General features: G+C 41.5%; 3 protein-coding genes across 6 annotated transcripts; 1 reads left to right on the top strand and 2 right to left on the bottom strand.

Moving 5' to 3' along the window:
* Positions 1 to 41,748: 41,748 nt before the first annotated feature.
* Positions 41,749 to 93,641, bottom strand: LOC138839064 (putative uncharacterized protein C8orf89). Of its 4 annotated transcripts, XM_070038724.1 has the most exons (8): positions 93,136 to 93,641; positions 81,542 to 81,708; positions 78,990 to 79,134; positions 76,179 to 76,272; positions 73,944 to 73,998; positions 65,357 to 65,476; positions 50,260 to 50,307; positions 42,453 to 42,534 (listed from the first exon to the last, which is right to left on the bottom strand). In XM_070038724.1, the coding sequence occupies exons 2-7, from the start codon at positions 81,666 to 81,668 to the stop codon at positions 50,288 to 50,290; spliced, it is 561 nt and encodes a 186-aa protein (XP_069894825.1). In that variant the 5' UTR covers positions 81,669 to 81,708; positions 93,136 to 93,641; the 3' UTR covers positions 42,453 to 42,534; positions 50,260 to 50,287. The 4 variants fall into 4 exon arrangements, with proteins under 4 accessions (XP_069894827.1, XP_069894823.1, XP_069894824.1 ...); XM_070038722.1 differs by lacking the exon at positions 50,260 to 50,307 and having other exon boundaries at positions 41,750 to 42,534; XM_070038723.1 differs by lacking the exons at positions 50,260 to 50,307; positions 93,136 to 93,641 and adding an exon at positions 92,986 to 93,002 and having other exon boundaries at positions 41,750 to 42,534.
* Positions 93,642 to 99,554: 5,913 nt separating this feature from the next.
* Positions 99,555 to 103,201, bottom strand: LOC138839074 (large ribosomal subunit protein uL30). Its single transcript, XM_070038749.1, has 7 exons — positions 103,097 to 103,201; positions 102,304 to 102,412; positions 101,706 to 101,872; positions 101,032 to 101,169; positions 100,819 to 100,928; positions 100,446 to 100,655; positions 99,555 to 99,974 (listed from the first exon to the last, which is right to left on the bottom strand). The coding sequence occupies exons 1-6, from the start codon at positions 103,108 to 103,110 to the stop codon at positions 100,447 to 100,449; spliced, it is 747 nt and encodes a 248-aa protein (XP_069894850.1). The 5' UTR covers positions 103,111 to 103,201; the 3' UTR covers positions 99,555 to 99,974; position 100,446.
* A 1,546-nt stretch (positions 103,202 to 104,747) lies between these two features.
* LOC138839073 (retinol dehydrogenase 10) lies at positions 104,748 to 138,032 on the top strand. Its single transcript, XM_070038747.1, has 6 exons — positions 104,748 to 105,124; positions 106,649 to 106,884; positions 132,558 to 132,656; positions 133,978 to 134,123; positions 135,716 to 135,847; positions 136,730 to 138,032. The coding sequence occupies exons 1-6, from the start codon at positions 104,836 to 104,838 to the stop codon at positions 136,851 to 136,853; spliced, it is 1,026 nt and encodes a 341-aa protein (XP_069894848.1). The 5' UTR covers positions 104,748 to 104,835; the 3' UTR covers positions 136,854 to 138,032.
* The last annotated feature ends 6,147 nt before the right edge of the window (positions 138,033 to 144,179 follow it).

The raw sequence follows: 144,179 nt of genomic DNA, 5'->3' as shown, positions 1-144,179 counted from the left end.
CAGATGTTTACAAGGGTCATCTTACCCTGGCCTTGCAGGGATGGGGTAGGATTGAAGGGAGTATATGAACCCAGGATCCAGGAGATCCCAACTCTGCCACCAACCAAAAAGGCAGCTTCCTGGGACAGAGTTCTTTGCTCTAACTGAAGGACTTGGACTGAGTGATCCAGAAAAACACCAACAAATTGTGTTTCTGTGGTCTCTTTCAAGGGGTGAGCTGGGTCACCCCTCCTTTTGTTCCCACTAAGCTTTCTCAGAGAGTCTCATGGTCAATCATTGAGCAAGACTGCTACACAAGGAGGCCTAGGAAGAAGGAAAGCATTTCTGGATTGCTGCTCAGGTTGAAAGAGGATAGCATAGAGGCCCAGGTCCATGTCTCCATACTCTCAACCAGTATAACCTAGACCTAGCTAGGTACAGAGTCAGCCCAGAGGGCACCAAAGGGCTAAACGGAGTAATGAGTAAGCAATGCCTTACCCCCAAGGTGCCCCCGCCAGGGCACTACGGCTTATCCATTAGTACGGGGGCCCTGGAGAAGGCAAGGCAGCTGGGGAGATGCAATGAGGAAATTATGGAGGAGCTACAAGAGCTTCCTTGATAAAATCCGTGAGCAGCAAGTCTGTTACCATATGATACTGTGGCAAACAGAACACAGCAGACAAGCACAGTACCTTAATGGAAAGAAAGACAGAGACACCGACACAAGTTCATGTTTGCCAAAATACTCAAAGGAAGCATCTGACTTACAGGTTTGAAATTATTCCTCGGCTCACAACCTGCTCTTCTTCCTTTTTGCTCTCAGGATATTTACAGAAGAAAACTCCAAGCCTATTTAAAATCACCCATCAAAACCCCAAAAATGGTAGGAGATTAAATGACTAAGCCTTTTAAATCAGTGAGAGTTTCCTGGGACCTAGCTATACGAAATGGAAATATCTACATTGATTCATTCCATATGTTACAGTGCATTGGTTAAGCACCAAAGAGTGAATAGAGGTTGTGAGAGGCAAGCAGGCATCCAGAAGCATAAAGAGGGTTGGAGCCATGTTGCTAGGGACACAACCCTCACAAACGAGGGTACAGTTGGCTTCACTTTGATATTTCATCTTGGTCTTTGGAGGTTGTGGGTCCTTCCTTAGAATAGTGGGATCAGGGACTGGGAAGGTGGCTCAGTGGTAGAGTGCTTGCCTTGCATGCTTGAGGCCCTGGGTTCTTTTCCTCAGCACCACATAAGCAGAAAAAGCCAGATGTGGACCTGTAGCTCAAGTGGTAGGGCACTAGCCTTGAGCTGAAGAGCTGAGGGACAGTGCCCAGGCCCAGAGTTCAGGCCCCATTACCGACAAAAAAAAAAAAAAAGAATAGTTAAGATCAATGCTGTGGCTCTCACCCTTTCAAACTTTACTTGGATCACTGAAACCAAGGGAGAATATAAGTATGGTTACTGGCTTTGCAGCCTGTGAGGTGGGCAGAATACTGATGTTCCATTGACCTGAACTGGTTTTCTATGTTAGGAAAGCCCTAAAATTAAATTTCCCAGCTTCATGTGCACCTAAAGTACAGGCATGTGGCCAGGGTCAGCTGCATAACTTATAGGACCAAGTGAAAACAAAATGTGAGATCTCAGCTGAGAGTAGTGATGCATACCTGTAGAACCTGCTACTTGAATGTCTAAGGCAGTAGAATTGTGTTTGAGGCCAGCCTGGAAATATAGCAAGAATCTATCTTTTAAATATGTGGATTCTCAGCTGGGCGCTGGTGACTCACGCCTGTAACCTTAGTTACTCAGGAGGCTGAGATCTGAGGATTGCAATTCAAAGCCAGACTGGGCAGGAAAGGCTGTGAAACTTTTATCTACAATAAACCACCATAAAATTGGAAGTGGCACTGTGGCTCAAGTGGTAGAGGGCTAGCCTTGAGCTGAAGAGCTGAGGAACAGCGCCCAGGCTCAGAGTTCAAGCCCCATGACTGACCCCCTCCCCAAAAAATGTGGGTTCTCATTCAGAAATAGAAAGGATAGTTCAGTTAAAAATGCTGAAGTAAAATTGATTGTTCTTTAAAAGTATATTATTTGCATAAAATAGTATAGGATAATATTTATATATAAGAAATTAGTAAACTGCACAAAAGTGTTAAATAGTACAACAATAACATTGATGCACTGATATCTTTAGTGATCATAAGATTTTTCTGATATGTTTCAATGCAAATTTACTTATTATCAAAATTTATTATTTTGGCCAGGTGTCAGTGGCTTACATCTGTAATCTTAGGTACTCAAGGAGGCTGAGATCCAGAGGATCATGGCTTGAACTGGGGCGGAAAAGTCCTTGACACTTCCTCTCCAAAATAACCAGCAAAAATACTTGGGTAGAGGCCTGGATCAAGTAGTAGAGTTTTAGTTGAGCAAGCAAGCCAGTCAGTCCAAGTGAGTATGAAGCACTTAAGTTCAAAGTCACTAGTAAAAAATAAAATTAAATTTCAGCAACATAATTTTAATTATTGATTGAAAGCAATGTTGGTTGCTGTTGATAAATATAAGATATCAAATAATTTTTTTTCTTGCCAGTCCTGGGGCTTGAACTCAGGGCCTGGACACTGTCCCTGAGCTTCTTTTGCTAAAAGCTAGCACTCTACCACTTGAGCCACAGAGCCCCTTCTGTCTGTGTATGTGGTACTGAAGAATCAAACCCAGGGCTTCATGCATGCTAAGCAAGCACTCTACCACTAAGCCACCTTCCAGCCATCAAATAAATTTTTAATAATTTTTAACTTTGAGGACTTTTCTGTTGGTGCCTCTGTTGCTGGATTTGTCATGGTTTTTTTTTTTTGGTCCGGTCATGGGGCCTGAACTCTGGGCCTGGGCGCTGTCCCTCAGCTCTTCCACTTGAGCCACAGCACCACTTCCGGCTTTTCTTCTTTTTGCTTATGTGGTGCTGAGGAATCAAACCCAGGGCCTCATGCATACAAGGCAAGCACTCTACCACTGAGCCACCTTTCCAGCCCTGTCATGTTTTTTTTTTATATGTAACAACATAAGAATAAATTTCTGAGGAATTTTACATTTCAGTGATAATGATTCTTGCAGATAAATTTTTGTAAAAATGTTTCAAATCCTCATGTAAATATTTTTGTGTTGGTTTGACTTGGGTTTAGAAGAAAATTGTTCAGTGGGATTTTAGTGCTGCCTTTGACATTCCCTTTAACTTGTGGAAATTAGCTGGGAAACTGAAAGTGACTTTATGATTTGTATATAGTCCAAAACACCTATGTATACATTCTACCACTGTATCTTCAAATACAAACAAAACCCCCAGAAAATTAACTCCATTGTTTATATTTGGTTCATCAAAGCCTCATCTGGAAATGAAATTATTTTCTATTAAATGTGGTAATTCAAACTTTGTTTCTAACCCAATGGATGCTTGTTATAATGTTGTAGCATTTTCTTTTTTAATTTTATTTTATTGTAAAAATGCTGTACAGAGGAGTTGCAGTTATGTGAGTAAGGCAACCCCCCCCCAACGTCCCTTACTTCTCCACATCCCTGCCCCCATCTGACGTTGTAAAATTCATTTCTAATATACTGTCTTGTGAGTATCCTTGTTGCAATGGGTCATCCTGTGTCCTTGTTTCCGCATTTTGTTATTCCCCTTCTCTTCCCCGAACTAGACAAATGTACATACAAGATGCAGGGTACCAAAATCAAGTACAGTGACAACAGGGGATATACCATAGGGGGAAGAACATAAAAAGGAAACAAAAAAAAACCCCACATAGTACATTAAAAACAACAGCAACAAGGAAAGACCTCCTGTGTCCATATCTTGCAGTTCATTTCACTAAGCATCATCTTATATGATCATATGAACATTGCTTTTGAGCTTTTCTGCCATCTGATTAAATTATCCTAGACTTATACTAATTATTGCAAATGAGGGATACTATAGGGTCTGTATTTATTTGGGGTCTGGCTTACATCACTTAATATGATTTTTTCCAAGTCCTTCTATTTCCTAACAAATGGGGTGGTGTCCCATTCTTTCTGATGGAAGCACAGAATTCCATTGTGCATATGTGCTACATTTTCTTGATCCATTCATCTACCGAGGGGCATTTGGGTTGGTTCCATATCTTGGCTATGATAAATAATACTGCCATGAACATGGTCATATTGGTGGGTTTGGTGTGGTCTTGTTTGTGGACATTTGGGTATATTCTGAGAAGAGCGGCATAGGGCAGCTTTATGTATAGTTTTTTGAGGAACCTCCACGCTGCTTTCTAGAGTGGTTGAACAAGTTAATTGCAGAGATCCTAAGCCATTTTAAGAGTTCTAATAATTCCCTGATATGCTTTATTTTAAGATCTCTTCATATGCTTTGATTTGTAATAAATTAATATTTATCAGCAGTTCTTATCCCAGCTCTCAGACCAGAGACAGTATCTACAGATGTTGCTAGGATCCTCCTCCTCCTCCTCCTCTTCCTTTCCTCTCCTCTCCTCTCCTCTCCTCTTCCTCCTTCTTCCACTCTCTGTCTTTCTAACATGTTAAGCCATGTCCAAGCTCTCTCCTCCTTCTTGAAGACTAGGAAGTATTCAGTTGTATACAGAGGCTGTAACATCTGTCACCCCACTGATTGCTAAGGTTGATTCAGCTGATCTGGCTGGCTAGGCAGGTGTCCCCTTCCTCCCTCAGAAGATGACTGTCTCTGGTAGAAGAGGACCAGTCTTTGGTCAAGGGTTTACTGTTACATGGGAATTTGATCACAGGATACAGAAATACCACATTTTGAGAGGTTGAATTGGAAGTCTTTATTAGAAAGCTAGCAACTGTTGAGCGGACACATGTCCCCCAAAAAACTTGCAGCCTCAAATACACTTAATACTGTCAGAACAATGAGCCATGAGGGTAGTAAAGAAAGATCAGAAAAACAATCCCATGAAGGTAGTAAAGAAAGAACAGAAAAACAATCTCAACAAACCAGATCAACTCTAATGGAGAGTTGAAGAGGCATGCCATGGCGACCTGAGGAGAGTCAGGAGACATGGGGCCTGGTACCAAATGGCAGCCCAGGTGGTGGGGGAGAGTCTAAATAGGGTTATGGTTGGGGGTCAGGGTCACAGGGAGCTCCAGAGTTCAAAGGTTCTTGGGAGTTCATGGTATAGGTCTGGCAGATCTGGGAACAGGATTATCTAAGTCCCTGCCCCTGCTTCTAGAAATTCAGGGACCAGTCACCTGGGGGTAGGGGTTGAGCTTCACCTCTTAAGAATTCTCTGAAAGTATCACCATCCATCAAGATACTAAGATGGTGCCAGTTAGATCCAGTATCCATATTTCAATACAAGTTGCTGCCTTTTCCTGCTCGAGAACCTCCAAACAAGCTCTCAATTACATATATAATCGTGGTCTTTTTTTTTTTAATCTATTCATCTGTTGGCAGGCACCTAGAATGACTCCATATCTTAGCTATGTTGAATTGCACTGCAAAGAACATCTGAGTACAGATATCTTTTCAACACACTGATTTCATTTCCTTTGGACAAGTTCTTACTATTCTGTTTAGTTCTAGTTTTACTATTTAATGTTATTAGTGCTACAGATTGTTCCAGTAGCTTCACCACATAAAAAATGATAAGTATGTGAGATAATCCATATGCTAATTAGTTTAATTTACCCAGTTTGTCATGTATACATGTTTCAAAACAATATGCTTTGCTCTGGATTAAAAAAAAAAAAAAAAAAAAAAAAAAAAAAAACTACCCAATCTTTGGTGGTGGGGATTCTGAAGGGTATCCTGAGCTTGTGAACCTAAATTAAGGATCTCCAAGTACTGGAACTCCAAGCAAGCCCTCCTTGTCTCACTCTGAGCATCCATGCTATCTCCATCTTCACTTCCACCTCCACAGCCACCACCACCGGTATTCCCAACATCTCCATCTCCGTGAGATGCCTAAGCCTACTACAAAAGCTAGCATATTGGCTGAATGTTTGGAGAGTGGAAAAAAAAAACCCTTGTAAAACCAGATGTAAGATCTAATAGAGTTCTTTTATGTTATTCTTACAACCTTTATATAAGCCTGAAATCATGAGATCATTTTAACACAAAATAATTTTTCTTTTTCTTTAAAAAAAGTGCTGGTTTTTCAAGTTTCATTCAACTCTTGTGATTATATCAACGAGAAAGTATCAGTTTGGGACTAATATATTTTTAACACTCTTTTAGCATTGCTAATCTCTCTATTTAATAAAGAGCTCAAGAGCCTTGGACTCAGTCTTGGCAATTGGTAGTTACTCACTAGAATTCAATGACACAGGTTTTTTTTCACTCTATGTTTACTTTTTTTGTGCAGGTACTGCTTCAAACTCTTGCTTAGCTTTTTCACTCAAGGCTGGTGCTCTACTACTTGAGCCATACCTCCTCTTTTATTTTTTTTTGCCATTTAATTGGAGATAAAGTCTCTCTGATTTGTCTCTCCAGGATGGCTTTGAAGTGGGATCCTCAGATCTCAACCTGCTAAGTAGCTAAGGATTGGTTATCAATGTCACAGGCACCTGGCTGCATTTACTTTATATGTCTAGAAATGGTATCGATTTCGTGTGGTAAGATACTATTGCCTTTTAAATATTTATGTAATTATAAAATATTTAATGTAAGAAGAATATTAATATCAACTTATAGGTAACATTTGGGAGGTAAAAATAGATGCTTTAGCCATAATTGAATGCCATTTAGGTCTACTTTATTTTTGGGGGGAGGGAGGGTCTGGTCGTGGGGCCTGAACTCAGGGCCTGGGCACTGTCCCTCAGCTCTTCAGCTCAAGGCTAGCGCTCTACCACTTGAGCCACAGCACCATTTCCGGCTTTTTTCTTTTTGCTTATGTGGTGCTGAGGAATTGAACCCAGGGCCTTATGCATGCAAGGCAAGCGCTCTACCCCTGAGCCACCTTCTCAGCCCTAGGTCTACTTTAATGGTCTCATCTTGCAAGAAAAGCAGAACTCTGGAAGTTAAGGGGCTTATGGCTTGCCTATGAGTGCACAGCCCTAGGAATGGATATAAGACAAATACAGTCAGCCCTTTGCATCTTTGAGGGCACTGTCTGTCAATTCACAATTGCAGATTGAAAGCATTCAGAAAAAGAGTATCATTAATGTTGAGCATGCACAAACCCAGTCTTGTCATTATTCCCTATGCAATACAGTATCACAAGTATTTGCAATGTACTAATAATTATAAGTTATCTAGAGATGACTTTTAAGTATACAAGAGAATTGCATGAATTCCATGCAAATCTACATCATTCTATATAAACTTTATGAGCATTGGTATCCTCAGATTTGAGTATCTGCAGGGTACTAGAATCTATCTGTGGTAGATACTGGTTACTAAGGAACAACTGACCCCAGGAACCTGATCCACTGCCTGTTCCAGCATAGCACTACTGTGTGACCCACAACAAAAGATACTAAGAACTAGTCCTGCCAGAAGAAACACAGCTCGAAGTGGCATCATCCACTACTTTTACATGCAAATCTGCATGCATATGACCTTCTTAACTATTTTGCAAATTGGACAGCTCCACAAAATTAGACCTTCTCATGGTCAATTCTTGTTTCTGCGTTTTTAGCTTCCAGAAAGAATGATTGGTTCTTATATAACTTATGAGCAGACTCAAAACATTCTTGATTAAGAGTATTCATATGACCCCAGAATCCTGGAGTGTTAAAAGAATGGCTAATTTAATCTTATAAATCAGTTCAAAAATGGCTGAGGAGTAGTAAGGGAGACACAGAAGGAGAGGAGGACAAAGGGTGAACAAATACAGCAGTGGTTCTCACTAGATACTATGTTGAAAATGAACTATACAATTTGGGGGTGGGGATGGGAGGGAAAAATTAGGAGATAGCAAAGGAAAAGATGACATTGTTCAAAAGAAATGTACTCATTACCTGATGTAAGTAACTGTAACCCCGGGCCGGGTGCTGGTGATTTACACATGTAATACTAGCTACTCATGAGGCTAAGATCTGAGGGTTGCAGTTCAAAGCCAGCTTGGGCAGGAAACTCTATGAGACTCTTATTTCCAATTCAGCACCAAAAAAAGCCAGACGTTGAGCTATGGATCAAATGGTAGAGCCCTAGCTTGAGAAAGAAAAAAAAAGCTCAGGGACAGTGCCCAAGCCCTGAGTTCAAGCCCCAGGACTAGCACCAAAAACTGGGCATCGTTGAGCTCTGAGGTACCAGTACTGATCCCAATTCTCATGTTTATGATGCCTGGCATTGACAGTTAAAATATGTTCCTTAAAAAAAAACATTCATTCTCCCTTAGTACTGTTTTCTATAAACCTTTGGGTAGATTTTAATTGGCCTTTGGTGAAAAGCTGGTCCTGGCAGGGTGAGTGCTAATGGTTATGTCTGATCTGGTCCCCTGACCCCCGTCAGTGAACTCAACTCAAACTTCACCACCAAGAAGGGACTGTACCCATCTACTAAGGGTGCTGGAGAAAAGAATTTTACAAATGCCTCAGACCCATTCCAGGGATCCAGGCTGGCTGGCAAGATAGTTTTCCTCTCACTGAATCAATTCACTCAGCCATGTGAGCCTTCTACTATTCCCTCCATCATGAAGGGCCAACTGGCCTCATCTTTATAAAATAACCTTGATATGTTTCAAGATTCTATCAACATGCCTCTCATCTATCTCTCCTCAAGGTGAACTCATTCTAGTTTTTTTCCATCTTCATTTAAGAACAGTGCTTGCAAATCTATTCTTCATTTTGAAGTCTTGCCTGTGTGTTTTTATGTTATTTTTCTGCTCCTTCTGAAGTTGTTGAATCCAAAATAGAGCATGGTATTTGGAGACTGTGAGCAGTGAGCACAAAAATGCCCAGCATCCCTACTTCCTTTGAAAAATCAAACTTCCCAGAGCATGCCAGGACCCCCTTGACTTTGCAGGCCAGAAAACATCTGTCCTGAGGACTTTGGAATCCTAAACATGCTTTTGGTGCTTCCTGTACCACTCACACAACATTTTAGGTCCTGTAGTAGCGGGACCTCAGAAATGTGCTCTGTAACTTCTTAGTTGAAAGAACTTCTCTTTTTTCCCTTGTCCCCCTTTGAAAATGAGGGCATCAATCCAGTCAACAGAACCGAAGAAGCTCCTCTATCTCTCTTGTAGACATGTGTGATGGATGGCAGCCCGCTGACTGCTGTGTTCTGGCTCCCCTCACATGGTGGGCGCTGGACGGTTAGGTGGGAGGCAGGGTTGAAAAGTGTGTGTGTACATTTCACTTCTTTCTTTGCATTTTGGTTACATTTAACAATGTGTTACCTCTTCACAAAGTAGTTTATATCATTTGCAGTATGCCAAGAATGACATCAACATCTATTAAAACCTAACGTTTCACATTCTCCACTGTAAACATTAACATTGCTTCGTTTCCAGATATAAACTCCGAGTCATTCTCAAGTTGGATGGTTTCTTTCCAAGAAAGTTGGTGTTACTGTAATGAAATTTACCTAATTAATCTCCTGAAGGAGAGATGAGATCCAATGATGACTGTTAATAAAGTCCATAGCATTCTTCTGGTAATCAGAGCAAGGCAATCTGTGGGCTCATTTTTGGGAAAGACCACGACTTTCCAAATAAATCTGAGTAAAGCTCTGCAGACAGGGCGCTTGAGCCATTTCCCCACTTGGCTGTCTGGCCTGCAGCCTTAGCTGGCCCTGTGTAAACTTCTCTAGACCCTCTGGGTATATTTCTATTCACCTGTGACCTCGGCTTCCAATGTCTGTGGGCATTATTCTTGATGCCAAGAACTTGGGTAAAAGGTAAGTGAGAACAAGGCACTGATGGAAACTCTTGTTCTTCCATATTGACAGCTAATGTATAGACCCACTCTTGCAACAGCTTCATTGCCAAGCAGGGAGTTTGGAGTACAGCAGTAGCCACCCACTCTCAGGGGCTTGCCTGAGTACCAGTGGAGCTGTCCACATACATAATGGAGGATTTCTCCTTTTAACCCATGCAGGGATCACAACAGGGAATAGGAAGGAGAACATTCCCTGAGTTTCCCAAGAGGCCTAGAGGAGCTAAATCCCTAGCATAAGAGACATTTCCATGAATGCATGCAGTGAATGCTGTGCAACTAGGGATCCAACTGGTATAAAGAGAATCATTTGCTGGGGTTGTGGGGCACTGTGCTTGGGTCAAAGTAGAAAGGGCAATTTGGGAATTACAGCGAAAGCTTAGGAATTCATCAGAAGTCTACTTTTCAAATTTGGGGGCAGCCAGTTATAGAGAGAAAAACAACAAAGGATAACATAATGTTCAGTCATTAAATATAAAGCTGGTCTGTTTAAGTCCTTACTAGGTCAGAATGTGGCTAAAAAGTAGGGTGGGCTAGGGTTTCTGGTGGCAGGAAAGAGGAGGTCTAGGCAGGTAACATGCTAGGCTTGACACCAGCTTAGTGAAGAAAGCTGTAAGCCATCCTCAGAGGTCAGGGACCTTAGAATTTTCCAGAACAGAATTATTCCACCATTACCACCCACCGTAGCTCTAGATGAATATTGTTCAGACATTTAATAAAGTAATACTCTGGAGCAATTCATCCCTAAAGTTTGTAGTGGTCATTCTATTCTCTGCTCTTATCAAAACGCTTGTGAAGTGATTGAAGTCTGAGACTAGAGACAGGCATCAGTGGTTCACACACCTTCATCAATCCTAGATACTTAATGAGTCTGAGCTCTAAGGAGCAAGGTGCAAAGCCAGCCAGGGCAATAAAGTCCCACTAGTCACCAAAAAAAGCCAGAAGTGGATGTGTGGCACAAGTGGCTGAGTACTAGCTTTAAGTAAAAGGCAAGGAACAGATCGATTTCTACAGATCAGTTTGCCACACTGGCACCAAGGTGGCACTCGGCAAATACTTAATGAATAAATGAATAATGGTAGCAGATTGTCCTACTCAAGTATTTCCTTTCTCCTTCCCCACAATTGTGCCCCTAATGACTGTGGGATGACACAGGTACATCTGAGCAGCAGAATGAAGTATATAATCTCATCACTGGCTCAACCTCACCTGCCTTTACTCTCACCACAAGTCTTTCAGCTGCCAGAAGACAAGAAGCTATGAGGAGCAGAGCTACAGTCCACTCACAAACTGGAGCAGAACAGTCTGCTGCTGCTGTGTACAATGGTGGAGAAATGAAAGTTTGTTTAAAGCCAATGGGATTCCAGAGTTGTGTGTTGCCATGGCAAAAGCCATTAGAGGGCCATGAAGTTTCCTGCTTAATTTCACTCATGTGCTGGCAGTCTGCTTTCTGTACATTCATATGGCCAAAGCTGAGTGTGGATGGGTGCCCATTTACCTTGCTCTGTATCATCTAGGTAGCAGACATTTTTGCTGTCCCCTCCCTAAGAACATCAAGGAGCTTTCTCCATCTCAGAGAAACCTAATGGTGAACTGTCAAGGCTCTTTAAAGTAAAAAGCAGCCTGACAGCAAGTTTATACACCACATTTTAAACATTTATGTAGTTTTCAAATAAATACAAATGCAAGCCAGCTCAGCTCCCTCCATTTCTTCACCTGCCAGTGAAACATGTTTGCTTTAGTTCTTCAAAAGGCCAGACCTTCTCAGATGCTGGAGGTCGAATCTTGGCTAGACTTGTGAATGATCTGTTTGAAATCTGAAGGCCTTTTCCCTCAACCCTAGGCTTCAATTTACTTGGAGAAGAGCTATGAGTATAAAATATGCACAGGGTTTGAGATTCAAGGGGAAGAAGTCCTGAAACATTATGTCCTTGCTTAGCTCAGCTGTTTCTTACTGAAACTGTCTAGATAAGTTTAAGTGCTGTGCTTTTGATAGGAAGTCTGTTTGTTTGTTTTTAAAGATGGAGTCAGGCTGGGTGCTGGTGGTTCATGCCTATAATTCTAGCTACTCAGGAGGCTGGGATTTGAAGATTACAGTGCAAAGCCAGCCTGGGCAGGAAAGACTGTGAAACTCTTATCTCCAATTAATCACCACAAAGCTGGAAGTAGAATTCTGGCTCAAGTGATAGAACACTGGCCTTAAGCCAAAAAAAAAAAAAAATTTCAGGGACAGAGCCCAGGCCCTGAGTTCAAGACCTAGGACAGGTTTTTGTTTGTTTGTTTGTTTTAAGAGTCTAGGGGCTAGAGATATGGCTCTTGCCAGCCTAACAGGCATGAAGTTGTGAGTTGTTTTTTTTTAACAATTCCATCTTGTTTAATTTTTTTTTTTTTTTGGTCAGTCTCGTGGGGCTTGAACTCTGGGCCTGGGCACTGTCCCTCAGCTCTTCAGCTCAAGTCTAGTGCTCTACCACTTGAGCCACAGTGCTACTCCTGGCTTTTTCTGTTTATGTGGTGCTGAGGAATTGAACCCAGGGCCTCATATATGTAAGGCAAGCAGTCTACCACTGAGCCACTGTCCCAGCCCCGAGGTTGTGATTTCTAACTTCCAGTACTCACCCCCCACCAAAAAAAGTTGATTCAACTCTAAACATGTGCATTCTTTTGCTTCTTGTCATTACTGCCTAAATAACACAGTATAATGACAAGTTATATATAGTATTTACATTATCAGATATTATAAGAAATCCAGTCATGTTTGAAAGTGTATGGAAGGATGTACATGGATTATATACTATGGCATTTTGTATGAGAGACTCAAGCATCCATGGATTTTGGTATTAGTGAGGGTTCTATAAATAATTTCCCGTGGATACCAAGGGACAATTGTACAGAAACAGTACTTACCCAATAAGTGAATTCATGAAGACAAAGTCCAGGAAAACAGAACGTAATACTGGAATAATACAAATGCTGCTTAAGCTATCTGTTTTGCTAGGCCATGCACCTGGCTTTAAGCTCCCTGCTTCACAGCTTGCCACACCCTGGTCAGGCCTGGTAGGGGAAACCCAGACAGATCACCCAGAGGCCCTGAACAGAGTTGTTTCAGCTGCAAAAAAGTGATCAGCAGATACAGCTTAGGGGCCCAGTGGTCTGTGTTTGGAAAATTCCAGCCACGTAAGACTAAGCCTACAGGGAGGTGACTTACCCAGGCCCTCCAGAGAGGATATGATAGAGCCAAGAGTCTGATTCTGAAGAGCCCACCTTCTCCTATCACCGGGCTTTCTTCGCTGCTGATTGCTAGAATCAGTATGGGCTGCTGCAGAAACAGCCAGAGCAGGACAAGAAGGATGCACAGACCTCAGATCAGTACCTGCAGCCTCAGGTCAGCTCCTGAGAGAGCCACCTCATCCCTCAGCCACCCTTGTGTCTCTGTTCTTCCTTAAAATCAATAAAGCTTCTGCTTGTAGTCGACTGTTGAAAAAAGAAAAAGATATATGTTTTGCCCCAAATCCAAGTGGTTAGATATACTTTAAATGGCATTCTTCTATCATAATGAGGTTATTTTTACATTTCTATGATTTCTCATCATTATTGGCTGGGGTTTTACAGAAATCCATACAATTTTCACAATATGGATCTGGAGATCTAGCAAAAGCAAATCTAACCTGGAGCACGTCTGTGAGCCAGTCCTAAGCTCCTTGCTTCCACTAGACCCCAGCCTTTGTTCAGGAGAGATCAAGCCTGAGGTCCGCAAGAGCCTGGGAGGGACCTGGTGTGTCCTTATGTGACTGTGCCATCTAGTGGACAGTGAGCTTAGGCACCAGCGGACACCCTTGCAGAAGAGTAGAGGGAAGGATTTATAGTCTCCACTGTCCTGAAGCATCCAACCAGCTCCTGGATGATCTCATAATCCCATCTCCTTGATCTACATCATCCGAAATAATCTCCTGAGACTTGGGGAATCCCTCTTATGAGCGGCAGCTGTACTTAGGAGCTCAGTCTGCCCATCCTCCATCACAACCGTCCCAGTAAAACCAGGCCAACAAAAAAGAAAGGAAAATGAACCCAGCCGTAGTTGTAAGAAGTGAGAAAGAAACTAGTCAACATTCATCTACATTTTAATAAGGATATACCAAGCTAACCAGCCAGCAAAACAGGCCGATGCATAGTAACTTTTTGACCCTTGTTTCTGGCTCCCATGCATCTTGGCATAAAGAAGCCGGGGGCTGACAGGGCAGAATCCCACTTTATTGAGGTATTTTTAGAGGAGGCCCACTGTTCTTTTAGGTGATTAAAAGCTTATCCCCAGAGGCAAATAATCACTCCTTCACCAATAACTCAGCTTCAGCATGCAGGGTAAAAGGTATTGAACACTCTTAACATGCAAAGAATATCCACATAAAAAAACAATCAAAGGCAAGGCTTGCTTTTGATGGGCACTTGGAGGACAATAATTCACCTTGTCTTGATTTTCTATCAACCTCCTGGTCACAATGTCCAGGCCAGCCAATATTAAGCTTGAAAGACAATGAATTTAGACTCAACCACTGAAATTGCTTGTGGGCACCAATTCAACACATTCTAGTAAAAGATATGTTAACCCATGGGGTGGCGATGGGGAGGTTTGACTACACTTTGCCCAGAATCCAAGTTCTTTAGATGACCCATTGACTACACTGCCCTGAGGACATTGTAAGTTATGACTACTAGAAGGACTACAATCTGTGGAATATTATTTTAAACCACCTTCTTATTATTATTTAATGAAAATCAAGTTCCAAAACAAGAAGATGATCCAAGTAAGAAAAACCTAAAGTTATTTCAAAATAATTTTTTTAAAGACAAAAGTTCAGGCCCTGAGTTCAAGCCCCCAGACTAGCAAAAAGAAAAAAAAAGAAGAAAATAATGTGGAGTGAGTACGTACTGCCCAGATCTGTCTACACAGGTAGACCCATTCTTCCTTCTTCCCATGTCTGCTACTCTCCATGTCACAGTTAACCCTCCTTCCTCTGGAAGGACACAAACTGAGTCAAGGTACCAATTCAGGAAAACCATAAAAGAGAAGCAACTACTAAATGGTCCCATATAAATTCCTTCTCTGAAGGAGAAAAGTCTCACCGGCTCTGTTTAGGGACAAGCCATGTGATTCAGCCATGTGATTTGGTGCTGTCCCTGGATAGGCTTCTGTGGACAGGTCCAGTGAGCTTGGAACCAAGAGAACAGAACTCCAATAGGGTTCCCAACTGTCTATATAGAGCCTAAAGACATTGAGGTGGCTTAGTTAGTGTGGCAGGTTTATTTTTGCTATCTATTTATTTTTGTGGCACTAAGGATGGAAAGTCAAAGCCTCACAATAGCTCACTGTCACTTCGGACATGCCCAACCCCTAAAGATCATGCTCTTGAGTTCATTTCATTGCTTCAGTAACATGAACTTATTGGAAGGAAGTTGATTTATTCATTCGTTTCAAGAAATTGAGTTCCAACATGATATGGTAATACTTACTATAGGGCATAAAATATACCTAGAATAAGCTTGCCATGCAGTGAAATAAATACATCAACAGTATGGAAACAGTATGGTAAGTGCTTTGGATGGCCTGTATGCTGTGGACATGTGACAGAGCCAACTCTGGAGTATAAGCTTTCATTACAAGACCTGACACCGAATCTACAATACTAGGCTGGAATTCATCAGACGGTGGTAGGGAGTCTTCTAGAAAGGCCTACAGACATGAGGAGGTATGATAAATTGGGGAACTACAAACATTGGTCATAGCTAGAGCACAAGGCATCTATAGGCTCTCAGTATATACATGTGTGTAGGGGTGCTACATGGGTGCTGTGTTGGATATGAAAGAAGGTTAGAGAACTACAGAGAAGAGGGGAGCCAGATGCTAACAGACTTGAATGTCATGTTATGCAGCTAAGACTTTAGCCTGAAGACAACGGACCATTTGCATCAAGCAAGCACACCTCTGTGCAAACGTACCTTGGTATGCAGGAAGTCAGGCCATGGTTGAACTATGTAAATACAAATTCAGACTTGTCATCCTCTTACTGCTTTTCATCTCCCATGTGTGGTTTCCTCGTCTTGGGCTATGGAAGGATTATAGAGTCTTTTAAGTCCTCTTCCTGGGTGACAAGCCTCTACATGTATCATAGTAGCTCCTGGAGCAGAGTAGGAAAACTGGCAGCCTAGAAGACAATTTGTAGGTGCTAGCAATGGGTTAAGGACTCCTGGGAACCCTAAAAACAACCTGGGTAATGACTTGTTTTAAGACCAAAGAACTGGGCCTTCTTACATACTGGTCTCATTATTTTTCAGTTTCCTGGCACAAGTTTCCTTCAGAATATAACTGGTACCAGACTGGTGCAGAGAACTGAGGAGGATTAGGAAAAGTCAGAGAACAATCCTAAACAGTGTGGGATTTGTAAAGATGTGGATCCAGGAAACACTGCCAAAATCAGAAGTACAAATAGTTGTTTTGTGATACACATATTTTATACCTTGCAAGGCAATACTCTGGGTGTTTATGTACATTATCCCTAGTCCTGACCACATTCTATGAGGTTGACACTGTATCAGATTGCAACCAGATACAAACTTTAGAGAAGTATAAAATGTTTAGTATAGAAAATCAATAGGGAAGCCATAGAAGGTTTTCAAGAGAAGAGTCATAGGAGGACCATGGGCATTTTGGAAAGAATAATCAGGAGATTATATTCAGGATTGTCCTAAGATCAAAGAAACTATATAACTTATACAAAGCTGTACCAAACATGAGGTGACACTATTGCTGTGGGGACAAGAGAAAGAGCTAGCAAGAACGTACACACTTGCCATGGAGCCAGAGGCAAGATCCTGTAGGAACTGAGCCACTCCAAAGAAAGTTCACTAGTGACACATTATAGACACGTGCCCTACTCACAGCCCCAAAGCTTCTATGAGATCGGTTTTTAAGGAATTTTGTAAAGATAGTACAATCTCTGAAACTGGATTACATTTAGAGTTGATAATATGCCACAGGGCAGTAACTCTGCAGCATGACTGTAGTTGTCCTGGCCCTAGCCTCCTCTGCCCTCATCCATAGTCTTTGTTTGAATATCAAGTTTAAGTGGCCATATTAAAAATGGAATCCCATCTCCAACACACACATATTGAGAAGGAAGAGTTGCCTGATCCATCAGTCAGCCACTAATCAATGCTCTTTCTCTCAAAAATCTTAAGTCCAATATTCAGAATAGAATCAAAACTAGAACATCTCTGTCTCCTAGTCATGCCTGACTCTGTTCCCTGCTTACACTTTGGATCTTGTGTTCAAACCAAATCACTTTTTATGTACTTAGAGGCAATAGTCCGTTCCTTGAGCTAGCTGAAGTGGAACTATGTTCTTAACAATTCAGTGATCCCCAACTGTCCAGCTAGGCCAATAGATAGACTCTGGGCCTGAAATGGCAAAATGACAGCCTACAGAGTAGATAGCAGATGTGTTTGTTGTGACTCACCGGCCTTGTTTTAAGTTAAACTTGGCTGCCTGTGGACAGAGCATATTCCTTCATCTTACTCAGCCCCCTTTTACAACCTGCTTGATTACCAGAATACACGCACTCTCTCATTCATCTGCCATTACCTCTTGTGCCCTGTAATTATGTGAGTTTGAGATCTTTGTTCTATACTTGGTATGGTGGTCTGGGGTGGGGTGGGGGGAGAGGGGGCGCTGGGGGGGGTAACTGACGAAAGCACCAACTGTGGTAGTGGTAAAATGGAAAGAATTCTAGCTAGAATCTTGGCTAGTCCTTTTTAATTTCCTATTTATGTTCAGAAGCAAACATTTTGTGAGGAAAAAAACTTTGAAAACAGAAAAGACAGAGCTCATAAACAAACAAAAGCTTTCAGCCAAGCTTTCCTAACAGATTGCTCAGAGGCCAATGCATACATTGGTGGGCAGGTACAATGGCTACATTACTTACATTGCTTTTGGTTGCAAGTAACAGAAACCCAACTTAAGTTAGGTTTTTAAAAACTAGAGGGGTTAGAGCCAGGTATGGAGGTACATACCTATAATCTCAGTACTCGGAGGTTAAAGCAGAGAAATGCAAGTTCTAGAACACCTTGGCCTCTATAAGGACATGTTCTCAACAACAAGCCAAGGGCCAGTGGCTCACACCTGTAATCCTAGCTATTCAGGAAGCTGAGATCTGAGGATGTGGTTCAAAGCCAGCCAGGGCAGGAAAGTCCTTGACACCTTTATCTCTAATAAACTACACAAAAAATCAGGAATGGTGCTGTGTGGCTCAAGTGGTAGAGTGCTTGTCTTGAGCAAAAGAAGCTCTTGGACAGCACCCAGACCCACAGTTCAAGCCCTAAGACTGACAAAAAAAAAAGCAACAACAATGAAAAAGATCAGGATTTACTTCAGTATAAAAGGAAGAACTTGTGTAGAAGCCAGGCACAGGGACAAAGGACCTACTACCACAAGTCTCCCCTCGATTTCTCATCTCTGCCTGTCTCAACCAAGTCCCTGAATCTTAGCCTTGCTATTCATCATGTTTGTTCTTTCTGATAGAGAAAGGAAAGGGACACTTAGGATTTGCAAACATTGCTTTCAGGTAAGTAAGGGCAGGTCAAAGACCTTTGCTTGTATTTGCTGCTTCTCAGTAACCTGGGCTGAAAATAATCCCTTTGCCAAAATGACATGTTTTAGGGTAACATGTTCTCTAGATTACAGAAGTCTATGTGGAGTCCTATAAAGGGAAAGAATGGGATGAGAGTGAGAGTGTGTTTAGCCAGGTGGATCCAGGGAGAGAGAGCCACACGCCACACACCAGCATCTCAACTGGTCTCGTGTGCCAACAGCTTTCTTCTTGGATCTGAAACCACAGCTGCCTAAACCATTTCATCCTGGGTAAGACATGCTACTATTTCATGTATTACAAAGAAAAACACCAATTATTCCAATTAGAGTATAACAAATGCTTTCTTATCACTTTGATTTTTTTGTTTGTTTGGCAGTACGAGGCCTTGCACATGCTAAGTAAGTGCTCTACCACCTGAGCCACACCTCAGTATCACTTCAATATTTAATCCCTTATTTTTTTTCAGAATTACTTACAGGCTTTTATCTTACATCAAGTCTCATGCAAGATAAAAAGAAAATGTTAATAAAAGAAAATGGTTATCCAGGGCTTTAGACATGCCAGACAAGTACTCTAGCCCCTTGGCCTTGTTTTTGAAAATAATATATGCAGAAACTAGGTACCCATGGCACACACTTATAACCTCAGCTACTCAAAAGTCTGAGATCAGAAGATCACAGTTTGAAGCCAGCCTGGGCAGAAGTGTCCTAAAAAACTCCCATCTCCAATGAATCATCTATAAATGCAGGACTGGAAGCAGGACTCGAGTGGTAGAGTACCAGCTGTGAGTGGAAAAAGCCAAGTGAGAGCCTATGACTCTGAGTTCTAGCTCCAGTACTGGGGGAAAAGACCACAATAAAACACACACAGAGAGAAAGAGTATAAACATCTCAATATCAACAGAAAAATCTACATGAAGAATACATCAGTGCTCATTGACCTCGTTTTTAACATTTCTATAATTTCAGATTCTTTCAGAATAGAATGTTAGAGGAGGAAGAAGGAGAGTACTTCTCTAGAACTCTACTTTCCACACAAGTGTTCCCAAGCTGCATCACATGCATCCCTGGGAGAGTTCTGATCCCATCTGATCAGACCATTGATTGACCTGCTGTAAGGGACTAATGACTGTCACTTCCTGTCTTGCTACATCTCCTGGAGTGGTTGTGAACAGAGTGAAAGGAACTACCAAACAAAAAAGGACTGTGTGCTGTTCCAATAGACACGAAGGTCTTTGAAAGGCCAGATAGGAATGATGATTCCCCAAATATATCTGAGGACACTTTCTTCTTTTATGAAGTTATTTATTGCCATTCTTTGGATTAATAAAGAGAAGATAATCTCAGTAGTTTGTTTTGTTAGCCTTTCCTTTTATTTGCCCCTTAGCTATAAAACGCCTGTTCTGAATTACTCAAATATGCCTAAAACTCAACAGCATGCATATGGCTTTGTGCTCTTACAGAGTTAATGTGGAAAAACCTCACTAACAAACACAGGAATATGTGGAAAATGAAGCACTCCCTTCCTCCAGGATCCTGGCCCCTCAGTCCTGCCCCATACCCATCTTTTGTGCCTGCCCTGCAGCCTACCTTGGCACAGCCATTCCTGAAAGGCAAACTGGGTTGTTGATGTTAAATAATTAGTCAACAAAGAGAAGAAATATTACTAGATGAAGGCCAACAGAAGTGACTCAGCCTGTTCTAGCAAGTTCCACTTTACCACTTGGAATACATACAGAGGATAGAGATGCGGGGGAAGCACTTTGCCCATGACCCCTTCTAGAAAGGGCAGAGTTCCAGCTGCTGACTCAGCACCCCACCTGGTTTCGATCCCCGATTCTTGTCCCTGTTGGTGATGAGGTGCCTCCACCCTAGTGTTCTGGGGATGGCTAAACAGTGGATAGATGACAGCCACAGATGAGATGAGTCACGTATACCCACAGGGCTGGGGAGGAGGATACCACATGCCCCACTGGGCCCCATGAGGACCCTACTTGGGAACAGAGTGAACCAACAGGGACTATAAGCGTCAGGAGGGTGGGATTGGCTTGTTTGAGTAACTGCGTGGGCTGGCAGGGAAGTGAGGCTGATACTCAGAGATTTGCAGGAACTGTGCTGTCCCACGTGGTAGAGGGTTGTCTGGCCTGGGCAGCTGTAAGGATGGGAGCCCTCCCACCATCCCAGGTCCCTCTGGTTTCAGAGGTCAAAGCAGTGGGTAATCACATGTGTTTATTTTAGGCTCTTAGCACACATTGCATACCAGATCACCTTCCTTTTATCTTCTGTGTGTGGAATAGGGATCTCTTCTCAGACCCTTCTAGATTGAGAGACAGCCTGAACTCTGGGCCTGGGCACTGTCCCTCAGCTCTTCAGCTCAAGGCTAGCACCCTACCACTTGAGCCACAGCCCCACTTCCAGCTTTTTTATGTGGTACTAAGGAATCAAACCCACGGCCTCATGCATGCAAGGCAAGCACTCTACCACTGAGCCACCTTCCCAGGCCAGCCTCACACTCTTGATTCGGGTAATTCTAAGATCTTGGAATAACTTCCCTAAGTACCAAGAATTCTTTTCTCTGAAAGTCACTTAGAACAAGACAGTTCACACCTCCTGAGACATCAGAGTTAGTGGCAGTCTTAGGGGATAGACATGTCACTTTGCATCATGTTGACATTCTGTTGTTCCCAGGCTGAACCACTGAGCAGTGAGTGAGAATTTTGTTCTATGAAGAGTCCAATTCTTCAGGCCAGATCTTTAGTAACAGACCTCCAACTCCCAGAGCTGTCCTATACACTGGAAATTGATTTGCAAAAAAGAGTTGTGAAAACAGAGTTCTAAATTCTACTGTAAAATGCAAGTCTTCATTTGCCTAATAGTCCTACCGCTTAGTTGCAATTTCATTTCAAATGATTTCAATTACTTGTGGTCAGTCAAATCCAAATACATTAAATTGAAAATTTAGAAAGAGAGTGGGGGGAGAGAAAAATAGGAAGTGTAATAGAAGGACTAAATATTAAAGTATGTTATATCCATGTCTGGAAAGATTACAATGAAACTCCTCATTTTGTGCAATTAATATATACTAATTTAAGAGAGAGAAAGAAAGAAAAAAAGGACGGAAGGAAGGAAAGAAAGGAAGAAAAAAAGAAAGAAAGAAAAGAAAGAAAGGAAGGAAGGAAGGAAGGAAGGAAGGAAGGAAGGAAGGAAGGAAGGAAGGAAGGAAGGTTGATTCAGCCAGGTGCCAATGCCTGTAATTCTAGCTACTCAAGAGGTGGTAATCTAAGGATTGTGGTTCAAAGACACCCCAGGGCTGGGTGCTGGTGGCTCACACCTGTAATCCTAACTACCAAGGAGGCTGAGATCTGAGGATTGTGGTTCAAAGCCAGCCCGGGCAGGAAAGTCCAAGAGACTCTTATCTCCCATAAACCACCAGAAAACCAGAAGTGGTGCTGTGGCTCAAGTGGTAGAGTACTTGCCTTGAGCTGAAGAGCTGAGGGACAGCGCCCAAGCCCAGAGTTCAAGCCCCACGACTGACCCCCCCCCAAAAAAAAGACACCCAGGCAGAAAAGTCCATGAGACTCTTGTCTCCAAATGGCCACCAAAAGGCTGGATATGGAGCTATGGATCAAGTGGTAGAACACTAGCCTTGAGCAAGCAAAAGAGCTAAATGATAGTATCCAATCACTGAATTCAAGCCCTAGTACTGAGAGAAGAAAAGGAGGGAGGAAGACAAAGAAGAAGGGAAGGAAAGAGGGAGGGAAAAGAAAGAAAGAAAGAAACAAAAGTTTTGTAACAATCATTTAAAAAGTTGTAGATAAGCTTGGAATGTGGCTCAGTGGTAGAGTGCTTGCCTAGCATGAATGAAGCCCTGGGTTCAATTCCTCAGTGCCACATAAACAGAAAAATCCGGAAGTGGCACTGTGGCTCAAGTGGTAGAGTACTAGCCTTGAGCAAAATGAAGCTCAGGGACATTGCCCAGACCCTGAGTTCAAGCCCCAGGACTGGCAAAAACAAAAACAAAAAAGGTAGAAAAAGTTGTAGCTGGCATGGCATTCTGAATATCATGAAGAAATCTCATACTTTGCTGCCGGGGATGTGAATCACCTTATGTATCAGATATCCACACTATATATGCTATCATCCATTAGTTACTTAGTTTACCATATCTACTCTCTCACAGTTATCTCAGTGCTTCTGGTCGAGGAGACTTTATTTCATAATGTCTTGATAGTGAAAAGCTAGTGAGGGTGGCAATTCAGCAATGCCAGAGAAGCTGTCACTTCCTTTACATAAAAGAGTGAAAGTTCTTGAATTAATAAGGAAAGAAATATTTATAGGACAAAATGGGAAGAACAAATCTATTCATGAAATCATGAAAAAAGATAAATCTATGCTAATTTTCACATCACACCTCAAACTGCAAAAGTTACAGTGATTTGCATCGTAAGTTCTTAGTAAGAAGGAAAATGCCTTAAACATAATATCTATATGTAAAGAAAGAAGTATAGCATATGAAGAGTTTGTACTATCTATCCATAGTTTTAGGCCACCACAAGAGTCTTGGAATGAATCCCACATGGGAAAAGGCAGACATTATGACAGAGTTGCTACGATTTTAGAAAAGTAACAGGCTTGCTATGAAAAGCATCCAGCATAGATCAGCAAAAATCAGACACAGCCTAGCCCATTGGCTAAGAAGGAGTGAGGTGCAGATATATACGCACACATACATATAATACATTCACATACATATCTTGCCAGTTCTGTTCTTCTGGGGAACACTGAATAGTACAATCAGAATATCAGACAGTAAATGTAAATTGTGCTGCTGTGAAGTGCATTCTACTCTGTTTTCTCAAAAAGTCTCTAATCTGCTCACATACATGGCCTAAGAGGTGTTGTGTATGTGTGGTTATGCATGCCGGTGTGTATCTCTGTGTGTGTGTGTGTGTGTGTGTGTATATATATATATATATATATATATATATATATATATATATATATATATATATATATATATATATATATATATATATAAACCAAAGGAAGGGGTTAAGTTCTGTGACTTGATTGTCATAGCGCAGAACAAAATTAGTACCTGACAGATGGCAAGACGACTCTTATTTTAAGCCAATAAAGGAAGCAGGAATGGAGAACAAGAGGCCATGAGAAAGAATTCTTCTGTTACCCCAGGAATTGGCACAGCTTTGGGGCAATCATCCATTTTCCACATTTAGGCCAAATTCCAGGAGCTCTTAAAAGACAGGGCAGAATCATGCTTCTCATCCTGTGGATTCCTCACTTAGCTGGACCTCTGAGTTCTAAAATATTTTTTCTGGGGCTGGGATTGTGGCTTAGTGGTAGGGTGTTTGCCTAGCATGCATAAACAGAAAAAACTGGAAGTGATGCTGTGGCTCAAGTGATAGAGCATTTGCCTTGAGCACAGACAGGCTCAGTGACAGAGCCCAGGCCCCAAGTTCAAGCCCCAGGACTGACAAACAAACAACAAACAAGCAAATAAATAAATAAATTTTACTACATTTATAGACTACCTTTCCCTGCAGTGCCTTGAGCTAACACAGGCTTAGGTGCAAGGCAGGTGATAAAGCTTTGCTAGTGATCCCAGATGACGTCTAGTTATTCATACCTCTCATTCAGATGAAGAAAAACACATGAAATAAACCAAGACAATAAAACACTAACAGTGGCAGTGTGCAAAGGGAATAAGTGCTATAGCTGGATTTTTTTGTCTTGCTTTGTTTTACTTACTTTACTTTTTTTTTTTTTTTTTGTACTGATGCTTCAACTCAGAGCCAAGGTGTTCTCCCTTAGTTTTTTCTCTCAAAGCTGTACTTGAGCCACAGCTCCCCTTCCAGCTTTTTGGTCATTAATTGAAAAAGAAAAGTCTCACAGTTTTTTGTCTTGGCTATGCTCAAACTATAATCCTCAGATCTCAGCTTCCTGAGTAACTAGGGTCACAGGCTTGAGCCACTGATACCTAGCTTCATGTATTATTTTTGAGACAAAGTTTTGTTGTAGAACCCAGGCTGGCCTTGAACTTGCTATTCTGCTACTTCAGCTTAAAAAATGCTGGGATTACAGACATGTACCACCATGACTGGCTGTGGCTGGTATCTAAAGAAGAATAAACATGGCAGATACCTTTTAGTGGATTTCCAGGTGCTCCAGGGTCAATGCGGCCTTGCTGCTGGGCCCAACAATAGCTCCCCCTTCTGGAAAGGAATGAAAGAACAGGAAGATGACAATAGGTCTTCTGAAGATATAGCTGGTGTAGGGACTGAAGACCCTGGGCTATCATGGTGCCCATTCTCTGCGGTGACAGAGAGTACCATGTCCTTAAAATGGCACAAGATGACAGAAATGTGTAAACTAAGTACAAAACAACTATTTGGATCTAAATAGTGTTTTGGTGCCAACAAGAGGATAACGATCAAGATGGCTCTCAAAGTTATGTGCCAAGAGAGAAAGAAATGATCATTTGGGAGCTAAGTAGTACAGTGTCATCCACCAGGGTTTATTTCTAAAAGTTTTCTTCCATTCTTGAATCTGATAGTGGCCTTCCTTTCAGAGCCATTAGGAAACGGAAGTAGAACTGACAGTATTTACTCCTCTCAGTCAAAAACTCACCCTTCCTCCAGAGACCCTGTCACAGCACTCTCTCTCTCTCTCTCTCTCTCTCTCTCTCTCTCTCTCTCTCTCTCTCTCTCTCTCTCTCTCTCTCTCTCTCTCTCTCTTCTCGCACACACACACACACACACACACACACACACACACACACACACATACACAGTATAACATTGTTCTTAGCTATCTGGATAAAAAAGTTGAAATGCAAAGCTTTGGGAAATTGCTAAGCCATCTTATGAGTGTAAGCTTATGTGCAATTGAGAGGCAAAAATAAAAGAAATGTAAGGTCTATGATTTAGTTTCAAAGCAGAACACAACACATTTCCAGGGTTAAGTAGAAAGGTCACGACCAATGAAAGCATCTAATCGGCCTCATTAGTGTGTGTCTTTAGGCACATTTCTCTTTCCCAGTGGAGCGTATCTCCTCTGAAGAACCAGTTGATTTCACAACAACACATGCAGAGACCAAAGCAGGAATCTGCACTGTGCAGCCGGAACCCATCTGACCAAAGCATATTTGCCTCCAAGGAGAAGAAGCAACAAGTCTTTAGAGAAGAGCACCGAGCTCCTGACATGTGCACCTATCCAGAAAGCCTTGAAAAGTTTCAGTAAGATGTCCCAGCATGCAACATCAAAATACCTTGTCACCAAAGCGTCAAATGGAAGGCTTGTCCTCACACCATGTGACTTGAAAAATCAGGATTTCTTATGAGACTTAATTTATGACCAAGAGATGTTCTCACCCCTGTCCTCTGCTTTTTATCAATGCAGGATCCTCACCCCCAGACTTGGAGGGTTTTGTTTCTGGTGGTAGTTGTGGTGGTGGTGGTTTAGTTTTGATTTGGGTTTATGAGATCAAGTCTTGTTGTGTAGCTCAGGCTAGTCTGGCACATGCTGTGTAATACAGCCTGGCCTTGAGCTCAACATCCTCCTGCTTCTGCTTCTTAAGTGCAGGGATTGTGGATGTGCACTACCAGGCCCACTTTCAGTTAGAGGTCCTCTAGTCTGTATAGTTAAAACCGTTAATTTAAGTTTTACTATCTCAAGTTTAACCTGACCCAAATGTGGTGTTTTATGATTTAAGGTTTCCAAACAAATCTAGATTAAAACTTTCTTTCAAGGGATCAATAAAATCCTTCCTCTGTGTCCTTAACCACTGTTTCTCAGACTCCTTTATCCTCCCTCTTCCTTCCCCAACCTGTATGAAATGTTGGACAATCCTGGGGCTTTATCATGAGCAGTCCTTTCCCCGGGGAAGCCCAGCCAGTCTCAAGGCACCAATGATAATTCGCACAGGTGAAGTCTCCCCTGTGTTCTGGACTTGAATATCCAATGGCCAACTTAATATAGTCGTTTAATCTAAAACTTCACCTGATCAATCTAGAACTCCACTCCCCCACCACCCCAAATCTATTTTCTTGTCAGTAAATGGCACCAACAATCCCGCCATGGCTCAGGACTCAGCCTTGATTCCTGCCTGTTCCTCACTACCTTCATTCGGTCCATCTTCAAATTCTCCTAGTTTATTCTAGATGTCCCATGTCCCCTTCTTCTCTAGCACCATCCTGACCTGTGCTGTCTAAACTACCATTTATTCTACTCCTGTTCCCTAACATGCAGCTAGAGGCTACTTTGAAAACTCATTGAGATAAATCATGTGCTGCGAAAGCCTCTGGAGGCTCCTGCTTCTACTTAGGTTGCAGAAACTAGAAGAGCGTGTGGTGCCCCCTCCCAAGCAGTGAGGAAACAGTAGCTCATCTGAAGTCAGTACTTTTCTTTGAATTTATCAAGAATCAAGGTCACAAGGCAACTAATCCCAGAGTGGCCAGTCCTGTGAGGACCTGGGGATGTAAATATTGCTCACCTTTGGCAGCAAAAAGAATGAGGCAGCTGCCACGCATTTGAGAAAAATAATTCATCTAAAACTCAACAGTCTTAAAGCCAATGTAGGCTAGCATATCAGTTAAGATCTTTCTCATTGACCTCATTGAGAAAGATCAGGGAAAGGATGTTTGTGTGTGTGTGTGTGTGTGTGTGTGTGCGCGCGCGCGCGCGCACGCACATGTGTATATATTTTAACTGGCAGAGCACTTGCCTAGCAAATGCAAAGTCATGAATTCAAACCCTAGTACCATCCAAAATACCAATGTTTCTTAATAAAATATCTAAATATATGCTATTTATAAGAAACAGTTGCTGGGCACCAGTATCTCACACCTGTAATCCTAGCTACTCAGGAGGCTGAGATCCGAGGAGCATGCTTCAAAGCCAGCTCAGAAAGGAAAGTCCATGAGACTCTTATCTCCAATTAACCACTCAGAAAACTGGAAATGGTGCTGTGGCTCAGGTGGTTAAGTGCTAGCCTTGATCTGAAGAGCTGAGGGACAGCACCCAGACCCAGAGTTCAGGCCCCATGACTGACAAAAAAAAAAAAAAAAAGAAAAAGAAAAAGAAAGAAGAAGAAGAAAGAAAGGAAAAAAAGAAAAGAAAAGAAGTAAAAAAAACAACATGTGGAGGATATTATGCAAAGTGAAAAAATTAGATACAGACAGAAAAATACTGCATGATCATAAAATTTAAAGAAAAGAAAAAGTTCAGTGGAGAGTAGATGGATAGTTACCACAGTTATCAGGATGGGAGTGAGAGTGGGAAAAAGGGCAAATGAGTGTGCCAACAGGTACAATGTTGCAGTTATAAAAGATGTAATCCAAAGACATAATGCAACACATGAGCACAATGAAGCCCTGAGTTCAAAACTCCAGTACTGCTAAAGAAAAGCAATATATATATATGTACGTGTGTGTGTGTGTGTGTGTGTGTGTGTGTGTGTGTGTGTGTGTGTGTAGAGGGGAAAAAAGAAAAGAACAAAGAATGAGCCAGTCATTAGTGGCTCATGCCTGTAACTCTAGCTACTTCAGAGTCTGAGAATGGGAGGATTGTGGCTCAAGGCCAGCCAGCCAGCAAACTTCTCAAGATCCTTTCTCAACCCACAGCTGGACAGAGAAGTTCATGCCTGTCACTCTAAGCTATGAGGGAGGCTGCAACTGGAAAAAAAAAACATTGCAGAAAAAATCCATGAAACTTTATCTTAACACATAGAAGCTGGCACACAACCATCATCTCAGCAATGAAGAAAGCCTGAAATGGGAGGATAGTAGTAAAGGCATGTGACTAGTCAGGATCTGAGACCTTATCTCAAGAACAACTAGCAAATAACAGAGCTGAATGTGAAGGTATGGCTCAGTAATAGAGCATTCGCCTAGCAAGCTTGAGGTCCTGAGTTCAAAAGTTCAAGATGCCGCACCACCAGAGAGAGAGAGGAGAGAAGTATAAAACGGGAGAAATGAGAGGACTATTTGAGGGTGGAAGCCAGTGGGGAGAGTGGCAGAAGCTTGGGGGAGTAAATAGGACTGAAGTGCTTCATACACATGTGTGAACACAGAATAATAATACCTATCAGAACTGAAAAAGAGGACAGGGGAATAAAAATAGTAATAAGAGGGTAAATATGATCCAAATGTACACATATGGAAATGTCACAGTGAAATTCCTTTATACAATTAATATTTGCTAATTGAAATTTAAATGAAATATTACATTCTTAAAAGTATCCAAATTGTTGACAAATGTGTCGAGATATCTAATTATAGTTGTATACTGATCAAACTTTAGTTATTCAACTGGCCAGTTTATGCTTCCTGCATTTGCAAGCTTTGTTACGGGCATGCACATACATGATTATTATGTCTTTTTTTTTTTTTGGTCGGTGGTAGGGCCTGAACTCTGGGCCTGGGTGCTGTCCCTCAGCTCTTCAGCGTAAGGCTGGTGCTCTACCACTTGAGCCACAGCACCACTTCCGGCTTTTTCCACTTATGTGGTGCTGAGGAATCATGCATGCAAGGCAATTTTCTACCACTGAGCCACCCTCCCAGTCCTATTATATCTTTTGATTAATTGACTGCTTTAACATTATCCAATGTCTCTCTTTTTGCCAGGTAATATATTCTTCTTTTTTCTGAAATGTACTTAAAATTAAAAAATATGAGTATCTCTCTATATTTTGGGGGGGGGGGTCCAGTTATGGGCCTGAACTCTGGGCCTGGGCGCTGTCCCTCAGCTCTTCAGCTCAAGGCTAGCACTCTAACCACTTGAGCCACAGCGCCACTTCCGGCTTTTTGCTTTTTGCACATGTGGTGCTGAGGAATCAAACCCAGGGCCTCAAGCATGCAAGGCAAGTGCTCTACCACTCAGCCACCTTCCCAGCCCTATATATTTTTTTAAATAAACAAAATCCTCAAAAATAGATTCTCAAAAAATCTAAGATAGAAGGGAGCTCGCTCAACCTGAAAAAGGCCATCAGTGGTCACCCTGGGCCTACCATGACAATGATGAGGACCTGAGCACTCTGCTCAGTAACACACAAAGCATTTCCCCACTATTATTTCCCCCTTGCACCAAAGCCAGTGAGATAAGACAAAAAAGATACAAAAGATTAGAAAGGAATAGGTAAGACTCCAATTGAAAACAACATGAAATACACAAAGAAACGATTAGAATAAATAAGTGATTTCATCACTACTGTAAATACAAGATAAAGATAAATTGCATTTCTATATCCTAGCAATAAATAAGCAAGAGATTTAGTTACAAAAACGAAAACCATTTAAAATAGCATACTAAAATGAAATTTCAGAGATAAACATGATCGGCTATGTGTGTGATTTGTAATCAATCCAAAAGCTTCTTTAATGTTCCAAGAAAACTTAAACACTGTGTAAACAAATGGAGAGACATGTCATTACAGACTGAAAAACTCAATCTCCTCTGGTTTTTCCATAGTCAGTGCAATCCCCTTCAAAATCAAGCATGCTTTATTAAAATAGAGAAATTCAAACAAATTCAAAGACATTAGAATGGACAAGACAATTTTGAAAAAGAAAAACAAACTGACTCTACCTGAACTCAAGACTCAAATTGTTACAGTAATAAAGACTGTGGTATCCAAGAAAGGGTTAAATAAGATCAAGATACACTGCATTAGTATGTATGAAAACCATATAATGAAATCCACTAACACCTATTTTAATAAAACAGGATGAGGCAAGGTGCCAGTGGCTTATGCATGTGATCTTAGCAACTCTGAAGGTTGAGACCTGGAGGATCCAAGCCAATTTGAACATAAAAGTCTTTGAGAGCACAACGCCAATGAACAATCAAAAGGTCTGATGTGAAGTGTGGCTCAGTGGTAGTGCCAGCCTTACAGGTAAGTGCAACTCCCCTCCTTCCTATTCCTTGTCCATACCTAGGATTACAGCTGTGAACTACCAGGCCAAGCTTGTTAATTGTAATGGGATTTAGCTAGCTTCTTAACCCAAACTGGCAGCAATCTGTAATCCTTCCTGCCTCCTAAGTAGCTAGGATTGCATGCATGAGGCATTGGTGCTGGGAAAAGGACCAATTTCTGTGCCATAAATGCAGCACTTCAGGGCTGGGAAGGTGGCTCAGTGGTAGAGCGCTTGCCTTGCATGTGTGAGGCCCTGGGTTCAATTCCTCAGCACCACATAAGCAAAAAGAAAAAAGCCGGAAGTGGCACTGTGGCTCAAGTGGTAGAGCGCTAGCCTTGAGCTGAAGAGCTGAGGGACAGCACCCAGGCCCAGAGTTCAGGCCCCACGACTGGACCCTCCCCCCCAAAATGCAGCATTTCATAGTGGTTCAATACCATGGCTTTGAAATCAGAAGAATTTATGTTCAAATTCCAGCTCTGCCAGTCACAGGCTGCATGCAAGTTTCCTAACCTCTTTGAATATAATCTGCAATATCAATGTTGTATCTATATTTACTATCCTGTGCAAAATTAAGAAAGTTGATAATAATAAATAAATAAATAACCAATACTGGGAGTTGGACGCATGGCTCCAGTGATAGAGTGCCATCCAATGAGCAAAAGCACAACGTTTGAGTCAAAAGGAAAGGCAAGGGAGGGGCAGGGAGGGGAGGGGAGGGGGAGAAAGAGGGAGGAAGAGAGAGGGAAGAGAGGGAGGGAGGAGGGAGAGAAGGAGGGAGGGAGAGAGGAAGGAAGGAAGGAAGGAAGGAAGGAAGGAAGGAAGGAAGGAAGGAAGGAAGGAAGGAAGGAAGGAAGGAAAAATAAGTGGTGGAGCTTGATAGCATGTGTTCCTGAGTTCAAACCCAGTGCGAGTGCATGCACACACACACACACACACACACACACACACACACACACACACACACACACACACACACACACACACACACAAATTTACAACTGCTTTGTCCCAAACCTTTTGGCCAAGGGTCTTATTCCCATAGCATAGTCCTCTGGAGAAAATGTCTTTAACTTAGGTTTGTCTCACAATTCTGTGTTGACTATGTGAACTGCTACAGAATGCTTTCCTTTCTCAATCCCTGGCTGTTGGAATCCTTTGATGGAATCAGACACTGGGCACCCCATGCAGGTCCCGTTCAGCATCCATGAGGACTGAACAGGCAGTGGCACAGAGTGCAGATCCTAGCATGTTCTCATGACTGAGATTCTTTGAAGGAGTCTGGCTGACTGCTGAAGAAAAGCCTTGCTTGACCTTTCAACCTGACAAATTCAAGTGTCATTTGTCATCCAAAGTCAAGTGAATGTGGCTATGTGTAAGCCTGCCACAGGGAGAGGCCTTGTCTCAGAAAAATTCAAGAACGTGAAAGAGGGGCATTGAATAAATAAGATCCACAAAATGGTCCAGATTTGCTAGTAAGTAATTCCTCTTCCTAAATAATGAGCAGCCCTGTGCTTTCTTGGGCTGGCTGGATTCCATCAACACACATAGGAGTCAAAGCAAAGAGTTGCTGCTAGTTTGGGTTGGGTTTTTTTTTTTTCCTCTCCTTGGAATTTGAAGTATGTTTTTGTATTTGTCTTTTATTAGCTCCTTTTAGCATTTACAATTAAGCCCTCCTATTACAGTTTCACTTCTCTGGAAAGTATTCAATGAAAACAATCTCTCCCTGGTGTCTAAACCTCCTTTCTCTGGGGACCCTTCTGCACTGTCAAGAAGCCAGGCCTGTGTGCCTCTGTGTGCCTCAGATCAAGCACCCAGATCTCGCAGACCATCTGAGGAGGTATCTGGGTGGTTCCAGAGCTGTTCCTTTTTTCCATTCAGAGATATAGTGATTTCCTGAGCAAGATTTCCAAGAGCAGTCTCCTCCCCACTATTATTTCTTGCTTGCTCAACTGTCACCATGAATTGAATAGTAAATAGATTGGAGTGGCATGGAAGCCCTGTGAATAATCATATGCAGTGTTTTCTTCGTTGGTCTTCGAAGACTTTCTTAGAGTCCATTTCAAAGCTTGTAAGTATGGCTGTGCACTGGTGGCTCACACCTGTAATACTAGCTATTAAGGAGGCTGAGATCTGAGGATCATGGTTCAAAGCTGGCCCAGGGAAAGAAAGTCTGTGAGACTCTTACCTCCAATAAACCACCAGAAAACAGGAAATGGCTCTGTGTCTCAAGTGGTAGAATGCTTACCTTGAGCTGAAGAGCTGAGGGACAGTGCCCAGACCCAGAGGTCAAGCCCCACTACTCACACACACACACACACACACACACACACACACACACACACACACACACACACACACTTTGTAAGTATAACGTAGTCTCTTGCAAATCACTGCAAGTGAACCAGCAATGGTTCCTTGGCACAGACCCACTTTTACTCATAGAATTTACCCAGATAAAAGAAACAAGGGGGATGGGGGTGGGAGAAGGGAAGGTGGCTCAGTGGTAGAGTGCTTGCCTTGCATGCATGAGGCCCTGGGTTCGATTCCTCAGCATCACATAAGCAGAAAAAGCTGGAAGTGACTCTGTAGCTCAAGTGGTAGAGCGCTAGCCTTGAGCTGAAGAGCTGAGGGACAGCACCCAGGCCCAGAGTTCAGGCCACACAACCAACAGAAAGAAGAAAGAGGGTGGGAAGGGAGGAGAGAGGAAGGGAGGGAGGGAGGGAGGGAGGGAAGGAAAGAAAGAAAGAAAGGAAGGAAGGAAGGAAGGAAGAAAGAAAGAAAGAAAGAAAGAAAGAAAGAAAGAAAGAAAGAAAGAAAGAGGGACTTCTATAAATTCACTCTTTTCCTATGTTCTCTTCTAGTGTTTTTGAGTATCTTCCCCTAAAAGAACAAGAAAGTAGTCAAAACAATTTACCAGACACTTCCAGATTGTGATTGTGGAAAAAAAAAAAGTATCTTGGGCTGGGAAGATGGCTCAGTGGTAGAGTGCTTGCCTTGCATGCTTGAGGCCCTGAGTTCGATTCCTCAGCACCACATAAGCAGAAAAAAAAAGCCAGAAGTGGCGCTATGGCTTAAGTGGTAGAGTGCTAGCCTTGAGCTGAAGAGCTGAGGATCAGTGCCCAGGCCCAGAGTTCAGGCCCCACAACCGGACCCCCAAAAAAAATAAATAAATAAAAGTATCTTTACTTTCTAGAGTGTGATTCTATTGGGGAGTTCAGAAACAAAGATTAGCCATACTAAAAGAATATATTATATTCTTCCTTTGTGCATTTTATTATTTTTTTTTTGCCAGTCCTGGGGCTTGGAGTCAGGGTCAGGGCACTGTCCCTGAGCTTCTTTTGCTCAAGGCTAGCACTCTACCACTTAAGCCACAACACCACTTTCAGCTATTTCTGTTGATGTGGTACTAAGGAATCAAACACAGTGCTTCATGCATACTAGGTAAGCACTCTACCACTAAGCCACCTTCCCAGCCCTTATTAAATATTTTTATTGTTATTATAAGGGTGATGTATGGAGGGGTTACCATTTTGTAAGTCAGGTAATGAGTGCATTTCTTTTTGAACAATGACACCTGCCTTCGCTGTCTCCCAGACTTATTACATTCAATTTAGCTTGTCCATTTATGGTATAATGCGTCTTAATCAGAATCACCCCTAAAAAAAATCAGAGTCACCTCTTAGATGCTTGAGTATTTGATAATATGAACCTTTGTGCAAAATGAGTTGTCATAAAAATATACTACAGTATAGTCTTCCTGCTTTTACAGTTATGAGACTGGGTTTAAAACAGAAGAGATTTAGCTAGGAACTGGTGACTCTCACCTATAATCTTAGCTACTCATGAGGCTGAGATCTAAAGATCATAGTTCAAAGTCAACCTGGGAAGGAAAATTTGTGAGACTCTTTTATCTTCAATTAACTACCTGCTCCCCCAACAAAAAGCTGGAAATGGAGCTGTGGCTCAAGTGGTAGTGATAGCCTTGAGCAAAAAAGCTCGGGGACAGTGCCCAGGCCCTGAGTTCAAGCCCCAGGACTGGCACCAAAAAAATTAAGAAGAGATTTGCTGAATCTGTCCTAAACCATACTGGTCCCTCCCTCCACCTTCTCTAGCTCCCATTTACAGCTAGCAATCCAATCACAAATGTCTCGATCTCCTAAGCTGGTGATAGAGCTCAGTGACAAAGAATTTGCCCAACATGCCCAGGCCCTGGATGTGATTCCCTAGCACTGCAAAGAAAAGAAAAATGACAGGCTTCTCACTATCCTTGAACAAGAACACACTTATTTACACCTCCAAGCCAACCGCCATATTTGTCCATGCCTTGAAATGACCTTCTCTATTGTCTTCATTTAGGAAAGCCTATTCTGACCCTGAGAGTCATTTGTCACTGACCAACAGAATTAGCCCATGATATCTGTAATCACAGAGACACACACATGGCCGCTTGTGCATGTGGGCCTCAGTGGTAGAAGTGATTGCTTATGTGTCTCTCCTCATTGGCAGATCCAGAGAGCTAATGGAACATCTCTCATCCTTACATTTCTAGTCTCTTATCACAACACCCTTCCAGGAGGCTAGTGTGTGTGTGTGTGTGTGTGTGTGTGCACGCGCGTGTGTGTGTGTGTGTGTGTGTGTGTGTGTGTGTGTGTGCATGCGCACTGGTCCTGGGACTTGAACTCAGGGCCTGGGCCCTGTCTCTAAGGTTTATTGTTCAAGACTAGTGCTCCACCATTTGAGCCACACAACTTCACTTCTGCCTTTTTTTTTTGGAAAGTCTGATGGACTTTCTTGCCCAGGATGGCTTCAAATGGTGGTCCTCCAATCTCAGCCTCCTGACTAGCTAAGATTACAGGTGCGTGAACCCAGCATCCACCTGGCTCCATGCTGATTCTAGAACACGACAGGTGGCAAATCATGTTAGGAGAAAAAGGAAATCAGCAACGATTAAGGATGTCACAAGATGAAATCCACAGCTCCACTCTTCTTAGAAGAAAATGCATCCCTCACTCAATAAAAACGTTGGTAATAATCCACAATATCTCCAACACCAAATGATTGCCCATGCCCCGTTTACTCTTCACCTGGGGGAACTGCACTTAGTATTTTATTTGTGCCTTTTTTTTCTTTTTGGCTGCCATGGGTCTTGAACTCTGAGCCTGGGTGCTGTCCCAGAGCTCTTCAGCTCAAGACTAGTACTCTACTACTTGAGCCATGGTGTCACTTCTGCTTTTCTGGTGGTTAATTGGAGATGAGTCTCATGGATGTTTCTGCCCAGGATGGCTTTGAACTGTGATCCTCAGATCTCAGCCTCCTAAATAGCCCAGCTATTTGTGCTTTTTAAAGTAAAATTCATATCTCCAGATCATCATCTTCAGGGAAAGATCTTGACTAAACCTTAGGACAAAATTTTACCCACATGAGTCTTCCCTCAGATGGTAAAAATCAGACTCCTCATTTGTCCTCTTTTATAAACAAAAATGGAGAAATTTTTAAGTATAGACACAAGATGTTATTGCATACATTCCATTTCATTCTGTGCTTGCTAGCTGCTTGAGGGGGAAATAAAAATCTTTTCTATAGTCCTGCAAAAAGTTCCATCCAAAGGTTGCAGAGTTCTGGAGATTATAGACTTTGGCATAAGACAGACGTGGGTTAAATGTCAGGTGTGCCTTAACTAGCTCTGAGACCTCAGGAATGCCATTCTACTGCTACAAATTCATCAGAGAATAGGGTTCATTCATACTGGTATCATTAACAACTGTCTCCTTGGGATTGTGATGGACAAATGGAGCACCATCCACTAAATTGTGTGTGTGTGTGTGTGTGTGTGTGTGTGTGTGTGTGTGTGTGTGTGTGTGTGTGTGTGTGTGTGTGTGTACCAGTCTTAGGGCTTGAACTCATGGCCTCAGCTTTTGTGCTCAAGGCTAGAGTTCTACCACTTAAGCCACAACTCCACTTCCAGGTTTTTTGGTAGTCTATTGGAGCTAAGAGTCTCATGGACTTTTCATGCCTGGGCTGCCTGCAGTTTGTGATCCTCAGATCTCAGCCTCCTGCATAGCCAGGATTACAGGTGTGAGCTACTGATGCCAGTGGCAACAGTACCTAGTAAGTGCTAACTAGGGTCCAAGCTGGACCTATTTTCTCAAATCTCCATGGGGATTTCACACTCCCTCTGAGGAATCTAACAACTCTCTGGGTTTACTGTACCATCTTCTGAAATAGTTATTTTCTCAACAACTTGCCAGGAGAGATGGAGTCAGTGAAAGTTGTTGTTTGCAAGATGGAAATAACTTTGTACAGTATCTTTACAATAAAATATATATTCAAAAAAGATGGAAATAAAATGGAATAGTCACTCACTGGTGGACAACTTCAAGTCAATTGTACTTGTGTGTCCTTCCTGCATCTGTGTGATCCACTGGGAAGTAGGATGAAAATATGGAGAAAACTATTGGAAGGGAAGAAAACATCAGGTAGGACTGGCAGAATGTGACTATGGGGTATGGGAGAAAGTCCTACACTCTGTGCTATGTTCTTAAACCCAAACAGGAGATGTATTACTTAGATATGAGAACTGGACAGGTGGCACATGCCTATAAAATCCCAGCATTGGAGAGGCTGTCAGGAGGATCCTGAGTTTAAGGCCAGCTTGGGCTGCATAGTGAGACCTTGTCAATACATATATACATACATGCGTACACACACATACAAGTCAAGTTAGACATTGGTGTCCTCTGCTTAAAAAGTAAGGTGGAAGGACGGGTTCTGTGTATATATTTATTTAATGGAATGTTTATGGTAAGCATTTGTCTATTTTCTTTCTAAAACAGAGCTAGGGATGTATCCACTTTAATTGATTCAAAACTAGAAACTATTAGACAACTTAAGAAATCAGAGTTGCGCCGGGTGCTGGTGGCTCACACCTGTAATCCTAGCTACTCAGGAGGCTGAGATCTGAGGATCACGGTTCTAGGCCAGCCCGGGCAGGAAAGACTGTGAGACTCCTATCTCCAATAAACCACCAGAAAACCGGAAGTGGTGCTGTGGCTCAAGTGGTAGAGTGCTCGCCTTGAGCTGAAGAGCTGAAGGACAGCTCCCAGGCCCAGAGTTCAAGCCCCACGACCGACAAAAAAAAAAAATCAGAGTTGCCACCTTAGTGGAAGAAAGATCAGGATAGTCATAAAAGTTTTCCTAAAACATACTTGTATCACGCCACTGCCAGCGCTCTTCTCTACAGCAAGAGGACTCAGCTAGAGGGGAGGGGAAGGTGTCACCTCTGTGCCCCAGGGCTGCCCCTTTCGCTGCAGAGTGCATCGCCTGGATTCCTTAGAACAGTCACAGGAAACACAGACATACCAGGGTGGCCTGATGCTCTTTGTCATCAGGGGCTTTCAAGCCTCCTTTCATCTTATTGAAATTATACCCTGTCTTCTAAGACTGAAAAGAAAACCAAGCCCAGGGTAATTGTATGTCACACAATTCCATCAGCGCTGAGAGAAAGTGGCCCATTGCTGCTCTCAAGTGACAGCACTATTCATGTGGTTTTCCATGTCCCACCTACCCCTGACACACCAAGGATTTGACTCAAGTAGGTGGCGATGATCAAGAGTTATATGATTAGACACCGTGCGGCAGACTCGGTGTGAAGAGCCTTGTATATAGAGAGGTCTCTCAACCCCTTAAAGAACTCACCCTGGAAGCTCTTCCTTTCCACCTTACTTTTCAAATAGAAGACACCAATATCTAGTTTTGTTATTTATTTGATTTTTATTAACAAGGTCTCACTACACAGCCCAGGCTGGCCTTAAACTCAAGATCCTCCTGCCTTAGCTTCTCATGTGCTAGGATTACAGGCATTCACTAAAGTCCCATTCTAATATCCAACTCATACAACTTTTATTCTGGTTTAAGAACAGAGTATAGGATGGCTCCTCCCACATCCCATAATCATATTCGGCCAGCCCTACCTGATGTTCTCTTTCCTTCCAGTAGTTTTCTCTGCATTTTCATCCTGCTTCCCAGTGGGCTACACGAATGCAGGACGGACACACAAGGACAACTGACTTGAAATTGCCTATCAGTGAGTGACTCACAACTACATTGTGTCTCCACCATGTGACATTGAGGGTTTGAAGATCAGGGATTCTATTTCCATTTTCCATGTGTCCAAAGTGGAATGGCTAGTAACTTTCTAAGTAGAGATAGGACCCCAGGCAAGCTGGTATTTGAGTCCAAATGGTGAGCCTGCACACTAGCAGGAATTTTAAAACTCCACCTTGCTGTGCCTAGATTCAATGTTCGGGAACTCCCAAAGATAATACATTGAAATCTTCTCAGTCCTTAATTAAATTGAAATATGAGTATTTGCTTATGTTTGTTCAGAGACAGACTATTGCTAGAACAAAATACTGGAGAGCAGGTGAATTCTCAGGAGTAGAAGTTCATTTGTCTCCATTCTAGAGCCCAGGAAGTCCAAGGGATAGAGCTGACCTCAACTCTGTCGCTGACAAAGGCCTCCTTGTCACATTAGTGCACACATGGGCATCACATGGTCAGTATGCTAGCACTTTCTCTTCTTATGAAGCCAGAGAGTGCTATTTGGCGGGGGGGGGGGGTGTTAAGGGGGGAGGGGGGTATCTCACCCTTACAAACTCATCTAATCCTAACTACCTCCAAAAAGTCTCATCTCCAAATATCATTAGCACATGAGATTGGGGATACATCTTTAAACTCTAGCACTCACTTCCCAAAACAAAGGTGTGGACTTTGAGAGATAAATAGGCCAGAAGTACAAAGAGATCCTCCTCTCTCTCTCTCTCTCTCTCTCTCTCTCTCTCTCTCTCTCTCTCTCTCTCTCTCTCTCTCTCTCTCTCTCTCTCTCTCTCTCAATACCTCTCAATCTCTCTCTTCCACTAGTTTATTTCATCCTACATTGCTAATGCTACTTGACACTACTCAATTAAAATTTGGATTAGATGATGTTTCCTAGTAGAAGATGCAAAGATGAGGACTTGTATTTAAATGATTCCTTAAGGAGATATTTCTCTGAAGAACACAGTTACCACAGGAACAGCTTCCTCCACCACATGATGTTCCACTGCATCCCAAGCCTGGTAGCAATGGAACCAGCTGATGGTGAACCAAGCAACTGACAGCATGAGCCAAAATGGATCCTCCTTCCTTTGAACTAAATTTCTTAGCAATTTTGTCACAGTGATGAGAAAGTAACATACCCCAACATCAACATCCAAAAAGAGAAGATGATCATTTGATGATATGGTCTTATACTAGAGTTTTTGAACCAAAGAAGGACCTTTATTTTTATTTTTATTTTTTTTATTTTTGCCAGTCATGGGGCTTGACCTCAGGGCCTGGGCACTGTCCCCAAGCTTCTTTTACTCAGGGTTAGTGCTAGCACCACTCCGGCTTTTTCTGTTTATGTGCTACTGAGGAATTGAAACCAGGGCTTCATGCATGCTAAGCAAGCACTCTACCACTAAGCCACCTTTATTTTTCTCACTAGGAAAATATTAATTATGCAAACTTCTGTCCACATCTTCTGGAATGGAGGCCACACAGAGATGAGCATTATATTCCAAAGATCATGAAAATGATAACATATTAATTATAGCTCTAAAATTATTAAAATATTTCCATGTCCAAGTTAAATTTTTAAATGCTTATGAAAAGTTTCATAATTAGTAAATAGAATAGGTGAGACTAGATGAGGACTAGAGTTACTTTGTTAGAGACATGATTATATTTCAAATGAAATATGATTATTACACACAGAAAAATAGTAGTTGGCCATGAAAAGGAGAAAAAGTATAATGGTGTATGTATATATGTGTATATAGATACACAAATATATATGTATATACATATAAAATAATGCATGATATATGATGTAGATAATTACACATATGTATATATACTACATAAATTACATATGATACACATGTCATAGACAAAATAGACTTTAGCATTTACCCACCTTTGGCTTACACTCAGTAGTAATAAAAAGCTCTCTTATCTGAAAAGGATGTTTCCAAAGCAATAGGAGATTAGGGCTAACAGAAAATTTAAAAACACTAAGTCCTCTGAATGTGCAGTAAAGAGTTGCAGGTGCATAGTGTAAAGTGGTCAGTCAAAAAGCAAAGTCTTATTATAATTGAGTCTTCCTGAAAGTAAGTTGATAGGTGAATTCCCTTGGAATTCGAAAAAAATTGAGAATTAAACAAGTTTTTTCCAGATATTATTTCATAAACCAGTAGGTCAGCAGGAGTTAACATTAAGCAAATCATTGCTAATAAACTGCACTGAAGAAGGCTAGCTCATAGAATTAAATGGAAAGTTTATTCAACATTTCCCACCTCACTCTATTATGAATGATGCAGGAGCAAAACATGTCTGGCCTGTACTCGAGGTGTAGCTCTGTGGTAGAGTGGTAGAATGCCTGTTTACAACGTATAAGATGCTAAGTTTGATCCTCAGCACCTAAAAGAAAAATTGACCTGGCCTACTATTGAGGTGATTTATATTCTTTAACTGCTTATAAGCTAATGTGAAAAGTTTATTTTTTCCTTGTACCTGATTAGAGTATCATGTTTTTTTAATGTCTCTATCAACCTTATCTGAGTGATATAAATTTATATAGAAAGAGAAGCTTGAAAAAAATTAAGGCAAAGTTTCAGAATGAGAACATGAATAAATAAGTGAAAGCTGAATTACAAGAAGATAAACAAATTGGTCCTTGAAGACACTAACACTAACACAAACAGCAAATAATTAGGCTGCAGTCTAAAAATCCCCTGTTTCACTCAATTAATGAAATGTTAATCTCTTTTTTTTTTTTTGGTCCGGTTGTGGGGCCTGAACTCTGGGCCTGGGTGCTGTCCCTCAGCTCTTCAGCTCAAGGCTAGCACGCTACCACTTGAGCCACAGCACCACTTCCAGCTTTTTTCTTATGTGGTACTGAGGAATCGAACCCAGGGCCTCTGGCATGCAAGGCAAGTGCTCTACCACTGAGCCACCTTCCCAGCCCCTGAAATGTTAATCTCAAAAGAATAAAGCTACTTTTTTGTAGCCTCTGCTTCTCTGCAGAAGCAGGGCAAGTGCAGACAGCTCTTGGAACCCACCCGCAGGGCCCTCTTAGGTCCCAGTGGCCCCCAGGAATCTGAGCCAGGCTGTGAAGATGACTCTGAAGAAGTAGACCTCCTGCAGGAGGAGGGATAGAGGTAGCTTCACCCCTGGAGAACCCCACCGTACATAGAGCCAGTGCTGCCTGACTTCCAGAAAGTGCATGAGGAGGAGGAGGCTGAACGTCTGGGCGACTACTGAATCCCTTTCTTCTACAAGGCCTGCTAAGGATGACCAGCTAGACATCTGGGTCATCTAAATGCATCATCGCTCAAGTCTGGAAAAATGAGGCCCAGTCTCTGCCGTTCCCCAGATCCTGTCACCCCCAGCTCTCTCCACCCCTGACCCTTCACTCTATCCCTTCCCCTTTGTCCTTGCCATTTCTTCCCAGTCTTTTAACCCTACAGTAGCAAGATCTGATGCCTGTGTAACATGTGCAGACCCTGTACCATCTTGGCAAGAAGAGAGACTGATTTTATTCACTCCCGCTCAAGGAGAAGAACTGGAGTCACATAGGTGTTGAGTAGTGAGCACAGTGCCTCTCTGCAGGTGCTGGGGATTTTTCCTCAACTCAGGCCCTCTGGCAAAGACAACTAGGCCACATTGTTTCATGGCCTTCACAAAGACAAGCTCACTGGCCATGTAAGAGCTTATGTCTGGAGGACAGTTCTGCATTCAATAAAGTGCATTTTGTTCCTGTGCCTGGGACGGCGCTGGGATGACGCTCAGCGTGGACACTTCCCCAGACCTGCTCCCAGCTTCTTTTTGGACCGGGATCAGCTGGACTTCTAGGCAGTTGGGGCCCTAGGCCTTAAGCCACTCAGGGCTGAGGCAGCACAGGCCGTCTGCTTGGGGCTCCGTCCTCTTCCAGGCATCTCACAGCAAGGCACCAGGTATCATTCTCTCAGGCCCAATGACAAGTGCGGGAACAAAGGGAGGGCCATACGTGGAAGAGGCTGATGAAATTAAAAAGACAGAACATAAAAGAGATGAGTTGGCATAGGAATGTCACAGTCAAGAAGAGCAAATGCCTGACAAGTGAACTAGGGGTTCTAGAAAGTTTTATATTCATTTGTTGTATAATTACATTCGCTTTATTATACAATACTAATTACATGTTATTTTATTATATTTCCCAATTATAGAATCCAGAGTCAGCATTTTTCACAATGCATTGAATTCTAAACCAGCAACAGGAGGTTTTATTGCTTATAAATTAAAGGGCCACAATTTGGATGCTGGTATGAGAAAAACCGTAACAAAAACTATAACACCAACAACAACAAAAAGAAAATTTTTTTTTTTTTTCTGGTCCTGAGGCTTGAACTCAGGGCCTGGGGCTTGAACTCAGGTCCTTGAGCCTCTCTGTGCTCAAGGTTAACACTGTACCACTACAATGTCACTTCTGAAAAATATTCTTAATAAAGCTAAAATTTTGACAAAATTAGACTTATTCTCTTTTCACATTCAGTCATTTAGAGTCTTTGGGCACAGAACGAAACCCTCAAGTATTGTTTTAAATAGAGGAAGACAAAGTAGAGCAGGGAGGCCATAGAATGGAGAATGACACTTGCTCAAATGCACTGTCGATTTCAATATGAAAATCCCTAGTTTACTTTATGAATCCTAAGAAAAGAAAAACAAGGGCATATCTCTACATACACACACATGAAATAAAGAAAGCCACCATAGAGCACTTGCCTTTGATCTAAATAGCTCAGGAACAGCACCCAGGCCCAGAGTTCAAGCCCCACAACTGACAAAAACAACAACAGCAAAAATAAAACCCACAAAGAAAATCCTCTTGCCAGGTGCCAGTAGCTTATGCCTGTGATCCTAGCTATTCAGGAGGCTGAGATCTGAGGATCGCAGTTCAAAGCCAGCCCAGGCAGGAAAGTCCATGAGACGCTTATCTCCAATTAACCACCAGAAAACTGAAAGTGGCGCTGTGGCTCAAGTGGTAGAGTGCTTGCCTTGAGCTGAAGAGCTCAGGGACAGCAACCAGGCCCAGAGTTCAAGCCTTATGACCAACCAAAAAAAAAAAAAGAAAGAAAGACAGACAGTAAGAAAGAAAGAAAGAAAGAAAGAGAAAGCAAGAAAGAAAGAAAAGAGAGAAGGAAAGCCACAGTCACAGCACACAGCCATGGTGAAGTAAATCCATTAATGAAAGCAGTTATGATGTTTATCTGTCTCCAAAAACCACTTCTGCCTTCAAGGTCTGAATTAGCCTACAAAATTTGATGATCATTCTATCTTACATTTTTATATAGACTATGCATTACTCTATGTAGTTAATATAAATCTGTTAATTTATAAAGTTGAAGAGGACAATCTAAATTTTAAAGATGTTATTGGAAAATAAGAGTATTAGTTGTATCTGAGTGTTTTCAAGCATAAAAGATCCTTCTGCTTCATCGCTTGCTGGTTCCTGGTTACCACAGGGACCAGGGAGTGGAATGGAATTGGGATGACTTTGTGTGAGCCAGGCTATGTATTGGAGAAGCACTACAGAAATCCCATGGGCCATGAAGCAGAAATCTACTGTTCTTTCTTATATACATCAAGGAGAATTGGAAATGAAAATGGCATCTCAGCATAATCAGTACTGTAGAATAATTTAACAATACAACACTTTAATATGGTCACAATATTTCTAAGTCTTCTTTTGCCCCCAAAATTCTATTGTGAAAGAGAAGTTGAATTATGCAGTTTCTTGGGCATGCTAACATTTGATTAATCTACATAGTCTAAAAGTGAGGCATAATATCAGACCATAGCATTGATTGTCAATTGCAGTCTATTTCCTAGAAAATTTCTTATGTCAAACTTGCTGAGACTAAATGTCATGTTTCAAGCTTTTATTTCACTACATGCAGAATATTAGGGATTTTCCCCTTTCAATTTGCACCATTTACAAAAAGGGTAAATAACTTTGCATAGTTCTAATGTTTGTAATGCTATCTAGTCAGAATGAAGAGATCCAGAAGATTGTGGTTCAAGCCCATCCTGGGCTAAAAACAAGACCCAATCTCAACAAACAAGTCAATCATGATAATTTGGGTCCTGTCCCTCAGCTCTTCAGCTCAAGGCGAGCACTCTACCACTTGAGCCACAGCGCCACTTCTGGTTTTTTCTCCTTATGTGATGCTGAGGAATTGAACCCAGGGCCTCAGGCATGCAAGGCAAGCACTCTACTACCTTCCCAGTCCCCAGTCATGATAATTTCTATGTGGACCCAGTTACTTGGAATTTATCTGGGCAAATGAGAGACAATATCCAAAAATCAAGCTGAACAAAATGGGTTGGAGTTTGTGTCAAGTGGATGCAAACTTGCCTAATAAGCATAGGGTGCTGAATTCAATCCCAAATACAAGTGACACGACCGGACCCAAAAAAACAAAACAAAAATAAATAAATGAAAAAGAAAAAAAGGAAAAGACACTTTTCCCATTTAGGATATTTGAATAAGCCGAGCACCAGTGGCTCACACCTATAATTCTAGCTACTCAAGAAGCTGAGATCTGAGTATTGCAGTTCAAAGCCAGCCCTTGCAGGAAAGTCCATGAGACTCTTATCTCCAATAAACCACCAGAAAACAGGAAGTGGCGCTGTGGCTTAAGTGGTAGAGCACTAGCCTTGAGCTGAAGAGCCCAGTGTTTAAGCCCCATGACCAACAACAACAAAAAAAGATACTTAAGCAGCAATAAGTTTAGTAGATATACACAGATTTAATCATTTTAATAAATGTGTGTCAGAGAGAGTGAGAGAGAGAGAGAGAGAGAGAAAGAGAGAAGGAAAATGTGTATTTAAGAATTAGATTAGGGACAGTTGAATTTTAAAACTGCATAACACAATACAACTAAGATTCAATGAAAATACAGCTTTACTGTTAAGAAAGAAAAAGAAGGCACAGATAAATTAGGGAAGTAAGAAGGTTAATGCATGACTTGAAAAGGGACCTCAATAAAAAGAAATCTTTAAAAAAATCAATGGAAGGCCAATTTAAAAAATTAAGTAGAAAGCTTCACCTGTAAAATAGATGATGTGAAGCAGAGTTTCTTTGCTTGAAGGCAGAGTAAATAGAGAGGCAATAAAGATACAAAAAAAAAAATCCAAGAATTATAAAGGAGTTTGCAAGAAGTTCAGGACTCAGTTGAAAACACAAATTTACATCTGATGAGTATTGAGGAAGTTGAAGAGCAGATAGTTAAAGGCATAGAAAATACATTTTTCAGAATAACAGCAAAAACATCCTAAACTTTGATAAAGAGTGGCCTATTCATGTACAAGTCTTTTTTAGAAAACCACACAGATCAGAAAAGAACCTTCTACAATATATTAGAGTTAAAACATTAAGCAAAGAAAATAGAGGATAATTAAAGCTCTACATGAGAAAAGACGGGTCACTTACAAAGGAAAACCTATCAAAATAATGGCATAAATGCAAGGTGGCTTGGAATGATGTATTTCAGGCACTGAAAATAAACAACTGCCAACCCAACATATTCTGTCCAGCCAAGCTTTCATTCACAACTGAAAGGTACATCAAAACATTCCATGATAAACAAAAAACTAAATTTATTGCTACTAAACCAGCAATGGAGAAGATACTCAAAGACATCTTGCACACAAATTATTTTTTTAAGTCTTGAAAACAGATCTTGCCAGATGAGTAGATAAACAGGAGAAGCAGGAAGAAGTACAGAACCAGAATGGAAGGGAGAAGAAGATAACAGGAAATACTGTATACTTCTCCATTATCACACAATATTAGTAGACTCGATTCTTTGGTCAAAAGATATAAAATTGCAAATTGAATCAAAAGACAAGACTCAATCATCTGTCTATAAGAGACACATCTAACTGACAAAAACAAACATTTCCTTAAGGTGAAAGTTGGGGGGAAAATCTTTCAAGCAGGGGTGGTGGGAGTGTAGTTGTAGAGATCGGAGGGAAGGTATGATAGGGGAAAAACAAAGGAGGAGGCAACAATGCTTGATAGGAAATGTGCTCATAACCTTGCTCATGTAGCTAACCTCTCTGTACAGTATTTTTACAATAAAAAAACTTATTAATAAATCTTTTGAAATGAAAAACAAACTTTCAAGCAAAAGACCTCATAGTAGTAATACTAGACTCTAGTACTAATACTAATTAATATCAGAAACAAGTAGATTTCAAATCAAAATTAGAAGAGATAAAGAAAGTCTCTTTGAAACTCTCCACCAAGAAGATATCAATTCTCAACATCCGTTCACCAAATGCCAGAGCACCCAACTTTGTCAAACAAACACTACTGGACTTAAACTCCCACCTAGACCCCAACACAATGGTAGATGAAGACTTCAATATCCACTCTCATTATGGATATGTCATCTACACAATATCTCAACAAAGAAATCTAAGATTTAAATGACACCATAGACCAAGTAGACCTAAGAGACATCTACAGAATTTTTCACCCATCGGCGGCACAGTGTACCTTTTCCTCATAGCCCATAGAACATTCTCCAAAACAGACCATATTTTCAGGTCATCAAACATTTAACACATGAGAATATTGAATATTTGAATATTGAATATTGAAAATTTGAATATTTCATATTCGAACCTCAGAGCATTTTGGAGCTATAATTTTTTTACAATTTTTTTTAAATCTAAGATTTGTGTCATCAAAATCCTGTAAACATAACATGAAGATGGTAAGGGATATATTTTTAATAATTCTTCAAATATTTTTAATTTGAAGAAATAGTCATTGAAAACTATATAAATTTTGCACAAGGCATGATACAGTCAGAAACAGTTGAAAAAGGAAATTGACAAGTAATTGAAAATAAGATCCAACTATGTGAATTCTGCAATATACATATTTACTAACTAATCAGATAAAACCAACATTTAGGACTGGGAATGTGGCTTAGTGGTAGAGTGCTTGCCTAGCATGCATGAAGCTCTGGGTTCAATTCCTCAGTACCACATAAACAGAAAAGGCTGGAAGTGGTGCTGTGGCTCAAGTGCTCACGTGCTGTCTTTGAGCAAAAGAAGCTCAGAGACAGTGCCCAGGCTCTGAGTTCAAGTCCTAGGACTCACACCAAAAAATAACAACACTTTAATGTACTTATAACATACTATGTGATTTTTTTTGTTTCTTTTGTATGTTTTTCCCCCATGGTATAACCCTGTTTTCACTGTAGTTGATTCAAGTGCCCTACATCTTGTATACACATTTTTCTAATTTGGAGAGGGGAAGGGAAATAACAAGATGCTGAAATAGGTATACAGGTTGACCCATTGTAACAATGAGATGTATAAGACAACTTCGGGGAGGGGAGGGAGGAGTTGGGGAGGTAGGGAGGGAAGGAATGGTAGGGGGAAAACAGAGGGGGTAACAATGTTCAAAAGAAAATGTTCTCATTACCTTACTCATGTAACTGTAGCCCCTCTGTATAGTATCTTTACAATAAAAAATATGTATTAAAAAAGCAACAAAAAACCAACATTTATGGAATAATTCACTTAACAAGAGCATAATATCTATGTTTTCCAAAGTGTCCACAAATGATATGTTAAAATCAACCTCATCACAGGTCATAAACAAACTTGAACATATCAAAAAGAATTGAAAACATGTGGAGTGTGTTCTACAACTACAATAGAATAAAAAATAAATAATAGAAGTAAAACAGGAAAATCTAAACACTTTACATCTTCAAACTGAATTATGTAACTCATCAGTTTAAAAGTAAATATGAAGAAAATGTTAAAATACATACTTAACCTAAAGGAAGTGAAATAATTTATTATATTAATCAAGATTCTGCAAAGAAACAGAAAATATGTGTCTACATATGTGTATATGTGACTAATCTGTGCAGGGCATAATATGACATGAATATGTATGTTATTGAGCCCTGACTAAGGTATTAGAACATATAAATAACTCAAATATTAATGGTAAAGTAAGAAATGATATGAACAAACATTTCAACTGAGAATGTATACAAATAGCAACGGGACATGTGAAAGGATTTATCAACATCATTAATAAGAAAATTAAAATCACAATGGGACATGGAACTCATTACACATTAACCAAAATGGCTGAAATTAGAAAACAATACTAAATGCTGGTGAAAATGCAAAGAAACTAGGTCAATCATAATTTGTTGATGGGAAGGTCAAATAGTAAACAGTTAACCTGCTTAAAAATTAAACCAACCAGATGCTGGGGCTCACACCTGTAATCCTCGCTCTTTAGGAAGCTGAGATCTGAAGATGGCGGTTCAAAGCCAGCCCAGACAGAAAAATCTGTGAGACCCTTATCTCCAGTTAACCACAAGAAAACTGGAAATGAGCTGTGGCTCTAAGTGGTAGAGCGTTAGCCTTGAGCAAAGAAAGCACGGGGACAACTCCCATGCCCTGAGTTCAAGCCCCACAACTGACGGAAAAAAAAAAGTAAATCAAACAAATTGCATATGACCAAGCTGTAATATTATTATACATTTAAGATGGGTGCCAATGGCTCATTCATTCCAGTGATCCTAGGCTGAGATCTGAGGATCGTGGTTTGAAGCCAGCCTGGGTAGAGAAGTCCGTGAGACTCTCATCTCCATTTAACCAGTAGAAAGTTATAGATAGATAGATAGATAGATAGATAGATAGATAGATAGATAGATAGATAGATAGATAGATAGATAGATAGATAGATGATAGATAGATAGATAGATAGACATATCATATAAAGAAATAAAAGTTCAGACTAAAAACTCAATTCATACAGCATCACTATACAGCATCATTGAATCTTCAAAGAATTTTGCTAAGTGTAAAAAGCCTATCTCAAATATCATGCAAAGGACTGGGAATGTGGCTTAGTGATAAAGTGCTTGCCTAGCATGAATGAAGCCCTGGGTTTGATTCCTCAGTACCACATAAACAGAAAAGGCCGGAAGAGGCGCTATGGCTTAAGTGGTAGAGTGCTATCTTTGAGCAAAAGAAGCTCAGGGACAGTGCCAGGCCCTCAGTTCAAGCCCAGGTCTAGCAAAAAAAAAATAATCAAATGTTATGTAAGGTATTATTCAATCTTACATATGTGGGTGACAGTAGCAGGAAAGAGAAATGGTTATAATGTGCAACATGAGAAATCCCTGCAATGATGGAAATATTGTATATCTTAAATGTATCTGTGTTAGTATCCTTGTTGTGATGCTGTACTTTGGTTTTTCAAAATACTATCTTTAGAGGAAATTAGGTAAAGTGTATATAGAATCTTATTTCTTACAACTGCATATGAATATCCACAGTTATCTTTTAAAAAATAATAATTGAAAGAAAGCAAATGTTGAAGGGATAACACAGATCAAGATACATTGTATACACAAACTGTTTTGTTAAGTGACAAAAAGAAATTCAATGCATAATCTACAAAATTAAGAAAAATGGGTTGGGTTGTATCTCAGTGGCAAAGTGCTTGCCTAGCAAGTGCAATGTCCAGGGTTCAATCACCAGTACCAAAAAGAAAAGTCAAGCTGGGCACCAGTGGCTCACACCTATAATCCTAGCTACACAGGAGGCTGAGATCTGAGGATTGCCGGGAAAGGAAAGTCTGTGAGATCTTATCTCCAATTAACCACCAGAAAACCAGAAGTGGCACTGTGGATCAATGGTAGAGTGCTTGCCTTGAGCTGAAGAGGTGAGGGACAGCGTTTAGGTCCAGAGTTCAAGCCCTACAACCGCCAAAAGAAAAGAAAAGACAAAATTGAGAAAAGTGAGGGAAGGAGTGTCTTGGGAGGGATGTGGGTGAGAACGGTGAAAGGGGTGACACTGATCAAGATGCTCTGTATTCATAAGCTGCTCTGTAGGATGACAGCACTTTGTACAACTATTTCATGATAATAAAAAATACTTTGTGCTTACCTTGCTTCTATGTTACTCCAGTGGATCACACTGCACAACATATGTTTATAAGGCTCAGGGATACAGAAGGGGGCCAGGTACACAAAAACAGAATGATAAAAAATATTTTTAAATAAAAGAAAGCATTTTTGATCCCTGAAAGAAAAGTCATTCCCAGGTCAGAAGAAAAACAACAAAACTTTTTATAGATTAAATTTAAAAATTAGGTTTTTGCTCCTAGAACAAATAAAAGAAAATTTAAATAGGGCACAAAGATCAATAACCACAGAAGAAAAGACTGAAACATTGGACTTCCATTAAAAATGAAAGATATTCGGGGCCTGGGAAGGTGGCTCAGTGGTAGAGCACTTGCCTTGCATGCCTGAGGCCCTGGGTTCGATTCCTCAGTACCACATAAGCAAAAAGAAAAAAGCCAGAAGTGGTGCTGTGGCTCAAGTGGTAGAGCGCTAGCCTTGAGCTGAAGAGCTGAGGGACAGCACCCAGGCCCAGAGTTCAGGCCCCACGACCGGACCCAAGAAAAAAAAATTTTTTTAAAAAAGAAAGATATTCGATAAAAAGATACTGCTAAGAGATGAAAACGAAAGCTGCACAGTATGGCAAAGATCTTTTAACAAGATTAGCTCAGAACAACAGGAATATAAAGTGACTTTTTTTTTGACCAGCAACACTTCTGTTGATAGCCACATGTGGTAAGTGTCTACCAGACTGGACAGCACAACTACAGCATAAAAATAATACCTAGCAGAAAATGAAGGTGAGACAAAGGATCCAATATTTAAATAAAAATAGCAGATTAAAATACACTGTTTCAGAGCCAGGTGATGGTGGCTCATGCCTGTAATCCTAGCTTCTCAGGAGGCTGAGATCTGAGGATCACATTTTGAGGCCAGTCAGAACAAGAAAGTCCATGAGATTCTTATGTCCAATTACACACACACACACACACACACACACACACACACACACAAGTCAGAAATGGAGCTCAAGTGGTAGAGCATTAGCCCTGAGCCAAAGAAGCTCAGAGACAATGCCTAGGCCCCAAGTTCAAGCCCCAGGACAAGCACACATAACCACACACACACAAACACACACACACAAATACATATTTTCAAAGGAGCATTAAAATCATCATTGTGAAGCTTAACTTATGATATAACTACACATCCACCCAAATGCTAGCAATGACAGTTATGAAGAGAATACCAACTGTCAGCAAAAGTATGAAGTGATTAAATGCTCATGCCCTACTGGCAGAGATATAATTTAAAGTATATATAGTTTATAAATTATATATAAATGTGTTACTTCAGAAATAATGTGTGGCTTAAGCTCACAAAACTAAACATAGCCTATTATAAAATAATACCACTGCTTTAAAAATGACTGTGAGCTGTAAAAGGTACGTATGATAAATTTAGTGCTAGAATTGATAATTTCTATAAACTGAAAACAACCCCAATTTGTCAATTTGCTCTAAGATTATTAACCTAATAGTGAAAATATTCATGTAATTAAATACTAAATAACAACGAAAAATGAAGAAGCTGGTAATGTGTATAATAGCACAATGTGGATTAGCCAGAAGAATAAATTATTTGGAGCTTCCCTTCATAGTATACTCAAAAGAAGGCAACGTTAATTTGTTTCCATGTAAGTGAACAAATAAACTCCATTTCAAAGGAGATACTGCCCAGAAAGAACATGAAGGCAGTTTCTTCATAGTGGCAATGTTTTATTTATTCAACAATGTGATGATTACATGCATATATTTAGGGCTGGGAAGGTGGCTCAGTGGTAGAGCGCTTGCCTTGCATGCATGAGGCCCTCGGTTCGATTCCTCAGCACCACATAAGCAAAAAGAAAAAAGCCGGAAGTGGCGCTGTGGCTCAAGTGGTAGAGCGCTAGCTTTGAGCTGAATTGCTGAAGGACAGTGCCCAGGCCTAGAGTTCAGGCCCCACGACCGGACCCCCCCAAAAAAAAAACAAATACATGCATATATTTATTTGGCAAACCTCACTTAATTATATGTGAACTGAGGGACAGTGCCCAGACCCAGAGTTCAGGCCCCACGACTGACCGAAAAAAAAAAAAAGCCAACAAAGAATGGAAGTGCCAAGCAAAAGCAAAATTATCAAGACTTTCTTATTGCAACAAAACATGCTAAGAATGACATAATGAACTTTCCAGCTTGCACTATTGAAATGTTTGCAATTTTCAAGACAATTTCCCAGGAACTACTGAAGAGGAGCTTAATGAATTGTGGCTGAAGTATACTTTTTTCTTCTTCTTCTTCTTTTTTTTTTTGTTGGCCATGGGGCTTAAACTCTGGGTCTGGTTGCTGTCCCTGAGCTCTTCAGCTCAAGGCTAGCACTCTACCACTTGAGCCACAGTGCCACTCCTGGTTTTCTGGTGGTTTATTGGAGATAAGAGTCTCACGAACTTTCCTGCCCGGGCTGGCTTTGAACCATGATCCTCAGATCTCAGCCTCCTGAGTAGCTAGGATTACAGGCGTGAGCCATGGACATCTGGCTTGAAGTATACTTTTTAAAGGAAAAGAAGGGTTTTCCACAACTGCCAAAAGAACTTCAGTCATATTTGATGCATCGAACACTCTCAAAACCTAACTTTAATTTTTTCTTACACTGACTTGCCAGAAAAGCACCTTACAGAACTTAACAACTTCAAAGACACTTAAAATGTCTGATTAAGATACATGGTATTCATAAACTGCTTTGTTAAATGGCAACTAATTAAAGACTATTGGGGGGGGGGCATCCTGGGGCTTGAACTCAGGGCCTGGACACTGTCCCTGAGTTTCTTTTGCTCAAAGCTAAAACTCTACCAGTTGAACCACAGCACTACTTCCAGCTTTTTCTGTTTATTTGGTACTGAGGAATTAAACCTAGGGTTTCATGCATGCTAGTCTAGCACCCTACCACTAAACCACCTTCCCAGCTCTTATTTAAATTTTTAATGTTAGATTGTGCACAAGGAAAGATGGGGCACATGTTTTGGAGACTTGAAGACCTATTTTCTTCAGATAAGAAAACACTAATCAATTTTCAAAATCCTTTATCAATAATAGTCACTGCACTGCACCTTTATATCCCAGTCATATAGTAAATCATGTTGCAAGGTCCAATCATAGTCATTGTATTGCACCTTGTATTCCAGTGTAACCTCAATGTTTGTGCGTCCTATGGCTGACACATGGCTATCCGGGATACACGGGCTTACCAAGCAGGTGGAATCATGCCTTCCATTACTCACCTACTCATCAATGGATTGATGCTTCTTAAAAAACAGACACACACTAGATTCTAGGGTGAATATCATCACATACATGGGGACAAATGAGCACTAAGGAAAATGGAGCAAAGAGCAGAGTGATAGGACAACAAACAGCAGGACTGGGAAGTCATCTGGCTAACCTGCTAAGATAGATTTGTAGTAAATACAATTGATTTGGCATGAACCAGAGGTGTTTGTATTTTGTCTTCACTGGTACTGTCATAAAAAAGACATGTTTAGCTACATCAGAACAACTAATTTTCCAGATAATATTCCCAAGGGTATTAGTAACAGCTCTACTTGTCAGGAGAGAGACTTTTTAGTGCGCACATTATCTCAGATGATTCTCAGGTTTGTAGAATTGCAGAAAAAAATTACAGACTCATGTCTCTCTAGTTTCAGATAAAAGCATGGCAACAGGCAAAAACACTCCCAATAAATCAAAAAGCATTCTGCTCCTCACATGCTCACGTTGTGTAGCTATCAACCTGTGTTCCAAGAACTGTAAATTGTGCCCATGGCTGTGAACACATTCATTTTCTATGTTTAGCTTAATACTCTGGTGGGATCACCAGGGACGGACAGCAAGTCCTATGCTTCTTTAAACAGAAGCATCCATCAGGGCCCAGACTGTAAGCATTTTGAAAACGCCATACATTAAGAGGTAAGAACTGCTGGAGAAATGGCAAATATTTATTCTAAAGCAGGCTTGGCTCAGCTTTCTTCTGCTGTTAGCAGTCAGCACACTCTGAACCCATTCAAATAGGAGCCAGCTCTTCCTAATTCCCTTAATTTTCAAATGCAGAAAAATCTGGATAGAAAGACAAAGAGGTGGTAAGCACTTGAAATTGTGGCTGATCGTATGAGTCTACAAAGAAGCTGCAGGTGATTTAATAAGGCCTGGGTGATGTGAGTGCTGTGCGTTGCTCCCTCTCAGACCTTGAGGAACTCACTGTTCCCCACATGTCACATACATATATGCTTAACTTCGTCTTTCACATTTAAATGAAGTCCTGTGAGTGCTGGAGTTTGAAGATGTCTTCTCCAAATTTCATGGGTTGCTTATAGTAGTAAGTGGTGGGCCTTCAAGAGGGCTCCTTTCACCTAGCACGGGCGGCTCATAACTGTACTCCTAGCTACTCAGGAGGCTGAGATCTGAGATCGCCATTCAAAGCCAGTCTGGGCAGGAAAGTCTGTGAGACTCTTATCTCCAAGAAGAGGGACTGTGGCTCAAGTGGTTGAGCACTATCCTTGAGTTGAAGAGTTGAGGGACAGCGCCCAGGCCCAGAGTTCAAAGCCCCAGGACAGATCCAAAAAAACAAAACAAAACAAAACAATTCAGTGTCTCATTGGGTGTGGTAGCTCACACCTATAATCCTATCTACTATTAAGGCTGTGATCTGAGGATAGCCATTAAAAGCCAGTAGTTATTTACAATTAACAACCCAAAAGCCAGAAACGGTGTTGTGGTTCAAAATGGTATAGCACTAGCTTTGAGCAAAAAAGCTCAGGAACAGGAACTCTACTTGCAGCTCTTTGTTTTTTAGTTGGAGATAAGAGTCTCACAAACTTTCCTGCCCAGGCTGGCAGTGATCTTCAGGTCTCACCTTCCTGAGGTCAAGCCCCAGGACTAGCACCAAAAAAAGAAAAAAGAAAACAATAATAATTCAGTTTGTTTCTCTCCCTTCTGGAACATCTCAGGTTCAAAGCACGATCTTGGAATCTGAGATAAAGCTCAGCAGAGGGCAACCCTCATAGCACTTTGATCTTAAGCTTCCCATCCTCCAGAAGTATGAGAAATTACTCTCTACTGTTTATAAGTTAACTAGTTTCAAGTATTTTATTGAGGTAGTAGCACAAAGCAGGCTAAAAGTGAATGAAAGGTAAGTGTGTGTGTGTGTGTGTGTGTGTGTGTGTGTGTGTGTGTGTGTGTGTGCGCGTATACATGCGCATGTACATGTGCCAGTCCTGGAGCTTGAACTCAGGGTCTAGGCACTGTCCTGGGCTTTTAAGCTCAAAACTAGCACTTAAACCACAGCTCTACCTGCAGCTCTTTTTTTTTTAGCTAGAGATAAGAGTCTCACAAACTTTCCTGCCCAGGCTGGCAGTGATCCTTTCTCAATGGGCACAATGCAGTTTTGTAAATCTATAAATCACTGAGCAAAATGATGGAGGGGGTAACACTGTTCAAAAAAAGAAATATACTCATTACCTTACTTATGTATCTGTAACCCCTCTGTACAGTACCTTTATAATAAAATTAAAATTAAAATAACACTGAGCAGATGACAGTTATTAACATTTGAAACTATTGCTTAGGGTTCTACAATAGTTCTGTATATTTTATGAAGCAGGGACGCACAATATTCCTTTCCCTGAAGCTAAAAATCATCAACAGGGCTTAGCAGGAAGAATTAGTGAAATCACAGTCCTAGTCCAATGCCCATCAAGCAAATGCTGAATGAAGTGATCTGAGTGGGGTAAGCAGGACTGCCCAGGACTCAGGAATACAGAAGAGGAGTGTGGGAACAAGAGACAAATTGAAAATTCTACCCAAACAGAATTGTGTCATGTGGGAGCATTTTAAACTCAGGATTCAAGCAAAGTCCAACTTTAAATTCTGGCCCTGTGATTTGCCAGTGATGGGAACTTGGGTGAGTTACTAAATCACAAGTGCTTTGTTTATCCCCGGGAAAATTATACCTTCACTTTACCAGTTGTAGTGCAGATTAGAAATAAAGCACCCTAAGCACTTATGTTTAATTCCTAGAGCTGCCAGAGCAAATAAACAGATGAGGTGGCTTCCAATGGCAGGATTTGTTCTCACCCTTGCAGAGACTAGCAGGCTAAAATCAAGGACCACACCATCTCCAAGGGGCAAGAGTGGAGTCGTCTAGCCTTCACTGCTTGCCAGCAGTGCCAGGAGCGTGGCTTTGGAGCTGTATAACTCCAGCCTCTGCTCTTGTCTTCCTGAGGCCTCCTCTTATCCATCTTTTATAAATATTTGTCGTTGGATTCAGGGCCCATCCAGATAATCCAGGATGATCTCACCAAAGCTCCGTAGCTTAATGACATCGGCAAACACTCTTTTTCCAAGTAAAACTGCAGTCACAGTTTCCAGGATTAACATGCCTGAAGTGGTGGCCTCTCTTTTGGGGGTGGGGGGGTGGGGAGGGGACTCATATATTATCTAATAATATATTACGGTAGCCAGTATGTACCTGGCAAAGAGAAAACTATATGAGACACTGGTTAATAATTAAACATTTGAATAATTAATGCTAATTTTAGCCAGGAAGAACAAGACTTTGCATTCTCCTTACCACCTTCCTTCCTAATGGAAAGAAATAATCTTTTGAGCAACATATCACAACAATGCCCTGGAGTGTCTGACTCTATCAAGAGTGTGTTTGTCATGCAGGTGCATCACTATGAAAAATTCAAAGGGCCGTATCTCCCCCTAAAACGGAGGCCTATTGGCAAACTGCCACCTTCTCAGGAAAAATACCCCCCAGAACTTTGCTCTCCCCACCACCAAGTGTGATCCAACATGTGATTAAAAGGAAGGGATCAAGAGGGGTTCAAAACAAAGAGAGAAGGCTGGGATGCATACAGAGGTAGAATGTTTGCCTAGCATGCTCAGGATGCTGGGTTTGAAGCCCAGTATGGCGAAAAAAACAACAAATAAACAAATAAACAAAACAAAAAAGGAATACCAAGAAGACAGGATTCCCAGATACCAATTCCGGCTGACATGGGGAAGGGTAACAAACATTTTCCACCACCATTTGGACTCCACATGCCGCCAGGACTGTTTTATGTCCTTGACACACCCTTCCACACAGAGGCTGCTCTGTCTCATCTATTCCAGTTCTCTGGCTTTGAAAGCTTCCAGCTCCTCCCGTTGCCTCTCACAGAGCCATTAGCCTCCTACCATACTCTGGTTCATTTGTTCAAGCACTGCTAGGAGGATTTGGTTCCCCCATTTAATCTCTATCAGCTGAAAGCAACGGTAATCAGTTAACCTGTAGGGAGTGGGGGCCAGGTCAAATAGCCTCTGAATGCTGCGGGGTTTCACAGATACCTTCCTGTCCTCCCTCATGCACCCTGTACTGCAGTCCCAACAACCCCATTCACTTACACTGTTTAGCCCCCACCAGTCACTCAGTTTTGCCCCCAAACTTTGTGTATAATCATTGCATCCAGAACTCATCCTATACTCAGTCCTCTGGGGACTCTACATCAGCCTTAGAAAAATGTCACTAGAGCGCCTGGAAGGTAATTCAGAGAAACATTTCATCGACACCCCTGATGCCACTCAGCCTCAGCCCCCTGGTACTAATTCTCAGATTCTGTGAGTCTTTGCTGGTTATTCTCCAGTTGCTTTCCTCATGATTACAGATCCTGCCCTACTGCAGTATTCCCCCTGGGATCTGCTGATACTGGTTCTCTTACGTTGGCCCTTTAGCCCACAAGGTGGGAACAGTGTTCCACCATGTTACTGTCTGGTGTATCACTATCTTTATGTCATTAACTTTGTCTATAAAGTCCCTTCATTTAAGCCATTACTTAACAGGAGCTTTTGCCAATATAGAGTCAGGCCATCTTCTTTGCTTACTCCTTGGTGCTTGGCTTCATTCTTTACACTGGTTTCTATGGGGAAAGATGTTGTGGATATTAACATGTGCCCTCCAGATCTTCCTGGTAGGGCTGTTAGTACAAGTTTGGCAGGTACTGGCAGTGATCACAATGGAGCTCCTCTTAAAGAACATTCCTCAGAAGAGAGCCATCTTCCCAGGGTCCATCCCTTTCCTCACTGGCAGCTCACACCCTGTGATCCAATGACTGATCACTGATGGTAAAGGGAATTTACAGAGATGAACTCTCCTTATTCCAGACAGGAAGAGTATCAGGGGATTGTCAGTTCCACAGAACTATGTGAGTTAGTGGGAGACTGCATTACTGTTCAAGTCTTTTGACCAGTTCCTGCTCGCCCTGCTCAGTGCAGCTGTTGATAGTGTTCTCAGTAAACTTCCTGTGTACTCAAGTTGGAGTCCAACTCCTAAGGAAGCTGTCTTTGGATAATGAGTTTCTGATTAAAGATTGGCAAATGGTACATTTAAGTACATGCTGCTAAGCATCTCCAGACTGTACCTACCAGACAAGATGCAATTTCCTTTTCCCATCAACTACTAAGCAAAGCTTGCACTGGATCAGCTTGGGTCTTCCACTCATTGCTCAGTCCTCAATAAGTCCACTAGTTAGCCTTGTCTCTCTCATGTTACCTAGAAAGGTCGGTGTCTCTGGTCTGAACCATCTTATTATCAGCTGACCTCTAGCTCTTGCATTCTTTCTTACAAAATAATAAAAATATTTCTCAGTTCACAATATGTTCTGGGAACAATGGTCTTTGTTCAGAATATAGAAAAGAGTAAGTTATTCTTTCCCTTTGAGGAGTTCAAATCCTTGATATACTAGCTCTAGATTTTGTAAAGAATATTGTTAAGCAATGACCAGAATAGTAGGAGGAAGATGGAAAGAAAATGATGACTCTCAGGGAGAGTCAGTTCAACAATGTCAAATGCCACTTGATAGGTCAAAGGATAAAACTGTCAATTAGCCTTATTTGCATATAGGTTATCACAAACCTTAACAAGCGTTGCTTTAGTTGCTTAGTGATGCCCCTAGTTCAATCTGAATGGGTTGAAGGAGAAATGGGATCAAAGAGAATTGTTGTAAAGAAGAACAAATGGAGTAGCAGATCAGAGATGTTAAGACAAGAGATTTTGACAGGGTGATGGTGGTTCATGACTGTAATTCTAGCAACTTAGGAGGCTGAGATTTGAGGATTGAATGTCAGAGCCCGCTCAGGCAGAAATGTCTATGAGACTTACTTCCAATTAACCAGCAAAAAGCCAGCAGTGGAGATATGACTCAGTGCACCAGCCTTGAGTGAAAAAGCTAAGCAAGAACACACAGCCCTGAGTTCAAGTGCTAGTCTCAGTATGAGAGAGAGAGAGAGAGAGAGAGAGAGAGAGAGAGAGAGAGAGAGAGAGAAACAGACAGACAGACAGACAGAGACAGAGAGAGCACAGAGAAAGACAGTGGGGAGAGAGAGGAGAGAGATTTTGTAATCTGTTTTCACACAAGTAACAGGAAATTATGAGGAGTTGGGAAAGAATTGGTGGATCAGAGGAGATATACTACACGAATGAGAGGTAGATAGGAGTCATAGATGAATGTTTTCAGTAAATGAAGGTTTTCTTCTGATTTCTCAGTGTTACAAATGAAACAAGAAGGCTTATAAGCTCAGACTGAAAAGTTGGGAAAATAAAAGGTTTAAAATAGTCACCTAGGAATTCTGGAGATGTAGCTCCATAGTATTGCACTTGCCTAGCATTCACAAGGCCCTAGGTTTAATCCTCTACACCACAAGACAAAAAAAAAAAAAATGTACCTAGAGGATGCAATAAGAATGAGTTGATTTGGGATTGTCAAATTAGGTTGCTGGGAAGATTCAATAAGATAAAAAAAAAAGTATTTCACATGAATTCCAGTTTATAATGAGCATTCATTATTATTAAATCAAGCTGGTAATGTTCAAAATGTCTGTGAAGAGATACCCATACCCAGGAAAATTAGTTAACTAAGCCCAGAGGCCATGAATTAAGAGCTAATCTGAAGGAGGAAGAGGAACAATTACTTTAAGAACAGTATGTGCTAAACAGTACTTGTATTAGGAATGAGCTAGTGAGTAGCTTGTTTTGTAAATCAGTTTTTACTGGAATACATTCCTGCCCATTAATTTTCAGATTATTCTTGACTGTTTGCATGCTACAATGTCAGAGTTAAGTAGCTGCAATAGAGACCATATGGCTTGCAAAGCCTCCAATATTTGCTATCTAGCCTGGGGCAGGGGTGGGCTTTTTGGTTTGGGGTTTTTTTGGTACATATATATATATATATAACCAAAAAGAAAATAGTTTTCCAATTCCTCCAGATGGATTTAGAAAGAGAGTGATTGGAGACTCATGAAAACAAATTGGAAACACAAATAATACCATTACAGAATTAAGGGGCTGGGAAGGTGGCTCAGTGGTAGAGCACTTGCCTTGCATGCCTGAGGCCCTGGGTTCGATTCCTCAGCACCACATAAGCAAAAAGAAAAAAGCCGGAAGTGGCTCTGTGGCTCAAAGTGGTAGACTGCTAGCCTTGAGCTGAAGAGCTGAGGGATAGTGCCCAGGCCCAGAGTTCAGGCCCCATGACCGGACCCAAAAAAAAAAAAAAAAAAAAAAAAGAGCTCAGCAACAGCATTCAGGCACTGAGTTCAAGACCTACAACCAGAAAAAGGAAAAAAAAAGGCCTAAAACCATTACAGAATTAATAATTAATATGGCAAGGAAGAAAAAAGACACAATGGGAACTTGAAATGTTTACCTAGGAGAATTCCAAAAATAATCAACAGTGAATCATCAAGGGGGGGAAAACCCCCAAAATTAAAGCAATAAAGTAAAAAAAAATTCACAAATTCTTTCTTCAATCCTCCAGATATTTAGAACAAATGAAAATGATCCCAAAATAATAATAATTGTTGTCCCCAAAGTAACAAATGCAAAGCTACAGAACAGAAAGACTTAAATTTTCTAAGATATAATGAAAATTTTCTCCAAAATGTGGAAAGAATTGAATCTGCAGCCTTGAAAGAATCCATAATGTTCTAGGAAATTTTGATCTGGGACAAACAACAGTGAACCATATTCTGAATCCATTTCAGGAATCATAAAAAAAAAAAAAAAAAAAAAAACAACTTTCAAGCTGGGCATTGGTGGCTCACACCTGTAATCCTTAGCTATTCAGGAGGCTGAGATCTGAGGATCACTGTTCAAAGTCAGCCTGGAAAGAAAGTCTGTGAGGCTCTTATCTCCAATAAACCACCAAAAATCGGAAGTGAGACTGTGGCTAAGCTGAAGAGCTGAGGGATAGCGCCCAGGCCCAGAGTTCAAGCCCATATGACTCACACAAAAAAAAAAAAGAGCAACTTTCAGAGGTGAGGCCGGGGGTACTCCTGTAATCCCAGCTGCATTTTAACTCCAGCTGAACTTTTGTTTCTGCAATTTCTGAACATGTATATTATATATATATATTATGTATATTATATATACTTTTTTGGGACTGGGAAGGTGGCTCAGTGGTAGAGCGCTTGCCTTGCATGCCTGAGGCCCTGGGTTCGATTCCTCAGCACCATATAAGCAAAAAGATAAAAGCCGGAAGTGGCGCTGTGGCTCAAGTGGTAGAGCGCTAGCCTTGAGCTGAAGAGCTGAGGGACAGCGCCTAGGCCCAGAGTTCAGGCCCCACGACTTTTTTCTAGTAATTACAATATGTCCTAGAACTGGGGTACTACCTGACATCAAAGACCTTGGGTTTGATTCCAATAGTAATAATGCGAATGCACACAAACACACACACATACATACACACACACACACAAACACACACACACACACACACACACACACACCTTCTATACATTAATTTGATCAGTGTAATCAAGATCTGTATATCAATTCACACCAACAAAATTGACAGACACTGTGAATCAGATATGTTAACTAACATGCGTACTGCAGTGCTAAGACATGCTACCCAGAGAAGGCAGTACTTTACAGTGGGTGTATTTACTCAGGAATCTAAAACTATGGAAACTACTTAGTTAGGCCTCCTCAGATAAAGATTTAAAATGGCAGACATGCTAGGTGTCAGTTGCTAATATCTATACTCCTAGCTACTCAGGAAGCTGAGATCTGAGGATCATGATTCAAAGCCAGCCTGGGCAGGATAGTCTGTGTAGTAAATATCAAGCTCTAGTACTGACAAAAATAAGAAAATAAATAAAGGAGTTTTCCATTGTGAAACAGATTAAATACAAACTCATGTTTGGGATCTGAGGTTCACTGCCACATATCATCAAATTACTTTTCTCTCTTTTTTTTTTAAAGCGCAATTGCTATCTATTTCTTTGTCCTTAAGATTGTAAATAAGTGGCCAGATCTGGCTTGCACATATAATTTTCTTTTTTTGGGGGGGGGGGGGTCCGGTCGTGGGGCCTGAACTCTGGGCCTGGGCGCTGTCCCTCAGCTCTTCAGCTCAAGGCTAGCGCTCTACCACTTGAGCCACAGCACCACTTCCGGCTTTTTTCTTTTTGCTTATGTGGTACTGAGGAATCGAACCCAGGGCCTCAGGCATGCAAGGCAAGCGCTCTACCACTGAGCCACCTTCCCAGCCCTGCACATATAATTTTCTTTGGCCCACACAACAGCTTTAGAAATTTTGAATTTTAGTTACTTTAAGTCAGTTTCTAACATTTACAAACTGAACAATGTCACAGAAAAATTTACTTCTTAGGAAAAGCTAGGCTATTTGACAACTTCAGACCCACATGGCACAAATTGCTGAAGCTAGGCATCCAGTGACTTTGTAAATAGGAAAATACACCCCAGTCTACCATAGGCCTCACCTGATCAGGCACTGGCTTGGGGGCAATAGACATGCGCATTCATGATGCCTACTCTATATGACCCAGAGCTCCACCCCAGTGTATCTCAAGATGGCTTTGCTACCTTTTCCAGTCTTCTAGGATTGCCCTCTTTCCATCTTTCCTGTCTTTAAGGCCCTTTCAAGCACAGCACCTTCCCTAAAACCTGCCCTGTCCTCACCCTCTGGGTGTCACTACCCTGTTTCTGAGCCCCTGTGACACTGTGTGCTTCTGTACTCCACCTACCCTCAGCCATCTGTGTCCTAAGGAGATACAGAGATGCACTTCTTCCTACCCCTCTGGCTTCCTTGGGGGGAGATGTCCTCTTGACCTAAACCTTCCTGTTCATCTTCCTCTTTCTCCCATGAATACATGTCATCTTTGCCACTTGGTCCATGTCTACCCGATAGAAAGCCCTGTGAAGGCCAAGTGCAGCAGGTTAGCATGACCTGGGCATGTACTTATGCCCTTCAGAGGGTCAGCCCATTGTTGCCACAGATCCAAGGTAGAATTTCCTATTCAGGCTTACTAGGCAAACTAAGCCAATATTTTCATCATCTCACAACTGCTGCCAAACCCAAGCAGGGAAAAGAGGGTGGTGGTGGTGGTTGTTTTAATTAATGAATTTTAAGTAGTTGTACAAAGGGGTTTCAATTCGATTAGTCAGATTATGACCCTAAGGTATCTTGAGCAATGTCATCAAGAGGGATTTTTTTTATTTACACCCTCCCCACTTCTAAGCTCAGTAACACTTACTCATCCTTGTTGTTTTATTTTGAGACAGGGTTTGCTATGTAATCCAGGCTGGCCCCAAACTCTCAATTCTCCTGCCTCAGTCTCCAAATGGCTGTAATTTTAGGACTGCATCACCACACTTGGATCTTTCCTTAACTTTCTAGAGCATTTAGCAAAATCTATTGCATGGAGAGGCGTTCAAAGTTATTTATCAAATTAAAGTAAAAGAATCCAGCCAGGCACCACTGGCTTATGTCTATGATCTTACCTACACAGGAGACTGAGATCTGAGGATTCCAGTTTGACACCAGCCTGGCAGACAAATCTGAGAAACTCTTAAGTTCAAATAATCATATAGATCAAATGCTATGCTAGTCTTGAGCAAAAAAGCCAAGCAAGTCAGGTGCTGGTAGCTCATGTCTATAATCTTAACTACTCAGGAGGCTGAGATCTGAGAATCCCAGTTTAAAACCAGTTCAGGCAGAAAAGTCCTCAAGATACTTAATTAACTACCAGAAAACCAAAAGTGGAGCTGTGGCTCAAAGTGGTAGAGCACTAGCCTTGAGTGAAAGAGCTCAGGGACAGTGCCAGGCCTCAAGTTCAAGCTCCATGATTGACATAAATTAATTAATTAATAATAAATAATAAATAAACATCTGGCAAAAGCTCAAGGCCTTGAGTTCAAGCCCTAGTACAGGCACAAAAAGGAAGGAAGGAAGGAAGGAAGGAAGGAGAAGGGAGGGAGGGAAAAGAAGGGAGGGAGGGAGGAGAAGGGAGGGAGAGAGATAAGGAAGATAGGAAGGAAGGAAGGAAGGAAGGAAGGAAGGAGGGAGAGAGGGAGGGAGGGAGGGAAGGAAGGAAGGAGGGAGGGAAGGAAGACAGGAAGGAAGATAAGAAGGAAGATAGGAAAGAAGGAAGGAAGATAGGAAGGAAGGAAGGAAGGAAGGAAGGAAGGAAGGAAGGAAGGAAGGAAGGAAGGAAGGAAGGAAGATAAGGAAGATAGGAAAGAAGATAGGAAAGAAGGAAGGAAAAGAAAATCCAATGTTCCTAAAATTCATGAAATATAATTTTCATGTGTATGTTTTCTTGATTTAAATGTATCTATAATGTTAAAAATATGAATTATTCAATATATAACATAAAATATTTATTTCCTATTTACATTTTTACATAAATAACTGTACATCATATCACATATCAAAAAGAAGAAGAAAAGAAAAACTGCAAACGTAAATCTTCAAAACCAGGGAAGAGAGCACCCCACAGTAGCCATCAGCAGTCCGGTAGGTCTTGTTTCTTGCCTTTTTTTGATTTCTTGCTTGTTTCCTGACGAATGGTCTCATACTCCAGTATGGCCATTCTGGAAAGTCTTTGTAAGTACTGAGAGGATGCTCCTGCCAGAGGGTCTCTGAAGCCAGAGCCTGTGGGGAGAAGCCAGATGTCAAAATCGAACCACACAGGTGTGAAGAGAAGACACAGGGAAGGAAATACACCATAAATGCTAGCAAAACCCCACCATATCTTTATATAATCTGTACTTTGAATTAGAAATGCCAGTCCTGGGACTGGGAAGGTGGCTCAGTGGTAGTGCGCTTGCCTTGCATGCCTGAGGCCCTGGGTTCGATTCCTCAGTACCACATAAGCAAAAAGAAAAAAGCCGGAAGTGGTGCTGTGGCTCAAGTGGTAGAGCGCTAGCCTTGAGCTGAAGAGCTGAGGGACAGCGCCCAGGCCCAGAGTTCAGGCCCTACAACTGGACCCAAAAAAAAAAAAGAAATGCTAGTCCTGACTTTCTAAATGATAGTGGCTGCAATGGCTAGTTACCTAAAAGGTTTTAATTGAGTCAGGCACTAGTGGCTCATGTCTGTAATCCTTGCTACTCAGGAGAATGAAAGCTGAATATCAAGGTTCAAAGCCAGCATGGGCTGCCCAGTGAGACTGTTATCTCCAATTAACTACTCCAAACTGGAAATGGTGGTGTGGCTCAAAGTGGTAAAGCACTAGCCTTGAGCAAAAAAGTTCAAGAACAGAGCCCTGAGTTTCAAGCCCTAGGACTAGCACCACCAAAAAGAAGAGGAGGAGGAGGAGGAGGAGGAGGAGGAGGAGGGAGGGGGAGGAGGGGAGGAGGAAGGGGAGGAGGAGGGGGAGGAGAGGGAGGGGGAGGAGGAGGGAGGAGTTTTAATTAAGAAGCATATGCTTGTGTTTTAATTTTGTAAAATTTAACTCTTAGCCTACATTGTGCCTTTTAACATGGGATGGCTGTGCAATTTATTCTGAAGTAGAGAATACAGTCACCATAAATAGCTAGCTTGTTTTGTTCCTTACATACTCAAGTTTTTCTCATGAAATAGTTTCTCATAAATGACAACTAATGTAAAAGTATAATGTTCAATAACTCCCTCAGATGAGCCAACATCACTCAAGCTTCTACATCTATTTCATACACTGGACAAAACTGTAAAGTAATCATTAAGTATTTTACCCGCTTACAGATTTTACAAAGGATTGCAAGGTTGTGGCCAGCCTAAACTACACAATGAGAAGCTATCACAAAAAGAACAAGAAAAATAAAGGCAGAGACTCAATGAAACATAGGTTGCATGGTTTCCCACATTTGTTGTAACCTACAAGTAAACACACTGGATGGTAAAAGGAAAAAAAATACACTGGAACATGACCGATTATACAGGTCTCTAAACATGTACACACAGTGAAATCAAAGGAGGAAATTCTTAGGAAAGGATCACAAAGGCATAATACCTATGTGAATCTACTCATATAAAGTAATATTTCGGGCTGGGAATGTGGCTTCGCAGTAGAGCGCTTGTCTAGCATGCATGAAGCCCTGGGTTTGATTCCTCAGCACCATATAAACAGAAAAAGCTGGAAGTGGCACTCTGGCTCAAGTGATAGAGTGTTAGCCTTGAGCAAAAAGAAGTTTAGACCCTGGAGTTCAAGCCCAGCACAGGCAACAACAAACAACAACAACAAAATAGAATAATGTTTATCAAAATGTACTCCAAGAAATGGAAATGGGGTTATTTTTTGTTGTTGCTGCTGCTGCTTTTTCTTTTCCTTTTGTCTTGTTTGTTCATTTATCTGTCTTTCAAAGGGTAAGTGGGGGGCACAGACAGGGTGAGTATCATGCAGCCATGATACTAACTAGACATTATGTTAAAAATGAACACTACAACTCGTGAGTGGGGACTGGAGGGAAAAAGTGGGAGAGAGGGAAGGAAGGGTGACATTGTCCAAAAAGAAATGTACTCATGTAACTGTAACTGACTTATGTAACTGTAAGCCTTCTGCCTTCTGTACTTCACCTTTGTTAACAATAAAAAATTAAAAAACAGAACAATATTTTAAAAATTAAGAAGGTATGAAGGAAAATAGGGAGGAAGGAATGACGGGAAGGAAGGGAGGAGAGAGAAAAGGAGGGAAGAAAATTTAGGGAGACTAAATACCTTGCCCAAGGGCAAGCAGTCATTGGTGGTATTGGAACACAGATCCACCAAATTCAAAATGCCCATGAAATCACTATATATTATCCTTAAATATGCAAATGTGTGCTCTACTTAGAAATATATAAGGCTTTGAAAATAATCTGCTCACCTATACAGCTTTAAAATACCATTATTTAGGGGCTGGGAATGTGCCTTAGTGGCAGAGAGCTTGCCTAGCATGCATGAAGCCCTGGGTTCAATTTCTCAGAACCATATAAACAGAAAAAGCCAGAAGTAGTGCTGTGGCTCAGGTGGTAGAGTGCTAGCCTTGAGCCAAAGAAGCTCAGGGACAGTGCCCAGGCCCTGAGTACAAGCCCCAGGACTGGCAAAACAAAAAAATCAACTTTACTTCAACTGTCAAACACACACACACACACACACACACACACACACACACAGAGAGAGAGAGAGAGAGAGAGAGAGAGAGAGAGAGAGAGAGAGAGAGAGAGAAAACTTGTTACATTCTCCAACATGGTTGTTATTGTTTGTTTTATTTCATTTGTAGATATAATAGGAGTGAGAAGTTCAGAGACAGGGAAAGAGAGACAGAGGGAGAGAGAGAGAGAGAAAGAGAAAGAGAAAGAGAGAAAGTAGAGCCTTAAAAACATGATCTAAGCTCTTGTTCTTCATAGTAAAATGAATCTGACACTTTAAAAGAAGATTTGAGGGCTGGGAAGTTGGCTCAGTGGTAGAGCGCTTGCCTTGCATGCCTGAGGCCCTGGGTTCGATTCCTCAGCACCACATAAGCAAAAAGAAAAAAGCCAGAAATGGCGCTGTGGCTCAAGTGGTAGAGCGCTAGCCTTGAGCCGCAGAGCTGAGGGACAGCACCCAGGCCCAGAGTTCAGACTCCACGACTGGACCCACCCCCCCCCAAAAAAAAAACCATAAAAGAAGATTTGAGCACTGACAAAAATAGATTTTAGATATTAAACAAACATAAAAAACGTAAAAGAATTAGTATTATACAGATAAGTGCAATGTGATTGTTACTGATTGTTAATAAGAGCCAGACACCAGTGGTTCATGCCTGTAATCAATCCTAGCTATTCAGCAGGCTGAGATGTGAGGATTATGATTCAAAGCCAAACCAGGCAGAAAAGTCCTTGTGAGTCTCTTATCTCCAATTAACCACTCAAAACTTAGAAATGGAGCTGTGGCTCAAAGTCATAGAGTGCTAGTCTGAGCAAAAATGCTCAGGGGCAGTGAGTGCCCAGGCCCTGAGCCTGACAAAAAGGAAGAAAGAAAAAGAAAAGAGAATAAATAATTCTTAAATATTTCTTTTAATGTATATACACATACCTCATTTTAAAATGAAGTCATACTGGGGTGGAGGCATGGTTCAGGATACAGTGGCTGCTTAGCAAGTGCTAGGTCCTGAGTTCAAATCCCAACACACACACACACACACACACACACACACACACACACACACACACACACACACACACACACACACACACACACACACACATCATAAAGAAAGCACTGCCAAGCATGGTAGGCCATGATTATAATCCAAGCTACTAGAAAGGGGAGGGTAGGATGATCATGGTCTTGGGCCAGTTCCCAGCCAAAAAGATGCCTATCATAGTCTATTCCTGTTACTATCACAAAAATCACAACATAAAATAGTTCGGAAGGCTAAACCTAAGATGAAGGAGCTGGCAGGGGGCAATCTGATGAAAGCTTCCAAACTGGTAGCTTCTTCTTGTGTCTTCAAATGGCAAAAGATAATAAAGGCAAAAGGGAGAGAATGCCGTGTGCTTACATGGAGATGAGCCTGGAAGACAGGAAGGCAGCCTCTCCAGCAGCTGTTCATAAAACACCCATCAGCTCTCAAGAACACAGTACCACCATTCCCATAAAATCCTACTTCTTTTCTTTTTTTGATCCAAAGTCTTGCATGTAGCCAAGGTTGGCCTTGAACTTAAGACCTTCTTTCTCCTCTTATCTCAATCTCCCAAGTTCTGGGACTACAGGTATGACCCATCCTGCCTGGTGTCTATAAGTAGTACAGTAAGCCTTGAACTCAAGATCCTCCTGCTCTTGCCTCATCCTCCCAAGTGCTGGAATTACAGATGTCAATCACTATGCTTGACTTATTACCACACTGGGCATTAGGCTCCAATACTTGGATTTTAAAGGTACCCATACATTCAAACAGAACCCATCATGAGCCAGGGTTGGGCTAGAGGAATGCAAGCAGACAAATACTTGTTTGAGCAAAAATATACAGCAAAAAAAAAATCTTTCATTCTAATTAAAATTTGTATTTTTGTTTGTTTGTTTTTAATTGTAAAAATAGTGTACAGAGGGGTTGCAGTAACGTAAGGTAATGAGTACATTTCTATCAAGAACCGTTACCTCCTCCTTTGTTTTTCCCTACCATCCCTTCCCATCCCCACCTCCCCAACTCCTTCCTTCCCCCCTCCTTCCAAGTTGTAAAGTTCATTTTCAACATAGTGTCTTGTACATCTCATTGTTACAATGGGTCAACCTGTATCTTTATTTCATCATTTTGTTATTTCCTTTTCCCTCCCCAAATTAGAAAATTGTATATACAAGATGCAGGGCACTGACATCAAATACAGTGAAAACAGGGGTTATATCATGGGGGAAGAACATACTAAAGAAACAAACAAAAAAATCACATAGTACATTTTGAATACATTAAAAACAGTAGCAAGAAAGAAAAAAACAGTTGTGTCCCTATCTTGGGGTTCATTTCACTTAACATCATCTTATATGTTCATATGTACATAGCTTTTGACCTTTTGTGGTCATCCTAGACTAATACTAGTTATTGCAAATAAGGGAAACCATGGGACCGATGTTTCTTTGAGTCTGGCTTACTTAATATAATTTTTTCCAAGTCTTTCCATTTTCTAACAAATGGGGTGATGTCATTCTTTTTGATGGAGGCATAGAATTCCATTATATATATATATCACATTTTCTTGATCTATTCATATATTGAGGGGCATCTGGGTGCTCCATATCTTAGCTATGGTAAATAATGCTGCAATAAACATAGTCGTGCTGGTAGTTTGGCCTTGTTTGTGATCGGTTGGGTAAATGACCGAAAGTGGGATTGCTGGGTCATAGGGGATCTCTATGTGGAATCTTTTGAGGAACCTCCATACTGCTTTCCAAAGTGGTTGAACAAGTTTACACTCCCATCAACAATGCAGTAGGGTTCCCTTTTGGCCACTTCCCCTCCAACATCTGTTATTACATTTCTTGATGATAGCCATTCTAACTGGGGTGAGGTAGAATATCAATATTGTTTTGATTTGCATTTCTTTTATGGATAGAGAAGTTGAGACTTTCTTCATATGTCTATTGGCCATTCTTATTTCCTCTTCAGAGAAGTTTCTCTTTAAGTCTTTAGCCTGCTTGTTGACAGGGTGGTTGTTTCTTTGAGGATTTGTTATTGGGGGATTTAGTTTTTTGAGTTCTAAGTATATTTTAGATATGAGACCCTTGTCCATTATATGGCTAGTGAAGATCTTCTCCCAATCCGTGGGGTTTCTTCTATTGATCGTGCTAGCTCTGCCATTTCATGCAATCCCATTTGTCCAACCTTTCTTTGATTTGTTGTGTTTCTGGGTCTTTATTAAGAAAATTTCTGGGGCTGGGAAGGTGGCTTAGTGGTAGAGTGCTTGCCTTGCATGCATGAGGCCCTGGGTTCGATTCCTCAGCACCACATAAACAAAAAGAAAAAAGCTGGAAGTGGTGCTGTGGCTCAAGTGGTAGAGCGCCAGCCTTGAGCTGAAGAGCTGAGGGACAGCACCCAGGCCCAGAGTTCAGGCCCCACGACCGGACCCCCCCCCCCAAAAAAAAAGAAAAGAAAATTTCTGCCTGTGCCAAGGAACCCTAGATTTTCTCCTATTGCTTCCTATAATGTTTTCAGGGTATCTGCTTTGACTTCGAGGTCTTCGATCCATTTGGAGTTGACTCTGGTGCAGGGTGATATACAAGGATCTAGCTTTAGTTTTCTACAAGTGTTTAAGCAATTTTGCCAGCACCATTTACTGAACAGGCTGTCTCTCTTCCACTCTATGTTTTTAGGTCCCTTATCAAAGATTAGGTGGCTATAGGTCTGTGGGTTCAAGATTTGTATTTTTATTTGTATTTTGTTGATTAGGAAGTTACCAATGGCATATGGAAATCCAAAGAAAATAAATAGCCAAGCAAAAGTTAATGGACAGTGAACCTTATGAGCTCCCATAGACTGAACTTACAAAGCTACTCTCAAGTCAGTTCTGATTTATACCAACACTGTCAATAGAGGCAGAATAATTTCAGTTTTTGTTATATCTTTTTTTTTAGTTTTTGTTATATCTTTGAAATGATGCATGCATCATTTCAAAAAAACACCAAGAAAACGAGGGAAGGGGTGACACTGTCCAAAAAGAAATATACTCTTTACCTGATTTATATAATTGTAACCCCTCTCTGTACATTACCTTTAAAATAACAAAGATTTTTTAAAATGCCTATAAGTTTACGATAAAAATAAATAAGGTTGAAAATCTTAAAGTGGTAAGGAAATTATTGGTATACACAGGTAAAGTATGAATCATTTACTATTCAGGAAGACCAATAGGAAAGAACATAACATATAGCAGGTGTGTTTCAGCTAGAGGTGATTTTGCTACCCTATTTCATTTGGCAATGTTTGAAGATATTTTTATTTTTCACAACTAGAGGGTGTGAACAGCTTCTAGTAGGTAATGATCACATCATATAATGCACAAGACAGGACAAACAACAAGACAGGACACAACAAAGAATTATATGGTTCAAAATGTTAATACTGTTGGAGGAGGAGGAGGAAGAAGAGGAGGTGGAGGAAGGAGACAGAGAAGAAGAAGGAGAAGGAGAAGGAGAAAGAGAAGGAGAAGAAGGAGAAGAAAATTGAGTCATGCTCCAGTGACTCATGCCTGTAATCCTAGCTACTAAGGAGGTTGAGATCTGAGGATCAAAGCCAGCCCAGGCAGGAAAATCTGTTAGACTCCTATCTCCAATTAATTACCAGACAACCAGAAGTGGTGCTATGGCTCAAGTGGTAGAACACTCACCTTGAGCTGAAGAGCTAGGGACAGTGCCCAGGCCCAGAGTTCAAGCCCCACAACTGACAAGAAAAAAAAAGCCAGCCTGGGCAGACAAATCCAAGAGATTCATCTTCAATTAACCAGTAAAAAGGCAGAAGCAGAGCTGTCACTCATATGGTAGAGTACTAGCTTTAGGGGGAAAAAAACACAAAAACAAAAAAACTAAGCAAGAGCTTGAGACCCTGAGTTTAAGCCCTAGTTCTGTCACAGACAGGCTCACATAAACGAGAGACGGGGGAGAGAGAGGGAGGGGGAGAGAGAGACAGAGAGACAGAGACAGAGACAGAGACAGAGGGAGGGAGGGAGGAGGAGAGAGAGAGACAGAGACAGAGACAGAGACAGAGGGAGGGAGGGAGGAGGAGAGAGAGAGAGAAAAAAAGAGAGAGAGAGAGGTTTAATGCCAGACTAAGAAATTCACATTTTAATTAGCAAGTAATAAGGACTTTTGCTCTTAAAGAAGGAATAATTCCATGCCTGTAATCCTAGCTACTCAGGATGCTGAAATCTGAGGATCGTGGTTCAAAGCCAGCCCAGGCAGAAAAAATTACTCAGAAAAAGTGGGAAGTAGTGCTGTGGCTCAAGTGGTAGAGTCCTAGCCTTTGAGCAAAAATAAAGTCAGGGACAGCACCCAGGCCCAGAGCTTAAGCCCCAACACTGTCACAAAGGAAAAAAGAAAGAAAAAAAGAAAAAGAAAGAAAAAAAGAAAGAAAGAAAGAAAGAAAGAAAGAAAGAAAGAAAGAAAGAAAGAAAGAAAGAAAGAAAGAAAGAAAGAAAGGAAGGAAGGAAGAAAGAGAGAGAAGGAAGGAAAAAAGAGGGAGAGAGACAGAGAGAGACAGAGAGACAAAGAGAGAGAGAGAGAGAGAGAGAGAGAGAGAGAGAGAGAGAGAGAGAGAGAGAGAGAGAGAGAGAGAGAGAGAGAGAGAGAGAGAGAGAGAGAGAGAGAGAGAGAGAGAGAGAGAGAGAGGAGCAATGGAAGTCCAGATTTCACTTTGTAGTTGTGTTGAAGGATTTCAAAGTTTATAGACTCAAATATGTAGGCTACTAATTGGCCTAAGAGAGATAGGATGAAGGTTTATCTTAGGTCCAGAGGTTATTAAGATATGCATATTATGAACCTAACACCTATTAAGTTTACAAAATAACTAAAGCTTACAAAAGTGTTAACAAAATAAGGTTGAACCAATGAAAAGAAAGTAAAATGAAAAAACAGATTAAGTATATGTCACCCCAATAAGACATGTGGAAGAAAAAAAAAAGATGAGTCAGCTTACCTTTTGATTTCTCCTGAAGTGGTATCATGGTACATGTCTTAGTCTTCTTTATTCTAAAGATTATATATGATCATAAAATCACTTGTATAAAAGTCCAAGCTGTATTAGCTTTAAAAGATACAATGAGAAACAAACAATATACTTTCATGAAAAAGTCACTTGATATGTTTGTTTGTTCAGATACAGGGATCAAACCCAGGGCTCTGCACATGCTGAAGATGTACTGAAGCTCACTGTTGGCCCTGAAAATTATTTTGTTAAATGACATAACTTAGAAATTAAACAAATGGCTGGGCGCCTGTAATCACTCCTGTAATCGTAGCTACTCAGGAGGCTGAGATCTGAGGATCAAGGTTCAAAGCCAGCCCGAGCAAGAAAGTCCATGAAACTCTTATCTCCAATAAACCACCAGAAAACAGAAGTGGTGCTGTGATTCAAATGGTAGAGCACTTGCCTTGAGCTGATTTGCTGAGGGACAGCGGCTAGGCCCAGAGTTTAAGCCCCACAACCAACAACAACAACAACAAAAAGAAATTAAACAAATGGACCATATACCAATGGCTCATGCCTTTAATTTTAGCTATTTAGGAGGCTGAGATCTGAGGATCATAGTTTAAAGCCAGCCCTGGCAGAAAAATCTGTCTCATTACCAATTAACCAGCAAAAAGCAGGACGTAGAGTTGTGGCTCAAATGGTAGGTGCCCCAGTACTAGCACACACACATGTATACACAAACAAAATTAAATGACAACCATAACCCCTCTGTATATCACCTTTATAATAACAATAAACATATAAACTTTTTTTTTTGCCAGCCCCGGGCTTGCACTCAGGGCCTGTGCACTGTCCCTGAGCTTCTTTTGCTCAAGGCTAGTGTTCTACCTACTTGTGCCACAGCACCATTTCTAGCTTTTCTTTTTTCTTGTTTATGTGGTACTGAAGAATCAAACCCAGGGTTTCATGCATGCTAGGCAAGCACTCTACCACTAGGCCACATTCCTAGCCTGTATTAGTTTTTTGTTGTTGTTTTTCTCCCCAGTCCTTGGGCTTGAACTCAGGGACTGGGCTGGGTACTGTCGTAAGCTTCTTTTGCTCAAGACTAGCTACTCTACCACGTGAACCACAGTGCCACTTCCAGGTCTTTCTGTTTTGTGGTACTGAGGAATTGAACCCAGGATTTCATGCATGTTAGGCAAGCACTCTACCACTAAGCCACATTCCCAGCCCAAAATATAAACACTTTAAAAAACTAAATGACAAAGGAACTTTACTACAGCTAACCTAGTCAGAAATAGATAGGGGGATACAGACCAGCCAGTATTTTAGATTATCCTAGCAAACATAACCAGTGTATGAGTGCTGTATCTCACTTTACCTACAGATATTTATTAAGAATTATCAGCCACAAGCCAAGCAATGCTAAGAGAAGAAAAATCCAGGTATCTGGATGAGCCATTTGTCAACTACCCCTTACTTGTGCTTTGCTTCTTTTTTTTAAGCTAGTACTGGGGCTTAACCTCAAGGCCTGTATGCTGTCCCTGAGCTTTATCAGTCAAAGCTGCCGCTCTCCAACTTGACTCACAGCTCCACTTCTGACTTTATGGTGGTTAATTAGAAATAAAAGTCTTAGGGGCATTCCTGACTGAGCTGGCTTCAAACTGCTATGCTCACTTTTTCATCTACCACTGCAAAATGAATTTTGCTATAATTAACTTATATTCCTATGGGGGAAAAATATCAGGTTTGAATGTGCTGCCAATGACAGACAGACTGCATCCTAAGAATTTCACATTTCTATATTAAGCTAGGGATATTCAGCAGTAACTTTTAAATATTTTTCACTTGTCAGATTACTGTTATCTACTATATTCCCAGAATATGCTATGAGAACCAATAACACTTCTGATCACCATTAAAGAAATTGACAGAAGATCATACTTTTTCTCAGTTTTTCTTTTTTTTTGGTCAGTTGTAGGGCTTGAACTCTGGGCCTAGGCATTGTCCCTCAGCATTTCAGCTCAAGGCTAGCGCTCTACAACTTGAGCCACAATACCACTTCTGGCTTTTTCTGCTTATGTGTTGCTGAGGAATCAAACCCAGGGCCTCGTGCATGCGATCCAAGCACTCTACCACTGAGCAACCTTCCCAGCCCTCTCTGAGTTTTGAAATCAGATATTCACATATGGAGGAAAAAAGATTAGAGGTTGTACCCAAAAGAGAAAAGAGTACTTCCCTGCTTTGCCAATGTTGTTCTTTCACAGAATGTTGGGTGATATACAGGGAAGGATAAGATACTTGTAGGCAACTGGATATGTTCTCACTGGAATGGCTGCAAAGGCAGGGAAAGAGCTCACATTTACTGCCTCCAGCACTTCTTACAGGTCGTGCTACTCAGTCACTGCTATTCCACTTTCTCCGTGAAGATAGGATGCTTGTCCTAACATGACTAAAATGTATTCAGATTACCTTTCATTGACAAGTAAATTCTCACTTAAGGTAATGTAATAATTTCCCAAACAGCCAAATCACAAAAGAAAAACAATAAAGAAAAAAAGTGATAATATTAAAAATGATAAGTAAAAATGATGTATGGTTTGTTCATTGTGGTGTTATTTACACAACCCAAATGAACAAACCATACATATTGGACTTGAAAGTCCAATAGAAATGATCAGACAAATTGTGGGTCCAGCAATGAAAGATAATGTAGCTAGTAAGACTGTTCAAAGATTATATAATGACATGGAAAATGTATTATGTGCAATCTTAAATTTTAAAAGGAGGACTTGGCCAGGTGTCTGTGGTTTATGTCTGTAACCTTAGCTCCTCAGGAGGCTGAGAACTAAAGGATTGAGATTTGAAGCTTTTCTGAGCAGGAGTCTGCAATATTCCATCTCCAATTAGCCAGCAAAATGCCAGGCTGGAGGTATAGCCCTTGTGGTAGAGCATCAGCAGGGCAAGGAAGCTGAGCAAGCTAGAGGCCTTGAGTTCAAAACTAGATTTTTTTTGCTACCAGTCCTGGCTTGAGTTCAGGGCATAGGCTCTGTCACTGAGCTTCTTTGTGCTCATGGCTAGCACTCTACCACTGGAGCCACAACAACACTTCTGGCTTTTTCTTAGTAATTTATTGGCAATATGACTCTCATAGACCTTCCTGCCTGGGCTGGCTTTGATCTGTGATTCTCAGATCTCAACCTCCTGAGTAGCTAGGCTTACAGTTGTGAGCCACCAGTGCCTGGTTCAAAACTAAACTTCTAAAAAAAAAAAAGATAGAATATAAACCTGAAAGTACACTACAATCGCAATTAAAATAAGTCCATGAAAATGAAGCATAGAAGAAAGCAAAAATAAAAATGAAGATATTGAGATGGGTAGATGATCAAATAGTTTTTTTTTAATTTTTCTTCATATTTTCTCAGAAGTTCTTATGTTCATAGTTTAAACATTTTCCATAATGTTTCATTTTTACTATGTCCCAGCTATCTATTTATATTACTATAATTTATTTCAAGACTACTTAACAATAATATTAGTTAGAAAGATTTAAAATTTTTCATTCAAAAACTGCAATCTTGTATGATATATATGCGGAAATATATATGGAAAATGTTTAAGTTCATTAAGTATATATATGTATACACATAAATCTTTAGAGGAATATATATGTATGTATGTATCTTTCTTCCTCTAAAGAAAATTGTAGTTCAGAATGATGTAAGTACTTCAGGGGGCAAGAGGACAGGGAACAAATAAGAGACATTCAATAAAAATGGCGAATAAAACTAAACATAGCAGAAAGTAAATAGAATATGAGACTGTCTTCCTAACTTATAGATAGATCTCTTTGAAAGAAGAAGTTTTTCTTTATTGGTACTTCAACCCATCTGATTTAGAATAGGAAAAGGAAACATGTTTAAACGGCAGTTTTCAAAGTCAAGGAGACTTGATTGTCTAAAACCATTCTCAGCTGGGTGCTGGTAGCGCACCTAAAATCCTAGCTCAGGAGGCTTAGATCTAAGGATCGTGAATCTGAAGCAGCAAAGTTCATGAAATTCTAATCTCCAATAATCTGCTAAAAAAAAACCAAAACAATAAAAGACAGTGGAACTGCAGCTCAAGCCATAGAGCATTAGTTTTGAGCACAAGAAGTTCAGGGACAGCACCCAGACCCTGATTTCAAGCCCCAGGACCAGCATACAAGTGCAGGCACACACCCATTATTCTTTATATTCAAGTGCGGTTTAAACTAGGCTGACATCTCAGACACAATCTTTTCTCATACCAGGAGTCATTAGAGAATCAAAACACAAGGTTCAGTATTTAGAGAGCAGAAATCTGTTAATGATTCAGAAACTTAAAATTTTATCTATAAACCTGACAAAGCTACTGATGGGCTTGATCTAGCTTAGACAAAATTTATTTTAAGGAATTTCAGTGTGGAGTGGCATGCCTATAATTCCAGCACTCAAAAGACCAAGGTAGGAAGATCATATGTTCAAGGCCAGCTTGGGCTACATAATAAAGAAGATAAAGAAAAACAAGTTATTTTATCTTGTTTTATTTATGTTTGTTTGTTTGTTTGTTGTTGGTTGTGAGTCTTGAACTCATTGCCTGGGCACTATCCTTAAGCCTCTTTGTGCTCAAGGCTAGTCTCCACCACTTAAGCCACAGTTGCACTTCTGGTTTTTGAGTGGTTAATTGGAGATAAGAGTTTCATGGGGACTTTTCTGCCTGGGCTAGCTTCAAACCAAGATCCTCAGATCTCAGCCTCCTGAGTAGCTAGGATTACAGGCAGGAGCCATCGGCACCTAGCTAAAAACAAGTTATATTAAAACTTCCTGGTAATGTCACTTGTAAAATCAAGTACTTGTCATTCTAAATAAAATGGCTAACGTAGATTTTAACATTTAAATCCTTTTAGAAATAACATCAGTAAGCAAGAAAGAATTAGATTCTCAACAGAGAAACCTCTACCTTTCACAGTGTTAGTATGAGCCATAACTGAACCAAAGAATCTGAACAGTGATCAGGATAGCGATGATCTACCTGATTGTGGTCATCTCCGTGTCGGCATGCAGCAGGTGTTTATGAACCTCTAGTGGAGTTGAACTTACACTCTTTTGACAACTTGGCAATCCTGGCAAATGCGGCATTTTGACATATTCTTTGGGCTCTTCTAAACCAATGTATTCTGTTTGAAAAATATTATCATAAGCACCTTGGCTAAATATATACCACTTCTTTTACCACAAACTAAAATGCAGATAAAATATAAAAATCAATCATGAACTAAAACTAAGCAACTGTCATCCCAATGAAATTGTAATGAAATTGTAGAGCAATTTGAATTGTGCTATATCTTGAATACAAAAAGGAGACTGTTGAAGTGGGGAAGGAAAAATGAGATACTGAGGGGTAAAGAGGATCAAATGATATATACATATACATATATATATACATATATATGAATACATGTTCATGAATAGAGCATAATGAAACTCAATAAGTGCTGTTTGCAAAAGGGCCTCCCCTTTTGCAAGTAACAGAGTAACAGAATGGCAGAAGAGGTGAGTTGGTTCAAACAACATTGTGTGGTATGCATGGAAATATTATAATGTACCCTCCTCATACCATAAGTGTATGAAAATGCAAAAATAAAATAATGAATAATTACATATCCATTAATAAATCTGAAGTCAAAATTCAGGATGAACAAAAGGTATAATTATAACTTGGAAATGAAAAGGAAAAGCTGCACCACATGTTGGTGGCTCATTCCTGTAATCCCAGCTATGTAAGAGACAGAGCTACAGGATCTCAGGTCAAACACAGCTGGGCAGAAAAGTCTATGAGATTCCTTCTCCAAAATAATCAGCAAAAAGCTGGCTGCAAGTATAGTTCAAGTGGTAGATCACCAGCTGAGCAAGCAAGCCACGTGAACACAAGTTCAAATGACAAAAATAAATAAAATAGGGAAAGTCAAAATATACCCATATCCAAAGTTCTCAAACTAGAACTTACTGAACAAGTTATAAAAATGTTCTCTATGTAAGTTTGGCTAGAATTATTAATATAATTGCAAAAAAAATGAATGTCCTAAAAAATGAAATTCAACTCAAGGCTGGTGTTACACTTGCAATCCTAGCAACTAAGGAGACTGAGATTTGAGGATCACAGTTCAAAGCCAACCCAGGCATAAAATGTCCATGAGCTCTTATCTCCAAATAACCACCAAAAAGCTGGAAGTGGAGCTGGAAGTGGTAGAGTGTTAGCCTTGAACTGAGAAAAAGCTCAGAGACAGTGCCCAAGTCCTGAGTTGAAGACCCAGGACTGACAAATGTGTGTGTGCACATGCACACAAATCATCTGAACGTATTTAAAAGTAAACACTGGCCGCCCGCTGGTGGCTTGCACCTGTAATCCTAGCTACTCAGGAGGCTGAGATCTGAGGATCAAGGTTCAAAGCCAGCCTGGGCAGGAAAGTCCGAGAGACTCTTATCTCCAATAAACCACTCAGAAAACTGGAAGTGGCACTGTGGCTGAAGTGATAGAGCACTTACCTTGAGCTGAAGAGCTCAGGGACAGCACCCAAGCCCAGAGTTCAAGCCCCACAACCAGCAAAAACAACAAAAAAGTAAACACGCTGGACACCGGTGGCTCATGCTTGAAATCCTAGCTACTCGAGTCAGAGATCTGAGGATCACTGTTCAGAGCCAGTCTGGACAGGAAAGTCCATGAGACTCTGATCTTCAATAAACTACTCAGAAAACACCAGAAGTGGTACTGTGGCTCAAGTGGTAGAGCACTAGCTTTGAACACAAAGAAGCTCAGGGACAGTGCCTAAGCCCTGAGTTCAAGCCCCAGGACCAGCAAAAATAAAATAAAAAGAAATGTGGTCTAACAGAAATAATAATGCATTGATTGTGAGGAAACGTAATTCTTTAAATTTGTTTCTGTTATATTAACTTTCATTTCTTTACTTTCTTTTCTACAAATTTAATATACTATCCCAATATAAATGTCATGTAAGCCGGGCACCGGTGGCTCATGCCTATAATCCTAGCTACTCAGGAGGCTGAGATCTGAGGATCACAGTTCAAAGCCAGCCAGGACAGGAAAGTCCATGAGACTCTTATCTCCAATAAACTACTAGAAAACTGGAAATGGTGCTGTGGCTTAAGCGGTAGAGCACTAGCCTTGAGCTTAAGAGCTAAAGGACAATGCCCAGGCCCAGAGTTCAAGCCCCATGACCAATAACAACAACAAAAAATGTCATGTAAATTATAAGAGATCTCTGGACTATTTAGAAAAATGTAAATCAAAGGTACTATTTCTATATTTTCTTTCATGCTCACATTTTTTTTATTGTTAGCTTACATTAGTTGCAAGGAGAGGAGATTCCATTGTGACATTTCCATGAATATATACAATGTATTCCAATCAATCTACCCCTTCCTAAGACAATTTCAAAAGGTTTCATTGTTTTATTGTCATATGTGCAAGCCATCTACTTCAGCCATATTCGTCCTCATTCACCCTCCTTATTGGCCCAGCATTTCAGTTTTCTTAAAGAAAGTTAACAGTTAAAATGATATTACCTTTCCTCATCTTTTGTGTTTCTAAAACTGCTTTCTTCCAATTACTCTCAAAAAGAAAACAATTTTCCAGAGACCTTCTGGTGACTTTATTAGTCTCAAATTTTATTTCAGGAGTTAACACTGACATTTTCTTTTCTTCTTTCAACAGTGCAGGTGAAAAGGAGATACTGCTCCAAGCAAGCCCAGAACATGGAAAGGAGAGAACAAAATAATACTTGTAGTTACAGTTTCTCATTTGTTTTAGATCATAAAGATTACATTTTAACAGGGATTTACTTATAACATGTACATACATACTCTGGGCCAGAATAATCTCCCTTAGCTTTTTCACTCTAGGCTCGTACTACTTGAGCCACACCTCTATTTCTTGCTTTTTGCAAGTGGAGATAACCTTCATCCTCTGATCTTGGCCTCTTGAATAGCTAGGATTTCAGGCATGAGGCAGGCACCAGTGCTCAACATATTCTGGGGGTATTAAAGCAAGAGGTTTTTAAAGAATAAAGCAGAATTGCAGCAGTGGTACTCACTAGACACTATGTTGAAAATAATCTATACAACTTGTGTGGGGACTAGAGGGAGAGAGCAAGGGAAGGGAGAACATTGCCCAAAAAGAAATGTACTCATTTCCTGACTTACGTAAATATAACTGCTCTGTACATCATCTTTATAACAATAAAAAATAAAAATTAAGCTGGGCACCAGTGGCTCATGCCTGTAATCCTCACTATTCAGGAGACTGAGATCTAAGGATTGTGGTTCAAAGCAAGTCTGGGCAGGAAAGTCTGTGAGACTCTTATATCCAATAAACTGTTAGAAAACTGGGAGTGGCCCTGTGGCTTAAGTGGTAGAGCACTAGCCTTGAGCTGAGTTCAAAAAATATTAAGGAAGAAGGCAAAAAATATAGTCATTATTTTTAATTGCATATATATGTGTGTGTATATATATGTGTGATATATATATATTCCCTTCCTGGGGTTTGAACTCAGGGCCTCAGTACTGTCCCTGAGCTTCTTTTGCTCAAGGCTAATACTCTATCATCCCTGCCACAGTGCCACTTCTGGCCTTTTCTGTTTATGTGGTGCTGAGGAATTGAACCCAGGGCTTCATGCATGCTAAGCAAGCACTCTACCGCTAAGCCACATTCCCAGCTCATGTATCTTAGTATTTTAATGAATTCTTTTAAATTCCAAGTTACAGAAATTTGGTGTGTGTGTGTGTGTGTGTGTGTGTGTGTGTGTGTGTGTATGTGTGTGTGTGTGTGTGTGTGTGTGTGTGTGTGTGTGTGTGTAAAACCCCATTATGGCCAAAAAATAATAATAATTCAACTAAAAAGTGTGATGCCAGCCAGGCAGAGGCTGAAACTTGGGAATGTAGTCCACTGCATCTAGAACATGCATGTGATACTGTGCACAACAGGGAGGGAGGAAGAGAGAAGCAAGAATGTGGGCAAGAAAGCAAGAAGTGAGAGGAAGACAGCTGAAGACAAAGGGAAGGAAAGAAAGGAAAAGGAGTGTTGGAGTGGGAAAGGGAACCAAGCTATCCTCAGGAGATGGAGGAGTAGAGAGAGATGCGCTGTCTACAAGAAAGCCTATTCCTACTAGCAAGCTGGGTCAAACCCTGGTGATATTATTACTGTTACCAGAGAAAACAAGCTTAAAATAAAAGGGATTTGGCATGGTGCAGGTGGCCCATGCTTGTAATCCTAGCTACTCAGGAGGTTGAGATCTGAGGATCACGGTTCAAAGCCAGCCTGGGTAGGAAAGTCCGTGAGACACTTATCTTTAAACCAGAAGTGGTGCTGTGACGCAAGTGGTAGAGCGCTAGCCTTGAGCTGAAAAGCTAAGGGATAGTGCCAGGCTCAGAGTTCAAGTCCCATGACAAGAAAGAAAGGAAGAAAGGAAGGAAGGAAGGAAGGAAGGAAGGAAGGAAGGAAGGAAGGAAGGAAGGAAGGAAGGAAGGAAGGAAGGGGATTTGGTGATGAAATCTTGGATCTGCCTAAAAGGGCAGTGTTGGCAGTTAAAGGTAAGGGTGGACGCCGAAGAGTAATGGGGGACAAGATAGTGGTGAGGCTGTAAACCAAGATGGGAAACCCAAAAAGCGCAGCAAAGGCAGAGACAATACTAACCAGGTATGGTGCTGGGGCCCATGTGTGTGTTGAGCATCTCCAACCTGACCTGCCAAGTAATCTAGCCCTGGCCCTGGCTAAGTCTCAGAGGTTTATTCTCTACTCCTGCCCCCACCTTCTCTGTTCTTGGTGCTGATCCTTTTTCCAAACAACAAAGAAACAAGAGTAGCTCATGCTTTGATGTTCTTGAAGACAAGCTCTTTAAGCTCTTTTGATTTCACAGGATTTGTTGCTAAAGATTTGAAAACAAGACAACCACAGGGCAACAATGATGAAAATGACAACAAAACAAACCTGAGATATGCGGTAAATTATAATTACTAAATTCTTAAAAGGCCTCATAGGATCACAATCCAGATTCTGTCTTAGGAACTTCTTTATTTATAGAGGTGGAAACAGCCAGACAACATTCTTTCAACTCCAAGAACTCCTCTCCCTTGTTGAAGCTCCTCTTCCAGGACAGAAGCAATTAGAGGCTAACAGTAAGTTCTACTCCCCTCCCGGGCACACTTGCATTTTTGACCATCCCAGACTGGATTTGAGTTTGTTTTGTTTTGTTTTTTAATTTTTTTAAAAAAATTTTTGGGGGGGTCTAGTCGTGGAGCCTGAACTCTGGGCCTGGGCACTGTCCCTCAGCTCTTCAGCTCAAGGCTAGTGCTCTACCACTTGAGCCACAGCGCCACTTCTGGCTTTTTTCTTTTTTCTTATGTGGTGCTGAGGAATCGAACCCAGGGCATCATGCATACAAGGCAAGTGCTCTACCACTGAGCCACCTTCCCAGCCCTTGATTTGTTTTTTTAAAGAAAGTTATACCACTTTGCATAGATCCATTATTCTGATATTCCTACTGTGTGTGTGTGTGTGTGAGAGAGAGAGAGAGAGAGAGAGAGAGAGAGAGAGAGAGAGAGAGAGAGAGAGAGAGAGAGGAGAGAGTTGGCCCTGGGGCTTAAACTCAGGGCCTGGGCACATTCCTTGAGCTTTTTTGGCTAAAGGCTAGCATTCTATCACTTGAGCCACAGCTCCCCTTCTGGCTTTTTGATGGTTAATTGGAGATGAGAGTCTCAAGAAATTTTTTCAATCCTCAGATCTCAGCCTTCTCAGTAACTAGGATTTCAGGGATGAGCTACCACTATCCAGCTATTTCTACATTTTTTGTTGTGTTTGAAATTTTACAAAATAAAAAGTTGTTTTCTCAAGTCCACATTTAATAGTATATATGATTTCAGGAAAGTACTGAAATATTGAAGAATTAAGTGGTTTTGACCTGATGTTTCATGTAAACATGAACAGTACCATTACTAATGGAAACAAAATTTAAGAATACTTTATAGGACTAATAAAAAGGCCACTAAAAACTCTTCACTCATCTAAGAAGAGATAATAAAAAGAACAAAGTACATATGCATGTGTCTGCTCTGGGTTGGGCAATAAAGAACTCATTTAAAACTAAAGTTCTCAGATTATAGGAATGAGAATCAGAGTTATGGTAAATTAAGTGCTTAAAACTAATAGTTATAAAATAATGACTAAATTTTCAAGACAACCTCAAAATATGAATGTATTTCAAAAAATTCTTTTGGTTTAAAAATATTCCGGGTATTTTAAAATTAAGATTGCTATTTTATTGCCTAGTTTAGAACTAGAAGAAAAGGTTAAATGTTTGTTTACTTACTCACTATTCATGCATCTATTCATCCATTCAAACAAACACTGTACTGAATGCCAGTTATGTCAGGCACTGAGGGTGTAACAAGGAACTAAATAATGTATGTTCTCTGCTCCTTAGTAGGAGATTCAGATAACAAGTAAGCAAGCAAACAAAGTTTATTTCAGATAAAGTGCAGTGAAAATACTAGAATGTCAGTAATGGTCAGGACATGTATGTATAAAGCTGCTTTTTTCTTTCCAGTCCTGGGACTTAAACTTAGGGCTGGGCACTGTCCCTGTACTTCTTTTTTGCTCAAGGCTAGCATTCTACCATTTGAGCCACAGTGCCACTTCCAGCTTTTTCTGTTTGGTGGTGCTGGGGAATCAAACCCAGAGCTTCATGAATGCTAGGCAAGCACGCTACCACTAAGCCATATTCCCAGATGATTTTTTTAACTAGCTTATTTTATGAAGCTTTCTAAGAAAGAATAAATATCAGGTAAAAACAATTTGAGAACATGTATGTCTTTAAATTGTTTACATTTTGCCACACAATTACCACATGCTGATATTCAGTTTCATCTATTTTCCTGCAAATGACAATTTCATCCATATGAGCTGAATAATAGTCCATTGAGCATTTGTAACACATTTCTATACCCACTCATGAATGGATGGACACCTAGATTGATTCCATAACTTGGTTATATGAATCATGCCATAATGAATATGAATATATTATAGGTATCTCTTTTTTTGGGGGGGTCCGGTTGTGGGGCCTGAACTCTGGGCCTGGGTGCTGTCCTTCAGCTCTTCAGCTCAAGGCTAGCGCTCTACCACTTGAGCCACAGCGCCACTTCCGGCTTTTTTCTTTTTGCTTATGTGGTGCTGGGGAATCGAACCCAGGGCCTCATGCATTGCAAGGCAAGCACTCTACCACTGAGCCACCTTCCCAGTCCCTAGGTATCTCTTTTGAATGCTGAGCTTGATTCCTTCAGAAACCTACTCCAAAGTTTGCAGAATTATATGGTAATTACACTTTTGGCTTTCTTTCTTTCTTCCTTTCTTTTTTTTTTGTCAGTTGTAAGACCTGAACTCTGGCCTGGGTACTGTCCCTTAGCTCTTCAGCTCAAAGCTAGTGCTCTACTACTTGAGCCACAGTGCCACTTCCAACTTTTTCTGCTTATGTGGTGCTGAGGAATCGAACCCAGGGCCTCATGCATGCTAGGCAAGCATTCTAGCACTGAGCCACCTTCCCAGCCCTTTTTCTTTTTCTTTTGTTGAAGAACCTCCAGACTTTTCTATAATGGCTGGACTGGTTTACATTTCCACTCATGGTAATGATTCCCATATCTGCACCAATTCTTCGTTGTGTGTCCTAGCCATTCTGATTGTGATGAGGTAGGTTCTCCGTGTAGTTTTGATTTACATTTCCCTGATGGCTAAGGAGATTGCACATTTTCTTAGTTACTTATACTTCTTTTAAAACTGTCTTTTCAGCTCATTTGCCTATTTTTTTTGACTGGATTGTTATTTTGGTATTTAATGTTTTGAGGTTTTAAATTTTTTAAAATTTTCTTCTTGGCAGTACTGGACATTGAACTCAAGGCCTCTCACTTGTTAAATTTACGTTCTACCATTTGAACTACACACTCCAGCCTTGCTTTTTGCTGCATATTTTGAAGGTGGAGTCTATCAGCCTCCTGAGTGGCTAGGAATCAAGGCTGTAAATTGTAAACTCATGTGAAAGACATTTCCTTGAAAAATGGAACACTTTTGGAGCATCCTGGACATGAAAGTTAACCTAAGAAATTGTTTCTCCAGGACTCATCTCACTGTGCTCAGCCATCCTGGTACTCAGAAACCATGCAGCCATAGTCCAAGTGGGTCTGGCATCAATTGCATGAGCTGGTAACACATCTTGGCATTATCTATGAGGTGGTGTTTTTGCAGGCATGCAGAATGCAAGAATTACAGGGTTCTAGAAGCTTTCACCCAGATTTCAAAGCTAGACCTGGGAGGGCAAGCAATGTGTAGCAGGGCTGCACGTAAGAGGATGAAGGCCAAGGATGTGAGTTGAAGCCAAAGCTGCAGTGGAGACTCAGGAACAGGGAACAAGCAGAGTCAGCCCAAGGCCCTATGGACTGCAACTGAAAAGGCCATATATAAAGGTTTTCCCAAGTCCTTAGATTAGATCATGTTGCCTCATGCTACAAGATTTAATGTGTGCCCTGCTAGATTTCAGTCTTACTTTGTTCTGATCTGTCATCACTATCTCCTATTCTTCCCATTTGGAATAGTGATGTTTACTCCATGCCATTTCATACCAAAAGTGTGCAATTGTCCTTTTGATTTTACAGGAGCTTACAAGTTCACTTTGAGACTCAGGAGGTTTTGAACTTTGACATTTTGAGGGTATCCCTTTCATTTCTTCATATTGCCTTGGCTTATATTACTCTGGCTACAATGTCAATCTAATGAATAAGAGCATGGAAGTACAAATCCTTGTCTTATTCCTAATTGTAGAGGAAATGCTTCCACTTCTCCCCAGTTCAATATGATATTGACTATGACTTGTTTGCATATAGCCTTTATTAGGTGTTTTCCTTCTACAACTAGGTTTTCACTGAGTTTATCATAAAAGGATTGTTCTCAAAATATTTTTCTGCATCTATTGAGATGATGACACAATTTTTGTCCTTGATTTTATGTGCTGTATTACATTAACTGACTACTATATGTTGATCTAGCCCTTGCCACTGTGGGGTAAAATAAATGCAATTATGGTGAATGAACTTTTTTACTGTGTTGATGAATTCTGTTTTCAAATGTCTTGTTCAGTATTTTTTTAATATATGCTTTCAAGGATATAGGTCTATAGTTTTCTTTATTGTTCTGTCCTTATATAGTTTTTGGTATCAATGTCATTAATACTGCCCTTAGTATAATGAATTTAGAAGTAATCCTATTTAAGGGAATTATTTGAGGAGCAGTATTTTTAATTCTTTTTTTTTTTGGGGGGGGGGGGTCCGGTCGTGGGGCCTGAACTCTGGGCCTGGGCACTGTCCCTCAGCTCTTCAGCTCAAGGCTAGTGCGCTACCACTTGAGCCACAGTGCCACTTCCGGCTTTTTTTTCTTTTTGCTTATGTGGTGCTGAGGAATCGAACCCAGGGCCTCAGGCATGCAAGGCAAGTGCTCTACCACTGAGCCACCTTCCCAACCCCTAGGAGCAGTATTTTTAATTCTTTAAAAATTCTTTAAGGGCTGGGAAGGTGGCTCAGTGGTTAAAGCGCTTGCCTTGCATGCCTGAGGCCCTGGGTTCGATTCCTCAGCACCACATAAGCAAAAACAAAAAAGCCGGAAGTGGCGCTGTGGCTCAAGTGGTAGAGCGCTAGCCTACAGCTGAAGAGCTGAGGGACAGTGCCCAGGCCCAGAGTTTAGGCCCCATGACCAGACCAAAAAATAAATAAATAAATAAAAATAAAAATTCTTTAAAAATACTGGTAGAAAATCAGCAGTGAATCCAGCTATAGACCATGAAGTCTTAGGGTCCAACCTCTGTAATGACTCCTCTACTTATGTCAAGAATATGTAGTTTAAAGGGATACGGGAGCAACCTAGTTTGTGTTCACTCATCAGTACCATGGCCACAGTTTGTTTCTATGTTTGATTACCTTTCTGTTTTGTGTTTATTTTTTCTGTTTCTCTCTGCTGTTGCTATCAAAGTATATGTCCAGGAACAGATCTTCACCCAACCCCCAGCTGTGTCTACTTGTAGTATGGTCATCAACTTTGTTTTATTTTTTTTCCTTCTAATCTTCCCTGTTCTTTGAGTTAAAATATTCCCTGAAATTTGATCAGGGGTGATTTGCACAAATGCGAATGTACCTATTCTAGCACTCAAGCTTATAGCTCAATACTAGATTGATTACCTACACAATATAATTTATGTTATACTTAATCCCAGCTATTCCAAAGGAAGGAGAAACAAAAACAGCAATGACAACTAATAGCAGTGAAACAGATACAGAAATAAGGTAAAAAGTTATGGACTGACTACGCTTAACTCTAATAATCACAGGAATGGCAAGGTCAGAAATAATACAAAGCATAGGTTTTACAAGTGATAGAAAAGAAAAAATAAGAGAGAAGAAAATGGGAAGTGAGAAACAAAATTAGTTAGAATATCTAAAATGTGAAGAGTAGAAAAGTGAAAAGTGAAGGCCATCATCATGAGACAGAGAGAACAGAAGAAAATAATTTTAATAGGAGAGAAAAACTTGTACATGAATCAAGAAACCAATCAGCAATTTTTTAAGTCTTAAAAAGTTAAAAAATAGGGCTGGGAAGGTGGCTCAGTGGTAGAGCGCTTGCCTTGCATGCATGAGGCCCTGGGTTCGATTCCTCAGCACCACATAAGCAAAAAGAAAAAAGCCGGAAGTGGCGCTGTGGCTCAAGTGGTAGAGCACTAGCCTTGAGCTGAAGAGCTGAGGGACAGCGCCCAGGCCCAGAGTTCAGGCCCCACAATTGGACCCAAAACAAAAAAAAGTTAAAAAAATGTGTATTTTCTCTGCTAGACTGGTTGTACAGGCAAGGGTAGATATTCACTACCTCTGCTAATCTGAACTTCTGGGTTTTCTTGAACTATGCACCCTTTGGAGAGAGCAAAGGCTAGGGATATCCACTCCTTCCTTTTTGTATATGTTGCTCACCCATTGGTGAATAGAAGTGATTTAGGTCTGTAGCTAGTTTGAAATGGCTGTCAGTTTCCCTGCTTACTAGTAGTAAAAGGTAGCATGGGAGGGCTGGGAATGTGGCTTACTGGTAAAGTGCTTACCTAGCATGCACAAAGCCCTTGGTTCAATTCCTCAGTACCACATAAAGAGAAAAAGCTGGAAGTGGCGCTGTGGCTCAAGTGGTAGAGTGCTAGCCTTGAGCAAAAGAAGCTCAGGGACAGTGCCCAGGCCCTGAGTTCAAGTTCAAGCCTAGGACTGGCAAAAAAAAAACACCTAAAAACAAACAAAAAACCGTGGGACACCAGTGGCTCACGCCTGTAATCCTAGCTACTCAGGAGGCTGAGATCTGATGATCAGGTTCAAAGCCAGCCCAGCAGGGAAGGCCATGAGACTCTTATCTCCAATAAACCACTCAGAAAAATGGAAGAAGTCCTGTGGTAGAGCGTTAGCCTTGAGCTGAAGAGCTGAGGGACGGTGCCCAGGCCCAGAGTTAAGGCCCATGACCAACAACAACAACAGCAGCAACAAAACAAAACAACAACAACAAAAAAAAAGCAACCAGAAATTGTTATAGGCATTAGAAAGATAACATCTTAAGATTTAAAAAAGACTTGGTGGGTACTTGTCAAGGGGAGAGGGGTAGATGAATGAAAAGAAGTGGGCAAATGTAGTCAAGAATTCAATGTGAATACTACAAATTTTAAAAAGGCAGGCAAGAAGGTGGGGAGAGGGGTTAGAATGTTGAAAGGGGTTACATTGTATTAATAAACTGCTTTGTTACATGGCAATTCCTTTGTACAACTGTTTAAAGATTATTAACAAAAATAAGTAAGTGAGCTGAGAATGTGTCTTCGTGGTAGGGTACTTGTCTAGCATGATGCATGGAGCCCTGGGTTCAATTCCTTAGTACCATATAAACAGAAAAAGCTATGGATCAAGTGGTAGAGTGCTAGCCTTGAGCAAAAGAAGCTCAGGGACAGTGACCAGGCTCCGAGTTCAAGTCCCAGGACTGGAAAAAATGAAAATGAAAATAAACAAATAAATAAATGGAAGAAAGGAAATTTAAGTAGGATTTAGATGGGCAGAAGTATGTATAGGGGCATTCCAGCATGGAAAATAGAATGTAAAGATTTTAGTTTGCCTGAAGGATTCAGATAAGGGCATTTTGAGAGGCTAATCAAATGAAAGGATAGACTGGAAATCAGATTACAGACAAATCTGAACACAGAATCAGGTGGTTTATGCTTTCTTCTTTAGGCAATGGGAAGCCCATGAAGGTTTTGGAAGAGGGGTGTGGTCTATAGTAAATATTATACATTTGGAAGATTAATGTAACAGAGCCTGGGGTTAAGGAGAAGAGTTGGGAAGCTATTAATAATAACCTGGAGTGGTTCAACTAAGGTAGCAGCAGTGAGAATAAGAGATTGACAATGGATTGGATGTGGAAGGAAAAAATATGTCAAAGATAACTGATACTGTGAATTGGGGGTACAAGAATTATGGAGTCATACTGGTGCTGTTGACCATGCTAGATTTGGGGATAGTGAGTTAAGAACTTTGTTTTAGACAAAGTTTAGGACATTCCTTGGGGACATATAACCTGGACCAGCAGTGGGCAATGGTTAGCAGCTAAAATGTTATCAGAATTAAAGCCAGAATCTACATTAGAATTGACCAAGGGGATTTGAGAAAGCTAGATATATCCTTAAATATATGCGATGTAGGAAGATGAAGAAAAGTTGGAGGAGTGCCTGGAAAGACTGATCATCCAAAAGAACCAGCATCATGAAGGAGCTGGGCCATGGACCATATCCACTATGTAGGAGTTAGTGGAAAAAGATTAACGCTAAACATATGACTTCATTTAATCCTCAAAATACCCAGTGACAAAGTTTCCCTGTCAATGATTTGACAGGAATTCAAATCCTCCAAAGAACATAAACATGGGAGCAAAATAAACCTGGGATCTAGTTTTTTCAATGTAATATAAACTTTTATTTTTTATTTTCATTATTATTATTATTATTAGCCTGTCTTGAAGCTTGAACTCAGAACCTGAGCTTCTTTTGCACAAGGCTAATAGTCTACCACTTGAGCCACAGTGCCATTTCCGGCTTTTTCTGTTTATGTGGTACTGAGGAATTGAACCCAGGGCTTCATTCATGCTGGACAAGCACTCTACCATTAAGCTACATTCTTAGTCACCAAACTTTTATTTTTTTTTTGAAGTATACAAGCAGACCTTTTGAGTTTCAGAATTATTCATCTGATTGTCATGTTTTAGTCTGAATCACAAACGTTTTTCAGTTTGGTAGGGTTTGCTGATACTTAGCTAGAACTTAGGGCCTCCTTACACTCTGGCTTAGCTTTTTCAGTCATGGAAGGAGTGCTACCATTTGAGCCGCATCTCCACTTCTGGCTTTTTTGCTGGTTAGTTGGAGCTAAGTATCTTGGATTTGTCTGCTCACAGTTGCTGCAAACCACAATTCTCAAACTTCAATCTCCTGTGTAGCTACAATAAGCATCTTGCAGTAGATATATTCCAAACAAAATCATCGCTCCCCTCGCAATGAGTCTGCCTGTTAGCTGAATCCGAAAATGGCACCCCATTTATCTAAGCAATCATGCCAGAATACGGCCAGCCATTTAATAGGCATTTACTAAACACTGTAGCGCGTAACGGCTCATGCCAGGCTGTGGACACACGACACAAGCAAGTTAGGTCCCGCCCTCACTACACTGACTGTGGCCCACCAGTACCCGCACAGCTCACTCCCTCGGTCCTCCAGGCTTCCCCACTTCTGGCCCGCTTTCTCTCCGCTCAGCTGAAGTGGTTATCTTCACGGACCTGTTTTCCATCGCTCCCGGCCGGTCGATTCCCGGTTGGCCGCCTCACGTGCGACCCTCCCATGCGGAAACAGCTCCCGCTTACTCACCGCCAGCTTTTCTCCGCAGGCGCAGGGCCCGGAATGCCTTCGTGACCGGGCGCGCCTGCAACCTGCTCCCAGCCTGTGCCCCGGCCCTGGGCTGCCCCGGCCCTGGGCTGCCCCGGCCCTCCGGCCCTCCGGCCCTCCGCCCGCACTCACTGTCCCTGCTGCTCCACCCAGCGGAGGGGCTTCTTCGCGTGCCTGCCCAGCGGCGCCCCAGGCGGCGGGCACGGCGGCTGCGGCGGCTCCTCGGGCAGCGCGGGCAGCGCGGGCAGCGCGCAGTGCGGGAACCGGCGGCGGCTGGGCGGCGATGGGGGTCCACGGCCCAGGCCGGCGGCGTCCTCGCAGAGCTGTCTGCCGCGACGGGAAGGGAAGGCGGGCGGCGCCCTGGCACTGGCACTGCCCTCGGGGCGAGCATGCTCGGCGGCCGGCGGCCCGGCGCGCCCGCCGCTCCGTCTAGCCCGGTCCCGCCTGGCCAGCGGCACCGGTCCCGCAGCTGCAGCCCTCGGGCCAACGCGGCTGGTTGCTAGGCACCCGAAGCGTGGGGCCGGTGGAAACGCGTCGGCCCAGAAGTGGGCCAGTCCTGCAGGGAAAGGGACCCGGAGTTAGGGTCCGAAGCCAAGGTGGATGCCGGTGCCCTTGCGGCTCCTGCGGCTCCGACTTGGGTTGGTAGGGCTCTCTCCCGCGTCCTCGGGACGCGGCGGGGAGCCGAGGAGGGGGTGCGTGCTGAACAGGGCTGAGTGGACAACGGTTGGTCGGCCAACTGGGTCCCTCCCCCCGGGTAGGGCAGTCCGGTAATGTGCATTCCAGCTTTCTGGTCTGGACCTCCGCTTCTGTCCCATCTACAGACTCAGTTACCAAGTTTTAAGTACTCTTGAATCTGGAATTTTCAAGTATTTACTCCAGCGACCTCAACCTAGGTGGCAAGATCAACCTCCTTCACTCAGCCCACCCCAGTCCCTCTGTGAAGTTAGCTGCGTCCTCTGTCTACCCTGGAGGTCTAGCACTGATCTGCACAGTAGGATCTCCGCATCAGTACTGGACAAACTAGTGGCTCTCAGCCCCCATTAAGACTGGCAACGCTTTTAGCACCAGGAGCCTTGTTTTCAGATCCTCCTCAAACTAAAACTGCTATGAACATACTTCTCATCTTCTACGATATCAGCTGGTGAAAATGAAACTAGAACGTAGGATGTAATAGCTTTGTCGTGAAATACTGAGGTAGGGAAACCTTAAGTGGTACGCACTATTCTAGCACTGGGGAGACGGCCAGCCTACTACTGAAGTTTCTATGCAATCCAAGGGGGAAAGGGGAAGAGGGGAGTGGTACCTGAAAGGATTAGGCTACATATTAATCACAACCAGAGTAAAAAAAAAAACAAAACAAAGCCAAAAACCTGGGGCCCATCCACAAACCAATTACAAATTCAGTTCCAGGGGCCAGGAACTGGTGGCTCATACCAGTAGTCATAACTGCAGGAGGCTAAGATCTGGAGGACTGCAGTTTGAAGCCAGCCCAGGCAGGAAAGGCCTTATTCCCTTAACCAACCACCAATAAACCAGAAGCGGAACGGTGGCTCAATTGACGAGTGCTAGTACATGTGCACGTGCATGCACATACGTGCACGCGCACACACATGCACACATGCACACACATACACCCAATTTCAGGAACCAAAAGGAAAGAACCACTCGACACAGAATTGTGTGAATTAAACAATACAAGCGATCAAATATTTATTAAATCTTTTTTTCTTTGCCAGTCCTGGGGCTTGAACTCAGGGCCTGAGCACCATCCCTGAGCTTCTTTTTGCTCAAAGCACTCTACCACCTGAGCCAACACACCACTTCTGGCCTTTTCTGTTTATGTGATACTCAGGGAATCGAACTCAGGGCTTTGTGCATGCTAAACAAGCACTCTGCCATTAATCCACATTTGTAGCCCCTCTTAAATCTTTCATATCCTCTTTACTACAATACTCCTATTGATACTTTTTGTCAGTTGGGGGCTTGAACCCAGTCATGACTCCTGGGTGCTGTCCCTTAGCTCTTTTGTTCAAGGCTAGTGTTTATCACTTTAGCCACAGCTCCTTTTCTAGCTTTTGAGTGGTTAATTGAGGATAGTCTCTAAGGCTGCATGCTGGTGGCTCATTCCTATAATCCTAGCCATTCAGAAGGCAGAGATCTGAGGCTCACAGTTCAAAGCCAGCCTGGACAGAAAAATCAAGGAGACCCTTATCTCCAATCCAGCTCCAGAAAACAGGAAGAACAGTGGCTTACAGTGGTAGAGGGCTAGCTTTGAGCAAAAGAGCTCAGGCAGAGTGCCCAGGCGGAAATGAAGTCCCAAAACAGATGCCTCCCTCCCCACCCCACCCCCAGGGGGAAAAAGGGCCCACAGGGATTTTTCTGCTCAGGCTGGCTAGAAACCACAATCCTGTCACAGCTTCCTAAGTAGCTAGGATTATAGGCTTGAGCCACCAGCAGAGCTCAGTGTGTGAGTAGTGTGGGGGGGTGTCAACCAGGTTCTGGAGTTTGAACTCAAGGCCTGGGTACTGAGCCTTTTTGCTGATATTCTACCACTTGAGCCACATCTCTACATTTTGCTTTGTGTGTGTCCGTGGTTATTTGGAGATAAAAGAATCTCGGAAGTGGTACTGTAGCTCAAGTAGTAGAGTGCTTGCCTTGAGCCAAAGAGCTCAGGGACAGTGCCTAGGCTGGTTCTGAATGGAAACCCTCAGATCGCAGCTTCCAGAGTAGCTAACATTACATTATGGAAGCTATTAGCCCACCCTACCTTGATACTTTTTATGCTGTATTTTCTCAAATTATTGTTACTAGGTATCCAAGCTACTTTTTTCAAAATATAGATTAGTTACATTGTCAGATGAGTACAATTTTTTTTGGACAATGTCACCCCTTTCTTGGCTCTCCCAGCTTTTCCCTTCCCTCCCAACCCACAAGTGGCATAGTTCATTTTCAACAGTGTCTAGTACCACTACCACATTTGTTCAACCTCTGTCCCTCCATTTGTCCTCTCCCCCCCCCCCCCCCCCGGCATGCACCTGTTTTTAAGAAACAAACTGATTTACAGCTACACTTTCTGTAAAGTCCACAATAAAGGTAAAGGCAAGTGTTTGGTGAGAGCCCCAATCTTGTGTTGTTACTTGGCAGAAGGGCAAAGGGGCCTATTTACCTGCAAACCTATGTAGGCACTGATTCTCTCCACAAGGATAATTTCTTAACCTAATCACCCTTCACTATCATTGCATTGGGAATTAAGTTTGAACATTATCGCAAACTTTCAAACCAGAGCAAAACCAAGGGAACAGACCATAGAAAATCTAGTCCATAATATCTGCCTCTGACACAATGAAATTCAAGAGTGGGCCTAATGTTTTCTTAAAATTTATTACACAAATCCCAGAAGAAATGACAGTGAACTAATTCAAAAGAAACACTGTCTTAATTTCAACCTCAAATAATAGAAATTTTTAATCAGGCTCTGGTGGCTCACACCTGTAATCCTAGATACTCAGGAATCTGAGATCTGACACTTGCAGTTCCTGGCTGGCCAGGAAAGGCCATGCAACTTCTATTTCCAATAAACAATTCAGAAAAAAAGATGTGGCTCTGTGAATTTTGTTCTCCTGGCCAAAAGTTTTACCTCATAAAAAAAGTGGATTGTACATGAAAGGTAAAGGATATGCAGTACCTCCAATAAGAGGCAGGTAGATTATTTAAGCAATTTAACCAAAAATACATGGTGGTGGTGGTGCCTGCTGATAATCTTTAAAAGTAGTAATCACAGCTTTCCTTTGTGGAATCTCCATCTACACAGCATAAACTGTATTCATAACATATCCTACTATGTCATTAAACCTCAGGTTTATTTTTTTTTGGGGGGGGGGTCCGGTCGTGGGGCCTGAACTCTGGGCCTGAGCACTGTCCCTCAGCTCTTCAGCTTAAGGCTAGTACTCTACCACTTGAGCCACAGCGCCACTTCCAGCTTTTATTCTTTTTGCTTATGTGGTGCTGAGGAATCGAACCCAGGGCCTCAGGCATGCAAAGCAAGCGCTCTACCACTGAGTCAACTTCCCAGCCCTAGCGTGCAGGTTTAAAACTCAGTGCTCCAATCTTATTTTTGGCAGAGCTGAGGACAGCTCAGGGCCTTGCACTTGCTAGGCAAGTGTTCTTTTCTTTCACTTAGCTAAATCCCCAACCTGTTACTCTTACACGGACCCATAAACCTACTCATGCCCCACTACTACTCATACTGTCCTCCATCACCAAATACCCAATGACAACATGCCAGCAAATGAAGACTAAATGCTAATCAAGTGTAAAGTGCTATAATGCACCAAGCATTCTGGTACCAGTACTGGGGCTTTAAGTTAGGGCCTTGAAATCTTACCAGGTTTTTTCTGCTCAAGGCTGGTGTTCTACTACTTGAGTCACACGTCCACACTTTTGCTGGTTAAATGGAGGTTAAGAATCACATAGATTTGTCTACCTGAGCTGGCTCCCAACTATGATTAGCCTGAGTAGTTATTAGTTGGGAGCCACTGGTACCCAGCTCCCACAGAGTTAAGAGTTTGGAAAAGTTCAAAATCAAGTCATATTGGGGAGTAGCTGGGAAAAGCAGTAGGGAAAAAAAAATCACTTAGGCTATAAAAACAAAATTATATTATACGAAGAGGTGTCAGGAAGACCTTTTTCCAGGTCAAACAGTTCTTCCATTCCCTAAATTCTGTAAACATGGTGTTATACATGGAGAAATAAAAGAAACTTTGTAGATGTACTTAAACTAAGGATTCTAATGAGATTATCATGGAAGCTCAATGTCACCAAAAGGTCACTACTGTAAGCATCCAAATACAGATTGAATTTTGAAGACCAGGATATGAGCCAAGTTATTTTAGAAATAGTACTGCTGCTGACACCTTGATTTGAAACCAGTGAAAATTCCTCACTCATATCTTTTAGAAATGTTAATAGAAGATTTATTATTTTCAATTTTGTTGGTTATGGAGCTTGAACTCATGGCCTAAGTTCTTCTGCTTAAGGTTAGTATTCTACCATTTTGAGCCACAACTCCACTTCTGGTTCTATAACTGGGTATGTCTGATGACTTAGCCCCAACCTCACAGGTAACAGGTTACAATCAGTCTAAAACTAGCACTCAACCCACTAATGAACTCTCAAAACTAGCACTCAACCCACTAATGAACTCTCAAACACTAGGTAACATAATAGGCAGGGAAAGAATTAGAATGTTAGAATTCTGAAAGGGCACAAGTAGAAATAAGGTCAAGAGGCAGGGGACCAAGTCTGGTAGAGGGTTTGCCTAGCAACTACAAGGCCCTGGGTTCCAAACCTAGAACTGCCAAAAGTATGGAAATTATTTTAATGAACTATTGTTGAACCTATTAGAGATCCCTAGTTTATGTACCAGTTGAGTCTTCTGGTGGAACTTGGTTTCAAAGTAATGGCATAGTTAAGAGTTTGGCATTAAGTTAAACAGGTGTCAACTTGCATTGGATCTAAAGTTACCAGGTAGAACATTCATACCACTTCCACCCTTGTATACAAGATGGCCTCATTTTCCTCTGCAGTCAGTCAACTAATGGCTTCAGCTGTTTCCCCCTACTTACTTCCACTCTGAAATGTGCCTGTAAGAGCTTCAGCTCTCCATGACCAGATTCCTCCCACATCTGATCCTTTGCCCCACTCCCATACAAAGTACTTATCTCCAGAACTAAAAGCAGATATGTCTGCATACAGACACAATGAATAGCATTTTTTTTTGTCGATCATGGGGCCTGAACTCTGGGCCTGAGCACTGTCTCTCAGCTCTTCAGCTTAAGGCTAGCGCCCTACCACTTGAGCCAAAGCGCCACTTTCAGCTTTTTCTGTTTATGTGGTGCTGAGGAATCAAACCCAGGGCCTCATGCATGCAAGGCAAGCACTCTACCACTGAGCCACCTTCCCAGCCCCCGAATAGCCATTTCTGCATCCCAGCATTCCTTAAACCTCTCTATACCTCAGCTCAAAAAACTATACTTTCAATGTTAATGTTAACTCACTAACAAACTATTACTTTGCTATTGGCAGGGAGTTGACAGCATTAAGAGTCGTGTGGACATGGATATATGAAAACCCTATACTATTGCTGTGAACCCTAAGAATTAAGGGTATGACTCAAATGGTACTATTTGCCTAGGTACTAAATTCAGTTTATAGTACAACACACACATACATCCTTGAAGCCAACTAGGTACACAGCTATCTTCCAACACTGGATATACACAGGTTCACAAGTAGAACTCTGGCTACACCTAGAACTTAAAAAAGACAAAAACTGACCAACAGCTCACCAAGATAATAAATTTCTGGCCAAATATGGGCTTGCTCATAGATGAATGATTTTACAGTTATCTTGACTTCTCTCAAGAACTCACTGACCCTAAAGAAACTTAAAGAGAAATAGCTTTCTGAAAACAGAATTTCAAGAAATTTCCAATACCTCTAAGTAGAAACACCCAATTTATGGAGCAACTATGATAAAACAGTACCAAAAAGAAATCTAACAAGGTATTTATTTCCCATTTCATCAGATCCTTGGCATTATCAACGAAGACTGTAAAAATGCCTACTTTTATTCCATGTACTTCATATTACTTGCAACAATATCCACTTTTTAGTAAGTTCACAAATGAGTAAGATACTCTGAAATAACTTTCATTCACAGGTATAACTTTCATTTCTTACTGCCTTACATCCATAGCATAGACAAAAATAACATAATCCATGATAATTTGCAGGCAAAGTCAAAGTCTGAGATATGGAATTTCCAACAACTTAAATTATCTGGACATTAAGATTTACCAGTAGTTAGGAGAAGTAGAGGCAGGCTAATAAAAGAATCACCAATACATCTTAATTTGCCATCATCACTTGTTTATTAACAGACCCAATTACAAAAATAGCATGGCAGACACCTGAAAGGGAAAAAAAATTTATTAAAAGAAAAATTCTAGCAGCCTAAATGAACATAAGTCAATTATAAAATGCAAGCAATTTTTTTTGCCAGTCCTGGGGCTTGAACTCAGGGCCTAAGCACTGTTCCTGAGCTTCTTTTGCTCAAGGCCCGGCCACAGTGCCACTTCCTACCTTTTTCATGTGGCACTGAGGAAATTGAACCCAGGGCTTCATGCATGACAGGCAAACACTCTACCACTAAGCCATATTTCCCAATTGCTAGCAATTCGAAGGACACACTTTCCATTTAAATAAACAGAGGTTTCTTCCAAACCAAAAAGTCCTCAAAAGGAAATAACTAAACTCATCATGTATGACAGATTTTTTCCCCAATGAAAACTGATTAAAAGGCACTGAAATCCCCAATTAACTAATGGAAAAAATATTCAAGACCACACTGTTACTAGTACTTATCTAGCATGCAGCCTCACCTCAGTTCATCCTTCTAATAAGCCTATTGATCTGATCCTCCCTGTTGCCAGCATCTCCACCTTCTACAAAGTGGGTGGTCTTCTTCTTCATGCCACCTCGGGGAGAAGATAACTTGAAGGGCCACAGGAAGTTATTTGCTTCCTTGAAGCGTTTCCCAACAGTATAGATCTCATGAATCAGATCCTCCATGCAGATGATGCCATATTTACCTGTAAAATACAAGATTACAGTCTCAAAATGTCTTTTAAAAGGTTTGTCACTGAATTTTAAGGTATTTTCCTCAAGGAGCTTAAGGAATACATAAAGATTCCTAATGGCAAAACAAAGGACCTCAAAAAGTCAGGAATTATCACTCACTCTCAAACAACTTACCAAGAGATCGAGCAATCAAAGCATTATCTGTTAAGGCAATTCGCTTCTTATTAATTTTGCCATAACCACGCTTGTAGATGAGCTCATTTACTGACTTCAGGTTTGGGTACCTTAAATACGAAAAACAGACATAGTCATTGTGTCAAGAGCACCTGAAATTCATCTTGCTACATAATTTAATAAACAGAACCAAAAGAAAAAAAGGAGACTCACCCCCATGCAATATATGGCTCCACAATCCTCAGCATATTAATTGAAGCCTTATTGAGCTTAACAAAGGTACCATTGAAGATCTGGCGAAGGCGAAGAAGCTGCAACACCTTACGGACTTTTGGGCTCACACCATTGATACTGCATTGAAAAGGGAACAAAAATATTATTCTGGCCTTTATCAATTTTTAGATAGGAAGTATGTTGCAAAGACCTAAAACCACTATTTTTCCTTCAGTCTGCTGAATACATAAAAGGTCCTGACTTCCTTACCATCACTCACATTTATGAAATATTTGTTATAACCATTTCTGAAATCAACTCCCAGGATATTTAGGAGTGGGTAGCTGTGGATGCAGCTTAAAACCAAACCTTTAGAAAAAGGACACCAGGCTTGCAATCTTAGCTCCTTACCCATGAATGGTTAAATGTGCATCTATCAACAAAGCTAAGCAGCAGGCTTAGGCCTGAGCAAAAATCTTAGACCCATCCTCTCAGTTAAGAGTGGACAGTTATGGGACTAGAGACTGCCAACTAAGCACATTTAAAAGCACCCCCAACCCTTTCTAGCTACATCTAAAGCATTGCTACTCCACTCAGTACTCCCAGAAGGAAGTTTCTCTAGGGATTTATAGCTTTCCCTTTAAAAAAAAAAGCAAAAAACAGTCACAACGTACCCTCTGATTCTGATGACAAATGCCAATTTAGGTTCTGCAGGTACATAGAAGTTGCCCGCTTTTCTGGCCATTCTAGCCATTCGGATCTCAGTTCTGTACATTTGCCTGTATTCTTTGTGGTAGTGCTTAGCTTTCTCATAGATGAGCTTCCTCCTTGCCTTTCGAAGCTGAAAACCAAGCACCAGTTATACATGATTTTCTAGTTCCAAACACAACTCATACCAGTTCCAAAAAAAAGAGAAAAAAGCAGTAATTCCCCTGTAATTCTCTCCATTCTGCAGTAAAATTTTATTTTTTTTTTGGTCTTGGGGCCTGAACTCTGGGCCTGTGGGTGCTGTCCCTCAGCTCTTCAGCTCAAAGCTAGCACTCTACCACTTCTGGTGGAATCGAACCCAGGGCCTTATGCATGCAAGGCAAGCACTCTACCATTGAGCCACCTTCCCAGCCCCAAGCAGTAACAACCTATGTTAGCTTGAGAATGCTATGTTAGGAAGCACCTCCCACTTGTTTGACAAATACTGACGTAAAGAATCTCAGAGAACATTCACTTCCACAGCTGTACCAAACACAATGCCCTGTCCTTCCAAAGTTTACCTACCATCTTCTGAGCACATTTCTTTCTCAGACGCTTTATTTTCAGCTCTGCGAAATTCCTTCGCTTTTTCTTAAGGGTTTCTGGCACAGCAGGAACCTTCTTTTTCTTCTCTCTGTCATTAGCAAACCAAGCATGTTACTCAAAAACCTCCCAGTGTTTGTACTGAGTACTTTCAGCAGTTATTGTTTAGCATACCTAGGATCACTGGCTCTATTTGAAACTTATTTGCTCTGATCAGATATAATCTGGCAGTAACCGTCACTTTAACAGACCCTTAGCCATCCCGCACATTAATAAGCTTACACCCATTCAAGCCACAAGTCTCGCCCTTAGACTAGCCCAAAATATCAAGATACACTAACAATTCGTACATGACGCTTCTTGCGGAAAGGCGACCGTTTGTCGTCTAGTAGTCACCACCCTGGTTTAGGTCTTAAGCTGCACATGCCCAACGCACTGGCCTGACGGGAAAAACATTAAGGCCCACTGCTAGCCAGCCAAATTCGACCCAGACATCTCGCTAGTCTCTGCAAAGACCTTCCACGGAAGGCTCAACTCCATCTGACTGTTGGGTTCCACACGCTTTTCTGCCCTCACATCTCACTACTGGAAGATCCCAAACCACAGCACCAAGGCCGCCTCTTCGCATCCTAGCCTGGAGTCCCACAGCTGTCACAAGGCGTCACAAACACGTGGACAAAGGCACAAGCTACAGACAATTTGGGGAAAAATGAGGATAAAGGCCTCGGGTTTCGGGGATGGAGAAGGATTCTGGGGAAGATGAGATGGAACTTACTCGGCACCCTCCATGGTTCCAGCCGGAAAAGAGGAAGTTAGCGCATGCGCACTGTCCACTTAAAGACTGCGAGAATGAAGCCCCATGACTTATAGGTGTCTTAGGTTATGCCAGAAAAAAACCCCGACAAAACCCTGAACTAAGCGCCCACTCCGCAGGCGTAAAATTAAGAACTACCTGGTTTAATCTCTTCCAACCAACTTTCAGGTTTGCATAAGGAAAGGTAACTGCAGCGATCACGCCCTTTGACCAACTCGAGACCAAAGAGCGCTGCGGCTTTCCGTTCGGGGTCCTCATCTGTTGCTTTTGACTGCCTCAGGTTTAAACTTCACTCTTCACTTGACCCAAATAACACGCCTCACAGATGAGAACTACGAGTCCCGGCATGCACCACTCCATGGCCTGCCCGGAGGGAGGGCGACGCCTGACCCGGGTTCTAGGTAGCCACAGTGATCATGAATCCAGAAGGGGAAACGAGAGCATGTGAGGCCCCGTCCCGAGCGGCTCGTGCTATTCCAAGTCACTGTGGACTGGAGATCTCCGCAGCTCCCCGCCACCCGTAGTTACAGACAACCACGCCCCCCCTTGGCCGCGCGGCCGAGGTCCTTCTAGTCATCTCCCTAGACTGCAGGGCTGTCTACCGCAGCGCCTGATCGCAGGCGGGGCCGTCCGGAGTCCCCTAGCTAACACGAGTGGTGAGACTGGGGAAAGTGAGGACTAGACGACCCGAGGAGGATGGCTGGTGCGCCGCGGGCCGCGGGGCCCGGCCGGCGCAGGCCGGGGCAACCCACGGCAGGGGGCGTGAGCCGAGGTGGGAGGTGTGACGATGGGGGGGGGGGGGGAGGCTGCGGCCGCGGCCGGGAGCGAGGGGCTTGCCCCGCCAGGGCTGTGTGGACGGCGGCCTGGCGGGCGGGGGGCCGGGCCGGGGGCGGGGTGCTCCGGGGGCGGGGAGGGCCGAGCGGAGGGAGGGCCGATGCCGATGCCGCCGCCGGCTCTTCCCGATCGCCGTTTATATAGCGCCGATTGTGGAGCCCGCTCAGACCTGGCCAGGAGCGCTCCGGCTTGCAGGCGGCGCTGCACTCCGGAGCCCGGTGCCGGAGTGACAGCCGCAGGGAGCGCACGGCCGGGGAAGCCGAGACCGCGGGAGCAGCTGCGAGTGGTGGGGCAGCGCTCGCCTGCACGGTGCGAGTCGCCCCTTCCTGGTGTTCCGCTGCCCTGCACCCCCTTCTCCCACCCTGTCTCAACTTGGGTCAAGTTGACAACTCCAGCGGCTGCCGACCGGCCGGTGCGGTGTCCTCCACGCATCTCTCCCCGGGGGTGAGAGGAAACCGCTGCAGCCGGTTTTGGGAGGGGACACTCGGGCAGCAGCGACGGCTCGGCCATGAGGGCAGCGCGCGTCGCCTAACTCGCGGCTGTCACCGCCGCTGCAGTGCAACCGGCCAGCGGGGCGCTCCGGGACAGGCGGGCGACCGCCGGCAGGAGGCGCCGAGCCGGGTGGCTGCCTCGGCGAGCACAGCCCGGGGGCCACCGCACGGAGCTCGGGGCGGGAGTGGCCCCGCGCGCAACCGGGAGCTGCGCCGCGCACTCCAGCCCCACGGGCACCTCGGAAGCGGGCGCGGGGTGCAACCTTCTGGTCCCAGCCGCTTTGACAAGCGTCCCAGGACTCGCCACAGGGCTGCTTCGGCGCAGGGTGGGTGCAGACCCGGGCTCAGGGCTCGTGCGGGGCCCCCGGCGTCGCGATGAACATCGTGGTGGAGTTCTTCGTGGTCACTTTCAAAGTTCTCTGGGCGTTCGTGCTGGCCGCGGCGCGCTGGCTGGTGCGGCCCAAGGAGAAGAGCGTGGCCGGCCAGGTGTGCCTCATCACCGGCGCGGGCAGCGGCCTGGGCCGCCTCTTTGCTCTGGAGTTCGCCCGGCGCCGGGCGCTGCTGGTGCTCTGGGACATTAACACGCAGAGCAACGAGGAGACGGCGGGCATGGTGCGCCACATCTACCGCGACCTGGAGGCGGCCGATGCCGCCGCGCTGCAAGGTAACTCGCGATCCCGCGCCCGAGCATTGTTGGGTCAAACCTCTCTCCTCGCCTCCTGTCCCTCCACCCGGGGAGGGCTTTCACACCCCACTGTCACAGGCACCTCAGCTCTCGAGGAAAAGAACGCCCCGCTGGTCTCCTGGAAGGCGAGTGGAATTTGCCCCTTGATTAAAGAACACGATCTCCCCGGTATTAGACCCAGCTCCAACGGAGATCCTATCACTCTGGGGACATCTCTGGGTTTCCTAAATCCTGAGGTTATTGTGACCACAGACTTGGGTTCTAAAGAAATTATCTAGCTCTGACCTGCAGTGGGAGATAGGAAAGTAAAGAATCGCTGGGAAGTTTGTCCCAGGATGGACTGAATGTGTGTCTGTTCTAGTCTAGTCCGCATCCCCTTGGACTAGTGTAGTGTTGGTAATTTAGCTATAACTTTAGCCAGGGGTATATAATTACCTTGTTTCACCAGCCATAGTGTTTTAGACTTACACACCCTGAGAGATGCAACTGCCCCTTGAGAAAGAACTTGGAGAATTTCAACTCCATTGTAAACTTCTTCCTTGGTTTTGGTCCCTCCTATCTGCATTTTTTGTATACTTATTAACTAGCAGGAATCTGAGACTTTTTCTTAAGCCCAAGTAGAGACTAACCAGTCACCAATATTGGTCCAGGAAATTTGACGATGGCTCTTGCTTTGAGGCTGCATTTTTTTATTTCCAGGGAAAATATTGAACTCTAGGTGAGGATTGCCTTGGACATCACGCCTCCCCACAGCCATCATTTGTTACTAAACTTATTGGCACTTGTCCTTTTGATTTAAGGTGAAAAAATGTTACACTGCTAGCATGAAGAGGCAAAAATAGCAAAACAAAACAAAACAAAACAAACCCCCAAAAGCCAAAACGCCTAAAAGACAACACTGTTCATTTTCCAGGGAAGAGATATGGGGTTTTAAGCTGTTTGAGTTCTTGCATGGTAAAAGTGAAGTTGATTTGTGATGATACTTTTTAAGGCTACCCAGTAAGCACATACTAGCAACCTCCACTTTTTCACAAGAAACTTTAGATTCATTAATTGGCCTGGATGAATTCCAATTATTATTTACAGTTTTGATTTGTGAGCCTTAAAGTGATTTTCTGTTTCTATTAAGGGATGTTTCTGGCCTCTCCTCCAAAACAGGAATGTGTAATGTGTGTTATTCTCTGGGCTGAGGTCAGCTCTGTGCAGGTGTCTTTAGCTGCAGCAAGCTGATCCCATGTGGTCTACTTGTATTTGGGCTTGTCACAATGACATGGCTTTCCCCTAAGCAAAGTTCTCCAGTAAATTGCTGTAATTCCCAAAGACTTTTGGGGGGAGGAAGGCAGCTGTAAGTGCAGTTATTGGCAAGCATTATGGTGTTAGAAATTTGAAGCTCACTGTTGAGTTTTTGTTTTGTGTGATCTTTGTCCTACTGATTGCCATGGGACTCACTTTCTGTACCCCTTCTCTGTTCCATTTTCGCCTCATCTGGACTTCTGAGGACAGCTGGGAATGGTGAGGAAGAAATTCTGCCCCACTGTAACCTGCAGGTTTTTACCTACACCTGTGATGTGGGCAAGAGGGAGAATGTCTACCTGACGGCTGAAAGGGTCCGCAAGGAGGTTGGTGAGGTCTCAGTCCTGGTCAATAATGCTGGTGTGGTCTCTGGACATCACCTTCTGGAATGTCCTGATGAGCTCATTGAGAGAACCATGATGGTCAATTGCCACGCTCACTTCTGGGTAAATATAAACATCCTTGTTTTTCATTCTTGGGCCCTCCTCTATGAGAAGGTTGGGAAGGAGAAAGACCTCAGTGCCAGCCTGAAAGCCACCTGCACTCTCTCACCATAGTCTACTAATGAGCTATTCCCTCATGGTGAATTACATCGTATGTCGGTTACTATTAAAACGTGGCTTTCTTCCCCTTCCCCCAATTCAGTATTTCTTGAGAGACTAGAAGAGTGAACATTGTAAAGTAGTTTGAAAGATTGCCATAAAAATAACAAGAGGGAGTATAAACCCCTGGGTTTGTTTATTTTACTTTTTGTTGAGTTTATAAAACATTGGTTGTTCTTATGAATTCCTAAAGCCAGGGTTTAGGCTTCCAAATTACTATTCAGCCACATTTTAGAAAGTGCCAAAGATTCTGAGATCAGCATTTGTGGTCCACTGGGAGTGGCCAGGCCACCCCAGCAGTTACTTCACATCCACTGACGGTCCACAGGGTGCATGGCATCTTCCTGATTGAGGATATCTCAGGACTTACTCAGCTTATAAACGAACCTCTCATGAGAGTAGAAGTCACTTTGTTAGGACCACATAGAGGGGAAGGGAGTTTGTGAGAAAAGGTAAGTCAGGCACTTCAGTGATGTTAGCATCTAGTCAGGAGTATCTAGGAATGAGAGCAGAGGACTTCTGCTTAGGAGGTGCAAAATAACTCCAACTTATTAGCTTAATTAACTTCAATAAAGATAAATAGGTATTTTCTTATAAATGAACACTGTTGGGTTCCTATAAGCTTTTATCCCTATAATAATTTCCATTTACTTCTATAGACAAGTAGGATCCAATAAAGTAGAGGTGAGAAAGAGTGGATGGCCAAGGTGCAGGTCAGGGAAAGAGTGCTTGCTTGGCATACACAAGATCTGAGTTTAATTGTCAGCAACCAGGGGAAAAGAAGAAAGAAAATTTAAGAAGATACAGTTTTATTTAATTTTTCCATATGTAAATTACTCTTCTAATTGACCACAACAAAGAACCATTTCTCCTAAATAGGTCACATTAAATCTTATTAATTTTCTAGCAACAGCTTGAAAACTTAGAAGTCCTTATTCAAATTTTGCTTATCCAGTATAATGTTTTTTATGTGATCCTGGAAGAAGCTAATTTTAGTGTTTTAGTTTAAAACATTAGCTTTATTGAACTCATTTTTAAACCTCTACAAATGAAATATAAATAACCTGGGCTAATTCGTGTCTGTGTTTTAAATGGGTCAGGAGCTCACCAAGCACAGCTGAGGGAATGTAAATGTCCTGTCTGAGCGTATGCATGTTAGTGTATGTGCATGTCCCTTGGGTACAGTGGGTGTGGAAAACCCACTTTTTTTTCCCTCGCTGTTGTCATGTTCACAAGAACACGTAGCAAGTAGCCAAACGTGGGTTAGGTGGGTAAAGGCCAAATAAATACACTTGACAATATCATTTATCAAGAATTTGGGCCATTCATAATTCTGAGTAAAACCAAGAGCCTCCATTTGAAGAAAAGGCAAACAAATTGCAGGTGGAATGTCGTTTCCGAAGTTGCAGGAAGGTAAGGATGAAGGCATGGAGCTACCACAGAACTGTTGATTTCAGTGAACTCACCAACCTTAAAAAGATACAGAGTCCTTCCTAGGTTAGGGTGAAGCACAGGAACTGGTTTGGGTTAAGCACAGGAACTGGTTTGGGTTTTTGTTTTTTTTTTTCCAAATAACCTTTGACTGAAATGATGAAATGTTTCCTAACTATAAACTTTTACCTCTGGCATACTCTGAAGTTTCACCATCTTGACTATTCTCTCTGCATGAATATTTTGCTAACTTGTGAAATTTCAAATAAACTAGATTTTAAAGAAATTCCATACAATCTTCATTTAAAATATTTATAATAGGAGAGCAGCATATCTTTCCTACCCGTTCTATATATACTCTTAAGTGCTAATTTAGACTGTGCTAAGTGCAGAAAATCCATAGCCTCAATTTTGAAATACACATAAATCGATATACTCTACTACTAACATCGGGCTACTTTCTAACATTAAGAAGAAATGGACTCAAATTGCTAACAGAAAAGTCATTCTGGAACTGACTCTTTACAAGAAGCAAGAACACCCACCTTCCTAGCGTCTTCTCTGTGCCTTGGGATGTTGCTTAACACACCGCTTAGGGAGTTCTTGGATGCTTTGGCAGTAATGACGTCACTTCATATTAAAATATGGGAGGCTCCTGAATTCTCCAGCTGTTTTTCCCCTAAACATCTAAACTTAAGAATTTATTTTCAATATTGAGTCAGAAAATTCATTTTAGTGTTGGCATTTGTGACTTCTTGCTGAGACAAACTTTTGGAGAAGCTGAAATTTGGCAACTAAATTTATCATTCTTACAATGATGGGATGGGAGGGCAACATAGTATCATTGAAAGCCACATAAATTGTTTCCCTTCCAGTAGTCCTTTTAGGTGAATAAGTAGGTAGTGATATTTTTTTCTTCTTCAAGATGTATGGGCCTTGATTTGTGCCATTTTCCTTCCAGAAAAATTAATGAGTGTCTGGGTATGGAAAACAAGTTGCTCCATAGAATTTTAAAACTAGATCATTTGGGCAAAGAGCTCATTCAGTTATTTGAACAGGTCATCTTGAGATTTTTAAGTAGCAGTTAATGTTTGTTTTCATAGATGAACAAGTAGTATGTTGATCCTGACTCAGAGTGAAAGTCATTTTCATGCGAAATAGGAAACCGTGGGACTTCCACTGAAAAGCCATGGATGCCCCCACTTTCAAGCCATTCCTGATACTACTCCCCTTGCCTACAACTTGCTGTTTCTCCACTCCTGTAGCTTTTAAGACCTAGTTCAAATTCTTTATGTAATCTTTCTCTCCTGCTGACATTCTTGGGTACCACTAGAGTGTCAAAGTTTCCTAGCAACTATCTCATCCAAACCCCTACTTTTCTTTCCTTCTTTTTTTTTTTTTTTTGTCGGTCGTGGGGCTTGAACTCTGGGCCTGGGCGCTGTCCCTCAGCTCTTCAGCTCAAGGCGAGCGCTCTACCACTTGAGCTACAGCGCCACTTCTCCTTCTTTTTTTTAAGTGTTCTTTTCCTCTGCTAGAGATTGAACCCAAGGCCAAGTATATGGTAGACAGGATACTCTATCATCAAGCCATCCTCTAATCTAGCCTCTTGTTTTCCAATGAACTTGAAGTTGTGTAAGACTTGTGGAAAGTTTTCCATGATTTTTCTTTTCAGCCTCTGGTGGCATTCTCAACCTTTGGTGCAGAGTATGTTCTTTTTGGAATTACTTTGTTCATATTGTTTATTTCACTCCAACATAGATGGCAAGCTCACTACAAAGCCAGTTTGTTATGTACATCTGTTTGCTTTCCTTGCCTAAAACAGAATAGAGCCTAGTTAGTAATATGTAAGTAGCTTCTGCTTAAATATTTAGAAAGTATTCTGTTCAGAGTACTCTACATGGCTCTGTGTTGTAAATTTTCAAAAGGTTAGCATCATGTTAGACTAACTCAAGTTCAGAAAGGTTTGATTCTTTGCAATGTGACTTTATTATTGTTTGTATCTCCTTTTGTTTCTTACCCAACTTACATTTTTCCTGTAGGAGTATATTCTACTCTTTGATGTGAGGCTAGGGACTTTAAGAGAACTGCTAAAGATATACCAATTTGAATCAAACTTAAATGGAATGAATGGTTATTCATTTTCCCCAATGACCTATTCCTCAAGAAGATTTCAAGAAGAGCACCCTAAAATAAATCCTTCTTTCTTTCTTAGCTATATACCATGTCTACAACATTTAGAAGCTTTTATAATCCTCACGTTATTTGTCACAGTTTTCCAAGTGGCATAATACACCTTATAGTGTTCTACCACTGGCACTTCTCCCTGTAACTTTCTCTTACGCACCAGTTAAAAAGTGGGGTTTAGGGCTGGGAAGGTGGCTCAGTGGTAGAGCGTTTGCCTTGCATGCATGAGGCCCTGGGTTTGATTCCCCAGCACCACATAAGGAAAAAGAAAAAAAAAAAGCCAAAGTGGCGCTGTGGCTCAAGTGATAGAGCGCTAGCCTTGAGCTGAAGAGCTGAGGGACAGCGCCCAGGCCCAGAGTTCAGGCCCCATGACTGGACCCCCCCCCCAAAAAAAAGTGGGGTTTGGAGTATATTTAGTCGGCATGATCTGCTGTGGAAAGCACAAGACAAGGCTGTGGAGAATGAAAGTAATGCCATGCACTTTAATGCAAGTGTAGAAATCATTCAAAAAGACTCTAGCCCATTGAGGTGCAAAATCTTGGAAATAGCTCTCTATTCTACTTGAAATATAGAAAGCTGGCCTCCCTACTGTACTCCCTGTTTTCCCCCAAATATTACATTGCTTCACTTGTTATTTTTCCAAGGGAGTAGAATCTTAGCTTAGTTATTTCTGAAAGACCAAGTTTATGGTGAGCATCCTTTTAAACCAAACAGCTGCATTTAGCCCTATAAATAAGCAGCCAATTGATCCCTGATTAACCAAAAGTGCAAAGGGGGAGAGTGGGGGGAGGGGGGGGAATGAGCAAAGCATTTAACTATAGGCCTTTTATATGCTGAAGAAATTTTACATGGTAAAGGACTAAATCTGTCAGATAGCTAGTTGGTAATTTACCTCTATTGATATGGTAGTCAGACAAGATAATTGGTAGTTAATTAATAGACCACTTAACTTAAAAGGTTTCACAGTTTTAAAATACTAATTACTGAATTAGGCATTTATCTATATCCAAATGTCTAAAGTCTATTTAGTTAAAATCCATCCAGGAAAAGTAAAAGCCTACCAGCTAGATCTGAGTAATGTAGCACTTAAAGACATTAGTGCTACAGTTGTAGCTACTATCTCCTGACTGGTCCCTAAGCATTAATGGTTAAATTCTTACATGATTTATTGGTTTTTAATCTTATGTACAATATTCCTTTATTCTGTACTTAGATAAACCTAGTTTTAGGTGGGCGCCGGTGGCTCACGCCTGTAATCCTAGCTATTTAGGAGGCTGAGATCTGAGGATCGCTAAAGCCATCCTAAGCAGGAAACTCGGTGGAACTCTTATCTCCAATAAACCACCAGAAAACCGGAAGTGGGCTGTGGCTCAAGTGGTAGAGCCACAGCCATGAGCTGAAGAGCTGAGGGACAGTGCCCCAGGCCTAGAGTTCAAGCCCCACAACCAACAAAAAACACCTGGTTTTATTTAAACCCTGCTAAGTTTAGGAGTTTTAAAGTCTCATTTCAAAGTATTCAGATAAAACCAGCTGTTCAAAAAAATGTCTTTGAACCATACTACAATATTAAGAATTACCAGATTAAGGGGCTGGGAAGGTGGCTTAGTGGTAGAGTACTTACCTAACATGCATGATGCCCTGGCCACATAAACAGAATAAGTCTGAAATAGTGCTGAAGCTCAAGTGGTAGTGTGCTAGCCTTGAGCAAAAAGAAGCTCAGGGACTGCCCGCAAGGCCCTGAGTTCAAGCCCCAGAACTGGGAAGAAAAATTAAAAAAAGAATTACCAGACTAAATGTTTTATAAGAAAACACTTCCAAAACAAAACAAAAAACCGCTTCCCTATCTTAGAATAGCTACTTTACTTAGAACATAGAATTTATGGCCAATTTTTTTTTTTTTTGTCGGTCATGGGGCTTGAACTCTGGGCCTGGGTGCTGTCCCTGTGCTCTTCAGCTCAAGGCAAGCGATCTACTGCTTCAGCCACAGCACCACTTCCCGGTTTTTTAGTGGTTTATTGGAGAGTCTCACAGACTTTTCTGCCCAGGCTGGCTTTGAACCACAATCCTCAGATCTCAGCCTCCTCAGTAGCTAGGATTACAGGCATGAGCCACCGGCACCCAGCTGCCAATTTTTAAATCTATACCAGAACTAGTTTCAGTTAGTAAGTAAAGATCCTATGTATAAAATATTAGAGCATTAGAAATGAAAACTTTGAAGCCCCGCACCAATGGCTCACACCTGTAATTGTAGCTACTCAGAAAGCTGAGGTCTAAGGATTCTGATTCAAAGCCAGCTCTGGACAAAACAGTATGTGACTCTTAGCTCCAGTTAACCAACAAAAAGCCAAAAGTAGAGCTGTGGCTAAACATCAGCCTTGAGCGGAAAAAGCTAAGGGAGACATGTAAGGTGCATGCATGCACATTCACACACACACACACACACACACACAGCCCACACATGAAAGAATTAGAATCTTGAATTCAGTTATACCATATTAATTCTTGTGCTGCTAGTTAAAAACAGAAAAACATCTCTTTTGACAGCAATTGTTTGGTACTTTGGAGTATATACTATACACACAAAATAGAATCACATGCTCATTGAATTTTTAGTTTCTATACTGTATATGTATTACATGCTAGGCCCAAATCCATTGTTGGTAGAAATAAAAATCTATAATAAGAGCCAGGAACTGGTGTCTCATACCTGTAATCCTAACGACTCAGGAGGCTGAAATCTGAGGATCAAAGTTCAAAGCCTCCCTGGGTAGGAAAGTCCATGAGCTTCTTATCTTCAAGTGATAGAATGCTAACCTTGAGCATAAAAAACTCAGAGACAGCATCCCCCAGGCTCTGAGTTCTAGCTCCAGAACTGGCACACACACAAAGTTTATAAAATAAAATGTTACTTTACATAACTGGTGTAAGCAGGGAGCCAGACAGTACTTCATATAAAAAACTTTCCAAGCGAGGTACTGGTGGCTCATGCCTGTAATCCTAGCTACGCAGGAGGTTGAGATCTGAGGATGGATCACAGTTCAAAGCCAGCGGGGCAGGAAAGTGTGAGACTCTTACCTCTAATAAACTCAGAAAACCAGAAGTGGTGCTACAGCTCAAGTGCTAGAGTACTAGCCTTGAGCTGAAGAGCTCAGCGACAGCGCCTAGGCCCAGAGTTCAAGCCCCAGCAAACAGTGCTAGGTAGCCTTGCCTGCCTTCCTGCCTGCTTGCTTGCCTGCCTGCCTTCCTTCCTTCCTTCGTTCCTTCCTTCTTTTTCTTTCCTCCCTTCCTATCCTTTCCCTTCCTATTCTCCTTCCCTCCCTTCCATTCTTCCTCTCTTTCCTTCTTCCCTCCTTCCTTCTCCCTTCCTTTTTTTTTCCTCCCTCCCTTCCTTGCTTCCTTTCACATGGTCTCATCCTATAGCCCAGGCTGGACTAGAACTCAGAATCATTCTCTCAATCCCCCAAATACTGAGATTACAGGCATTTGCCAATACACCTGGCCCAATGCCTGAATTTCTAAGCCATATGAACAAATAGCAGTGCATCATTATTGCCAAATCTAGTGTGCAGCTTCATCTTTCCAGAGTGTGACCTTCTTGATTGTCTCCTTGAAATTCAACCACCTTTCTTGTGCTGTTTTCTACCTTTTTGATCCTCCCTCTTAGCCTCCCACCTTTGAAATGTTGGCTCTTTAGTATTGTGTGCTCAGACCAGTCCTCCCTGTGTCCCCTATCTAACTGGGTGATCTCTTTTAGTTGATTCAACTGTGACTTCTAGATTGTTCTCAAGTTCAGTAGTCTGTTGAATAGACATAAATTCTTGGTTGAAAGAAATACCCCTTCTCGGCAGCGCACTGGTGGTTCACATCAGTAATCCTAGCTACTCAAATCCTAGTTACTCAGAAGGCTGAGATCTGAGCATTGTGATTCTAAGTCAACTAGTGTAGGAAAGTCTGTAAGACTTATCTCCAATTAACCCTCAAAAAACCCAGAAACGGAGCTATGGCTCAAAGTGGTAGAGCACTAGCCTTGAGAAAAAAAAAAAAATAGGTCAAAGATAGCGCCCAGGCCTTGAGTTCAAGCCCTAGACATAAAACAGGGGGAAAAAAAAAAGATCCTTTTGCGTTTAATTATGAAGTAACTTGTGCTATTTATCTCAATTCCTGGAAGCAAAGATGCTCTTTTCTCCCTTGTTATTGTATCTGGGCTTTATCCATTATTATCCCAGTAGAAATTAATCTATGGGACATGTCAAAGTGGAGGCATTCTTTAACCTGTGCTAATGTTAACATTAATTGAATAGCTTTTTCAGAAAGACTGAATGGAGAGTGCCCCTCCCCCTGCCCCCCCACATGGCAATCTTTGGCCATTTCTTGCAGGATTAGGTTCTTGAGGCCTAGAGAAAACCTACCAACCCTGTGGGTAAACTCATAACTGCTCACATTCTTTGTTCATTCTCTTCCCTTGATTTTGTTTTTGCTCTAATTTTTTTTATTTTCAGATTTTCAAGACCTTTGACAAATCCCAGTGGATTGATCTAGTGACTTTAGTGAATTGATTTAGTGGCAATCAGAGAAAATTACTTGCAAGCAATTTGATATCTTCTCTTGAGAATTAGAATTTTAAGTTGGAAACCCATTTTTATTTAAGATCTTGAGATATTAAAAAAAATCAGTAGATTCACCTAAAATTTCTGCTAAAATTATGCCTCTTTCAATTAAGATAAGTAGCACCTTGCATCTGTCTAATTTTGGTATTTGCCTATATAGATAAATGTATAAGTAACATTTTGTTTATTGGTTTGCGTCTTTTAAGTATAGTAGTAAGTAGAAAGCATCTGTTTATGGTACAATCACAGCTACTAGGTCTACAAAAAAAAAAAAGGCTATTTAAATTATAATATAAATCCTAAATACAGGTTGAACATCCCTAACCCAAATTTCTGAAATCTGAAATACTCCAAAATCTGAAACTTTTGAGTATCAATATGATTCCACTTTGAAAAATTTTGCACCTGACCTCATGTTGAGGGGATCATAGTCAAAACAAGCACACTAAAAATACTTGCTTAAAATTGCCTTCAGGCTATGTGTACAAGGTATCTGTGAAACACAAAAGACTCTTGTGTTTAGCCTTGAGTTCCTTTCCTAAGATAATCTTGTTTTACACACACACACACACACACACACACACACACACACACACACACATGCAAATGTTACAAAATCCAAAAACACTTGTCCCAAACATTTTGAATACCAGTACCAAGGTGTTTTTGGACCCCCCAAACTGTACTATGCTGAAATTCCACTAGGGGGTGTACTGACAGGGTGGATTTGTATCCTATTTCCTGCACACATAACCAGTATTTTCTCAGGAGAAAGGACCCTTTGTAACTAATCTTTGGAGTATGACAAAATTTTAATAGTCTTTAAAAAATAGTGAACTATTGCTGGCCTCAGTTAAGTGAATTAAATCCTATGTTTGCAGCCTGTAACTCAAGAGATCAGATTAAAATGTGTTAATCTCTTTTGGTTTAATTAGTGATTTCTTACCTCAGAAGTTACTATATAAATTCCCTCTTCAAAGGACTAATGTCCTTCTTCGAACTTAAACTGACCTAAAAGTTCCTTTAAGGTTGAGACAGGGTAGAACATGCTGTTAGTATGTTAGAAAATGTCCCAGTGTTGTGATTTAACCCTGTGTTTATGAAGCCCAGCATGGCCTCAGGATTTAATCACAATTACCTGGACATACCTGGCTGACCAGTTTCAATCACCTAGATCCCTGGTTTTAGGCAGGCTTACACATCTCTAGAAGAGAAGGCTTTTCATCCACAGGAATGCCAACATCCTTTACTTGATGAGCTTTTGTACTTCAGGCCCATATGTGAATATGTGAATTCTTTTTTCTTCTTTACTTTATTTGTCAATTCTCTTGAAACTCAAGTTCATACCTGTCAGGACCCATTTTTCCTAAATGCTCTGAAACTAAAATTAACCACAGGGGGGAGAATGAATATCCTCTAGTACTGATAATAAAACTTTCAACACTGAAGCAAATGCTTCGAGAATACTTAACAAGTGAGGGCAATTACTGCAAAACCTTGAGTGCTGTCAAATTAGCCCCTTATAATGACAAGCCACTTACAATGAATTCACATTTGGAAACAAAACATTACTTGGTCTGTAAAACTTCCATAGATCACACAAAGATGTGAATGTTGACAGTGTGATAAAAACATTGTCCTTTGCTTTAGGGAAACTACAAGTATTTCTTATTTACTGCTCACATAATAGTGAAATTTCTGCCTTTCCTTCAAATATTTACTACTAGAATTTTTGAATATTAACAAGCTTCAGCTTCATAGTATTATTCTAAGCAAAGAGGCTCAAAATTACACTTCCCAAATCACTGTAACTGGGAAAATATTTGTAGTGTAACTCATGTAAACACATGGGTATTTTGAGGACAAGTGAAACTTAGAATTCAAAGCCTGAATTTTCTTTCCTACCTGCAAAGTAAAATTAACATACTGCCCCCTACTGACTTCTGAAAGATTTTTAAAAATGGATTTTCTGCAATCTCTTGGGAAAGAAACAAAGGGAAATTGGTATATTAATTTTTTTAATTATTTAAAATTACCTAATCCTAGTTACTCAGGGGGCTGAGATCTGAAGATTGAGGTTCAAAGCCAGCCTGGGCAGGAAAGCTTAGGAGATTCTTATCTCCAATAAACTACCAGATAAGGGGAAGTGGTGCTGTGGCTCAAGTGGTAAATCCCTAGCCTTGACCAAAAGAAGCTCAGGAACAGCACCTAAGACCAGAGTTCAAGCCTCAGGACTGGCAAAAAAAAAAAAAAGGCAAAACTTCATTAACTTGCAGTAGTTTTCCATTTGCTGGACTATGCTTCAACCACTTCAGTTTATACTGAAACAGTTGCTTTCTAGTTTTAATGCAGAAAGACTGAAAAAGATGAGAAAAGAGCTGTTATTGGAAAGTTATTTCCCAGTGTCATTAAGGACTCCGACAAAAACGGGTCAAGCTACTGCTTAGCAGCATGTCTTCAAGGCTTCTTTTCCTGGTCAGATTCTGGATTACAACCAGAAGTATGGAGGGCAGGGGGACTGGAAGCTAACTTCACATACTAAGAACCAGGAACTTGGAGGAAGAAATAACCTAACCAAAAATAGATAGCACTTACAACCAAAATAGTCTGTAGCCTATAAATATACACTTAATGAGCCTTGTGTCCATTTACTGTACTTTTTATATAACACTTAAATTTACAAAGCCTTTTCATAAACACTCTTCTCTCATTTGAGCTTCACTGTTCTTTCTACTTTTATGGATAAGGCAGCAATCTCAAGAGAGGTCATGGGACTTCCCTGAGGGCTCTTAGAGGGAAGGAAGAAGGTAGAAGGGAGACCCTCAGCCCAGAGCTCCAGGTTACAACGTGTACAAATAGTTATTTGGGCTATATGTTCAAAGCTCCTGGCAAAGAAGATTTTCCCATGAGTCACTCATGGCTTTTGCCCTGTGGCATTATATAAGAATTTTCAAATGTTGATATTTTTTATTAGCATGGTTAGTTTAGCAATAACTGATTAACTCTAGCTTAATATCCCCAGGAAGTTTGCTCTGTAAATTAGACAAGCATGTAAAATTCTAGCTTGAAGAATCAAAGTCACACTAGAGTTTTATGACCAAATCCCAAGGCAAGTTGGTGTCTTTTCTGTAACTTTCCATGGTATTCTTGAGAGTTAGTTGTTCAGTATATCTTTGGTCAGCTGGCTTTCTTCTTTGTCTTCATAGTTTACATATGAGCAGTGATAAACTGAACAGGAAAAGGAAGTAAATGAAATACAGGGTTCTTCTACATGGGGTAGCTGAACAAAGTTCTATTAAGTACTCGGTACCCAAATTTAAGTAACAATTTGGTTTTAGTTTTTGTTGTTTAGTTTATCTGCTGGAAAATGTAAAACCTTAATTATATTATATAATCATCTTATGGGATCAGAATTCTGGATAGCTCCACAAGCTGCCTGTTTGAAATGTTAATCATGGATTTTCAAACTTGTACAGTATTGGCCAATTGATAACACGTGCAAGCTTATGACCCAAGCATCTGACTTGTAAAGGGGTCATTTCTCTCAAGGCTTACGGTTCAGTGTCAAAGGGAAATGGGCAGTGCACAGCTTAGGCAAAACCCAGTGGATAAAGGGTAAAGATTTTGAAATCTTTAAGGTCCCTATTTCAGAGCTTGCCCTAATGAGGATGAGGGCTTAGTAATTATAGAAATGGATCCAAAGGCAAATGAAAGTCATTCATTCCCAAACCTCCAAGTCAATTCAGCCATACAAAGCCCTGGGGTCTAGCTGATAAATATTGGGGGTTGAGAGCTGAGAAAACTGTGGAAAGGAATGGATATCCCTGTTTTGTTGAATTTCTAGTCGGAATCATCTGAAACTACTATCGTTTGCATATAGACTAAGTACAAGCTCACTCTGGAAACCTGTTCTTGTCCTGTGGTTCAGAGCAGCACCAGTGCCTGGATTCTGCTAGAAAGGCAGAGTTTAAGCCCCCTTTCAGACTTCCTGTCTCCGAATCTGCATTTGATTGCATCCTAGGCAGTTTCTGTGCATACTGACATTTCAAAAGGAACAATACTACGCTTGTCTCTGTTTGTTTTCCCAATGCACCTATTCCCCCAATTTTCTTGAATTAACAAGCCCTTTAGGAATCTTGTTGACTAGAAAAAAGGTCAGATCACACACTCTGAAGAGGCCCAACCTGATCTAGGCTTACTTTTTTTAATTTTTACTTTGGATTCAGATCCAGTGTCTAAAGGAAGAGCCTGGGTATACCTTAGCCCACTGTGCCCACAGCTATGAACTATGTGGCAGGAAGTGGGGGTCATTCACTGCCTAGGACCAAAATGCAAGTAACTTGTTGCTTGTATTGCTGTGCTACCTCTCACCCAATCCAATTCCTAGTACACTGTGGGCATTCAGTATTGTTATATGACTGAAGAGATGATGTCTCATGAATACTTGCTATACTTAAAGGGAAGTTTCCTTTTTTAGTTCTCATAATTTAGTAATAACATTTGCAGTGCTTTAGCCAGAGGAGTTGTGATCGATGTGATTAGTTCTGTGCTCTATTATTGTGTCTTTTTCTTTGGTGGTACTGGGGCTTGAATTCAGGGCTTCACCCTCTCAGTTGGCTTTGTGCTCATGGCTGGTATTCTACCACTTGAGCTATACCTCCGATACAGCCTTTTCTGGTTAATTGGCAATAGAATCTCTCCTGACTTTTTTTTTTTTTTTTTTTTTTGGCCAGGTCTGGCTTGGAACCTCAGACCTCAGATCTCAGCCTCCTGAGTACCTAGGATTAAAGGCATGAGCCTCTGGCACTTGGTTATTAATTACCCCTTAATATTCTTGGGATGGGAATGTAGCTTAATGATATAGCACTTGTCTAGCATGCACAAACTCTGAGACTGATCCTCAGCACCACCAAAATATAAAAATCCCTCAATATTGTTTTTCTGTGACTGGTTGTATCATCAGCATTATTATCCTTCAAAGATATTGCCTATTTAGTAGTAATGTAATGCTATAAAGATATAGAAATTAAAAGTTATTTAAGTTGTGACTTTTTAAGTTCTGAAAACTGTCATTACAATATGAGAACTTAAGCTTAAGAGATCATCAAGGAAGTATTATGGATCTTGGCTTTGCCCCATGTTTCTCAGAGGGTAGTTTCTTATGTGGCAGCTTTGCCCTTGGAGAACATTAGCCACATCTGGGGACATTTTTCTTGTCAGACTGGTAGAACTACTACTGGCATCTAGTGGAGAAAAAAGAGGGATGCTGTTTAAACAACCTACAAAACCCAAGACAAGCCCCCATGACATAAAATCGCCCAGCAAAAAACATAATGATGTCAAGACGGAGAAACTCCATTCCAGAACACTGGTTCTCAAACTTACTGCTTAGTTTGAATCACCTAGATAAATGTTGCCTTGGATACCTGATTCTTTCCCATGGAGCTGGAGGTCTAGCCAGTCTGAGATTATAGCCTAGACATAAAGGAATAAAACTTCCCCGATGATTCTAATGTCTTAACGACGTAGAGAACCACTGCTTTGTAGAAAAAGTGGCTTCCACCATTTTCAAAGTTCTTAGAGAGTCACAAAGATTGATTCTTTTTCAGCAATGCCTAACCACATACAGGCACAGGCAACCCTCTGAAGTATGGAATGACTCCTAAGGTGTCATAGTGCCTGTTTAAGAATAAAGTTAAATTCCAGAAGTAACTTCTTGATTGTATTTATCCTGCATTTAAATAAATAACTTAATATTTTGAAACAATTCCCAGTAAACAAACTAGAAAGCCAGGAATCTGAACTGTTTGCACTTAGGAATTACAAGGATTTATAGATCACAAGGGCTGATGTTTTGTGGGAACACTGCTACGTTGTGCTATTGAGGCAGGGCAGAGATATCCTGCTTGCTTCAAGTGGCCTGAGCAGTGGTAAGCTGGTATGCCCATGTCTATGCCTCAGAAAAGTGGCTTCTACTTCTAAAGCAGGACCGAAGCCTCTGCCCTTTACAAGATCTGTCTTTATTACAGTTTTTAAAAGCAATGTGAGTTTGAGATAAGACAAAGGGATTAATGACAACCTCTTGTTGGACAGGTGGTTTGGCTGCAATTTTGAAGGTTATTTTCACTATTCCATAAAGAGTTATTAAAGTTGGTGGAAGATCCTGAGCCTAGAGGAGATCCTAGAACTCTCCTTTGATCATCTAGAGTCCATGCAGGAAACGATGAGGGGAAACAGCCTTCCAAGCAGCCTGTCATCATCTCTTCTAATGCACTGAGCTGCCAGACTCAAGTAAAACAGAAAAACAGTGACTTTCACACAGACAAGAGACATGAATTCAAGTTATCCTATGTTCAGCCATGACAACATATAAATATTTAATGAGTAGACTTTTTTTTTTAACTGATCACCAGATGCTAGCAACTGCACTAATGGAGTTGATCCCTTATTGAGTCATTTACAAGACACTTAAGTAATGCCTTGGTGTTAAGACTTGTATTTTGAAATGCCTGGTAGGAATTGAAAGAATTAAAGAATTCTTGAATATAACTCATAACTTTTTGAGCTAAAAAAAAAACCCCACCAAACAACCCCTTAGAGTTGTTTTGTTTTGTCTCACAAATGAATTAAATCTACATCGAAAGAGGTCAAATAACAAAAACAAGGTTAAGTAATTAGTAGTCAGGACCTGTGGGTTTCTAGATTTCAAAGACCAATGTACTTTTTGGATACAGTGACTTTTAAGTCCTCTCGTTTCTGGCATTTCTTCATAGCAAGCCCTAAAATGTCAGGGAATATTGGAATCTGAGTTTCTGCCCTGGGGTAGATTCACCCCGTCCTTTAACAGTGGGAAGACAAGTTAATGAAGCATTTATTTTTGCTGAATAATTACTGGTGTCATCATCTAGGTGTTCATTTGAAAAGCCTAGCTCTTTTATTAGCTTCTTGGTTGCAAGGCAACTGTAGGAGTATTCTTGTGCATGTGTGTTAAGTATTAACTGCTGATGCTGTTCAAATGTTAAACTAATCCCTGTAGCCTCACAATAATAAATTGTTAAAGGATGGTAAAAGTAACATGGGTACAAAATTAACTCTTGACATATTCTTTAGTGTCTCCCATATATCTCAAGAAAATGTTTTTTTCTCAACCTAAACTAAAATGTACATTTTGACCTGGAGAGAGTAGTTCTAGATGTCAGTATCTTGTGTTTCTATTGCACAGCTTGTCAGGAAACTTTCCTGTTATTTCAAAACTAGCCAGGCACCAGTAGCTCATGCCTATAATCATAGCTACTTAGGAGGCTAAGATCTGAGGATCACAGTTCAAAGCCAGCCCAGGAAAGAAAGTACATGAGACTCCAGAAATAGAGCTGTGGCTCAAATGGTAGCATGCTAGCCTTGAGCAAATAGCTCAGGGACAGCATTTAGGCCCTAAATTTTCAAGCTCCTGTCTGGTGTATGTGTGTGTCTGCACACACACACACACACACACACACACACACACACACACACACACACACACACATTTAAAAAAAAGAGAGGCTGGGAAGGTGGCTCAGTGGTAGAGCGCTTGCCTTGCATGCATGAGGCCATGGGTTCAATTCCTCAGCACCACATAAGCAAAAAGAAAAAAGCCAGAAGTGGCTCTGTGGCTCAAGTGGTAGAGCACTAGCCTTGAGCTGAAGAGCTGAGGGACAGCGCCCAGGCCCAGAGTTCAGGCCCCACAACTGGACCCCCCCAAAAAAAATAAAAATAAAAATAAAAAAATAAAGAGCAAAGGCTATTGGGTAGCCTTGTAAATATTAGAATTTCTTTTGTCAACTGCAGATAAAATAAAGGCAGAATTGCTAGCAAGTACAGATTTAGGCTTTTATCACTCAAAGATTTTGTAGGAAATACTGCTTTTGGCAAATAGTATTATCTGTGAGCAAAGTAAACTTTTGAAAATATAGTCATTATATTTATTTAGCATCTACCTTTAAATCTGCAAAATTAAGAGAACTTACACAGGGGCAGCTGGTAGTATGTCACTCTTTCCTTTTTTCTTTTTTGTCCCTGTTCTGGGGCTTGAGCTCAGGGCCTGTGCACTGTCCCTGAGTTTTTTGTTCAAGGCTAGCACTCTGCTACTCCAGCCACAGCTCCATTTCTGGCTTTCTGGTAGTTAATTGGAAATAAATGTCTCATAAACTTTCCTCCCTGGGCTGGCTTTGAACCTCAATCCTCAGATCTCAACCTCCTGAGTAGTTTGGATTATAGGCCTGGGCCACCAGTACCTGGCAGAATATTACCATTTTTTTGCTCGGTGCCAGTGGCTTACAGCTGTAATCCTAGCTACTTAGGAAGCTGAGACTTGGAGGATGGAAGTTCAAAGTCAGCCCAGGCAGAAAAGTCCAGAAGATTCCCATATCCAATTAACCAGCAAAAAAGCCGGACTAGAAGCATGGCTCAAATGGTAGAGCACCAGTGGGTGCATAGACAATCTGAGCAAGAACACAAGGCCCTGAATTCAAGCCTCAGTACCAGCATCAACACACACACATAATTTTCTAGGTCTCAGAAGAGTACCACCAGATGTCATTTTAGCCTTATAAATAAGCAAGAGAATATTCCTTTGTGATCCTGATAAAGATAAGTTCCTCTGGTAGTATCACCAGTAAGGAGCAAAAACAAATTGTTTTCTGTCAGAGGAGCAGAACCCATAGGTAAACATTTCTACTTAAGTTCTTGGTCCAGGCCAGTCTTGATAGTATTCTTTTTTCCCCCCTCACAAGTTGTATATAATACTGTCATTTGGAGATTTGAAAAAGCCTTAAACCAGCAGAAATGGTACTCTCAAGCCGGGCGCTGGTGGCTCATGCCTATAATCCTAGCTACTCAGGAGGCTGAGATCTGAGGATTGTGGTTTAAAGTCAGCCCTGGCAGGAAAGTCTGTGTCTTATTGTCAATTAATCACCAGAAAACCAGAAGTGGTGCTGTGGCTCAAGTGGTAGAGCACTCTCCTTGAGCTGAAGAGCTGAGGGACAGTGTCCAGGCCCAGAGTTCAAGCCCCATGACCAACACAAACAAAAAGAAATGGTAGGGGCTGGGAAGGTGGCTCAGTGGTAGAGTGCTTGCCTTGCATGCATGAGGCCCTGGGTTCAGTTCCTCAGCACCACATAAGCAAAAAGAAAAAAAGCCGGAAGTGGCACTGTGGCTTAAGTGGTAGAGCGCTAGCCTTGAGCTGAAGAGCTGAGAGACAGCGCCCAGGCCCAGAGTTCAGGCCCCACGACTGGACCCAAAAAAAAAAGAAAAAGAAATGGTATTCTGTATATGCTGGTGGTGATAACCCATTTCCCAATACAATATAATTTATCATCTTCTTTGGAGATGAATGTCTGCTCTGTTTCTTGGACATTCACCTAAGAGACAAACACTTAAAAACAATTAACAAAAACAACAACAACAACAAAAAACAATTTTAAGGGGCTGGGAAGGTGGCTCAGTGGTAGAGTGCTTGCCTTGCATGCATGAGGCCCTGGGTTCAGTTCCTCATTACCACATAAGCAGAAAAAGCTGGAAGTTGTGAAGTGGCTCAAGTGGTAGAGCACTAGCCTTGAGCTGAAGAGCTGAGGGACAGCGCCCAGGCCCCAGAGTTCAGGTCCCATGACTGACAAAAAAAAAAAAAAAAATTAAAAAAAATTTTTAAAAAGATGCCTTTTGTTAAATCTGTCACACGTTATTCATGCAAATGTACTAAAAAATATAGAATGAAGCCTTTTCCTCCTGAGACAAATTAACTGTGCCTTCTCTTACTGTCTGTGAACCTGGGATTGCTTACAGATATGGGAAATGCACTGTGGGTGTTACACCTACCCATCTAAGATGTCAGCTGTCTCAAAATTTCAAAAGTCAGACTTGGCTGGATACCACAGATCTTTACATTCTCTTTTGTTTAACATTCGGCTAATTTGTCCTGACGCTGCAGCTGCAGGCTCTGCCCCACACAGTCTGTCATTAAGAGCACCAAGAGTGATCTGGAGGTCGGAACTGTTGGAAGTTAATTTGGCGTAAACCTAACTTTCAAAGATTTTTCCAACTATGACATGCCATGCCTATGTGCAGTCACTTGCACTTCTGTTGAAGAAGGCCTTGCTCGTCTTGTGAAAGTGACCTTTACAGTTACCTCTCAGAAGGCCTAGGGCTCTAGAGAGGAGCCCTGACATGCCATACACATACTGGACTTATTCAGCATGCCTCCTGGGTGGCAGTGTCCATTTGAATATCCTTTTTGCTTTTTTTTTCTAAAACATTTTGCCATAATTAAGCAGTTGTACAAAAGTTTCAACTCAACATAACAATTTATGAGTACAATTCATCTGGTCAGTATCTTTCTCCTTGTTAGTCACACAGAATCTGCTAATTGCTGCCAGATTATATCGAAGCCGTTCTACTTTCACATTGTACAGTGTCAATTATTAGGAGAGACTTTTTTTTCAAACAAAATTCTTGGCTCCGTTCTAACTCTAAACACTGTAAAGCCTCCTGATACAAATAGGGATCGCTCCGCTTTTCCTGATAAAGCACTACATTTCCTCCTTGGTCTTCTAGATGTCTGAATAGAGGAGATGGCAATGGAGTACAGTTCTCTGACTTTGGTCTGGATCTCGTAAACCTTGCCAACCACCATTCTAGAGACTGACCAGATGCCCTGCTTGTGGAGATCCCATCCCTAGTTGCTAAGCCCTGATCTAGAAAATCCATCATTGAACACAGCAGTCCTGTTGGTCAGTGACATGTCTAAGTGGTCCCTTTCAGAGCCACATCCCCCACAGCAGCACACGAATGAATTTGTGCTTAAGCGGTTGGGGTGTTCATTACAGATATGCCCTAAAGGTTCTTCTCACGACTCTTTGAGACAGAGTTAAAGATCATGAACCTTAGCTTGAACTGACTGGTGTCATGGCAACTGGCACTTCACCTTTTGCTGGTCCCCCCCCATACGTGCTACAATATTTGTGCACATTAATAATTCATTGCAAAGTGCCAGGTTTCTTTGTGCTGTCAAGCTGTGTCAAGGACAGAATATGCTGTGCTATCGCAGATGTCATCTATCAGACTGTTGAGGGCAAGAGTAGTTAGAAAGGAAAACTAGTGAGGAGAGTTGGGGAAAATACTGAAAAATATGATGCTTTCTAGTGACCCATTTGCAGCACTTTCCTTGCAAAGTAAGGAGGCTGATCAAAGTTTATTTAATAACATACTCCAGACCTGAGGCGGGAGTTTGCTTTGGAAATAATGCATAGGCAGTAATTGCTCACATCCATTCAGGCAGCAAGGAAATGATTAACAGCCTAGTGCGTAGTCACGTGGGCTTCAGCAGGAGCCCTGAGCACTGACTTAAAAGGGACCCTGGTGGACTTGGCAGAGATGTTCATCCCAAGTTTGCTTTTTGCCTTTGCACAACACCCAGTAGGACCATTGACATTCAGGCTGGGCTCCAAGGCTGACTGTGTGGCCTTGAGTGACGTATTTTATACCCTTGTTTCTCTAACAGCATGTTGTTGCTATTGTTACGAATTGGTGTAGCAATTGTAATATTACCTATGATTGGTGAGCCTTTTAAATAAAGAACATATGCCTTTGTCTTGAAATGTAAAACATGCAAAGAGATGTTAGATTTCATTTATACAGAAGGCCAAAGTTACCTCTGATGCAGCAAGAAAACACATATTTTAAATTGAACATTGACTCACTACTTATGTAAATATTTTAAGGTCCCTCTTTTGTTTTAATTTAAACAAATAACCAACCTGTGTCACACTGTGTATGTGCGGGGCGGGGGGGGGTGATGTGCTGGGGGGGGGAGCAGGAGTGGGGGTCCTGGGGCTTAAACTCCAGACTTGAGAACTATCCTGTATTTTTTTGCTCAAGGTTAGCACTCTACCACATGAGCCACAGCTCCACTTCTGGCATTTTGGTTGTTTGTTGGAGATAAGCATCTCACAGACTTTCTTGCCCAGGCTGGCAGTGAACCACAATCCTCAGATCTCAACCTTCTGAGTAGGTAGGATTACAGGTGTGAGCCATCAGTGCCTGGCTTGTATTACGCTTTTTACTAGCTACTTAAAGTATTTCCCAGAACAATATTTTTAATGCACAGTTCTATAACCATATTGGATTATTTGTTTTTCTTGTTTGTTGTTGTTTTAACAATAAAACCTATAGCTTAACTCCCTTCCAAACAACCTTAGGTGTTGGGAAAGAGGGGTAGGAGCAGAAACAGACGCAAGTTTTTTTTTGTTGTTGTTGTTTTTGTTTTTTTGGGGGGGGTCTGGTCGTGGGACCTGAACTCTGGGCCTGGGCACTGTCCCTCAGCTCTTCAGCTCAAGGCTAGTGCTCTACCACTTGAGGCACAGCGCCACTTCTGGCTTTTTTCTTTTTGCTTATGTGGTACTGAAGAATCAAACCCAGGGCCTCAGGCATGCAAGGCAAGCGCTCTACCACTGAGCCACCTTCCCAGCCCTGAGACCCAAGTTTTTAAGGTAGATATCACAGCACTTGATTGTATGAGAGATAAAGTACAACCAACTAGTTTGCATTTGATGTATACTGATTTAAGACAGTTAAATGCCAGTGAGAGCCAGATGCTGCAATTCAAGTATATGAGTGTGTGTGTGTGTGTGTGTGTATGTGTGTATGCATTCTATCTATCAATCATCTATATGCTATCTATTGCAGCCAGATGCTGCAATTCACGTATATACATATATGCTATCTATGCCAGTGAGTATAAATTTTTCTTAAAGATAGAAATGAGAGGGGCTGGGAAGTTGGCTCAGTGGTAGAGTGCTTGCCTTGCATGCATGAGGCCCTGGGTTTGATTCCTCAGTACCACATAAGAAGAAAAGGCTGGAAGTGGCTCTGTGGCTCAAGTGGTGGAGCTGAAGGACAGTGCCCAGGCCCAGAGTTCAGGCCCCATGACCAATTAAAAAAGTAAAAAATAAAAAGAAATGAGACTAGCTCCTGATTTACCCATCACTATATGGCCAGGCATGTAACAAATGTCCAGAAGTAGTTGTTGAATGGATAAATGACTAAGTTAATATACCTAGACCCATTTCAGAGGAACAGAGGGAACATTAATCAGTGTCAAAAGATTGCAACAAATTAAACTTAAAACACACTTAGGAACTTGTTAATCTTCCATCACCTGCCTTTATGTGATGTTGGGGATCTGGTTAGTCATGTAACACCTACAAGCAGGACCATCGCGTATGAATGCAGGGAACTCATTAGAACTAGCCCACTCTGGTGAGCAGCCACTGCTGCAGTTAGAGTGGATGCTGTCCGTGGAAGCGAGCCCATCTGTGACTCAGATTTGTCAGGTTGCCAACAAGTCATTTTTTACTGGTATTTTAGATTATATGCAGTTTCTTAGGATTTAATTTTTATTTATTTTTGTTGTTATTGATGGTGGTAGTGGTCATGGGGCTTGAACTTGAGGCCTTTTGAGCTTTTTTGCTCAAGGCTAGTGCTCTACCACTTTGAACAATAGTGCCACTTCTGTTTATCTGGTGGTTAATTGAAGATAAAAGTCTCACAAACTTTCCTGCCCAGGCTGGCCTCAAACCACGATTCTCAGATCTCAGACTTTTTTTTCTTTTTCTTTTGTCAGTTGTGGGGCTTGATCCCTGGGCCTAGACATCGACCCTGAGCTTTTCAGCTCAAGGCAAGTGCTCTACCATTTGAGCCACATGCCACTTCTGGTTTTCTGGTGGTTAATTGGAGATAAGAGTTCCTCGGACTTTCCTGCCTAGGCTGGCTTTGAACAGTGGTCCTCAGATCTCAGCCTCCTGAGTAGCTAAAATTACAGGCTTGCTCCACCAGCACTTGGGCAGATCTCAGACTTCTGAGTAGCTAGGATTATAAGGGTGAACCTCCAGCACCCAGCTAGAATTTAATATTAAGTCCTAGTATTTAACCTTTGTTAAAGATTTAAAAATAATAATAAGATGAACTCTGCATTAACAAAATTTTACTTTTAATATAGATGGTCCTCCCAAGTGACAGTGGTGCAAACTTGGGATTTTGTGTTTGTGTGTGTGTGTGATGGCTTGAAAGCAACAGTACATCAGTGGATACTCTACTTTAAATTTTGATCTTTTCTTGGGCTAATGGTACTAGCTGGTATGATCGTGGCATGGTGCCCAACTATAGCTAATGCAAATGACCTGAACATGTGTAAGTAGGCTAAGCCATAGTATTTGGTAGCTTTGATGTATTAAATGCACTTTGGGCTTTCAAGCTTTTCGGTTTATGATGAGCTTATTAGAACATAACCTAATGTAAGTCTAGGAGCATCTCTCCTTAGAAATAATCTCTGGTAACATCAATAATTAATTTTATCCTTTTTATCTCATCTGGGGACAATTAGTCTAGACTAAATACATAAAAGAAGACTTACAGAGTTGATTAAGGATACATTTTCTTTTTATATTGGATTATGTAAGTTCCTTGTGTCACATTATTTTAACTCTCTGATATAATTGCCATATGTGAATTATAGAACCTGAAGTTGACCATAATGATCTATAAGGACCAATTCTTGGCTTTTTTGGGTATCAGGCAGACTAAAATAATACTCTCATAATATCCCTCTTACCATTCACCACTACAAAAAGACACAGTTGACCTGATCACCAGAGCACATGCCTTTAATCCTAACTACTTTGGAGATGGAGATTAGGAGCACTGGTTCAAGGGCAGCCCAGACAAAAATTTGCTGTGTGATTGTCATCCCAGTTAGCAGTGTCTAGCCTGGATAAAAAATCAAGGCCCTATCTAAAACTGATCAGAGCAAGAAAGGCTGGAGGCATGGCTCAAGTACTAGAATACCTCCCTGGCAAGCAGGAAGCACTGACTTAAAAAAAAATCAAAAACAAAACTTGGACCCATCGAACAATTCTGTGCTTTCTACTGCCATGCCTGTCACAGCATAAGACTCCACTATAACAGAAGACTGGACAGGAAACATAATTATATGCTCAGGTCAATGGTACTGACTGTATATCTTAGGGAAAATATAAACAAAATCAAGATGGTCTAGAATCATGTTAAAAAATACATTTGGGGCTGGGTGCCAATGGTTCATGCCTGTAATCCTAGTTACTTAGGAAGCTGAGAGCTGGGGTTTGTGGTTTAATGCCAGACTGGGCAGGAAAGTCCATGAGACTCTTATCTCCAATAAGCCACCAGAAAACTGGAAGTAGCATAGTGCCTAAAGTGGTAGAACGCTTTCCTGGAGCTGAAGAGCTAAGGGAGAGCGCCCAGGCCCAGAGTTCAAGCCCCATGGCCAACAATAACAAAAACCATTTGGGAGTTTTAGCTTAGTGGCAAAGAATCTGCTTGTTATGCACAAGGCCTTGGGTTTAATCTTTAGCCAAAACACTTTCAATAAAGGATTATTGGGAGACTCTTGTGATATAATTAATATAAAACACTTAAAATGCGTGAAACTATTTAAATGGAAGTAAGAGTAGACTATCCGAGAAGTGTTTATGGATAAAAGTACACAGATAAGAATTATGGAGGCTAGGAATGTGGCTTAGTGGTAGAGTGCTTGCCTAGCATGCATGAAGACTTGGGTTCGATTCCTCAGTACTATTTAAACAGAAAAAGCCAGAAGTGGCACTGTGAACCAAATGGTAGCATGCTAGCCTTGAGTAACGGAAGCTCAAGGACAGTGCCTAGGCCCTGAGCTCAAGCCCCAGAACTGGCAGAAAAAAAAAAAGAATTATTGATTCAAGTTAGGAAGCTCAGGAAAAAAGTAGTATGAATTGGGATAACAGATGCTGTGTGATCACTCCAGACTGGGCAAGACCTTGAAACACTTTCCAGAGATTCTTCTGGCAACTGTTCCTATGGATTAAAGCATGGAAATGCTTCAGAATTAATGGGATCACTATTTTAGATCTTGGACAAGAAGTTATCATAACAAATGAGAAATGCATGTACAAACTCAGTGATACCTTAGCCAGGAAGTTCTCTAAGAAGAGAAGGCAGCTCTTCTTTAAGTCTGTTGTGTTTTGTTTTTTTAACTTCATAAATCATGGGAAGCTGTGTTGTCTGTAGACTATAACTCAATAGTAGACAGATTTCTCTTCATTGCTTTCTTTTAAGAAGCAGATAATAAAACTGTTGGAAGCCTGGTTGAATAGTTAATAGATCTTAAACAATTTGAAGGATCTTTTTTTTTAATACTGCCTTGTATTTTTAAGGCAAGAGACAGGAGGGGAAAGAATTAAGTGAGTTACAAATCAGTACCGCCTCTGATTTTCCACCTATATAGGCCTGTCATGTACTCTGTACCCTCGGTGGCCAGTTTCCTGCCTGTGTGGGAGAGTCCCCTTCTGGCCCCCACAGTGGAGGGTGATGCTTCAGAATGGTACAAAGTACTCATCAGTACAACATTGTAATACTTCTTTTCATTAAAGCAGTTCTGTGCAGCCGGGAGCCAGTGGCACATGCCTGTAATCCTAGGTACTCCTGTGGCTGAAATCTGAGGATAGGGGCTCAAACCCAGCCCAGGCAGGAAAGTCCATGAGACTCTTTTCTGCAATAAAACTATCCAGGTGAGGACTGGGAAGGTGGCTCAGTGGTAGAGTGCTTGCCTTGAGCACAAAGAGGCACAGAGGCAGTACCCAGGCCCTGAGTTCAAGTCCCAGGACCGGCAAACCAAACAAACAGACCAAAACAGTTCTGTGCTTTTATTGGTTTTTACGTTCTAAAATATTTCATGTCCTGCTAGTACAGTTGACGGTAAACTTCAGATGCTGCAGGACAAGGCTAGAAGGGGTTGTCATTTATGAGTCTGCCACCTTTGAGACCCAGTTGTAAGGAAGATGTTAGGCATCAGGTAGGCTGGAGGTCTGCGCAGAACAAATGACTGCTCTGAAGTGTCAGGATCATAGAAAGATCTCTGGCCTGGAAGTAGTTCAGATTAGCAGATAACTATCACTTGAAAGGTGATAAGGAGCCATCTACTAATGGCTTTCTTTTCATCTCTGGACATCATCCCCAGAGCTCTTGTGTTGCACTCTTGTTGGTCATGGCTTATAATAGGCGTGTCATGCCAATGACATGGTACTAGGTTAACCAGACACTTAAAGGATCTTCTCTTTTTGATCATGGAAAATATTTTTAAATGAATTAGGAAATGTAACATTATGTATGGGTCAGAGTTTGTGCTGTGATCTTGGAGTCTAAAGGATACACATGATGTCACTTCTAAAACTTGAATCTAAACTTTTCTTTCAGACCACGAAAGCCTTTCTTCCAACAATGCTGGAGATTAATCATGGTCACATTGTGACAGTTGCAAGTTCCTTGGGATTGTTCAGTACTGCCGGCGTTGAGGTTTGTCACATATTAAGCATTTCCTCACTATGTTTAACTTGTTATGGATACATCACAGAAATATCACACACTTGAAAAAGTTCTCTGCTGGCATGGTACGTGGATGACATTTCCTAGTAACTCAGGAATTGCTGGTAAAATGAAATGACTCTACCTCTTAAAATCACCTATGCTAGTTAAGCAAAACAGCAACGCAAGAGAAGGGCCAGTGTGCACCATGCAGCCTCACACGATGATGGTGAAGATGCAGGGTCATGAATACAACCATGGAGGGACATGAACTAAGGCCAGAGATTTATTATTTTTTTTTTAATCAGTCAGGAGGCTTGAACTCTGGCCCTAGGCATTGTCCCCAGACTCTTCAGTGCTCTACCACTTGAGCCATAGAGCCACTTCCAGCTTTCTGGTGGTTAATTAGAGATAAGAGTCTCACAGACTTTGCTGCCTGCGCTGGTTTTGAACAATGATCCTCAGATCTCAGCCTCCTGAGTAGCTAGGATGAGATTCACATTTTGTTTTGCTTAACCTGCCAGAAAATGAGCTCCCTTTTATTAATTCATCAGATAAGGTCCTTATGGCCAATGTCAGGTGCCCCGCACTGTAATTTTGTAAAACTGGGTTTCATCGAACCCTTTCTTAGCCATATTCATGTGATGTGTGTATGCATATATTGTTCTTGCTGTGAGCCCTGTGGATGCATATAAAATTGAAAACATATGTATAAAAGGACACTGAATAAATGGATTTATATTTCTATTCCCAAACTTTAAATTGAGTCATAGGCAATTTTTTTTCTCGATTTCATGTGTCCTTAGATTTAGCTGTAGTTTAGTTTACATGGTATGGTTATTTTTTTTTTTCATTTTAGCTTTGCTCTAAAAAGAAAGTCAGATCATAATAACTTATAATCTGAGGTAGAATTGTCTTTGTTCTTCTTGCACTAATTTAAGCAAACAGGTTTTTTCAGTCTCCTTTACTAAACAAGAGCCTATTTGTAAATTTTCCAGGCACATCAAAGTGAACTTCTCTGTATTTTTAACTTCAGCCTGTTAGCTTTCATAGAGTCCTTTGTGGTAACTTCCTAAAGTAATGTGATACTTAGTTGATGTGGCAAAAAAAAAAAATGTTCATCTGTTTCTGCTGTTCTTTCTGCACTGAACCCCATCAGATATATGTCTTTTAAAATGGCTTCTTTTTCTTCACTTGTTACCTGTAACCTTTTATTGCTCATATCTACCCATTTGAACCAGGAAAGGCTTCAGGTGGTTTGGGGATTTGTACATACATTTAGCATTTCTGTTCTCTCTCCCCACTCATTCAGGATTACTGTGCCAGTAAATTTGGAGTTGTGGGTTTTCATGAATCGCTGAGCCATGAGCTAAAAGCTGCAGAAAAGGATGGAATTAAAACCACCTTGGTTTGCCCTTACCTTGTAGACACTGGCATGTTCAGAGGCTGCCGAATCAGGTGAGTGGGAACCTATCTTGTGTTTGATCAAGTAATATTGGTAGAAGGTGTGCAAGTGGACCATCTGTTGGTCTTTCATTTTAACTAGCATTTGTCAATTAACTTGTGGTTTTTATTGTTCAAGACTCATAAAACTGAAATGTAACATTTATATGTGTATATATATATATATGTATATATATGTGTGTGTATATATATATATCTACCAAAGTAGTAACACACTCATAATAACTTGCAAAAACTAATTCAGAAAGATCAGGTAGGAAGTGGCTTTGAAAAAAATAAAAGAAGCTGCATCCTTTTGTTTCTTAGTATTCATGTTTTAAGTAAGGACTCGAAAAGAAAAGTCCTTGATGTGATTTTAGTTTGGATATGAAACAATGTCATTGTCACAGATGAGCAAGCAATATGCCTTTTTCTAAAAAGAATTTAAATATCCTACTCCAGATTTGGAAACTACTTTTGTTGCAGTAAGTGTATATAACTAGATTCATTCTGACAGAATGAGAGGAACCATTTAGATTTACTAAAAATGAAATGAAATACCCACACACTTAGAAAGGAGGCATATGGGAATATAACTGCCAAGTGACATCTCACTTGAGCTCACATAATAAACACAGCCATGAATCATTAAGAAGATAAGTGTTGAAGCCATGCTGACTTCCTTTGCAAGGCAAAGGAAGGTAACCAACCAGTTCTCTGATGACTGTGACCATACTTAACACAAACGGAACCAGGCAAATGGTCAAGGAGGGAGAGGGTAATTTAAGGCATTCCAACCGTAAGCCAGCACCAAGTCTGGATTGAGACATCAAGTCTCAAGGCTGAGGAGGTAGCTCAAGTGTGGAGCACAGACTTAGAGTTAGCCTGTGTGAGGCCATGGTTTTGATCCCCAGAGAAATGACGTCTAGTTCTGCCTCTTGACATGCACCTGTAGGTTCCATGGGTCCCTGGGAATGTGTTAGCTCCATTTTTTTAACTCCTCTCAATGTGTGTTGGAACCACTTGCTAGGGTTCCTGAGGAGCTCTGCTTCCTATTTAACAAAATGGCAGATGCAGGCATCCAAAGCTGTGGTGGGATAATGAAGAGTGAGGAGTAGGCTGTAGTTTTATTATTTAACATGGAAGTTAATGGACCAGTTGATGGCAGCTTGTCTTTGTGTGCCCTTCGTCTTAGAGGGTCCTAAAAATTTACTTTAGGTTTCCCTAATAAGCCATCCTAAATAATTGGAATTGTTAACAACCCTGGAAAAGGTTATGGCTAGTGAACTATACCCAATACTAAAAACTTCACTTAAGGTTTGTTAGAAAACATACCTCTTGAAGCATTTTAAAAACATGATTTTCTCACTTTACACAAAAGCAAGCCAATTTTATTTTTTCCTTACTTCCTTTCCAGATGATGCAAATAAAATGTGTTCATAGTAGGAAAATTAGCACCATAAAGAAAACAATATTCTCCAAGTCCTTCCACTCAGATAATGTCACACTTATTATTTTAATGTATTTTCAACATTCTCAAGGTATATATTATATATATTTTATATATACATGATATATAATACATATATTATTTGAACATCTTTTAGGAAAGAAATCGAGCCTTTTTTGCCCCCTCTGAAGCCTGATTACTGTGTGAAGCAGGCCATGAAGGCCATTCTGACCGACCAGCCCATGATCTGCACCCCGCGCCTCATGTACATCGTGACCTTCATGAAGAGGTAAGTATGAGGGCTTTCCTCATTGACCAGATACTTCTTGCCTGAGATCTTTATACAACTAGCATTTAACAGTGCTTTTGCTGTAATGTTTCTATGGATAAACATCATGTATTTTAATCAAACCCATCTCTAACACTCCCCCTGACCTCCCTGGCCCTTCTAGGAATACTTTCAACAGATTTCATTATTCTATTTTCATATGTTTATAAAATATTTCAGCCATATTCACAGTCCTATGCCCTTTTCTTTTGCCCTCCAGCTAGTACCCTCCCCTAAACAGAACCTGTTTTACATTCATTTCGTTTTACATTCATTTACTGTTCATTTTGTTTTATGGCATTGGGATTTGAACTTGAGGATCCTTGGTGCTTGCTAAGCAGGCACTGTACCCGTTGAGTTACAACCCAATCTTCTGTCTTTGATTTCTTTTTGTTTTTGTTTTTGGTTTTGGTTTTTTTTGTCAGTTATGGGGCTTGAACTCTGGGCCTGGACGCTGTCCCTGAGCTCTTCAGCTCAAGCCTAGCACTCTAACACTTAAGCCACAGCACCACTTCTGGTTTTCTGAGTGGTTTATTAGAGATAAGAGTTTCACTGACTTTTCCTGCCCAGGCTGGTTTTGAACCGTGATCCTCAGATCTCAGCCTCCTGAGTAGCTAGAATTACAGGTATGAGCCACTGGCGCCTGGCTTGTCTTTGGTTTTCAAGGACTGGATTCTTCATGTAAGGAAGAACATGTGACAGATTTCTCAGTCTGGCTTACTTTACTTAGTATGTAGTTACTTCCATCCATTTTCCTGCAAATGACATGATTTCACTCTTTATGACTAAGGGTTTTTATTAATATAAGATTTGGGGTTTGCTAATTGTGACTTTCCTTTTCAGCATCCTACCTTTTGAAGCAGTTGTGTGCATGTATCGGTTCCTAGGAGCAGACAAGTGTATGTACCCCTTTATTGCTCAAAGGAAACAAGCCACAAACAATAATGAAGCAAAAAATGGAATCTAAGAATCTTTTTGTATGGAATATCATTTCTATCAGAAGATGACCAAGATATTTCAGTCCAGTGCACATCAGCGTTAATGACATTCTCTGGGGTCTAATCCATGTTGACTTTTCTTAATCAACCTTTTTTAAAAAAAATAATAAAGTATAAATTAACTGATAGAATACTTGGGAAATGTGATCAGTAAAATAAGTGAGCGTAACTTGTTGCCAACAGGGTCATTTAAGATAGGACCCTAAAACCATTTCAATCTTTGACAAGCACTGTATGAAATCTTTGGGCCATTGTTATTTTTTTTCTTTGATGAACAAAAGGTCTAGAAATGATAACTACAGTACGTTTCCTGTATATGATTTTTCTGAATTTTTCTCATTGTTAAACTCTAACCCACTGACATCCTTGCAACTTCAAGGACTGATAGCACTATATTTTGTCATGTTTTCTAAAGTTTTACAGAGCTTTTTCCTGGTATTTGTATCTTTTAAAAAGACATTTTTAAATCTCCATCAGTTTGAAGTAAATAATGTCTGAGCATTATAGTAAAGGTCTCTTTCTTAACCTTATAATGACTGAAGTATTGCTGACTTTTAAATTCATATCTCTGAAACACTTCATTAAGCATCTGAAGACCTACATATCTAAAAGATCATACAATTTCTACCTGTGACTTCTGATGCACCTAGAAAGTGCCCTTTCCTCAGGGAGTTGCTATGGGTCGCGTTTGGGGTTGACTCTTACCTAGAATACATAGCAGCTCTGCAAAGAACAGTCTCTAAAAACAGGAACTTCATTAAAAAGTCCCCATTTTTGTGCCAACTATGATTAGTGAGGGGGAAAATCATATTCCATGGGAGTATTTACAAAAGGGTGTAAAGATTTCTTTGGAACATTCACATTCTGGAACAGCAAATGGCATTTTTTACAGTATTTTTTTGTAAAGCAAACTTTTGTGCCTTGAATTTGGTATATGTGTATTAGTGGAACATTGTAAAAGTGAACTTCTACCTCTGTGTCTATGTATACCATCCACTTGTAAATTACTATGAACTCTTATGTGATTGCTTTTTTTTTTAGAATGTCTTGTTTTCATTGTGACCAATGTTTAAGGCTAGTAAAATAAGCCAACTTTTACTAATTGGGAAGTTTTATAAAGGGCTGATTAAACTTAAAGAATTAACTTACGTAACACTGATTGTGTGCTTAGTAGTTATCCACGGTGTTGGAAGGGAAAAGCATTGTTTGCTTGTTTTTTTTTTTTTTTCATGCCATATCTTTATTTAAGAAAGTAGCATTTAAGCCGGGCGCTGGTGGCTCACGCCTGTAATCCTAGCTACTCAGGAGGCTGAGATCTGAGGATCGCGGTTCAAAGCCAGCCCGGGCAGGAAAGACTGTGAGACTCCTATCTCCAATAAACCACCAGAAAACCGGAAGTGGCGCTGTAGCTCAAGTGGTAGAGCACTCGCCTTGAGCTGAAGAGCTGAGGGACAGCGCCCAGGCCCAGAGTTCAAGCCCCATGACCAACAAAAAAAAAAAAAAAAAAAAAAAAAAGAAAGTAGCATTTAGGAACAGACGTAACAGTCAGGGTGGGGTACCAAACACTCCAATCTCCAATGTTACCATCTACCTAGACTAATACTTCATCAAGGGCTTGGTTATGTTACAACTGGGGAACAGAATCTTCATTACCTGTGTAAGTTTGCATTGAATCCACCTTTGGGAAAGATCCTAGCTGGCTGCTAAAGTTTCCAACACTGGTCTCCACCCCTCCCCTCTACACACACACACACACACACACACACACACACACACACACACACACACACACACACACACACACACACACACACACACACACACACACACACACACACACACACACACACACACACACACACACACACACACACACACACACACACACACCTACCATCACAATACTGAGTCTTGATCTCAGAGCAAGAAAACTTTCCTTTAGCTTTTTCACTGAAGGCTGCCACTCTACCACTTGAGTTACACCTCCACTTCCAGCTTTTTGCTGGTTAATTGGATATAAGAGTCTGACAGACTTTTCTGCCTGGCTGGTTTTGAACCCAGATACTCAGATCTCAGCTTCTAAGTAGCTGAGATTACAGACATGAGCCAACAGCATTTGGTTCTAACACTGGCTCTTAAAAAAGCGCTCCTTTGTTATGTTCAGATCTCTATAAATGATAACAATACCTTGAAGGTAGCCTTATAACCACAGAGGCACTGGCTGCCTCTTAATGTTCAATAATGGATTGCGGCAAGCACTTTGAAGCATTCTCAGCAATGTAGACTGGGGACAGCAATGCCCAAGTTATCCAGATCTGCCTCCCAGCTAGCTGAAAGCACACAAACCATCCTAATTTAAGGACCACTTATCAACCTTAAAACTAAGGAAAGACCTCTTGATATTTAATTTTATTCTCATGTGTTAGAATCTAAACCTATTTCTGTTGTTGTTTGTTATTGCCTATAAGGTTGTCCATTTCCAAGCTCAAGTTCAATAAACCTAATTCATAGCATTTGGGGCTTTTTTTGGTTTTCGTTTTTGTGCTGGTACTGATTACTTGAACTATGGGCCTTGCATTCTCACTTTTTTGCTCAAGGCTTATTTTTTTCTCAAGGCTTTTTTACTCAAGGCTAGCTTCTGGTTAGTTAATTGGAAATAAGTCTCACAGACCTTCTCAGGCTGACTTCAAACTATGATTATGACATGAGCCGCCAGGACCCAGATCAAGTTTTTTATATAAACTTTTCATTCCTATGGCCCAGCCCAGTTAATGTCTTCTGGGGGCTTGCCTTTCAATGTTCTTCTTGGCATCTTTGGCTATGGAGTTTGAAAAGGGACACAGTCCATGCAAGCTTAGAATTGTGGGACTCCTACATGCTTTACTCCCATATACAGCTTAGCTAATTAGTGTAGGTGTTGTTTTTTTCTAAACATGAAATATCTTCTAGTCAAGCCCACATACTTTGTTGGACACTTATCTAATTGTATGGTTACTTCTCTGGCTGATGGTTTATCTGAACCTATCCTCACCACGCACACACACATACAAACTTAACACTAATGATGACTTTGAATTTGTTCTCTTTATTGTCATCTGGCCCATTCATGTGAATGCTGGAGGCCACTGGAATCAAGGTGACCCCTTGGAGAGCACCACCTCCATCCCCAGCCAGCACTGGCCCTGCCTCTCTAAACTTTCAACCAATTTAATGGTAATCATATTGAGTGGGTCCCAGAAATCAAGTGTCAAAGCCAGCAGAGATGAATTCCAACTATTGGTTTCCCCCTTGATCTACCAGGTTTGCTGCTGCTCTGTCACAGAAGATTAGACTAGCTTGACAGGATTGAACTACATAACAAGCTGATTGTCTGTGTGTCTGTGGCTGTGGCTGTGTATCTGTGTCCCTGTATCTTGGAAGGCACTAGCTTTCAAATTTTTCTGACTTTTTTTGTTTGTTTGTTTTTAAGCAGCAAGTTAAGTATGTTTTTCAAACTTCTTCTAACTCACAGAAATAGTTCTAAATTGATGTTGACTTGAATCTTGGAAATTTGCTTTTGCCTTCAACAAAATTCAAAATCAGCGAGGGTTGGAGGAGTCGGGTAATTCATTCCACACTCAGTTTATTGCCTGTATCTGAGAGTAAAGGAGAGCAGGCTGACATAGACTCAGAGAGGCTCAGACTCAGGCTAGGGGCATCGAGTCTGCCTTCATACACAGGTTAGCAGATACACCATGCATATGCTAGACCAAAGCACCAAATAGTCTCAAGTAGTTTGCAGATAACTCAGGTGCAAATAATGTGAGCCTTTGTGTACACACAGCACATGCCTTAGAGTGTGGCAAGAGAAATCCTAGGGGGAGGTGGGGGGGGGAGGAGAGAGAAATAGCTGCTGAGGTAAGCCTGAAAGGTTGGCAGTATAACTGGTCCAGATCAGAATGAGAGTTTGGCCATTGCAAGGAATGGGTTTTCAGGAACCATCGGGGTTAAAATTATTATTATTTTTTTAAGTCATGGCGGGTGAGGCAAAGCACATGGGAAGATGGAGAGACAATGTCATCCCTTGCCTAAGGTACTGTCTTCAGAACAGACCTGACACACAGGATGAGGAATGGGTCCTTCATTTATTACAATGAAACTTTGCTGGTTTGTTGGGGATTTTTTTGTTTGTTTGTTTGGGCTTTTTTTTTTTGGCAAGAAAGCAACTTGATCAGAGTTGTTAATGGGATCCACAAAGCTGCTATAAAGAATTCCAGCCGGGCACTGGTGACACACACCTGTCCTAGCTACTTGAGAGGCTGAGATGAGAAGAATGGTAATACAAGGCCAGACTAGCTGGTGACTCATGCCTGTCATCCTAGCTACTCATGTAGCTGAGATCTGAGGATCGCGGTTCAAAGCCAGCCCAGGCAGGAAAGTCTGAGACCAGAAATGGCCCTCTGGCTCAAGACGTAGAGTTTAGCCTTGAGCTGAAGAGCTGAGGGACAGCATCCAGGCTGAGTTCAAGCCTCCCCTCCCCACCAACACACACACACACACACACACACACACACACACACACACAAGAAAGGCCAGACTAGACAATAAAAATAACTTCACAAGAACTCCTTTCAACCAATATGTGGGTACTGTGGTACACAGCTGACAAATGTCAGACTGAAATTGGGAGGCTTGTGGTAACAGGAAAGCCCAAGCAGAAAAGTCCACAAGACTCCATTTAATGGGGTACCTATCATCCAAGCTACAACAGGATCATAATTTAGGCATAGGCTTGCATATGAAACAAGACTATAAAAAATAACCAGTGCAGCTAGGTGCTGGTGGCTCATGCCTGTAATTCTAGTTACTCAGGAGGCTGAGATCTGAGGATACAGTCTAAAGCCAACCTGGTCAGGAAAGTCTGTGAGACTCTTACCTTCCATTAACCACCAAAAAAAGGGGGTGGGGGTGTGTGGAGATTTCAAGATTCAGGAAAGAGGGCAGATACTGCATGAGTCTTTTGGCTAATTAGTGATGAGAGCCTTCAAGAGGAAAAATAATGAGAATGAAGGGAGAATGCAGACTAAACAGCTAACTGCACAGGTTGAACTTACAAACTCAGGCAAATGGAGACAGCTTATCAACCTGAGAGGGGGCCCATGGTGGTTAAGCAGGAAAACAGAATCCACAAAGAGTAACTCCAGTTTAGAAATGGCTGCCTGACATTGAGCTTTGTCCTCAGGAAGGAGGTGGGTGCTTGGATTCTGGAATCACTTCATAGAAGCTGCAAGTTGAATAAAGCCAGCTGTGGGGAGGCAGAGAGAGTGAGGTAAGATCCAGGGACCCATTTTGAAGACTGTCAGGGAGCCGCTGCCGAAGTCATGAAAGATGACAGAGTAGACTTAGGAGAGGAACTTCCTCCTCCTGGGGAGAAAGCAGACCAGGAACAATGATCTCTGCCTGGATCTAATCCCTGGGCTGACTCACAGTAAAGAAACCTCCGTCTGGCCCAAGAAAAAGAGTCTGTCTGTCCAGCCTAGGGCAGAAGCCCAAAAGGTGAAGGGTAGTGTTAATAGATAGCACATGAAGTCTTTAACCTTGCACTTGGGTTTCTAGTAACTGAAACCATTGTTAAAACGACCAAAGGAAATTTTCTTCCTAAGTGAAACCTGGAAACTGTTGTTTCTTTGGCAATTTTGTTTGCTTGGCCTCAGAAGCATGAATTGCTTAAATGGGAAGGCAACATTTCATGAGAACCCTGGGGGAAAACAAAATACATTTCAAGTATCACCAAATGGATACATGTTAGTTCAAATGAATTCTTTTTCATGTGCCAAAACCATGAGACAGGACTAATTCTTATCAGTCTACTCAAAGAGAGGGGCTCTTATCTGGTCCCTGGAGTACTGAACTCATTGGGGCCAGGTCAAGATAGACATGCCCTAGGTCCCTGAAAATGTCAAGGTAGAACATTGAGCCAGCTCCAGTATAGCTACTACTTATTATGACACTTCCCAGGGCTTTCGGGCCCTATGTTACAATCACTATTCACTTTTCATGACCTGCCTTTCTCTTTTGGAAAGTTCTGTGGACTTAAATAGAGCCACAACTGTGCAGAGAATCCTATTAGCAGAAATAAATGAATTCTCATTTAACTTATTCCATTTTCATCAAAAATTTGCACAATTCTCTTCTAGGAGCTCCTAACAAACTTGTCAGCCGGCCCTGTTAAAACTTTTCTTCTTACTAATCAAAAGGCCAGAGACTTGATTGGCAAGAAAAACAAAGCATCTTCAAGCCAGATTGGAAGTTTGAGGTCTTTGCTGTCAAGGTGATTGAAACCATACTGCAGGGAGAAATGTGTGTGAGCATAGCAGCCTTGAAAAAAAATGCCCCTTTGCCTTGCCCACACATCCTGGGTGGTCCACCTGGGTACCACTCAGCAGGCCTCACCTCCCCCTAGAGAGGAGGCCAAGACTAGTTCCTCCATCCCAGTGCTCTGTCTGCATGTACACCAACTCCAGCCATCCTGGTTCATCTGGGGCCTCAGTGGTCCAGATGGCCCCTGGGCAGGTGGGGCTCCTGACTCAGACACTGCACACATATGTGTATGTCAATAGCACAGCACTCTGTGGAGTTATTTAAGAGCTCAGCATTATAAATATTGCATCACATCCTCCCAAAAGACATGCTGAATTCCAAATCCCCAAGGCCAATAAATGTGTCTTCATTTGGAAATGGGGTCTTCACAGATGTAGTCCCAATGAGGTCATATTGGAACACAGTGAGTACTAAATGCAAGCACTGGCATCTATAGACAAGGAAACGTGTAAACACACACAGAGGAAAATCCCATGTAACAACAGAGGCAAAGATTAGAGTGGCCTCAGCGCTAAGCCACAGAATGCCCTAGGAATTGTATCCAGGCCCAGGGCTAGGGGAGAGAAATGGAATAAACTTTTCCACAGAGCTTCCAGAACTGACCCTGCTGACACCTCAATTTCAGATTTTCAGTCTCTACAACTGTGAAATTTAAAAGAGAGAAAGATTTCTGTTATTTTAAGCCACCCAGTATGTGCTACTTTGTTACTTCAGCCCTACCTAGCAAACTAATACCCCCAAGGTCTGCCATCACATAGCTGGAGCTTAAATCTAGCTCTGCCTCTCACTGGCTGTACCATCCTGGGTCTCTCTGTCTTCAGCCATCATAGTCTCATCATGTATGATGGGGCGTTCACATCACTTCCTACATCAAGAGTATTGTAGTAAACGTGGATTCTCATGGCTCATACCTGTAATCTTAGCTTTTCAGAAGG

The sequence above is a fragment of the Dipodomys merriami genome, unplaced genomic scaffold (assembly GCF_024711535.1).
Source record: "Dipodomys merriami isolate MVZ:Mamm:240054 unplaced genomic scaffold, mDipMer1.0.p SCAF_291, whole genome shotgun sequence".
NCBI lineage: Eukaryota > Metazoa > Chordata > Mammalia > Rodentia > Heteromyidae > Dipodomys > Dipodomys merriami.
The sequence above is the reverse complement of the archived record's forward strand: the minus strand, read 5'-3'. Positions and strand labels throughout refer to the sequence as shown.

Bases quoted from the DNA above. Each gene is read 5' to 3' on its own strand.
- LOC138839064 (XM_070038722.1), bottom strand. From the start codon at position 81,668: ATGTCAGTGTTAACTCCTGAAATAAAATTTGAGACTAATAAAGTCACC. The intron at 79,135-81,541 runs GTAATATCATTT...TTTTTCAAACAG, and splicing joins AACACAAAAGATGAGGAAAG to AATACATTGGTTTAGAAGAG. The intron at 76,273-78,989 runs GTAGATCATCGC...CTGCCTTTGCAG, and splicing joins ACGGAGATGACCACAATCAG to CCATTCCAGTGAGAACATAT.
- LOC138839074 (XM_070038749.1), bottom strand. The intron at 101,170-101,705 runs GTACGTTGTGAC...TTTTCAATGCAG, and splicing joins TTTGTCATCAGAATCAGAGG to TATCAATGGTGTGAGCCCAA. The intron at 100,929-101,031 runs GTGAGTCTCCTT...TTCGTATTTAAG, and splicing joins GAGCCATATATTGCATGGGG to GTACCCAAACCTGAAGTCAG.
- LOC138839073 (XM_070038747.1), top strand. From the start codon at position 104,836: ATGAACATCGTGGTGGAGTTCTTCGTGGTCACTTTCAAAGTTCTCTGG. The intron at 132,657-133,977 runs GTTTGTCACATA...CCACTCATTCAG, and splicing joins TCAGTACTGCCGGCGTTGAG to GATTACTGTGCCAGTAAATT. The intron at 135,848-136,729 runs GTAAGTATGAGG...TTTCCTTTTCAG, and splicing joins ATCGTGACCTTCATGAAGAG to CATCCTACCTTTTGAAGCAG.